Here is a 121,896-nt window from a genome sequence, read left to right on the forward strand (position 1 = left end):
GCCCGGCCCACCGCAGTCGTCCGATTTTCGCGGTGTGAACGATGGATAGTTCTCCCAACAGCTGATGCAATTCGTGGTTCATTCGCCTCCTCCACGTACCGTCCGCCATCTGCACCCCACCATAGATGGTACGCAGCACTCTCCTTTCGAAAACTCCGAGTGCGCGTTGGTCCTCCACGAGCATCGTCCAGGTCTCGTGTCCGTAGAGGACTACCGGTCTAATGAGCGTTTTGTAGATTGCCAGTTTGGTACGACGGCGAACTCTATTCGATCGGAGGGTCTTGCGGAGTCCAAAGTATGTACGATTTCCAGCCACTATACGTCTCCGAATTTCTCTGCTGGTATAATTTTCGGCAGTCACCAGTGAGCCCAAGTACACAAATTCTTCTACCACCTCGATTTCGTCACCACCGATGACAACTCGCGGTGGGTGGCTCACATTATCTTCTCTTGAACCTCTTCCTATCATGTACTTCGTCTTCGACGTGTTGATGACTAGTCCGATTCGCTTGGCTTCCCTCTTCAGTCTGATGTAGGCTTCCTCCATCTTCTCAAAGTTACGTGCCATAATATCTATGTCGTCGGCGAAGCCAAATAGCTGGACGGACTTATTGAAAATTGTACCACTCGTGTTAATCCCTGCTCTTCGTATTACCCCTTCCAAAGCGATGTTGAATAGCAGACACGAAAGACCATCACCTTGCCGTAACCCTCTGCGGGTTTCGAAGGGACTCGAGAATGCCCCTGAAACTCGAACTACGCACATCACCCGATCCATCGTCGCTTTGATCAACCGTGTCAATTTATCCGGAAATCCGTGTTCGTGCATTAACTGCCATAGCTGGTCCCGATCGATTGTATCATATGCGGCTTTGAAGTCGATGAATAGATGATGTGTGGGCACGTTGTATTCGCGGCATTTCTGCAGGACTTGGCGAATGGCGAACACCTGGTCCGTGGTGGAGCGTTCGCCCATAAAACCCGCCTGGTACTGCCCCACGAATTCCCTTGCAATTGGTGCTAGTCGAGGGCATAAAATTTGGGAGAGTACCTTGTAGGCGGCGTTCAGCAATGTGATTGCGCGGTAGTTGCTACAATCCAGCTTATCGCCCTTTTTATAGATGGGACACACGACACCTTCCATCCACTCCTGCGGCAAAACTTCCTCCTCCCAAATCTTGGTAATGACCCAGTGCAGCGCTCTAGCCAGTGCCTCACCACCGTGTTTAAATAGCTCTCCTGGTAGTTGGTCAACCCCAGGGGCTTTGTTGTTCTTCAGCCGGCCAATCTCCTCCTGGATTTCCTGGAGATCCGGAGCCGGTAGAATTATGTCTTGCGGGCGTTCCCCCAGGTCCATCACCATACCGCCATCTTCGCCTGCCACATCGCCATTCAGGTGCTCTTCGTAGTGCTGCCGCCACCTTTGGATCACCTCACGCTCGTTTGTAAGAAGGTTTCCGTTTATGTCCTTACACATATCAGGCTGTGGCACGTGGCCCTTACGTGAACGGTTCAACTTCTCATAGAACTTTCGTGTGTTATTAGCGCGGTACAGTTGCTCCGTCTCTTCACGGTCTCGATCTTCCTGCTGACGCTTTTTCCTCCGGAAAATCGAGTTTTGTCTGTTCCGCGCCTGTTTATATCGTGCCTCGTTCGCCCTCGTGCGGTGTTGCAGCAATCTCGCCCATGCTGCATTCTTCTCTTCTACTAACTGCTCACATTCGCCGTCATACCAGTCGTTTCTCTGATCCGGGGCACCGTGCCAAGTGCAGCGGTTGCGGTGCTACCAATGGCGGATCGAATATCTCTCCAGCCATCTTCAAGAGACGCTGCGCCTAGCTGCTCTTCCGTTGGGAGTGCCACTTCCAGCTGCTGCGCGTATTCTTGGGCTAGTCTACCGTCTTGTAGCCGCCCAATATTAAGCCTCGGCGTCCGACTTCGACGCGTGTTGTACACCGTCGAGAGTTTTGAGCGCAGGCATACTGCAACTGCAACGGTCGGATTCAATATTCGCACTGCGGTAAGTGCGGACGTTCGTGATGTCGGAGAAGAATTTACCGTCGATTAGAACGTGGTCGATTTGGTTTTCCGTTTCTTGGTTAGGTGATCTCCATGTGGCCTTGTGGATATTTTTGCGGGGAAAGAAGGACTACTACTTCGGACTTCCATTCCGCGGGAGGCTGCGAAGTTTATGCATCGTTGGCCGTTGTCATTCGATACGGTGTGCAGACTATCCGGTCCGATGACCGGTCTATACATTTCCTCCCTTCCTACCTGCGCGTTCATGTCACCGATGACGATTTTGACGTCCCGCATTGGGCATCCATCGTATGTCTGCTCCAGCTGTGCGTAGAACGCTTCTTTCTCGTCGTCGGGTCTCCCTTCGTGTGGGCAGTGCACGTTGATGATGCTATAGTTGAAGAAACGGCCTTTAATCCTCAGCTTGCACATCCTTGCGTTGATTGGCTGCCACCCAATCACGCGTTGGCGCATCTTACCCAGCACTATGAAGCCGGTTCCCAGCTCGTTGGTGGTGCCACAGCTTTGGTAGAAGGTAGCCGCCCGATGCCCGCTTTTCCACACTTTCTGTCCTGTCCAGTAAATCTCCTGCAGCGCCACGACGTCGAAGTTGCGGGGATGTAATTCATCGTAGATCATCCTGTCGCAACCTGCGAAACCTAGCGACTTGCAGTTCCATGTTCCAAGCTTCCAATCGTGATCCTTTATTCGTCGCCTAGGTCTTTGCCGATTATAGCGAGTCGCATTATCTCTTATATTGTTCGTAATTATTGGTTTTCCAGGCGGCTTATTGGGCCTGCGCAAACCTCCTGTCTCGTCGGAGGGCCGTCGTGTCAGGGCTGTTTAGCGTCCCACCTAACACCAGGACTTGGGCTTGTGCGCTTTGAGTGGTCCCCCGTTTGCTTTGGCGGAGCACACTTGCGGATATATGCAGCTTTTATAGAAGTTTTACAGAGCCCACTGTCAAACCCCACCACATCCTAGGCAGGCGCCACAACTCGCAGATGGCCTGGGGAGGGATCGTCAAGCCCTTGGACATAGTCCCTGCTGCCCCCTGTAGGCGTAAATGCCCATGCGAAATTTCCATACAAATCTTAATTTTAGTTTTTCACGATTTACTCAACCTTACTAATGATTTTCGCATGAGGAAATATCATATAAACCCGTCGGAAACTGTAACGAACATATCTGCTGAAGGAATGAAGAAAATCTATCCAGCCGTTTTCGAGTTATGCGGATACGAACACAGACCATTTCATTTTTATTATACAGATAGATTAATGAGCCTGATGATTGCAGCTCAATCCCAAACATGAATCCGATAGCGGCTACAGCAGCCTTAGATCAGCGTCAGTAAACATATTCAGAAATTCAAAATTGAATATTTTAACCTTTACGTAATGCTAGACCCAATTGGCAATCGTATTTCAGATACAAACTTCTTCTTTTTTATTTTCGTAGGTAATACCGCAAAAAACAATAACCTTCACCGCCTCTGGTTTATTATAAATAGTTTCTGAGTTTCCTGTCAAGGATTTTGTATGTCCTTTCGAAAAGAGTTAACGGGTATCGTTAACGAATTTCATCTTTCCAAAGCATAAACTGCATTTTATGCATCAATATTTCTGCGGATTTCTTCTGAAGCAGGAGTTCCTCCGAAAGTTCCTCCAGGAGTTCCTCCAGAAGTTCCTCCGGAAGTTCATCCAGGTATTCTTCCGGAAGTTCCTCCAGGAACACCTCCGAAAGATCCTCCAGGAATTCCTCAGGAATTTCCTCCAGGAATTCCTCAGTAAGTTCCTCCAGGAATTCCTCAGTAAGTTCCTTCAGAAATGCCTCAGGAAGTTCCTCCGGAAGTTCCTCCAGGAATTCCTCAGGATGTTCCTCCAGGAATTCCTCCGGAAGTTCCTCCGGAAGTTCATCCAGGAATTCTTCCGAAAGTTCCTCCAGGAACACCTCCGAAAGATCCTCCAGGAAGTTCCTCCTGGAATTCCTCAGTAAGTTCCTCCTGGAATTCCTCAGTAAGTTCCTCCAGGAATTCCACAGGAAGTTCCTCCAGGAATTCCCCAGGAAGTTCCTCCAGGAATGCCTCAGGATGTTCCTCCAGGAATTCCTCCGGAAGTCCCACCAGGAATTCCTCCGGAAGTCCCACCAGGAATTCCTCCGGAAGTCCCACCAGGAATTCCTCCGGAAGTCCCACCAGGAATTCCTCCGGAAGTCCCACCAGGAATTCCTCCGGAAGTCCCACCAGGAATTCCTCCGGAAGTCCCTCCAGGATTTCCTCCGGAAGTCCCTCCAGGAATTCTTCCGGAAGTCCCTCCAGGAATTCCTCCGGAAGTCCCACCAGGAATTCCTCCGGAAGTCCCTCATATGTGAATATGTACGTTACGGTTTTCACAACAATGTAAATTAATGTCCAAGTCGGGTGGTTTAATCCCCGGAAATAGGCAATTAACTTTGATTGAACTGAACCTGAGTTGCGTGCTCTTGCCTACGCAATGCGGTCGGGTCAGAGCTTGACGACCGATTGGCAAATAGCTTACACAACCTCACTTGATCAGTGCAGTTGCTGATGAAGAATGTGTATAGCCGCCAGACATTCTAAACACTCATGCTCTAATGTGAACGTGTACTATACACATGTGGAAGTGTTGGCTTGATAAATGGATTGCGAGTGATTTGACTATGCGTCCAATTTGGGAATCTCGAGCTCGTTCAGTAGCCGCTAGGTTGCGAAGGCCGACGGAGGTCCTTCGTAGCTTAGTTGGTTAAAGCACCAGTCTAGTGTACTGTAGGATCATGGGTTCGAGTTCCCCCCGAAGGGAAAGTGGTTTCCTCCAAAACATTTTCCAAATCAATATCTTCCACATAACGTACATATTCACATATGAGTTTTCACAACATTGTAAATTAATGTCCAAGTCGGGTGGTTTAATCCCCGGAAATAGGCAATTAACTTTGATTGAATATTCTCCAAGAATTCCCTCGAAATTCCTGCGAAAGGTCGTCCACAAAATATTCCAAGGTTTCCTCCGGAAGTTTGTTCAGAAACTTTCAGATTCTTCTTGCAGAAGACTTCACGATGGATTTTTTGTTATAAGAATCCACTGGAGGCCCTGAAAAATTGCATGAAACATTTGTTGCAGGATTTACTGAAGAAATTTCTGGTTTGAATCCCCCTGAAGGATTGTTTGGATAAATTCTAGAATGAATTTTCGATGTAATGTGTGAATTTCCTAATGGACTTCAGCTATCGGTACACTGTTTGTCATAAAGACAAATATTTGTCAAGTCAGCCTGAAGTCCATGTCGATTTCTAATAAGTCTTACAGATGTCCGGATTAATTTGACAAATATTGTGGATATGACAAACAGTGAACAGATGTACGAAACCCTACTGCTTTAATAACCATCCGGTGTGGTAAAAAAAATACTCGGCGACGTGGTAAACTTTCATACGGCGGCGGCGGCGCCGGCGTAAGGGAATCGTCGACGGCGGCGCACAGGTCTAAAGTTATTCAACACAAGCAAAACTGCTTGAAATATAAACAGCAACCCATCTTTATCCTTCTTACCGTTTTGACTCGAGGTCTGGACACCTAAGCACTGCTGAATTTTCAGTTCAATATTTCAAACGGAATTAAGTACCTTGACACTGAGTGATAACACACCCTGTCAAGATTAACTTAATAAATTTGCTGTAGTATACTAAAAATGACATTTTGTATGCACGAAATAGCTAATATAATCGAAAACATTGAACATCGCTTGCTTCGAAATCCGGACACAGTATGGGATTCTTCAAATACCGGACAATTTTGCTTCGAATTTCCGGACACTTCGAGTTTGGCTATATTGGTTCTCAAATAGCCAATTTAATCCATTCAAAGACAACTAGGATATAGCACTCATAGTTCTCGATTAATATAAATTCGTAATGTAAGGTTTCTATACAGATTTGTATGAAAATCTGGCATCCCTCGGTTGTGTGGACCATCCAAAGCGGAAGCATTTAACTGCAATATACAACATTTGGAATCTAATAATTTCATACAATCTTCCCCCACTCCCCTCAAGGTAGAACGCTTTTTTGACATTTGACGTGTCTGTGGGTAATGAAATATTTTCTTCAAAACTACCTCTCAAATTCAACGTGGATAAGCTGCAATAGATCATGAGATTCATTAGATGACCAAGATACTTTTCTAATCAATAATACCAGAAATAAATATGATAGGGGGAACTGTGTCGATTTCCATCTCACTGAATATATATTCGGGGCCCTCCTTAGCCGTGCGGTACGACGCGCGGCTACAAAGCAAGACCATGCTGAGGGTGGCTGTGTTCGATTCCAGGTGCCGGTCTAGACAATTTTCTGCTTGGAAATTGTCTCGACTTCCCTGGGCATAAAAGTATCATCGTGTTAGCCTCATGATATACGAATGCAAAAATGGTAACTTGGCTTAGAAACCTCGCAGTTAATAACTGTGGAAGTGCTGTGGAAGTGAACACTAAGCTGCGAGGCGGCTCTGTCCCAGTGTGGGGATGTAATGCCAATAAGAAGAAGAAGAAGAATATATATTCATCTCATCGCGAAACAAAGAAAAACGGCACCAAATTCGCTGATTCGTTTTATGAACCTGCGTTCTCACTGAGGAAAAAATCACAAAAATAAGAAATAAATCATGAAAAGAAAATGTTTTTGATGGGATGAAAATCGGAATATTAAAATTATGAATTATTTTATCATTTTTAAGATATACTTTGAAATAAAGAAACTAGTGGTATTTATTTGTCTTTTGAAATCCGTTTCAGTTTGCTATTAGAAATCAAGGATTGAAAGGAGCGATTGAAATGAATTCATGCGGATTGATAAATCCGGGCATACGAGACGAGCCAGCCTAAGGCTGAAAGTCTCGCTAATAAAGACAAAAAAAATCCGGCCATGTCCGAGAAATGTTGAGGTTTTTTATTGGTATCGTTCACAACGTGTATTTTTACACAGTTCTGTTAAAAAAGCTAGTTTTACGAACTTGTTTTTTTACCATTTGATTTCAATTAACTTAACTGATTATAAAAAAACGAAATTCACCGTTGATTATGATATGCCTTCAACTTTTACCCTAGTTTTCAAGTTTTTACCACAGATCACGGATTACTTACATTTGTTAAAATGGTTCCAAGTCTAGGAATCGTTCCCTGCACTGATAACCCAAGAAATACTTGTTGAGATGGTAAATAAAGTCAAATAACAACTGAAGTTTAACGGCTTTCGAAGCGTCCGGCAATTCGAAGCAAAACGGTATGTTCGAAATCAACATTCACTCGTCCCAAGTGGGCTGAAAAAACTTCCACCTGAGATCCGTGTTCATGGACAACATTTTGCCCATTTCGCTCGAGACTTTCATTGGTTTGTTGTTGTTGTTTGACGTCAAAGCAAAAGGAAACAATCCGACTGGTGGAATAATTTGGGTTGGAACTGCAATATATACCTATGATGATTTATAACGATAAATGTTCTCAACCGCAGCATGTTAGGCCAAGGCTTGAACCATATACCATAAACCATTAATTGTAAGTAAACACAGTTTTGATATATGATGCTCAAACACATTATATTCAATCATAATGTGTTAGTTTACTTATTGAGATGGATTTACGGACAGATATCCAACTACGATCCACATGGAAAGAATGATGGTTTTTCCGTCAAGTTCACGAACTCTAAGTATATGTATAAAACTGCGAATATCAAGATAAATCGATTAGTGAGATAATAAGAAGACACGAAAGAAGAAGATATGCAGGAGGTTTGCCATAGAAAGATTTTATCGCATGAAGCGAATCCATTACCTGTTTGGTTTCCCTGAAGTGATGAAAAAACCTTAATATTTTGAAGAACAATGAAATATTTAATTTTAATATATTAAATATTAAAAAAATATTAAATTTTATATTTCATAGGTATTTGGTCAAAATTTGATTAGGGGCTATCTATATACCACGTGGACAGGTTTCGGTCTCTTTAAGATACCCCCTCCCCAAGCGTGGATTTCCGCTCATATAAATTTTACAAAAATTGCATGGATCGTGGACATTTGCCGTACACCCCCTCCCCCCTAAACTGTCCACGTGGTATATGGACAGCCCCTTATCTGATGTATTATTGATAAAATGTTCTCTTCATGTTGATCATATACCTATGAAATATAAAATTGAAATTCCTAAAATGTGTTGTGCTTTTTGCGGGGATGTGTTGTATCATGTTTCAACTTCATCACGCAGCGTATTCTTGAGTTACTAATTTTGTCGACAGTGTTGCACAAACAATAACAGCGCGCATACTCAAGTGTTAATAACATACATACCTAACGGATATACTCATTCATCTCATACCATCCAGCTTCAGGGAACGATTGACGATTGCAGCTGCAACGTGGACACCGTGGACTTTTACAACAATGTCAAGATCTTCCCCCGGTTGCGCAGTCTTCTAGTCAAGGACTTCTTTCGCTACTACAAAGTGAATCTCATGAAAGAATGCCCGTTCTGGGTGGACGACAGCAAGTGCGCTATGCGGTTCTGCCACGTGGAACAATGCGAAGAAAAAGATATCCCACCGGGACTGAAGGGGGACGTGTCTTCTTATCGCAAGGTGAGTTATGAGTTATATGTGCGATATGATGTGGCTTGGTTTGGTGGTGTTGCGACTAAATGCAATTAGAAATGCAATAAAACTGCGATAAGGCAGTGCAAGCACCTGCTTGTATGCAAAATGGTAACCGTTCTTATTGTTTCTACAGTTATTTTTCGTTTTGTATAACCTCACTCAAATTCGTATTAACTTTCACCATTTGTTAGATGTCAATCTAACGCGTTTACCTGATTCACCCACATTTCTTTTGAATTTCACAGTTGAAGTGGGAAATTCTATTAAACAAGCAAACACTGTAGGACGACACATGTCGATTATCACGTAAACCAGTGACGCTCATTATTTTGTTTGCATTTTAGTACCTCAAGGAAGTTCAAACATTGACGAATTGTAACGAAGACCTGGACGTGGAGTTAGGTTTTCTGAATACAAGCATCAGTGACAATGCACATAAGGAATTCAAGAAATGGGCCGATTATGATGAAGCTCAGGATAACTTCTGCATATCGGATGATCACGAACCGGGAGCGGAATATGTGGACCTGTTATTAAATCCGGAACGATATACGGGATATCGAGGGGAATCGGCTAGGAGAATATGGAGCAGCATTTATTTGGAAAACTGTTTTCAGTAAGTATTGACACACCATAATATTATGGAAAACTATCTTGTATTTAATGCTGAATCTAAATCTGAATTGTGGTTACGCCGGCTATCGTCATATTGAAGAATTCAATGTTTTTTTCTTTTTTGTTCGGCTTGAGGTATTGCCACCCAATTATTTAGTATTGTGGAGGTCACATCAAATTGTGGACACATTTGTATCGACTTTATCGAACATTTTAAAGTAATTTGGTCTGAACACATCCCTCGAATTCCCTGAACAATTAGATAAAATTAGCTGCCTCGATTTTTTTTTATTTTTACTTTTTGCAAAGACAATCATTTTACTCAAAGAACAAACTTTTTAAAAGGTTTTGTGGCCAGTAATGTTGAACATGGATTGATTTAGCTTGACGAATCCAGCAAATGTCTGTATGATTGTATTTTTATTAAAAGGGTTATTTACCTTTTTTGTTCAACATACACACTCACAGAGTTTCTGTTTTAACTACATAATTTCCTTTTTTGTAGATCTCACTCAATCCGGCGGAAGAATCCATACGCCGCAATGATCCCATACCATGACATGACGCAAAACGAAGTTTGCCTCGAGCATCGCGTTTTCTACCGAATGATCTCTGGTCTGCATTCCAGTATCAACATCCACCTCTCGGCCAACTATCTTCTGTCGGAAAAATCGTCCATGGGCTTCGTGTCCCCTACCGGAATATGGGGTGCCAATATGGAGGAATTCGAACGCCGATTCAGTCCGCAGACGACGGACAACGAAGGTCAACACTGGTTGCGGAATCTGTACTTTGCATATCTTGTTGAGCTGAGAGCCTTGGCCAAAGCCGCTCCGTACCTTCGCAATGAGGAATATTTCACCGGTCGTGAAAAAGAGGATCGCGAACTTAGGGTCGCCGTGAAAGATCTGCTAAACGTGATCGAGAGCTTCCCATCGCATTTCAACGAATCCGTTATGTTCAGCGGCGGTACGTCTTCGGTGAAGGTGAAGAATGAATTCCGAGAGAAGTTTATGAACATTTCTAAGATTATGGATTGCGTTGGTTGTGATAAGTGTCGATTGTGGGGTAAATTGCAGGTCGGTGATGAGTATTTTCTACTTTGTCCTACTAAACATAATAATAATATTCTATATTATTTTGACTAGGTTCAAGGAATGGGAACAGCCCTAAAAATACTGTTCTCTGGAAAGTTTGATGATCAGCTAGATAACAGTTTACAGACAAAACTGAAGCCAGAACATTCCCAGTTCAAACTCAAAAGAGCGGAGATAGTAGCATTGCTCAATGCATTTGGAAGGTAACTATCAATAAAAGTATTTCTTTATTTTATTTCATGATGATGAACATTTTTTTCCAGACTTTCAACGAGTATACACGAGCTGGAAGAGTTCAGGCAGCGAATGCGGTGAAAAGCTTTACAAAAATCCCTCATCTAGTTATATATTAATCATTTACCAGACTGGCAGTGAACCGAATACAGTGATACAGGTGCTTAAACGATAAAATCCAGCTATATTATACCCTAGTGGTCCATTGAAAGAGTGTGTCCGGCAATCATTAACGCTCAAGTGTCACATTGTGGGAATCACGAATGACAACGCATTATAATCATGTCAAGTGCGTCATGGCGCTTCGTGTTCTAGTATAAATGTGCGGGTTCTAACTTAAACATTAGTAATTGACGTGTGTAATTATTGTTAAACAGAGAGAATGAATGCATGTATGTAATTTATACAAAAGACAGATATTAATGATTTTGTAAATAAATTGTTCCTTTTTATGATAATGACATTGTTGTTTGATTTGAAATAAATCTCTTTTTGGTTACTGTATCTATAACTCTATATATGTGTTCGTGGAGAAGCCCGTTTTATGAAAAGTCAAGTCATCTACGTAGTATTCACTTTTAGGGGCTATCCACAAATTACGTAACGCTATAAAGGGAGGGAGGGGATTATCCCGACCGTTACGATTCAAACAAAAAAAACCTTCCATACAAAAAGTGTTAGCACGAAACGCGCTTTGAGCGACGAACAGAAATATTCGAACTCAGAGCTTAATAAGGCATTTTATGAGACAGATCGAAACAGCAGTTTTTCTCGTGTTTATCTACTTTGACAATTAGTGGGAGCCCATTTGTTTGGTTATTTCGCGCTGAACATTCCAATGAGTTGGATCATCAATTCTACCTATTTTACTTTCCGGTTTGTAGAGCTTAATAACAAAGCTTTTCATATGATTTCCAATACGTGTTGCTTGATTATTCATACCATTGAATTCTAAGTATAAAATGCTGAAGAAAACATTAATTAAAAGTTAAACATTAGAACAGCGGTTCTCAACCTTTTTCTTGAGAGGTAACCCTTGGTGATTTTGTATTATTTGAGGTACCCCCTATTTTATTAAACGTAATACATATGATTATCTTGAAAGAGGGCTTTCGAACCTATTGAAAAGAGACTTCTGGGCATCTTGAAATGACGTTTCTGAACCTTTTGAAAGTAGGCTTCTAAGCTTCTTGAAAGACGAATTCCGAGCCACTCGAAAGAAAGTTTCCAAGCCTCTCAAGAAAGGAGGCTTCCATCCTCTTGAGAAGATGGCTTCCGAGCTTCCAGAAACTGGACTTCCGGCCCTTTTGAACAGAGGCTTCCGAAATACTCCTGGGGTTTAGCTAAAAAAAAATCTGAGCCCCTTGAACGGAGGTTTCTGAGCCTCTTAAAAGGGGGATTCCAAGACTTCCGAGCCCCCCAAAGAAAGTTTCCGAGCCACTTAAATGGGGGCTTCCGAGCCTCTTGAAAGTGGGCTTCTGAGCCTCTTGAAAGGAGCCTTTGACTAACAAATGACGTTGCTGAGCCTTTTGAAAGTAGGCTTCCAAGCTTCTTGAAGAAGAATTTCAAATCTCTCGATTGGGTTTCCGAGCAACTTGAAAGTAGGCTGCCGAGCCTATTGAAAGAGTGTTTCCAGGTCTTTTAAAAAAGGGCTTCTAACCGCCTTGAAAAGAAGGCTTGTTACCCTCTTGAAAAAGAGGAAACTCTTGAATGAGAGCTTTCTTTTTTTATGAAAGGGGGCTTCAGAATCTCTTGAAAGTGGGCTTCTGAGCCTCTTGAAAGGAGACTTTGACTATCTTAAATTACGTTTCTGAGCCATTCGAAAGTAGGCTTCCAAGTTTCTTGAAAGAATTCCGAGCCACCGAGAAAAGTTTCCTAGCCATTTGAAAAGGAGCTTCCAACTCTCCTGAAAGGGGCTTCCGACACTTTTGAAAAGACGCTTCCGAACCACTTGAAAAAGTGCTGGCTAAAGGCAGAATTCCGAGCCCCTCCAAAGGGGGTTTCCAAGTTGCGGCAACTCTGAATACTACACAAGCCTCTTAAAGTAATATAATTTTTCATAGCTCTTTCGCCCATTGAGCATCACTGAGCTGATCATATCTTTTACTACTGTTCTAGTTTGATTAGAACAGCGTAATTTTTTATTTACATTCGTAAATATCATACACTTACACACAGTGTTGTCCTACACTCAAGGCAAAACATTCTGCTCTTTGATTTTACTCCATCTAAACGATTTTATAGTCTCAACTTAGTAAGTTCAACTAATAGAAGGATATTTGAATTTTCTAAATGTCATGGCAAACTGTCGAAAAAATGCACTCCAGAGCCACAGGAGCGCGCGCACTGAAAATACACTGGAGTGTTTTCACTGGAGTGTATTTTCAGCGCGCGCGCTCCTGCGGCTCTGGAGTGCATTTTTTTGACAGTTTGTCATGACATTTAGAAAATTCAAATATCCTTCTATTAGTTGAACTTACTTAGTTGAGACTATAAAATCGTTTAGATGGAGTAAAATCAAAGAGCAGAATTTTTTGCCTTGAGTGTAGGACAACACTGCTTACACATCAGATTGTATGTAATTAAGAGTGGCGACATGTGCCGCATTTGACAGGTCTCCTGCTCGTTTGGAACTGGTTTTTATAATGGGAATGACAGATGAATTTTGTTCCACTTCTGACAGTGTCGGGACTCTTAAATACATACACTCTGTTACACATGTTGTACGTTGGCGCTGTCATCGTGTTTTGATTGATTCACTTTTACTTTATCGGCATCGTAAAAGTGAACATAGCAGTTGCTCCGCTGTCGCAGCCCGGTTGTCCATCTAGGGGAAAAGTGGGTAAAACCGACACCTTAAGCAACTTTACAGTTTCCCAATCTATGAAGCAATTTTCCGGTCTAGAAATTTCATACAACCATACTTTGGCTATTCATGCATCAGTCCATGAGGTCTCACGACAATATTTCTTGATAAAATTTGATTTATGATGAAAACGCGAACAGTCCATCTTCCAGCCCATACAACTGGGGTGAGGGTAAGATCGACACAACATGAGGGTAAAACCGACACATCAAGTCGTTATGGAATCGAACATCAGAACAATTCTAAATGATGTTACAACATGATTGAAAATGTTTAACAATATTCATTTTGATATTTGTGTATGAAATTCATGTTTAGGGGTCACTCATAAACGATGGTTGAACTAAATTTTATATATTCAAAATCATCACCACATATCATATTTTATTTAGTTTCTTTAGTGGGTCGGGTGAAAAATATATAGAGTATAAGAATGTTAGTAACAAATTTACTAACTGCTGTAAATATTGACCTACATTTAAATTTCACTTATTTTAAAAAGTAGTTTATAACGGCGATTTAAAATAAATGCGTATAGTGCAGTTATAACAAGAAATAAAAATGACTAGTTCCGTAGGTGACAAGCTACATGCTTACAGGGGTGAAAATGGATCACGAAAGAACAACACTTGAGAACGGATTGAACATATCTAAGAGCAAAATAAGCCTAAAAATACGGTTCTTCTTTGATCGCTATTGTTATCCGACCTGTAGGTTTTCCTTGATGACTCAATATTACCCCCTAGACCTATTGTCACGTCCAATGATGATATGGTATGTAATCAGTCTATGATTAAGTTATATTCCCCGGCGCCTCGTTTTCCAATACTTGAATTATATTATGCGAATGATGAGTCTAATAAAACAGATGTATCTCGTGATTCGATGGCAGGTGTCGAATTTACCCCAACTGATAACATAATAATGATAAGATACATGTGGATGTTTATAATTAAAAAAGTTAACTATTTTTCCACAACATACACAAAATGATGTTCAATTATGGATCAGAGATGGATTAAATACTGAAAATCAACAAATTATTGTCGTAAGAGCTTATACACCGATGCCAAAATTTTACATAACTCATCTCCTCAATGGTGATCAATGCTAATTATCTGTTTATTATGACTCTTACACGTCTCCACCAGTTACAAAATGACAAGAAATACAAGAAATCAAACGTTTATTCAAAGTCTGTCGAAATTCTATCCGATAATCACTTGAAATCAGAGATTTGAAGTGGTGTCGGTTTTACCCGCAGTGTCGGTTTTACCCATAATTCCCCTTCTACATTTACGTCCGTTTGTGTAAAGCCATGATTCAGTTGCCATTGTTCGATGATTTGTTAGATGAATAAACATCTGAGGAGGGTCATATGTCGCAGTTACTCGTTGGCGGTTCAGTGACGGTTGATGAGGAAGCTGGGAATCGAACCCATGACCGTCCGCAAACATGTAGCTAACTACGCTGCGGGACCCCCCTAAGCCTCTTAAAAGGGGAATTGAAAGGAGGCTTTCCAACCGCGTAGAAGAATACTTCCAAGAGTTTTTTTTTTCTTTTGGAAAAAAGCTTTTATGCCTCAAGGCTTCTAAGCCTTCAAATTCAATATTATAGTTAGGGACTATATTCTTAACATGTTTCATAATTTTGTTTCGATCAAGAAGATTGCCTTTGAAGATTTTTTTGATATTTTGTCCAACAGTCCTTCATACACTGCAGTGTACTGTGATGGCTGTGGTGGACATGATTCGATATGTTTTGATTTACTGATTTCTATGCATATTGTCCAATACAAAGTCTTGCAATATAAATTTATACAATTATAAAAACTTTCGTTATACGTCCGCCTTTACACATTTTCGTACCCCTTGAGGTCAGCGAAGGTGTACCACCGGGGGTACATGTATTTCTAATGAGAACCGCTGCATTAGAAATATTATTTTGTGTTTGGACCTAACGGAATGTTCCGCAGAATCATACCAAAACAAAACATTAGCATTAGCATTAGCATTTAGCAGTTCGCACAAATTCGTAGGTGGTACAAGCCACTCGAGAAAAAGTTTCCTAGTCATTTGAAAAGGAGCTTCCAACTCTCCTGAAAGGGGCTTCCGACACTTTTGAAAAGACGCTTCCGAACCACTTGAGAAGGGGCTGGCTAAAGGAAGAATTCCGAGCCCCTCCAAAGGGGGTTTCCAAGCCTCTTAAGCATCACTGAGCTGATCATATCTTTTACTACTGTTCTAGTTCGATTAGAACAGCGTAATTTTTTATTTCCATTATTTACATTCGTAAATTTCATACACTTACACATCAGATTGTATGTAATTAAGAGTGGCGACATGTGCCGCATTTGACAGTTCTCCTGCTCGTTTGGAACTGGATTTTATATGGGAATGACAGATGAATTTTGTTCCACTTCTGACAGTGGCGGGACTCTTAAATACATACACTCTGTTACACATGTTGGACGTGGGCTGCGAAATGGTGAGTTGACATCTGGGAAGGAGTGACCTACACAGCTCTGGTCCTCACAAGTTCCAATCTGACGCTTCCATGGGTCTTCCGATGACAATTGACCGCCAGCTAAGGGTTGCGTACTTAGCTGGTAGTGCAGCCTGGGCACTGTTGTCCTTCTGACATCAGCTAGAGTGAGTGGGTGCAACCAACGGGACCATCGTCCCTAACCCCTAATCCCAAGGCGTTAAGCGACCCGTGCCGAGAGATGCATGGCCAGGGAGGTGAAATAATGAGCTAGGCCTTTAATGGAACCTGTGGGGTACCTGGGCACCCTCCACAGTAATTGTCCCTTACCGCGTCATGCTGGGCTCTGGCGTGGTGGACCTCTTTTCCCGTGGGATTCAAAATGGAAAACCAAGTCAATTCTTCAATTAGTGGTAGTACTGTAAGCGACAATCCCTTCGCAAGAGGTGGGTTGTTTAGGTCTCCGCCTAGGAGGCCAGAGGCAATAGTCGGCAGCTCAGTGCGCAGCGCCAGCGTGGGTCACTTAACCTTCCTCTCGGCTAAAAAAACGCCAGTAGAGGCTATTAACGGCCCATGGCTTGTGGAGGCGATGAACCGCAAACGCGATGGGCTTTCGGCCTTCGAGGTGGCGACGGAACAGCTGGACGCCATCATCGATTTTGCGTCATCGAAGCATAATATCAGTAAGGACCTCAAGAGGAGCTTGCTGAAACTTCGAAAGTCGATTTTGGACGTCAAGCTGGAGAGGGCGGCCAAGTCTAAACCCGGGAAATCCATGGAGTCGAGGTCTACCCAGACTGAGGCCCAAGGATTCGCGGACTCGGGCAAGGTCGAATCGACCGAGGGCGTACCAGCGAAGACGGTGGTGCCAAAGTCTACCCAGACTGAGGCTCACGTATTCGCGGGCACGTCAGGGGTGACTGCTCCAACGGAGCAGACACAAAAACGGGGGAGACAGTCTCCAGGGGATGAGCTCCCTGGGGGCCGCTCCAAAACGCGGAGGGTTTCTACCCCAAACAAGGATAGTGGGGCTCCCTAGCAGCACACTTGTTCCAAAAAAGTTACTTCAACTTATATATGACCAGATTCAGTCACAATCAAGTTGCTGCAACAACTTTCGTTCGATTTGTGTTGCTCGGGCTGGGATGCTGAACCCCGGCCAGGTACCTCCAAAACCGGGGAGGAAGGACCTGGAAAGGTCCGTCCACTCAGGAAAGACGGTGGTATGGGGTTACGGCAGGCTGAGAGCTCTCAGCCGCCCCAGACCAGGGAAATAGAGGGGGATGACGTCTCCTGGACCCTGGTCAAGAATAAGAGGAAACCGAAGACGTCAAGGGCTGAAACTAAGGCCCAGGCGAATGAGGGTAGCAAGAAGTCTAGGATAGGCGCCAATCGCTCCAGGGGCGATGCCTTAGTCATCACGGCGGACGAGGCTAAATACTCGGACGTCTTGAAGGCGATGAGGAGTGACGTCAAGCTCGGTGAACTCGGCGCCGACGTACGTCGAATAAGACGTACCCGGATGGGCGAGATGATCCTCGAGCTGAAGCGGGGCGTCTCGCAAAAGGGCGCCGCCTACAAGAAGTTGGCGGAGGAGGTCCTAGGCGAGACGGTCAAGGTGCGGGCACTCACGACGGAGGTGAATCTAAGGGTTAAAGACCTGGACGAGATCACCGAAGTCGAAGAGCTCGTCACGGCACTGCGGCGACAGTGTGAAGTGGAGACGCCCACCGCAGCCGTTCGGCTACGGAAAGGTCCGGCAGGGACGCAGGTAGCATTGATTCGGCTATCTGCAGCGGACGCCTCCAAGGTAGTCAAGTTAGGGAGCGTCAAGGTGGGATGGTCGGTATGCCCTGTGGGCATATACGAGCAACCCGAAGTTTGCTTCAAGTGCCTGGAACCGGGGCACAAGCAATGGGACTGGAAAGGCCCTGACAGAAGCAATCTCTGTCGACGCTGCGGATTGGAGGGACATAAGGCACAATGCTGCACGAACCCTCCCAATTGTTTGATTTGTTCCAGCAAAGCTGTGAACAGCAAGCACCCCATGGGGGGTAACGCAGCTGGCTTGCTCGGCCTCGCCCGAGTGTTTGGTGTGCGCAGGTTTAGAGGAAACGGCGGAACACGTGTTGTTCGTGTGCTCACGTTTTCGCGCAATGCGTGACCACATGCTTGCCTCATGTGGTCTGGACACTACCCCGGACAACCTAGTTCGGAGGATGTGTAAAGATGAAGTTGGCTGGAACGCCGTTTTATCGGCTATCGCCCAAATCGTCTCGGAGCTACACAGAAGGTGGCGCGTGACTCAAGGATGGCTAGTTCAGGCGCAAATAAGAGGTGGTCCAAGGGATCGGAGTCGGCTTCATGGGTCATACCGGTGGTCATGCTCTGTGATCGAACTCGATCCTTTTATCGAACAAGTGGACGCGCGAAGAACAACATGGTATCGTCGCTTTCGCAGCGTCGGTCAACCGGGCGGGTTCCGAGCCCGAGGACGGAAAGGGGTCCTCGTCAAGGCTGGGGCAGGCGTAGGGAAGGGACTATGGGCTTGGCGGCAATGGAAACGGTTTAGCGGGTCGGGGATGTAGTCCTGCCTCTCTCGTTTGCTATTGGAGGTGATCTCTAACCCCGCACTTCCTGGACAACCCAGGATGTCTGTTGAGCAGATTCCCCCTCCATTGCTCAGGAAAAAAAAACACCAACACAAAGCAGCCGCATTCCAACATATGATACATAGACTCGAGACTTTTCCACTTAGCGCCACAGGGAAACAAAAGGAATTAAATTACATTTTTGATACAGCTAGACTAAACGGATACTCAAGTAGAACTATTCAGACCATCATTGACAAACATAGAAAAACTTTGTACAGAAAATCATTAACCACATTATCACCAATAACAAATGAATTGCGACGCGTATCCGTAAATTTTGATCATAACTTAACCTGACCATTATGTTCTAAACTTAAAAAAATTGGTATCGAGCTACACCCAAAAAACAGATCTTACAATTATTCTAATCTAATCTATCTAATCTCATACTTGCGTAGCCAATACTTGAAAGCATCCTGGAAAATGACGGTTTATGAATTCCGTCATTTTTCTTTTCATATGGCCAGGCCAACTACGCAGTATGTACCGCAGAGATGACTCCTAGATATTAAGCGACTTCAGGAATACCTAAAGTCGCTCAATAGCTTGGAATCGAGGGGAAAGGAAGAAAGCGTGGACCTCCCGTACCAAACGCTTCCAATAATATAGATACCTTATATGTAATAAAAATCGTGTGCGTATTTATGTATGATGTATATAAGTTTGTTTATGTGTGTATATATGTATGCGTGTATATGAGTGTGTATGTGGGTTTATATGTGTAGTGAATGTGGGTGTGTGTGTGCTTTTGTGTGGGTGCGTGCGTATTTAAATAAATTTACAGTTTATCAAAACCTTACCTCTGCTAAAAAATTCTGACGCTGAACTAAGGGCCAACACGCACTGAACTAATTAACTTTATTACCGGCCGAGCAATGCAAAACACAAAATTTCGGCAAATCGCGCGATTGTTCTGCCGTCCGAAACAAGAGCCAACACTCCCCAAAAAACAGATCTTAAAATTATTGTATAAAAACATGGCATATACAAATCTGTAAGGTTTTTATACAGAAATTGTATTAAAATAATACAAATCTGTATAATTTCAATACAACGATTGTATTAAAATCTTCCAAAAATTGTATATGCCCAATTATTATACAGTTTCTGTAAGGTTCTTATGCAGAACTGTATTAAAATCCTGTAAATGCCATCCGCTGGTTGGGTATAGTTTTCAGCAGCAGGAACCAACTTGAATTACTTGGAACCACAAAAGACCCCGTGGACGCCTTGGGAAAATCTGGAGTTTATAAAAAGTCATGCCCTCACTGTGACAAAATCTACATAGGACAGACAAAACGAACATTAGACACCAGGTTCAAAGAACATTTGGCAGAAGTCAGAAAAGCAACCACAGACACAGAAAAGGGTTTACATTATCATTTCAAATCAAAAGTAGCAGAACATATATTTATCGAAGATCACCATTTAACTAAAGACAACATATCAATTCTAAGACACATCCAAAATCCTTGGAAACTTGACGTAGCAGAAAGCTTAGAAATTTACAAACAAAAACAATTAAACTTACTAAACAAAGATCAAGGAAACGGATTCACCTGGCTCTTTAAGTTACTACCCACAAGACGACGACGAACCGATCCAGGTGACATGCCCTAATAGTACCCACGTAATTCATACCTTTTGTAACTGTACTCCATATTTAAAGTTAGAAATCAATGTTTTTCTTCAGTCGATAACAAAACACTGAAGAAGTTTCAAGTATAAAATGAAATACGTATCTGATGATACATAAGTGAATATAGCGGAAGTAAATGGAACTTTTAAGTATTTTAACCTTGTAACTTTTTCCTCTAACACGCTCAATATTAATTATTTCACATCAACTAGTCGAATGCGTTACCTAGTCGAATGAAGATTGAATATATTCTTTTTCTTTTGACAACACTTATTGAAAATTACCAGAAGTTAATTATCAACGTATAGGTAACTGAGATGTAATTTTGTTTATTATTATGTACCTACTTACTTATGGATCATGTATATCTCCGGTGGTGCAGAGGGCCAACTTGAAAGATCTCCATCCTGAGCGATGTCCAGCTATAGCTTTGACCTGTTTCCAGGTTAGATTTAGGTCGACTTCTTTTATTTCTTTATTGAGGCTTCGCCGCTATGAGCCTCTGGGTCTGCTTCTACTGCGATGTCCCGCTGGATTCCAGCCTGATGCTTGCTTACAGATTTCGTTTCCGTCCCTACGACCCAGCCCCACTTCTGATCCCGAATTTCTGTTGCTATCGGCCTCTGGTGACAACGACTATGGAGCTCGTTGTTTGGGATCCAGTTGTGTGGCACCCAGGCCCGAATTTGCCACAGGTATCTCTTGATAAACACGTGCTGCCGTTGAGTGTTCTCCACTGATACACACCATGTTTCTCTAGCGTATAGCAGCACATATTGCACGTTAGAGTTGAAAATTCGTATTTAGGTGCGTTCACTTATCTGTCTGTTTTTCCAAATATTTACATCGATGCGCCTATGTTGATCTTTGTACCGCCGTCTTACGCCATTTGACTACCAAGATATTGGAATCTTCCAACATTCTCCACTGATTGCCCGGCTACTGTGAAACTGGAAGATGTCGCCGTGTTTATATCCAACGATTGGGTTTTTTGACGTTGATGCCGAAGAGCAGCGCGCGGCAAGGTCGTTGAGCGTACTCTGCATATCAGAGCGCCGTTGAGCGAGGAGTGCAACGTCATCAGCCAATTCGAAGTCGTTTAGGTGCTCAATGGTTGTAGGCTGCCATAGCAGCCCACGGTTTGTTTCACGGTCAATCGCACCTAGCAGATGTGGTCGATTTGATTTTCTGTAAAGCCGTCACGGGAGTCCCACGTGACCTTGTGAATCAGTCGATGTGGGAAGCAGTGTTGTGCTGAATCATTGTCAGACGATAATGATTGCAATTTTCATGTGACAACTTTTCACGTGAAAACAGTAGGCGAGTTGTCGCCGGCGACAACTTCTCAAATTATGTACTCAAACGATAATAAACACAGAATTTTCATTCAAACATTAATCTTTACTATGATCAGCTAATTGACAACAGTCCCGTTATATATTCTATTTGGCGTTATGGTTTCATGGTGGTAAGGAAAAAGTGTTCTAAATGTAACGGTAAGCGCTTCAAATCAAGATACGATTTCCAAACGATTCTTAATCATTGGCGAGTTTTTATCACTTGATAATTTAAAAGTAAGATCGCGGGTGAGTTTGATCATCCTCGATTTTTTGAAAAAATGATTTTTCTCAACCCTGGTGGGAAGAGCGATCCCATTATTATCCTCATTATTATACAATACGCAAATTTCCCGACTTGCTGTGCGTATTCATGAACGATTTTTAATATGGAATCCGAAAGCGCATGAAATCTAAGAATTTAGGGAGACTTGATCCCTTTTTGTAATAACTACTCAACAAATATTTTTTCGAATCAACCCTTCACCAAATCTGTAAAATTTAGATAAGAATCGCCGCTTAAGAATAAATTTATATATTTTTTTAATTTTTCTTCCAAAATTTTGTATGGGTGATGAATGAGTGATCATTTATCATCAGACTAAGGCCGGAGTGGCCTGTGCTGCACATAAAAGACTTCTCCATTCAGCTCGGTTCATGGCTGCACTTCGCCAACCACGCAGTCTGCGGAGGGTCCGCAAGTCGTCCTCCACCTGATCAATCCACCTTGCCCGCTGTGCACCTCGCCTTCTTGTTCCCGTCAGATCGTTGTCGAGAACCATTTTCAGCGGATTGCTGTCCGACATTCTGGCTACGTGCCCGGCCCACCGCAGTCTTCCGATTTTCGCGGTGTGAACGATGGATGGTTCTCCCAACAGCTGATGCAACTCGTGGTTCATTCGCCTCCTCCACGTACCGTCCGCCATCTGCAACCCACCATAGATGGTACGCAACACTTTCCTTTCGAAAACTCCCAGTGCGCGTTGTTCCTCCACGAGCATCGTCCAGGTCTCGTGTCCGTAGAGAACTACCGGTCTTATAAGCGTTTTGTAGATAGTCAGTTTGGTACGGCGGCGAACTCTATTCGATCGGAGCGTCTTGCGGAGTCCAAAGTACGTACGATTTCCAGCCACTATGCGTCTCCGAATTTCTCTGCTGGTATCGTTATCGGCGGTCACCAGTGAGCCCAAGTACACGAATTCTTCAACCACCTCGACTTCGTCACCACCGATAGAAACTCGTGGTGGGTGGCTCACATTGACCTCTCTTGAGCCTCTTCCTATCATGTACTTCGTCTTCGACGTGTTGATGACTAGTCCAATCCGTTTAGCTTCGCTTTTCAGTCTGATGTAGGCTTCCTCCATCCTCTCAAAGTTACGTGCCATGATATCAATGTCGTCGGCGAAACCAAATAACTGGACGGACTTCGTGAAAATCGTACCACTCGTGTCAATCCCTGCCCTTCGTATTACTCCTTCCAAAGCGATGTTGAATAGCAGACACGAAAGACCATCACCTTGCCGTAACCCTCTACGGGTTTCGAAGGGACTCGAGATTGCCCCTGAAACTCGAACTACGCACATCACCCGATCCATCGTCGCCTTGATCAACCGTATCAGTTTATCCGGAAATCCGTTTTCGTGCATTAGCTGCCATAGCTGGTCCCGATCGATTGTATCATATGCGGCTTTGAAGTCGATAAATAGATGATGTGTGGGCACGTTGTATTCGCGGCATTTCTGCAATACCTGACGTATGGCGAACACCTGGTCTGTGGTAGAGCGTTCACCCATAAATCCCGCCTGGTACTGCCCCACGAACTCTCTTGCAATTGGTGTTAGTCGACGGCATAAAATTTGGGAGAGTACCTTGTAGGCGGCGTTCAGCAATGTGATTGCGCGGTAGTTGCTACAATCCAGCTTATCGCCCTTTTGTAGATGGGACACGACACCTTCCATCCACTCCTGTGGCAGAACCTCATCCTCCCAAACCTTGGTAATCACCCAGTGCAGCGCTCTAGCCAGTGCTTCACCACCGTGTTTAAACAGCTCTCCTGGTAGTTGGTCAACTCCAGGGGCTTTGTTGTTTTTCAGCCGGCCGATCTCCTCCTGGATTTCCTGGAGATTCGGAGCCGGAAGTCGCATGTCCTGCGCGCGTGCTCCTAGGTTCATTACCATACCTCCACCGTTGTCTGCCATATCGCCATTCAGGTGCTCTTCGTAGTGCTGCCGCCACCTTTGGATCACCTCACGCTCGTTCGTAAGAAGGTTCCCGTTTATGTCCTTACACATATCGGGCTGTGGCACGTGGCCCTTACGTGAACGGTTCAACTTCTCATAGAACTTTCGTGCGTTATTAGCGCGGTACAGTTCCTCCGTCTCTTCACGGTCTCGATCTTCCTGCTGGCGCTTTTTTCCTCCGGAAAATCGAGTTTTGTCTGTTCCGCGCCCGTTTGTATCGTGCCTCGTTCGCCCTCGTGCGGTGTTGCAGCAATCTCGCCCATGCTGCATTCTTCTCCTCAACTAACTGCTCACATTCGCCGTCATACCAGTCGTTTCTCTGATCCGGAGCCACCGTGCCTAGTGCAGCGGTTGCGGTGCTTCCAATGGCGGATCGAATATCTCTCCAGCCATCTTCAAGAGATGCTGCGCCTAGCTGCTCTTCCGTTGGGAGTGCCACTTCCAGCTGCTGCGCGCAGTCTTGGGCTAGTCTACCGTCTTGTAGCCGCCCAATGTTAAGCCGCGGCGGACGACTCCGACGCGTGTTGATCACCGTCGAGAGTTTTGAGCGCAGACATACTGCGACGAGGTAGTGGTCGGATTCAATATTCGCACTGCGGTAAGTGCGTACGTTCGTGATGTTGGAGAAGAATTTACCGTCGATTAGAACGTGGTCGATTTGGTTTTCTGTTACTTGATTAGGTGATTTCCATGTGGCCTTGTGGATATTCTTACGGGGGAAGAAAGTGCTTCGGACTACCATTCCGCGGGAGGCTGCAAAGTTTATGCATCGTTGGCCGTTGTCGTTCGATACGGTATGCAGACTATCCGGTCCGATGACCGGTCTATACATTTCCTCCCTTCCTTCCCTTCCCACCGATGACGATTTTGACGTCTCGCAGTGGGCATCCATCGTATGTCTGCTCCAGCTGCGCATAGAACGCTTCTTTCTCGTCGTCGGATCTCCCTTCGTGTGGGCAGTGCACGTTGATGATGCTATAGTTGAAGAAACGGCCTTTTATCCTCAGCTTGCACATCCTTGCGTTGATTGGCTACCACCCAATCACGCGTTGGTGCATCTTTCCCAGCACTATGAAGCCGGTTCCCAGCTCGTTGGTGGTGCCACAGCTTTGGTAGAAGGTCGCCGCTCGATGCCCGCTTTTCCACACTTTCTGTCCTGTCCAGCAGATTTCCTGCAGCGCTACGACATCGAAGTTGCGGGGATGTAATTCATCGTAGATTATCCTATCGCAACCTGCGAAGCCTAGCGACTTGCAGTTCCATGTTCCAAGCTTCCAATCGTGATCCTTTATTCGTCGCCTAGGTCGTTGCCGATTGTATCGAGTCGTATTATCTTCTATGTCGTTCGTAATAGTTGTTTTGAAAGGCGGCTTATTGGGCCTGCGCAACGTCCTGTCTCGTCGGAGGGCCGTCGTGTCAGGGCTGTTTAGCGTCCCACCTAACACCAGGACTTGGGCTTGTGCGCTTTGAGCGGCACACGGTCGCTTTGGCGGAGCCTACTTGCGGATACATGCAGCATTTATAGAGGATTAACAGGGCCCACTGTCAAACCCACCACATCCTAGGTAGGCGCCACAACTCGCAGATGGCCTGGGGAGGGATCGTCAAGCCCTTGGGCATAGTCCCTGCTGCCCCCAATGAGTGATCAATTGTCGCAACAACTTGAATTACAAATATTAAAATTAAATTATAATGGAATGTTGACATTTCTACCAGCACAGATCGTTTAACATATTTATGGCTTCGCGCTGATGGAAAATTATAGCATTTGTTTATTGTTAGGAGAAGTTGTTCAAATTTTGCGTGGCTACTAAAGGAGGGTCAAAACATTCGTTCTGTAGAATAAATACGGTTGTCAATCCAAAATATAACTCATCACATAACGATCATCAAATACGCTAGAACAAAACCAATTTGATTTGATGAATAAAAGTCTCCCGAAGGATCAAGTCTCCTCACCTTCCCCTATTGATCAGTTAGCATTTTCACAGCTAATAGTTGAAAGCTTCTCTGTGTTCGCCAATTGCATGAATATGTACAAACATCCAGCGACCCGAGTTCTAGGCCGGACCGAGAATCGATCTCGCAATCTTTGGATTGACAATCCTGCGCAATTGTCAATTGCTGACAATTGCTCGCATAGCTAACTGGAGATTCATTGCAATTTATCTGCAATCTCAACAGACAATTCTGACATAGTATCAATCCTATCAAATTTACCCCTCATTCCGCTTAACTTCCAATGAAACCCTTCCATCGATCTGATTCATTATAGCACTATAACAATTATGGAAACCGTTGAATTCCTCTACAGTAGAGTGCTTTTTGGCTCCGCTATGCTTATCCAATTACATTTACTGTTATAAAAATCCTCCTAAATTTTAGCTAATTTGGTAATTATTTTACCGAGCATGAAAATTATATGAAAATTATTATGAAAGCAGTATTGTTTGTAAAAGGCATCATCACTGCTAGATGGAATAATCTAGGTTTTTTCAGCATGAGTTGTACACGGCAAGCCTCGTTAGATAAATCCAGCTTTCCACGTTCGCCATAATGGCGGCTGCTATAAATAAATCTGACAGTAACTGCTTCCGACGCTGAACTTTTTCCGACGGTGGTCGTATCTTAGCAACAGTTTTCACATTGTTTATTTATTGTGACCAGGCACAAAATGCATAAAAAAAACTGAAGGGAACTATATTCTCGTAACAAGCTTTCAATATTATCAGAATCTATTTCTTGTTTTGAAAAATATATTCGTCATTTTTATGTTTTAAGTGGAAAGAGGAAAATTTGGCAATCAAACGCAATTTTGGAGTGGTTGATATGTGACGGCGATGAGTGCTGTCTAATGGGAATGACGCTCGTAGCGTTTCGGTAGCCTCGGGAATAATTCTAGTCCAGATGGTCCACAATCGAGAGGCTAACAACAAAGGGGCTGGACTAGATGGACAGGTTTTTGTCAGTTTAAGATACCCCCTCCATCAGCGTGTACAAAGGTTCATATACATTTTCGAAAATTTGTATGAAACGTGGACATTTACCATGCATTCCTCCCCCTATACGGTTCACATTGTATATGGACAGTCCCATTTTCTTCTTCTTCTTCTTCTTATTGGCATTATATCCCCACACTGGGACAGAGCCGCCTCGCAGCTTAGTGTTCATTAAGCACTTCCACAGTTATTAACTGCGAGGTTTCTAAGCCAGGTTACCATTTTTGCATTCGTATATCATGAGGCTAGCACGATGGTACTTTTATGCCCAGGGAAGTCGAGACAATTTCCAATCCGAAAATTGCCTAGACCGGCACCGGGAATCGAACCCAGCCACCCTCAGCATGGTCTTGCTTTGTCTTACCGCACGGCTAAGGAGGGCCCCATATGGACAGCCCCATATAAGGTTCTATTGCCTTGTCGTTAAACCAATATTGGAAATTATAAAGGAACAATTGCAATTGTTGATGTGAATGGTCATCTGCGACGTTTCAATAACTGCAGTATGAAGTTTTCAAAAGTCGTAGGCTTCGGCGTGAAGCAGTGTTACCGCGTATTCCCAATGGAGTTTTGAACGTTTTAGTCCCATAATACTGTTGAGAATAAAAAGCGTAAAGAAGGTTTTATTGTACAATGGTAAATCAAGTTCGCTTTTCTACTTTATTGTTTGCATGCCAACTGATTTCTAATAAAAGTGTTTTATCATCCTGTATTAACAATAAATTACTACAGTGAATATTCTGTTCAGTTTTATCTAACTGGGAATTAATTCCCGAATAGATAGATTGCCAATTAGATAGCACAAACTCAGAACTGCGAGCTTGCGATAGGTAGATGAGTGTATAAATGTGGGAAATAAAAAGGAGATCGGGAGTTAGGGGATCTAGAGGTTGCTGAAAAGTTGCCCTGCTACGACGAGTAGTAGCATTGTTTGTTTGAAGGGTGTATTTTCGAATGGGTGATTGGGATTCATCGAGATCACATCGTTTGTCCTGCCTTGAATCTTTGGTTCCATCTTTTGATTTTTGGAAGAGCAGATATTGTTGATGCCACAGCCTAGCAAGACTGCCGCTTGACGAAATCTTTTCCCGCCGGGCAAAACCTACGCCCGTATGACCAATCCTTTGCTATCGTCAAGTAATCCTGCCGTCGGACAAAGCTATCATCAAGGTCGTACAAAGCTTCCGTCACCGTCTAGGAAGACTGTCGTTTGACAAAGCCCCCACCTTTCTGCGGGTCTATATCTCGCTGTCGTGAATCAAAACTACCATCGGAATAAACCTTAGCCGTTCTTCCAAGCTCAACAAGGGCACTGCACATTCCACTGACCGCTATTCGCTGCGTGCCGCTTCCCTACGGATTGTGGGCATTTTAAAGATTACGAACATCTTTGCCATTCTCGTGGACTACTGTCTCCTTACCGTTCGGCTTTACCGACCGCGATGACTATCGGCGGAACTCCTGTAGTACATCATCTATGCCGATTTCGCCATCTTCTATCGGGCAGATCGATTTTGGGCCTGAGATCTAACGCTACGGGTGGCATCAGAGAAAGAAGCAACAATCCCACCAGGAAGCGCTCATTTGCAACCACCACGTGAACTATCGCCGTAGCATACCACTCCAAAAATTGCGTTTGATAGCCAAATTTCCCTCTTTGCACCTAAAACATAAAAATGTTGAATGTATTTGTCAAATCAAGAAATAGATTCTAATAATATTAAAAGCTTTTTATGAGAATATAGTTTCCTCCAGTTTTTCGCATTTTGTGCCTGGTCACGTAACAATAAATAAACAATGTGAAAACTGTTGCTAAGATACGACCACCGTCGGAAAAAGTTCAGCGTCGGAAACAATCCAGCGTCGGAAGCAGTTACTGTCAGATTTATTTATAGCAGCCGCCATTATGGCGAACGTGGAAAACTGGATACTATACTAAAAATCGAGTTTTCCAATGAGTTACACACACTTTTTTTCAATGACTAAAAATGGGCTTTAATCCGATATATCTGGACCAAATTGGTCCAATATGGTTTACTTCACATGATGATTTTTGCCAAAAAAGCAACTTAGTTTGGTACTGAAAACAATTATATTTCGCACAGTTCGACATACCTTTAAGCAATTGGTGAACCTGCCTATGGAGTAACGAAGTCATATTCATTAAATTATTTAACCTATGACGTGACACAAAAAATACACTATTTGAACACTCAACCAAGCTTATTGCGAAAAATGTAGTCATGTAACTACTGTTCTATTGTTGGTTTTCCATTAAAGCACCCAAATGAGTGTTGTAATGGATTTTATGCAACTCAGTTTTTGAACACCCATTTCATTGGTATGGAAAAGTGAGCGTTTCATCACTCAAGGCTCGTACATATAGGATACGTTTGCGTTGCGTTTGATAGTTTTCCCATGAGAAATGTGTCAAACGCAACGTAATGTATCCTATTTTTCAGTTTTTCACCCCTACCCTACCTTGCCCTACACTCATCTTTTCACGTAGCACAGACAATGTTTTTATATTCACACCGATACCGGACTTGATACTTTTAATTATATTTACATACAGGTATTGTGTATTGCAAAATACCGTAAAGACCAACTAATAAAACCATGTGCACAGTAAGTTCTTGTGTTTGGGGTGGACATTTTTAAAAGAAATATCCTTGGAAACATATCCAAAGGGGGAAATGTTAGGTCAGGGCAGAGTCAGGGTGGCTTCGTTAGGTTGCTCTGGTTACAATAAATGTTGTTTGTTTCTAATCGAAATCATTCTAGAGGTGGTGTTCTGATCGTAGTTTTAAAGTTGCACGAAATTAACTTTGAACTGACAAAAATGGTTCTACTGCATGTAAAACGCGGCGATGAAAGCCAGTTTCTGTACGAAACTAATTCATCTATTCCAGTTGAGCAGCTAGCACTCGAACTGGCTACAATTTATAACGGCCGTTTAAAGGTCAGCCGTGTTTGTTCGGGTAAGTTCAAATTGTAACATTTATTTTAAATAAAGAAGACTCAATTTATTGTTGCACTATCATTAGAAATTGAGGAGCTCTCCAAGCATGGCACAATGCTCCCACCAGATATGTTGGGCCTCACCGACGAACAGGTTGAAGAGCTGCACCTTGTTGATGAATGGGCGGATAAATGTGTTCCGTCGGGTGGTTGGTCTCTGAGTCCCGACCCGGTAGGCCGACGCAACGGTCGCCAACCACAAGAAAAGATGCAGGATATTTTGGAGAAGGCTGTGGACGATGCAAGAACGATGATTTCCAAAAAGCTAATCGATCAGGGCAGCGTAATGCAGCAGAAGATAGTTCAGGATGCGTTGGATTTGTTACGCGGCGCGGTGACCATTGTCTATCCAATGCAGCTTCCTCCCCACGATCCAATAAGAATGGAATTCTTGAACACCGAAGATTTGACGGGAACTCAGGTCGGTATCAATCGAAAAGTTTTTATTTGAATTGTAGGCTGAAACAGTTTGATTGCTTCTTTCTATTAAGGCTTCACTTGAAGTGATTGAACCTTCGAAGATGCAACTATGGTTTGCCGGAAAATTGATGCTGTCTGATCGCAAACTGGGTGAAATAGTCGGAAACAATGAGAAAACTAAAATCATCATCAAGTTGTCGAAAATCAACGAAGGTGCACCGTCTCGTGAGCCGGTGATGTCGGAAGAAGCTAAAAAGCAACTAACGTTACACGCTTACCGTCGCCAAGAGGAGCTCAAGGTAGGTCACTCAAGACTCGAACGCGAATACTTATGCACGTCATTTTGTCAGATTATTCAATTCAAATGGGTTGGCACCGTTATCGTTGGCGTAGAACGAAAAAACTGGAAAACCTGGAGTTATCAGGGAATTTTCCCCATCTTTAAAATGATGGAATTTTCAGGGAATTTCTGACAGAAACAGGGATATTTCAAGCATAACAAAAATTCAAACATATAAAAACACATGTTCCACAAGTGACTAGAACTTACTAATTTTTACTCAAATGACCCATTTACTCACCAAAGCTTACTTGTCTGATCATCTCAGATAAGATTCTAGCAAGCAAAGAAACGTATGGAGAACCCCACTTCCGTTCTCCAATTGCAGTTGCTATCGGCCTCCACTAACTGAACACATGTCCTACCAAATTGAATATTTATCCTTAAATTTGATTAGATACGCCAAAATTATTCCGAAACAAAAATTCCGCATATTTTGATACTCACTGAAGAGGTTTCCGGGAGAATTCCTGGGGAATGTATGAAGGCATCGCTTAACACTTTGAATACTAATCTATTTCCCTCGATGGTTATAGCACGTTATAGCCTTGGTTATAGCCCGGTGATCAATACATCATTCGAGTGAGACTCTCTCAAAAGATCAAAAAGATCCATAACTTTGAATCATTTATTCAACAAACAAATCATACAATTGGAAAGGCATTGAACGCTTATGGATCGTTTTTCCGATCTATGAACAAAAAACGTTTTGCCATCTTCAATGGAATTCCTGGAAAATTTTCGAAGCAATTGCTTCGTAATTTTATTTAAGATTTTTTTTGAAGTTTTACAGGAATGTATTAAACAAATACAAATTTACAAAGGATTTTTCGAAGCAAGTCCTGGATAATTATTTTCAAGGAAATTTCTAAAGGAATTTACAAAAAACATCCCAAATGATGTTCTGGAATTTTCGTAAGAAGTTCTAAAGGAATCCGAAAAAAGAATATTCCCAAGCAAATTTCCAGAACAATCCCTTAAACAGTTTTTTTAAAGCTTCTCTAAAGCAATTACCAATAAAAAACCCAGATTAATCCATCTAGCGGTGATGGTGCCTTTCTCGCGCAAAAAGGTAATAAATGTAGCGCTTACACCTCGATGATGTACAAGAAAGGCAAAACAGTTACACCGTCTAATGTTATGATAGGAAATTTACACTAGTAGACGACAGATGGCGCTGCCAAAAGTTTCTCGAATTTCCTATGTTCGAATTTTGACTTTCGCACAGTTTCATAGCACTATGAAACTGAACGAAGACGTACTTACGCCTAAATGCGTGCAACACGAGCATCTTTATAGTACGATGAAACTCCTTAGACCCAAATTACCGTAATCCAGTCATTGACAAGAAAACAGCCACGTGCTTGTACCACCCCCAGGAAAAAATTCGCCCACTGAGGAGAAAATGCATTCCCCAGCTGAATCGGGGAAGCACTCTTGTTTTAAAACTACATCAACATATAGTGGTGACTTCAATACATCCGTGGGATGCTTCATTTGGATGAATTTCGTAATATTATTTGAAAAAACTGCCTTTTGCAGAAAATATTGCAAAGTTGAAAAAATATTTTTCCAGGAGGGGAAACCGTCGATTTACTCTCACGCTCTCTTATGGAACGTACACACGGTCAAGCAGTTTGACCAACATTGACTCCACCTTTCGTTTGTTCCAACATCCATCAAGTTCTACCAACAGCGGCACGAACAATCAATTTATTCGACCAACAATATCACACACGAACGACCGGAGCGCTAACTTGAGCATCAACCATCAAAAAATATATGGGGGTTTGTGCAACTTCACTACAAATGCTCAAACATGTTCGGCGAACCTTGACTCCACCCCCGACAACTCAAACCAAAATCAAACCGTTTTAATTTTTTCCAACCGAGCCGCCAACTGTCAAATGGTTGTTCGAACAACTTCACACACGTTCCAACAAAGCAGCAACCGAAGCGTTTTCTCGGGGGTGGAGTCAATGTTCGTCGAACTGCTTGACTGGTGTGTACGTTGCATTATGGAACGTACACACGGTCAAGCAGTTTGACCAACATTGACTCCACCTCTCGTTTGTTCCAACATCCATCAAGTTTTACCAACAGCGGCACGAACAATCAATTTATTCGACCAACAATATCACACACGAGCGACCGGAGCGCTAACTTGAGCATCAACCATCAAAAAATATATGGGGGTTTGTGCAACTTCACTACAAATGCTCAAACATGTTCGGCGATCCTTGACTCCACCCCCGACAACTCAAACCAAAATCAAACCGTTTTAATTTTTTCCAACCGAGGCGGCAACTGTCAAATGGTTGTTCGAACAACTTCACACACGTTCCAACAAAGCAGCAACTGAAGCGTTTTCTTGGGGGTGGAGTCAATGTTCGTCGAACTGCTTGACTGGTGTGTACGTAGCATTATACTTTGCAGATACTCGAAAATCATCATTCAGTGTTGCGTGTTGATTTGTTCTATATGTTATGGAACGTACACACGGTCAAGCAGTTCGACCAACATTGACTCCACCTCCCGTTTATTCAAACATTCATCAATTTTTATCAACACCGACACAAACAATCAATTTATTCGACCCACAATATCACACACGAACGACCGAAGCACCAACTCGAGCACCAACCATCAAAAAATATATGGGGGTTTGTGCAACTTCACTACAAATGCTCAAACATGTTCGGCGAACCTTGACTCCACCCCCGACAACTCAAACCAAAATCAAACCGTTTTAATTTTTCCCAACCGAGCCGCCAACTGTCAAATGGTTGTTCGAACAACTTCACACACGTTCCAACAAAGCAGCAACCGAAGCGTTTTCTTGGGGGTGGAGTCAATGTTCGTCGAACTGCTTGACTGGTGTGTACGTAGCATTACTATATGTTTTCTCGAATATGTACGTAAACATCAAGCAATAATCTATGAAAATGATGCTTTTCATGCTATATATTGACACTAAATATTAGATGTGAGCTAGAACTGTAAAAACGCAAGCATTCATAAGCAACGCAGGTTATTATTTTTTTCATAATTCAAGTGTTGATAATGTAATGTAATGCTAAAATAATAATGTAATGCTAAAACGGCATCACTTTTCATGTACACAGAGAGAAGAAATATGGTCATATGGTCATGTAAACAATCCATTGAATCTGGACGAACATTTGAGAAGGTAGTCAACTGCATCATAATTTTACATTCATGTGAAATGCATGTAGGAAATTGTGTAATTAGGAGAAGGATGCACAACAAATCAATCTCAGATGCATGTTTGAGGTTGTTTATGCGTATCACTATAATCTGTGCGCTGTACAGGTATTGAAAATGACGTTAATATTTTGTGGAGATATATAGAGTTTGATACCTTTTGAAATGTTTGTGTACTTTGTACAAAATCAGATCTGAGCGAATGAGTAGGCTCTCCGCAAAAAAAAGAAGCGAACAGCAAGAAAAAGAAGTCGATTTGATGTATGACATTTGAACCTTAATGGGAGTAAGCCACGGATAAACTTTAAAAATATTCATAGATGCAAGGCATTTTTCATAACACATTATTGTTCTATGTGACTAGAGTAGAGTGGGGCAAGAGTACGCACTTAGTTTTCAATCGATCATGTGGCCCTTATGAAGGAAGCTTCTGCATATCAAATCAGTGTCGATGATTCATATACTCTTCCTTTATGTTACCCAGTGGAAAAAATATTGAAATTATTGAGATTCGTTCTAGTAGAACCCTTATTGCAAGACAAGTGGAAAACGCACTCTTACCCCACCGGTGGGGTAAAAGTGCGCATCGGGTGGGGTAAGAGTACGCATTTATCCAATCATGTGCTTTAAGTATATATTAACACAAATAAGAGTTGATAACATTTAATTGATGTTTAATGAGCATATATTAGGGAATGTTTAAAGATAACGTAACTCTTGAAGGGGGGGGGGGTCCTAAAAATGTGCACTTTCATACGAAAAACCATTGTTTCTAATATATACAAAAAACTACAGAGGTAAAAATATATATCAGGTTTCGCGTGGCGTATACAAAGGCATTGTCCTTAAAGAAAGTCTACCAATCACGTAACGTAAAATTTGGCTATTTCATCACCTCTCCCCCTATCTTACACTATTTGTATGAATCCTCTAAAAATTATATGGATCGTTACACATATCACAACCCCTCCCAGCTAAACGTTGCGTAATTTATGAATGTTTCTTTTGATTAAATGAAATTATCATTTAGATGAAATTGTGTTTTCGTTCTATGTTTAGGTGTACAACAAGTCCTAATACAATTTCATTATTTCGCTTCAGTGCTTTGTTCGCTAAGTCCTTTCTAACACCGAATTACTTCAACTTATCCTAAAAACTTGTGATAATTTCGAATTCTGTCCCTTTTTTCTTAGTTGTGGATCTTTACGCGTTGGAAGAAGTCTTATTTCGGCCGGAAATACGGGTTTGACATCATAACTTGAAGATTCATATGCGTACTCTTGCCCCACCGGTTCCTGCGTACTTTTACCCACAGTCCCAAAAATTATTCAAGTAATGGTTTTGACTTCTTGGAAAACCAACCGGATTGGTGTTCTGTACCATAAAGTACTCTATACAATAGGTTATCGAAATGGTATAATGTTCACCTGATTGAACGTATATATGGTAATAAAATACTAGTTGCGGAAATCCAATTATTTTTAGCAAAATGACCAAAAAGTTATCTAACTCCATATCTCCCTTGTTGTTTATTCAAATCGTTTACAATAACACATGATAATAGTTGGCCAGAATACCTGTCAAACTGATGCAGTGCTGCTGCTGCTAGTTTATCTTTTTTATTGCTTCAAAAACTCTAAAACGTACTCTTACCCCACGCGCACTCTTGCCCCACTCTACTCTATGTCTCATCACTATTTTAATATTATTTTTTTTACAATTCGCAATTATTATGAAATTCAATAGTGATCAACAGCGTTTTAGTCTCTGTTGGATGCAACTTGTTGCAAGAAAATCGGTTAAAAGTTTCTATGAGAAAATTTGGCTAATGCTTTTTATGGCATTTTGTGCACACACACACACACATACACACACACGCGCACACACGGACAGACAGACATTTGTTCAGCTCATTGGAGTGAAATGATAGCCTTTCGGTACAACTTTCGGGCCCCCTTCCGGCTAAATACGGCCCTGCGTTCTATGCACAGATGGAGTAGACATACGATGGATGCCCACTGTGGGACGTTAAAGTCGTCATCGGCGACATGAACAGGGACAGAAAAAATCATTTCAACTACACTCAAACAGCTGACATCCAACACACAATCAAGTTGCTAGTCCTTCCCGAATTTGAATGTGGGAATGAATAGGACGGCATGTGCACGAACAGCAGCAAGCGTCGACTCTCGGTGTCAGCGTTGATTTGTGCGGTGTCAAAATGAATCTTCATCTTGGCACATTGATATTCAATTTGAAATCTCAAATCATTTCATACTGCGGTGCATGGATTTCGGTGCAAATCAACCGCAATTCAAAATATTCATTTCAGCTCCGGTAGATATTCATTTTTTACGCTCGATTATCAATCGGATATTGAGGATCGGGCGGTAAATTTGGTATGGAAGTTTGACAGCATGCTGCGAGATGTTCGTGCCAGCATTGCCGAGCGTCTGATCAAAACAAACACGAATCAATGACGAAGCTGCCTACTGAGCATCCATGCAACTGATAGTAAAACGAAGATTTCCATCCTTGGACATGAACGCTCAGGCTTTTTTGTGTCCCGCCACATACCCCTACAAAGGTTTGAGCTAGACGATTTACCTTTAAGATAATTCTCTAACAAGCTCAGGTAGGAAATGTACAGACCGGTCGTCGCAAACGGTGCATACCGTATCGAACGACAACGACTAACGATGCATTAACTTTGCAGCCTCCCGCGGAATGGAAGTCCGAAGAACTTTATTCCCCCGCAAGAATATCCTCAAGGCCACATGGAGATCACCTAACCAAGAAACGGAAAACCAAATTGACCACGTTCTAATCGATTGTGAATTCTTATCCGACGTCATGAACGTCCGCACATGCCGCATACCGCAACATAAAAGAAAGACGACATCAGAAAAACGACTGGTATGACGGCGAATGTGAGCATTTAGTTGAGGAGAAGAATACAAAATTGTCGAGATTGCTGCAACACCGCACGAGGGCGAACGAGGCACGATACAAACGAGCGCGGAACAGACAAAACTCGATTTTCGGAGGTACGGAAGGTGACCACTGCAAGAATTCTTTTCCAGCGGTTTGTCTACCTAGAGCCCACTTGATGTGGTATAAATTCCATGATGTTTCGCGCAGCGAGGGTCTGTAATATAGTCGACCCCTGAGATGTAATACAGTCGATATCGAGATGCAATACAGAAGTTCCTTGGGAAATTTTACGAAAGGATTATCAGAGCCACCGAGAAAATATGTTAGTGTGGCATCATTGGTTTCCACGAATCGATATCGAGTCTTAAAACATCGACTCATTGAGGGTTCACTGTAGCTTGTGAAAATCATGAGTAAAATCCAATTGGTTCAATGGACCTGCTGGGACGTTCAGTGCTGAACGGATACATCGTTCAAAAGTTGGTTGATCGGGTAGATCAAATGTGCTGGACTCCAGGACTTATTGGAGAACCAAAAAGGCCTGTAGTAGCTTGTAAAAGTAACAAGTGACATTGTGTCAGATTGATGGACCTGCTGGAATGTTTAGCGATGAACAGACACACATATTTTTGGACAGGACATTCTATTTGTAGACATATTTCCTGATACACTCAAAGATATGTACTCCAGAATAGTCTAGGATACCCGAAAAATTATTTCTACGCCTTTTCAGTTATATCTATACTAGGTAGAATCCAGTGAAAAAATTCAAATTTGTACGCCAAATCTCCATAAAAAAGTCGCCGGGTTAAAGAGTCCCAAACTCATCTGGAATCTGTCATCAAACATGGAATTTTCTCAAAATATGAACACACTAAACTTATTCAAAGCGGTAGTTTTTTTATATTATATCGTAAAGGTCTCTGATTTTCTTCAAAAATTACAAATTTGCTCCATGTGCGATTTTCGTATCATCTCTATTTTAAAGACTGAATGGTAAAGCGTGACAATATCTGCTAGTAGTAATTAGTTTGTAAAAGATTTACTTCCTCTTACACTCGTTTTTTTTTCGAGTGCCAGATTCATAACTTGTTGTCTCACCTATTAATCGAATTGAAAATATTTAACTCGAAGCGCATAACGTTCATTGTTCTCTTCTTAATTGTGTACAAATTGTAGCGGACTTTTAAAAATATAATTTGTTTTATTTGTTTTATAATTTGTTCTTTGGATTTCGTTTGCTGTATCTATCTAAAATCACGACTTTTGACAAAATATTTTGAATGAAATAAAACAAAAATTCTCTGTTTGGTTCAAATGGCAAACTGAAGAAACGTTGAGGATGATGATTGCTGACGATAACCAAGCTACGCTTCGGCGGCAGCCCGTAAGCCTGGTGATGGTGCGCCCGACTTTGATGACTCCAGACACGCTGCTGCTGTTACTGCTGCATGACCTTAGATTTTAGTAATGTAATCTTGAGGATACTCAATATTCCAAGATTCCTTACTGCAATAGTTGATTTGTGGGTGTATATCCCCGAGTTTGTAGATTTGGTGTAAGTGGTTGTTTGTAGTTACCGAAAATATTTCGAAATTGGAAGACGTAAGAGTACAGGTGAGAAGAGGAAACGGAAAGAAATAAGTAGGTTAAGTGGAATATTTGTACAAAGAAAAGATTGGATAAGTTAAAAGAAGGAAAATTGTTTTGAGTACAAATTGGAAAAAGTAACGGTAGAAATGATTTCAACTAACTTGCGTTTGGTCTTGTAAATATTGGGATTGCAAAATTTTGTTGTTCTTGTTTTTAAGTAAAGTAACTTATCACGATCTGCGATGAAAAAAACAAGTTTTTCCTTGTTTTCGACGCATTGACTACCAACGACTTTTTCAATACTGCTTATAGCGAAATATGTTCTTATCACGACTCAATCTGCTAATAATTCGATTTATTTACAACGGTGAAGCAGATTCATTTAAACTTTGTACAATATTTACACGAAGCCGATCAATTCAATGATAAAGCTCTAGATTAAAATGAATTGTCGATTTTTCAGTTAGCAAACTACACTGACTGGTTTCAGCATGCGATTCAATTCGTCGTTTTAAAATACATCCCTCCAACTTATGGTAATGGGAGGAGAGTTTTTAGAAGCATGATGATGTGATGCATTAATTAAAGAAAACTTAAGCTCTAAATAAGATAAAACTGCATTTACGGATATTTGCGTTAATGGTGCCTAGTTCGCTTGCCGAGTTCTATATAAATTATCTATGTATAACATGCAGCAAAAGATTCAAATCTTAAATTTAGAAAACATCTAGATACTCAAAATTGGTTACTTTCAAAACTGCAAAATGGTTGCTGCTCCAGATTCTAAGACAATGGACAAAATTTTGCACCAATTCTTTTCTAACGACGACTGAAGTTTTGTGTGTGGGTGGAGACAAACTGAATGCAAACAATTGGTGGCGAAATATTGTGGTTTGGTGTAATGTAATGGAAAATGTCGATTCATAAGTTGATTAAATCAGCTGCTGCGTGATGAAAAATCGAAAATAAACTTTCAGTAGTCTAGTTCGTCTTCCTCATCGTCACTACGGCACAGAAGTTTGCTATAAAATATGAGAAAAAAGAAGCGAAACGTTGTACTTTGTTTCATAAAGAAGGACACCGGTATTGAAGAATGCTTACATTTAATGCATTATGTTATGTGATGTTAGTTTCACGTTGATCATAGTCGATAAGAATGTTTCTAATACATTGAATTTGGTAAATATTTTAAAGTGAAAGTGCATAAAGTTTTTCTTCATCAACTAGTAACAAGTTTTAAATGTAATTTTTCTAGTACAATCGGTATCTCGATGAACAGTGATTGCACATATTTTTACCCCATACACAATTTCATCATACTCCATCTGAGTTAAACTACTTTTATGTTAAGAAAATTATTTTGAGCTATATGAATTTGATTCTGCAGTCTTAGTTGACATCCGTCTAACTTCAGAAAGAAAACATCAGCTTATGAAGAGTGTCCCACATCAAATTGCATCATGAAAAAAACGCTGTAGAAAATTCCCTAGCAGCACATATGATTCACATAAGCTACTGCAACTCGTATATGACCAGATTAAGTCTCAATCAAGTTGCTGCAACTATTTTTATCTGACTTGTGCTGTTCGGCTAAGCATTCAAATAAGCCGTACGTACACAGACCTAAAGAGCTTTATATTGGTTATATTATAGCCGTATATACCCCAAAAAGGCGAAATATTGGGTATTTTGCCTTGAAAATTTGGGTTGAAATAGTTTAGAGTTTATTGTTTAAACTGTATTTGATTCGCTGTCAGTTTTTCTGAAATTTGAAAAGGTGGCCTCACCCGAGAAGCAACGTCACAAATTGATTTCGCACAAGCACCTGGAAAATCATAAACTCTCTCATCGAGAAAACGGAAAACAACTCGGAATTGTGCAGTCAATGGTGAGTCGTGTGTTCACACGTTATTACGAAACCCTGATCAAAAGTGTGCCGTGAAAGCGTTTAAGCCTTTAAGTGCGGAAGACTCCAAATCGTGACGAACGGCAAAATACCGGAAGTCACCGGAAACTGTACATCCAAATGTTGACAAAGCCGCGTGGATCATCATCATCATGGATAATGAAACTTACGTCAAGGCGGACTTCCGGGGCTACTGTTCTTTACAGCACAGCACAAGTTTGATGCTCCAGAGGAAGTAAGAAAGCAGAAACTTTCAAAAGTTGCCAAGAAATATGGCGAGATCTACCCCAAGGAGTGTCTACAGAAGCAACACGAGAGCCCTACGATTTTCTGGCCGCATCTAGCTTCGTGTCACTTTTCAAATGTTTTCCTGGAGTGGTACGAATCAACGGGGTCACTTTCGGGAAAGGGTCGTTTGGCCAAAAGCCATTTGCTCGAATGCCATTAGGCCGAACAGACCATTAGGCCGAAAGGGTTGTTTGGCCAAAAGGGTTATTTGGCCGAAAGGGTCGTTTGGCCAAAAGGGTTATTTGGCCGAAAGGGTCGTTTGGCCGAACGGGTCATTTGGCCGAAGGAGGTCATTTGTCTGAAACAGTCGTTTGGCTAAAAGGGTCGTTTGGCCGAAAGGGTCGTTTGGCCACAAGGGCACTTTCGACAGTGAGAAAAGAAAAATGAAGAGTGAGAAGTGAGACGTCTCACTACTCACTTCGCGCTTCTCACTATTTACAGCGAGAAGTGAGAAATGAGGAGTGAGAAGTAAGACATCTCTCTTCTCACTCCTAATTTCTCACTTTTCAAATGACCTATTCGGTCAAATGTACTATTCGGCCAAATGTCCCTTTCGGCCAAATAACCCTTTCGGCCCAATTACTTTTTCGGCCTAATTACCCTCTCGGCAAATGACCCTTTCCGCCAAACGACCCTTTCAGCTAAATAACCTATTTGGCCAAACGACCCTTTCAGCCAAATGACTCTTCCGCCCAAATGACAATTTCGGAAAAACGACACTTTCTGCCAAATGACTCTTTCGGCTGAATGACTTTCGGCCTAATGGTCTGTTTGGCCAAATGGTATATTCGGCCAAACAACTTTCGGCCTAGTGAAATTCGGCCAAACGGCATTCAGTCCGTCACTTTCGTACCCCAACACACATGAGCTAAGGCCCATAGAAAAATACTGAATGATTATGAAGCAGGCACTACAGACGGATCGCAAGGAAGTCAAATCTGAGGAAGATATGGAGAAAAGTGGGTTTCATTACAGAAGAAGCTGCATCCAGATGTTGTACAGATTCTAAGGTACGAGCGTGGGTTATATTTTATTATCTAAACAAGTTAGTTTTCTAAAGCGTTTTCTTCCTTGATATTATTTGTAGTGGAACACCCTCTATTATAGGTAATATGATCAGCAAGTATCATGCGAAATGCGGGACGCTCTTGTTTTGTTTGTTAGTATGTTTCAGAACAAAAATAAAAAGTATCGCAGGATTTTATTCGTGAAAATCGGTATGGTATCTTCGCCCAAAGAAGTTTAACTACATTTCAAATAGACACAATATTAATGAAAAAAGTTGTAAACGACTGATTTGTAATCAACAGATGGAGTTTATTTTCGGCATCATCGCCGACGTTTCGGTGTTTGGTTCACATCTTCTTCAGGGCTTGACTAAAATCTTCGTTGTCGGAAATCGTCGATCTGATGGTAATCGTCGCTCAATTTAACTTCCATCTATTGTATGTTCATCTTTACAATCACTTTTATAGAAAGTGATATTCCTTTGATTATGAAGTGGTGTCACAACTTTCACAAGTGTGTTGAATGCAGACCATTCCATAACATCAACACTGTTGATCAAAAGGCTACTCACTGGATGTTGAAATGATTAGCACTTCGATCAGCACCAATAACATCTCATCCATGGAATTCACAGGTGCAAGGCTATTGATTTAAGAGTGCAGCGATATTGGTGTAACTCTAAAAATAGATGACAGTTCGTTTCATCTGTTCTGCTTATAGACCGTTTCGATAATAATAAATACACTTTGTTTATTGAATAATTCCATTTTTTTAAATTATCTACAATTTATGGTTACATATGACCCAAAATTTTATTTACTTTCATATAGCACCGAGTATTCGAGAATGTTTCGAATATTTATCATGTTCTATAAATTTTTACTTCCCATTGTTTTTAGGATTTTGCGCAACATGTTTTTCAGCTATTACTCATTTTTTTCATAAATATTTCTATTTACTCTACTTACTTGTTTTGGTACTCATTTAACGAGCATTTTGGATTTTGAAAAATAAATAATTGCAGTCAGACGAGAATTACAAAAATTTCAAATTAACAGTGATTTGCCTCAAAGAACATTAAAAAATATTTCTAGCTCTCGTTTTCACTAATGCAACCAGTTTTTTACTTTTCTATGCAATGTGGTCTGTGTCATTAGTGTCCAGATCAATCCTCAAGATATACCGTACCTGAAAATCGTCTGATTCTAAAGTACTCATGAGGATTATTTTATTTTCGAAATAATGTTTGAGGTTTTTGAAGGTAATTGGGTTTTCAGGTCATTGAAATCATTTCTCAACCAAAATCTCGCAGTTAATGTGACATTTCTATATATCTGTATTGAAAATTATATCGATTTAACAGTTTTACGTTTTTTTTTCTAGGTAATTTACCAAAAAACACGCTCCAAAAATAACTCATTTTGCGGAAAAAAAAATTTTGGACAAAAATGAAACCTTCATATTTTTTTAAATTTTCAACAAAAAATTCGGAACTAATATATCACGTGAAAGAGTAGGATGTAATCTATAAGATGAATCGACATTTTCATGAAATATCAAGCACCATTCCAATTACCGACTATTTCTTAGTGTATTTATAATTATTGGAACGGTCTATAAGGAACGGTCTAAGATAGCGGTTCTCAGCCTTTTTCTTGAGAGGTACCCCTTCGCACTTTTGCATCAATTGGGGTACCCCCTATTTTTTTATGTAAATAAAAATTAGTGTAACTCATAAGATATATGAAAAATGGAACTGAAAATCAACAGGGTATGGGAAATGTTCCGATCTCCATCTCACTGCACAAATATTCAAATCACCTCGGAACAAAGAAATACAGGAGCAATTTCGTTGCTTCATTTTGTCAACACGCATACAACAAAATTACTTAAGTACCCATAAAGTTGAATGAAATTTTCATTATATTGAACTCTTGGAGAGAAGCTCTCAAACCTCTTGGAAGACAGCCTTCGAGCCACCTAAAATGAGGCTTCTAAGTATCTTGGAAGAATGTCTCTGAGCCTCTTGAACGTTGGTTTCCAAGCCTCTAGATAGATAAATTCCGATACACTTGAAAAAAATCTTCCGGACCTCTTGAAAAAAGGCTTCTGGGCCTTTTGAAAGGAGGCTTCTGGGCCTCTTGAAATGAGGCTTCTGGGTCTCTTGAAAGGAGGCTTCCGGACCTCTTGAATAGAGGCTTCTGATCCTCTTGAAATGAGGCTTCCGGGGCTCTTGTAAAAAGGCTTTTGGACCCTTGAAAGAAGGCTTCGGATCCTCTTGAAAAAAGGCTTCTGGGTCTCTTGAAAGGAGGCTTCTGGGCGTCTTGAAAAAGGCTCCTGGGCCTCTTGAAAGAATGCTTCGGATCCTCTTAAAAAAGCATCTGAGCCTCTTGAAAGGAGGCTTCTGGGGCTCTTGAATGGAGGCTTCTGAGTCGCTTGAATGGAGGCTTCTGGGCCTCTTAAAAAGAAGCTTGAATAGAGGCTTCTGATCCTCTTGAAATGAGGCTTCCGGGGCTCTTGTAAAAAGGCTTTTGGACCCTTGAAAGAAGGCTTCGGATCCTCTTGAAAAAAGGCTTCTGGGTCTCTTGAAAGGAGGCTTCTGGGCCTCTTGAAAAAGGCTCCTGGGCCTTTTGAAAAGGGGCTTCCGGGCCTCTTGAAAGGAGGCTTCTGAACCACTTGAAAAGAGGTTTCCGAGCCTCTTGAAAGTAGATTTCCCAGCTTCTGAACATCTTGAAAGAAGGTTTCCGAACCTCTTGAAAGAAAGGCTATCGAGGCCTCTGAACCTCTTGAAAGCAGGTTTCCGAAACTCTTGGAAGCAGTCCTCCGATCCTCTTGAAAGGTGTTCTCCGAGCTGTTTAATAGAAGGCTTCCGAAAGGGTAGACTCTAAATTTTAGTTCAGAAGTATATTCATATTCATATTTTTTTCATTCAACATTTTGTTTCAATCAGGTAGATAGCATAGAAGACTTTTAATATTTATTCATTCATCGTTCCTTCCTTTTGATGTTTCCTCCCATAGCCTTTCATCCATTACGTTGGTTGTGGAGGGAAGGATTCAATATACTTTGAGTTACTGATCGCCATGCTTATTATGTACAAGACAAAGTTTTGTAATTAAGGTGACACGGGAAGCACTAACAATCATCAAATCGTCATCATTGAATGCTAAACTTTTTCTCTACAACAAATATGATTTTGAAAAAGTATCACCGGGGCGTGCTTACTCACAATCTACATGCTGATACATTTACAGTTACATCAAACAACTGAAAACCGAAATACTCCGCTCCAAAGTTGCGAGGTGATAATGCTAGAAAGGGACGAAACATAGGAAAAATAATACGGTGTTTAGTGCCTCCCCAAGTCACCTTAAAAAATACATATATCAAAACTGTATCAATAAATTTTGATTAAAATCCACCATTATGTTTTTTTGTCCGAGGTACCCCCTGGGCCCGGCGAAGGTACCCCCATGTACCCCAGGTTGAGAACCGCTGGTCTAAGAGGTATTTCGAAGTGTGAGATGGAGTCATGCTAAGGCGAGGGATTTTCAAGTAAATCAATCTTATTCAAATCCGAGTTGAGGTTATTCTATTTTTGTTTTATTTTGTTGTTTCATATTCAAAATATTGTACACGTCAAATGGAAGTGGTGGTCTTTGAATGCGACGAGCTCAGCTCGTGATTCTAAAGTTGTGCATATTCAAATGCAGAACAGTTATCATGGACGTGTATATTTTTACCGTGCATAAATGCATATACCGACAGTTACCGTCAGATCGACGATTTCCGACAACGAAGATTTTAGTCAAACCCTTAAGAAGGTGTGAACCAAACACCGAAACGTCGGCGATGATTACTTAAGAATCATTCTGCTCATCTGAAAGACTGCAAACCGAAAATAAACCCTTCCAGTTATTGAACAAATGTATTCTTGCTCAAACATTCGTGAAGACCATGTTCCGTTGCCGTTAAACGCCATTTCGTTAACTAGTCCGGATCTGGTACGGATGACTCGCGAATCTTCACAATCATTTTTTCGGAACATGTTTTCCTGATTTCTATGCAAGTAGACGTGAGAAATTTTGCCAAAACCATGCTCGTGAGTAGGAATTTTACTTTGCCTACTTCTCGTAGGTGGCTTCTCAGTGGGTAATTGATTTCAACAATGAAGAATTTTAATGGATGAAGTTCAACGTCACCTTTCCTTTGTACATACATCATTTATTTCAATATCTGTTATGGATAATATGATCAACGGTCAACCGTATGGAATAAAAATACAATAATAATGAAGTAATGTGATAAGATTACGCTCCAGCAACGAACAAGGTGCAGTTTGTTGAGATTTTTCGATCTTATTTGTGCTATTTTGTAAGTTTTTTTTGTTCGTTAAATGGAATAATGCGTTTGAAACGTACATGAAAAATTGTAAAGCTTAAAATGTGAAAAGCGTATTTTTTATACGAGAAGGCGATAGTGACAAAAGAGCGAGTGACTTCTTCAGAGATATGTGAAACAAGGTGTGAATTTATATTACAAAAGTGAAAATACTTGTTGAGAGCGTACGCACATCGAAGAAAAATCTGGTCTTTAACGCTTCAGGGAAGACATTGATCATCAGAGGGTTGGAAAGTTTAGCTGTTTATTGTGTGCATAGCAAGAATGGAAGAGCACACACAGACACAGAGGAAGTTTTTGGCAATATGCTGGTGGCGTGATATGTTTTATTTTGATCATTGGTCACTTTGGATTATATTGTTTCGAATTGTTATTGGTTGGAGCTAATTGTGGATTTGGTTGGAGTCAAAATGTCAACTACCTTCAAAAGAAAAGAAAAGCATTGTAGTGATGACCGTTCGTTGAGTCATACTCACTTTTCCTTGGTTGGATACTTTTCTGCGTAGACGCGGGGAGATTTGTGGCAGGCTTTGTCACAGCATGGACAGTACCAGTAACTAAGTACTCCGATCGAAACGGCGAAGAGCACATTCGGTATGATTAATGATAGAATCAGATGTTTCAGATTGTCATCCCAAGAATAGCGAGCAACTACCATTTCGGGATAGGCACGACTATAGTAACAAGGAAAGGGTTCCCCTTGGTGAGTTGACCTGAAAGATACGAGAGCTCCCATGCGTTCTTCTTAACATCATCAATCTAATCAAAATTCCCTCTTACCCGTATTTCTTTGCGAATTCGGTGCAGTTTACCCTCGGTGGGTAACCGCATCCTTCTGTGTTGACCAAGAACTTGGTATCCATAACGTCCCAGTCTACGCTGCCCAGCTCTCGGGGCTCTTTCTGCCATTCGTGATATGCAATTTTTGAATAGTTGACCAGTATCTGGTGACATCGTATTGCCGCCGTCGTACAGCCTTCGCGGCACGAGCTCCAGGTACAGTTCCTCATACCCTCTGCGTAGACGTGCTCAGTCAGAATACATGTCACCGGAACGGGATCGTAGTCGGCCACGATGGTCGATATGGCCGGATCTACCACGAATGGTATCAGGAACAGGAATGCAAACACCGACAGTATCGCCGTTGTTCCTAGGAGAACGGAAGACGCTGAACAAATTGCTCGGACGTTCTCGAGGTGAAGTCCACTTACCTAGGCAAAGCGATGTGTAGAACTTGGCCTTCTCCAGTAACTCAGCGATCATCTCCTCTCGTGTAGGAGGCTTTGGCTCTTTATCAGATTCGGCTACGCTCTGTCGACTATGCGTGAGGCTCGCTTTGCTGTTGTTTAGGCTAGGCTTGCTCATGGTTACCAAACTGGGTGCCGCCGAAAGTGTCGACGAGGACGATCGTAGCTCGTTCGATCTCATTTTGTATTCGTTTGTTGATGATTGTTATTTGCAGAGAATGAAATAGACTACTCTGGTTTCTGGGTGCTATTAATAAGTTTTGTTTGCAATTAAAGCGCCTTTCATATGTTTTTGGTTTTGTTTTTCGATTTCAAGTTTTCTGTATTAGATTTAATCGAGCGTTTCCTAGTTCTAATGTTTATATTTAGTTTACTTTGCTACTTGCTCTATGTGTGAAGTCTTAAGCATTTTAAGTTGTTTAAGGTTTGATAATTCACGCATTCCTCTGGTTCCATTCTATCTGCTGCTCTTATTGGCAATATCCAGTGTTTCCTTGCAATGTGGAATTTGGTACTCATTCAGTGCCTGTTGTAAAAGCATCCGGCCTTCCAGTTTCAGAGATGTTGTTTCTGACTACGTTGTCGTGTCTATCAACGTTGGTGTAGATTTTCAACTTTTCTTTTTTAATAAAATCTCAAAACCCAATCTAATTGAACATAAGCACTCGCAACAACATATTTCATACGATACACATGACTAAATACGAAACACCAGTTTTGTTTCTCTAAGCCATTGATAGCTTCAGGCTATTGCGTTTTCTGTTCACAAAAGCGGACATTAACTTTAATCAACAATATTAATATCAAAATAGAGGCTTCTCATTTAGATAACACAACTATAAACGGTATCTATTATGCTTGGAATGCAGTTAGGGTTGGTATTAACTTATCATATTGGTCATTGGATGTAGTGTAGCAGTTGTTTCGTTATTCTTCAGCGCACTTCTTATTCTCCTCTGCGTACACCGCTCTTAGCGTTACGCATTCGAATAGTCGCATTCGTGCCGTTACTTACATAGGTGAGTTTTAAAGGGATAAAATGTGTTATTGTCATTAAATCTTAACACGGTTGCGCTCCTTCATCTCAGGGAAACTAAGAACTATGTGGTGCTCACTCAAGATAAAGAAGACGAGAAAAATAATCGACTTTTTCGGTTCGATCGAAAGTAGTAATTGAAGAAGAAATTGAACTTCTGACGCGACTCAGTGAAGTGAAAATACACCCGATTGATGAACTGGACTGTCTTCTTGCAGTAGAGGAATGCCTGAAATGGAATCAAAAGAAAACAATTTAAAAAATGTTCGACATAATTTTTTGGTCGATATACTTTCAACATGCATAAAAAGTATGTCCATAGGATTCATATGAATTTCGATGAGAATTAGTCAACTTATGCAGTGTTGAACCCATTTGCCTTTCGGCACAACCTTTTCGTATTCATAAAAATCAATTATTATCTAAAAGCAAAATTTTTCTGCCGCTTGCTACGATTTTTTCTCCTTTATTTAAGTGAATCCGTTTGCTACAAAATAGTTAAGTATTTATGCAGGGAGTTGGAGTTGCAGTAGTTTCACGCACTGTCCATAATAGAATTCTGATTAATCGACGCGTGGTACGTTGGCCCTAGAGCTGCAGCATCGTTATTGGTACGCATATCAACTTCCCCAATCAATGGGTCACGCCGAGAAATGGGGAAGACAAAAATATGTTCAGCTTAAAGATGATATTTTAGCATCAAAGTGTCTTCAGCAAAATCAGCTTATTGTTTAAGCTTTATTCTGGTTCATACTGAGTCGTACTACATTTCAAAATAAACTTTTTAACTTCTGTATTTCTAATTTTGATGTAAGGTCCTTCAGAGGTCCGAACATTGACTCGGATCACTATCTTAGTAGCAAAAATTCGAGCGCGACTTTCCAGGGTCCCGAATTCACGAAACAAAAGAACGATGCGTTTCAATATCCAACGCTTGTCAGTTGAAGGAGTTGTTGAACAGTACCACCAGAAGTTGGACGAGCGGATAGGAGATGCCACCGGATCTGGCGACGGCAACAGATTGTGGGAAAATATCCACGAAGCTGTGACTACAACATTGCAGGAAGTGTTAGGCACTGCACAGCGATGCCAACGAAATGGTTGGTTTTACGAGGAGCTTCAGCGAGTGATGGACGAGAAAAATGTTGTTAGGAGTCGAATGCTAGTGGCTCGTACCCGTTCCAACAGAGAGCGGTACAGTGTATCAAGGACAGAAGAGAAATGAACCCACAGCAGAAAAAAAGGCAACACGAAGAGAGTGTGATAGCTGAATCGCAGGAGAACATGGATAATGATATGCGGAGGTTTTACGCAACTGTCAATGGGGAGCGGTATGAGACTGCACCAGTGCCCGCCATGTGCAATGACCGAGAGGAGAGTTTGCTGACAGACAAGACTATGGTGGCAGCCAGCTGGAAGGAGCACTTCGAAGATGGGCAGGATGGGCATAGTCGGCGACGGTCAAACTGTGGAATCACCAACGCTGGATGAGGTAAAGAAGGTTCGAAATGAGCTGGAAAACAGTAAAGGTGCTGGGAAGGACGAGATCCCGGTCGAGCTTCTCAAACACGGAAGTGAGCAGCTGCATCAATCAATCTACCACATTATCCAGAAAATATGGGAGGATGAAGAACTGCCTGCTGGCTGGTTGGATGGCCTCATATGCCCAATCTATAAGAAAGGGCACAGACTAGAGTGTGCCAATTATAAAGGGATCACCCTTCTGAACTCGGCGTACAAAATCCTGTCACGTATCCTGTTTAAGAAACTGAGACCGCTTGAGGAGTCCTTCGTCGGCGAATACCAGCTAGATTTTCGTGAGGGCCGATCCACGACGGATCAGCTGTTTAGCTTGCGGATGATCCTTGATAAATTCCGGGAGTACAACTTGCAGACGCACCATCTGTTCATTGATTTCAAAACAACGTACGGTTCAGTGAAAAGAAATGAGCTGTGGAAGATAATACTCGCACATGGTTTTCCGGAAAAACTGATTAGACTGATACGTGCAACGCTGGATGGCTCTAAATCAAATATGTGGACTGCAGACCTCATTTGTGACCTTAGACGGATTGAAGCAGGGTGATGTACTTTCGAATTTATCGTTCAATATTGCACTCGAGGGCGCTATTAGGAGATCTGGCGTGCAGAGGAACGGCACTATCATCACACGGTCGCATATGCTCCTGAGCTTTGCGGACGACATTGACCTCATTGGAATCGATCGCAGAGCAGTTGTGTATTCATCATTTATCAAAATAATGAGTTCAATGTGGTGAAACCAAAAATGGCGCCAATTTTTCAAAAGTAAAATGTTTACAGTAATAAGGAGGCGTCCATTTTACTTACCGTTTTACTCAGGAATAGAGGCGTGTACCTTTATTGGTCTTTTTCAATAGAAAAAAATGGTTTTATTGTGTCCCTCGGTGCTTTAAACAGTTGTATATCCTAAATATAAGCCTATCCGGTATCTTTTATATTCGCTTAACTGTAAATTTAAATCACTAGATAATTATCACATCAGATTTTAACTGGAATTTTTTTGTTTCTAGGATTTTAGGAATTATATTCAATATAGAAAATGTTTTGAAAATTTTTGTCAGCGGCAAGCCAAACATATCCGTGGCGTGCGCCCCCTATTCCTGAGTTAGTAAAGTGTACGTACGCCTCCAGATTAATCAAAATATTTTGTTTTTAGTAAATTGAGCAGACATTTTGGTTTCACAAATCACATTTCTGGAACTGATCACTTTGGTTTCCTCGTACAAAAAAGCTAGTTTTTACAAAAATAAAACACTACTAGTTCCCTAAAATCTAACAGTATAGTAATATGTTCCTATTTATAAACACTGTCCTTTCTAAAACGAATCTAACCGTCACAAATCATACTAATCGGTCCATCCGTTCGTGAGTTATATTGTCACAAAGGAAAAGCAAACTTGTTTTTATTTATGGACAGGATTCTGCTAAACCATACCAAGCGACTTTTTGACTCTCTTGTTATACTTTGCTCGTAAAAAGAACACAAAAAACAAAAATATTTCCATTTAAGCGCTTATTTGATAAAGAATATTCTTAATTACTGAGTCTGGTAAGGTTTGATACGATGTTCTTTAAGCATAATAATGGGTGAATTTTCATTGGCGCTTAGTGCGAATTAGCAGAACCTCGACCTTATTTATTAGACCTCTTCATGTTTTCAAAAAGTATCAAAAACTCAACCCCAGCCCAGCCCAGAATCCCAATTCTTATGCTAAAACAAGCCTCCTGTCAAATTCAGCTAAAGTCCGATAAAATTTCGAGTTGGCTCAAGTCGATTTAGTGTTTTTGGGCTATTTTCAATTTTGAAAAATATATAAATAGATATAAACGCCGAAAACCATCACAACAATATGGAAGATTCTGGTGTGCTCTACAAGTCTTGTGAACATTGCGATTCGTCCCGTTCATGTTTTGACCATGTTAACGTCATTTTTAAGCTTATAAGTGCATAGAAACACTGTTTCCACTAACAGTCGTTGTTCTACAAAATTCTTGAATTTATGACAAATCATTGCTAATTTAAAACATTCATTTTCCTCTTTTTTTCCTGGCCATTTGAGTAATATAACTTCCAATGGTCGATTTACCGTTAAATTCTTAAAAATCAGAAGCTGAACATTTGTCATAAATCTGCACGCTAGGATTTCCTTAAACAAGTTATTCGATCAAAACATAAATCAAATTATATGATATTTGATGCTAACAACAAACGATTTCCTAATTTGGTTCGCTTCATCATATGTCATCATATATGGTGCTTTTACCTTTTAGTGCGTCGTAGTAACAAGTGAAATTAATGCTTCTTTGTTCGAACAACTTGTTTGACGAAATCCCAACGTGCAAATTTATGACAAATGATCAGTTTCTGATTTTTAAGAATTTAACGGTAAATCGAACATTAGCAATTATAATACTCAAATGTCCAGGAAAAAAAGAGGAAAATAAATATAATAAATTAGTAATGATTTGTCATAAATTCAAGAATTGTGTAGAACAACGACTTTACGGAAGAAGAGTGTTTTTATGCACTTTAAAGCTTGAAAATCACTTTAACATGGCCATTTTCGTCGCCGTTCCGCTGTATTGCGTGGGAGCCTATAATCTCATTCATAAGTTGTTCCATTAATAATGAATGTGTATTCCAAATTAGGTTAAAATCGAACGAATGCATTCAGAAGTTACAGTGAATTTTATGGGAATTCCCAAATGTACTAATCATCAAAAGCTACACTTGTTCGTAGAATGAACAAGACGAGATTGCCTTTATTCGCTAACTGTAACACTCTCCGACAAACGTTAACTCCCTACGTATAAAACTAAGCGAACAAGGCTGAATCGCTGGAGACCACGACAAAGGATTAATCTTGTCTGTACCAACTTATGACTAAACGACTCTAGGAGGTAGGAGAGTCGGTCGCATGGCATGATTAACGTTGCTCTCGTACGTTTTGATCTCTCTCTGTTACGCTTAGCGAGTAACTGGTTGTCGCATATCAGAACGAACACAAGTTACTCTGGTGGAGCCTTACTCTCTTGTTCTTTGTCGCTAGAAGCGATTTCATAACATCCCTGATCAACTTTGTATACAAGTGCGAACAAACAAAATCAAATAGGCAGCCCCCACAGAAAAATGGTGATTCTCGCTTTGTGTTCGCTTATTTCGTGTTGGTTACTGCACAGCTGTGTAGAACAAGTTGAAACGCATCATCAGAGCCAGTGCTCCCCGCATGTGGAGCTTTCTAAAAGAAATTTATCATGGGGTACAGCCTCCCGAATCCCGTGTGCCGCTCAAAGCGCACAAGCCCAAGTCCTGGTGTTAGGTGGGACGCTAAACAGCCCTGACACGACGGCCCTCCGACGAGACAGGAGGTTTGCGCAGGCCCAATAAGCCGCCTTTAAAAACAACTATTACGAACGACATAGAAGATAATACGACTAGATACAATCGGCAACGACCTAGGCGACGAATAAAGGATCACGATTTAAGCTTGAAACATGGAACTGCAAGTCGCTAGGCTTCGCAGGCTGCGACAGGATAATCTACGATGAATTACATCCCCGCAACTTCGATGTCGTAGCGCTGCAGGAAATCTGCTGGACAGGACAGAAAGTGTGGAAAAGAGGGCATCGAGCGGCTACCTTCTACCAAAGCTGCGGCACCACCAACGAGCTGGGAACCGGCTTCATAGTGCTGGGAAAGATGCGCCAACGAGTGATTGGGTGGCAGCCAATCAACGCAAGGATGTGCAAGCTGAGGATAAAAGGCCGTTTCTTCAACTATAGCATCATCAACGTGCACTGTCCACACGAAGGGAGATCCGACGACGAGAATGAAGCGTTCTATGCGCAGCTGGAGCAGACATACGATGGATGCCCACTGCGGGACGTCAAAATCGTCATCGGTGACATGAACGCTCAGGTAGGAAGGGAGGAAATGTATAGACCGGTCATCGGACCGGATAGTCTGCATACCGTATCGAACGACAACGGCCAACGATGCATAAACTTTGCAGCCTCCCGTGGAATGGTAGTCCGAAGCACTTTCTTCCCCCGCAAGAATATCCACAAGGCCACATGGAAATCACCTAATCAAGTAACGGAAAACCAAATCGACCACGTTCTAATCGACGGTAAATTCTTCTCCGACATCACGAACGTACGCACTTACCGCAGTGCGAATATTGAATCCGACCACTACCTCGTCGCAGTATGTCTGCGCTCAAAACTCTCAACGGTGATCAACACGCGTCGGAGTCGTCCGCCGCGGCTTAACATTGGGCGGCTACAAGACGGTAGACTAGCCCAAGACTACGCGCAGCAGCTGGAAGTGGCACTCCCAACGGAAGAGCAGCTAGGCGCAGCATCTCTTGAAGATGGCTGGAGAGATATTCGATCCGCCATTGGAAGCACCGCAACCGCTGCACTAGGCACGGTGGCTCCGGATCAGAGGAACGACTGGTATGACGGCGAATGTGAGCAGTTAGTTGAGGAGAAGAATGCAGCATGGGCGAGATTGCTGCAACACCGCACGATGGCGAACGAGGCACGATACAAACGGGCGCGGAACAGACAAAACTCGATTTTCCGGAGGAAAAAGCGCCAGCAGGAAGATCGAGACCGTGAAGAGACGGAGGTACTGTACCGCGCTAATAACGCACGAAAGTTCTATGAGAAGTTGAACCGTTCACGTAAGGGCCACGTGCCACAGCCCGATATGTGTAAGGACATAAACGGGAACCTTCTTACGAACGAGCGTGAGGTGATCCAAAGGTGGCGGCAGCACTACGAAGAGCACCTGAATGGCGATATGGCAGACAACGGTGACGGTATGGTAATGAACCTAGGAGCACGCGCGCAGGACATGCGACTTCCGGCTCTGAATCTCCAGGAAATCCAGGAGGTGATCGGCCGGCTGAAAAACAACAAAGCCCCTGGAGTTGACCAACTACCAGGAGAGCTGTTTAAACACGGTGGTGAAGCACTGGCTAGAGCGCTGCACTGGGTGATTACCAAGGTTTGGGAGGATGAGGTTCTGCCGCAGGGGTAGATGGAAGGTGTCGTGTGTCCCATCTACAAAAAGGGCGATAAGCTGGATTGTAGCAACTACCGCGCAATCACATTGCTGAACGCCGCCTACAAGGTACTCTCCCAAATTTTATGCCGTTGACTAATACCAATTGCGAGAGAGTTCGTGGGGCAGTATCAGGCGGGATTTATGGGTGAACGCTCTACCACAGACCAGGTGTTCGCCATACGTCAGGTATTGCAGAAATGCCGCGAATACAGCGTGCCCACACATCATCTATTTATCGACTTCAAAGCCGCATATGATACAATCGATCGGGACCAGCTATGGCAGCTAATGCACGAAAACGGATTTCCGGATAAACTGATACGGTTGATCAAAGCGACGATGGATCGGGTGATGTGCGTAGTTCGAGTTTCAGGGGCATTCTCGAGTCCCTTCGAAACCCGTAGAGGGTTACGGCAAGGTGATGGTCTTTCGTGTCTGCTATTCAACATCGCTTTGGAGGGAGTAATACGAAGGGCAGGGATTGACACGAGTGGTACGATTTTCACGAAGTCCGTCCAGTTATTTGGTTTCGCCGACGACATTGATATCATGGCACGTAACTTTGAGAGGATGGAGGAAGCCTACATCAGACTGAAAAGCGAAGCTAAACGGATTGGACTAGTCATCAACACGTCGAAGACGAAGTACATGATAGGAAGAGGCTCAAGAGAGGTCAATGTGAGCCACCCACCACGAGTTTCTATCGGTGGTGACGAAATCGAGGTGGTTGAAGAATTCGTGTACTTGGGCTCACTGGTGACCGCCGATAACGATACCAGCAGAGAAATTCGGAGACGCATAGTGGCTGGAAATCGTACGTACTTTGGACTCCGCAAGACGCTCCGATCGAATAGAGTTCGCCGCCGTACCAAACTGACTATCTACAAAACGCTTATAAGACCGGTAGTTCTCTACGGACACGAGACCTGGACGATGCTCGTGGAGGACCAACGCGCACTGGGAGTTTTCGAAAGGAAAGTGTTGCGTACCATCTATGGTGGGGTGCAGATGGCGGACGGTACGTGCAGGAGGCGAATGAACCACGAGTTGCATCAGCTGTTGGGAGAACCATCCATCGTTCACACCGCGAAAATCGGAAGACTGCGGTGGGCCGGGCACGTGGCCAGAATGTCGGACAGTAATCCGGTGAAAATGGTTCTCGACAACGATCCGACGGGAACAAGAAGGCGAGGTGCACAGCGGGCAAGGTGGATCGATCAGGTGGAGGACGACTTGCGGACCCTCCGCAGACTGCGTGGTTGGCGAAGTGCAGCCATGAACCGAGCTGAATGGAGAAGTCTTTTATGTGCAGCACAGGCCACTCCGGCCTTAGTCTGATGATAAATAAATAAGCCTCCCGAATCAATTCTCTATCATGACAGCTTGCGAAAAAAGTCTCTCGTGGTATGCTCATTTCATTTATTCATTTATTTAGTTAACATCTAAACAGATAACACTGAATCAACAATTTGACGCCACAATGCACGGTTCGAGGCCGCATCTCTCCAACCTCGGATACACCCCACGCTCGCCAAGTCGTTCTGCACCTGGTCTGCCCATCTCGCTCGCTGCGCTCCACGCCGTCTCGTACCTGCCGGATCGGAAGCGAACACCATCTTTGCAGGGTTGCTGTCCGGCATTCTTGCAACATGTCCTGCCCATCGTACCCTTCCGGCTTTAGTTACCTTCTGGATACTGGGTTCGCCGTAGAGTTGGGCGAGCTCATGGTTCATTCTTCGCCGCCACACACCGTCTTCTTGCACACCGGCAAAGATGGTCCTAAGCACCCGTCTCTCGAATACTCCGAGTGCTTGCAAGTCCTCCTCGAGCATTGTCCATGTTTCATGTCCGTAGAGGACAACCGGTCTTATAAGCGTCTTGTACATGACACATTTGGTGCGGTGGCGAATCTTTTTCGACCGCAGTTTCTTCTGGAGCCCGTAGTAGGCCCGACTTCCACAGATGATGCGCCTTCGTATTTCACGACTAACGTTGTTGTCAGCCGTTAGCAAGGATCCGAGGTAGACGAATTCCTCGACCACCTCGAGGCGGGCCCTGTCGCCCTTGGTTCCGCCCACAAGCATGTACTTTGTCTTTGACGCATTCACCACCAGTCCAACTTTTGTTGCTTCACGTTTCAAGCGGGTGTACAGTTCTGCCACCTTTGCAAATGTTCGGCCGACAATGTCCATGTCATCCGCGAAGCAAATAAATTGACTGGATCTGTTGAAAATCGTACCCCGGCTGTTAAACCCGGCTCTCCGCATGACACCTTCTAGCGCAATGTTGAACAACAGGCACGAAAGTTGCTTCTAGTGCAAACTTCAACTATCCTTGATTGCCCCGAACCATAAATCTGATGTAAACTGTTGAAATTCGCTGCATTTTTAGAAGAAAACATCGATGAAGAGAAATCGATCAATGCAGTTACGCCCCTATGACCCTAAGCGCGAGATATTGTATTCCAAGGCTTCATGGCCGTGTGGTTAGCGACGTCAATCATCTAGATGCATGTGCTATGAAGTGTGGGTTCGATTCCCGCCCCGGTAAGGAGTAAAATTTTTATTTTCGATAAATTCTCCACTGGTCCACTGGGTGTTATGTGCCCTGTCCGTTATCTCATGCTAGGTGTTAAGTGTTCAGTCTGTACCACCTCTGGTCGAAGACGGTGTTCCTGTCTTTTTAAGAAATCGATTGTAAAGTTTTGCATTTTCGTGCAATTTCAAACGATGCTGGTGCAAACGTCTCATCCGGCATCGAAAATGTGCCAGTGTTAAAAGGCAAATAAACAACACTGAAACTGGCAGAAGAATCAAGCATTAATTAAGAGAAAGTTCTATTTTCGTGTCTGCCTATAAGAAAAAAAATTAAATGTGAGAAATGAGAAGCGAGACGCGAGGAATGAGAAGTGAAATGTGAAAATTGACGAATGAGATGTGAGAAGTGAGAAGCAAGATGCGAGAAGTGCAAAGTGGGATGCAAGGAGTGAAATTGGAGGATTGAGAAGAGACAAATGAGAAGTGAGAAGACAGAAGGGGCGAGTGAAAATCAAGAAGTGCGAAATAAGATGTAATAATAATAAAAAGGAAGTTGGAAGTAAGAAGCGCGAAGTGAGAAATGGGACTTAAGAGCATGATTGACCACGGTTGCTACTCCGTTATTGCTAGGCCAGCTGTATTTACGCACAGAATTCACAGATGATATTTGGGACTAACATCATCTATAATGTGTAAGAACTGGTGACCAAAATTGAGCAATACCCGCGCCGGCCGTGTCCGAATGCATAATATGTTGTTTGAACGCATAACGCAGAACAAAATAACGGGGTTGTCGAGATTGCTCTACATTCCGAAACACGTTCGAAACACGAGTAAAATGTGAGAATCGAGAAGCGAGATACCAAAAGTGAGGAATGGGATGACAATTTTAGGACTAAAAAGTGAGAAAGCATTGAGTAAATGTGAGAAGTAAGAAGTGATAAGAGAGAAGTGAAGAAAGTGGAGTAAGGAGCAAGACGCGAGAACCGAGCAGAAAGATGAGATGTGAGAAAAGGAAGCAAGAAGTGAAATGTGGATATTTGAAGTGAGAAATAAGTGAAGTGTGAGAAGTGAAAAGTGAGACACAACAAGTGAGAAATGAGATATGAGAAGCAGCTATGGGAAAACTCACTCACACGAACTACGCAGATTTAAAATCCCTATCCAGCAGGAATAAGTGAAACCAAAGATAGTGCGAAAAGAAATCGAGAGACGAGAATAACCCGATGTGTAGTGAGCAGGGTTGTAAATTTTCGGCAGCACTGGATGAAGGTGATGTTTTTTTATATCATGTTTTTATTTTCTTCCTGCTTTGAAATCAACCTCACATTCCCGGAGAGGCAGAAAAGTAAACAACAGAACTCACATCACCCACTGCGCCGCGAAGATGAAATCTACCACAGCAAAATGTACACATTCACCCAGCAAATTGAAAAAATTCACCACGCGTTTAAATTGGCCACTCACAGTCATACGGTAAGGAGCGAACTGAGCAGCATGTCAGAGTGACTTGTGAGTGGCTGAATGCGAAATGGATCAATCAAGGTAACTCATTGTGCACTCACCGCATCAAAAAAAACGGCGACACTGTATACGCAAATTTCTATTCGTGTTGTTTTGACAGAACATGTCTACGGTGGCTCGATCTGTTCGTTTCATAGCGGCAGTTTTTGCTTATTGATTGATCCATTGAAAGGTCGGTGTTGGAAATGATTTTTCGGTTGCACCCAGTCGCACTCACCACGGCGGCGATGAAGGCGACTGCAGATTATACTGAGATCTATGTTTTTCACTGCATTGACTGTGAAATATTTCTACCCTGGTAGTGAGTGCAGCACAAAATACTGGACTCAGAAGATTGATTCAATTTAGACTCAATGATTCGTTTTGCGGGCTGAATCTTTCTGCCGAATCCTCACTCACCACTCAATTGCGATTTCATTCGTTTACGAACCGAATGTAAACAAATACTCGGCTATGCATCATTTGCTATCTGTGGGAAAGATTCGGTGATGAATTTTGTCTGTTTGTTTTTGGCACGATTCGTTCCTAACTGAAGCCAAACGGTAGATAATCGAAATCGAAAATATTGGACGGGCTCGTGTACGTTTGTCTAATTTGCGATTGTGTGTGGAGGTGAGTGAAAGATTAACGCTAAATGAACCGATTTTTCCCATACCTGATGAGAAGTGTAAACCAAGACGGGAAATAGTAGTGACAAATTAGATGTACATAAGATGTATGTATAAAGTGAGCATCTTGTCTTTGCCTTCAAATTAAGAATGAGGTTAATATCACTAAAGAGCTCTTTCATCGATCGAAAGAACCCCAATTGTTCGTTTCACGGCATTTTTCACCGAAAAACGACACCTTCCTCATGTGCTCATTCACTAATGTTTGTGCTAATTTACTAATGAGAACAAGGCCTTCATCAAAATTCAATAGTCTTGAAATCTTTTCCCTCCTAACCGTGATATTATACTCCCTGCCCTCGAAATAACCAAGAGTACTTCAGTTTACCAATTTGTAATGTACAAGAATGAAGGAGTAAAACTGTAGAATAATATCTTAAGGAGTGTGGTCCACTCGTATGAAGCCCCATTCAAAAGTGATGGCTGTATAATTATGTCCACCAAAAAACGTCAATGTCTCTAACGATCATATGTCAATTGCCAAAACAAAATATACGAGAATTATTATTTTAGGGAAGAATCCACTCTACCAAATATCACAAAACTAAAAAAAATCATATATCGGTTTCGGTTAGCGATTAACGAATTATGGTTAGTAAATAAGTCAGTTTTTGCACTAAGAAAATGCTCATTGTTTGAATATAAATTAAAAGAAACAATATCCAATCGCTTTCGACGACGAATGTCCATTCCACCAAATGCCCGTTTGACTAAACGTCCTGTCGACGAAATGTCATTCTACCAACCCAAAGCCAAGTTTCTCATAGTATTGCTGCGAATTAATTTATAAATATTTTCGCAATATTTGGTAGAATCGTTTTTTTTTTCTGAAAATAAGGGAGATCATCCATGAATTACGTAATGCCGAATTTGACCATTTCAACCCCTCCCCTGTATGTCACACTTTTTATATGAAGCAGCTGAAAGTTTTGTCCTCCCTCTTACGCAACACTGACGTAATTTATGAAAGTTCCCTAAACCTTAATTTTTTTCACGCAATAAAAGAAAACGTTCTCGAGCTCTTAAACTAATAAAAATATACCGTGTTTTAAATCACGGTTTCGGGAACACCAGTCACGTTTTATTAAATGTTCTGAATTAAAACGTGAATGGTGTTCCTTAATCCGTAATTAAAATGATATTTATTTATTTATCAAGATGTTTTTTTTTTACGAATTTGAGAACGCATCATTGCTTTTTTATGTTGGGGACACGGCAGGTATTTCCGTCCATCGTCGTAAAGGCTAAAACAAACGAAAGCAACAGCCATTTGCTAGAACTCCACTATAGAAGAACGTTTCTCCTGAGCTTACGATTTCGTGCGGATGAGTTTGACTAAAAACTGTCTCTTTCTACGAGACTACGACGAAAAGACGAAAATAACTGCCTTAACCGTATGAAAAACTGGGGAAAAAGGGCCAAATTAGTGACAAATGACATCATTCTGATAACATTTTGTCACATTTTTGTAATTTCATTCTGAAGTCTCACACGTTGTATTTAGAACAACGATCTGTTAGTTAAGTTAGACAAAGTTAGACCCAATCGTTGCAGGTTTATCGAAAATCCCTAATCGTAAATTATTTTTGACGAATATTATTACCGAATTAGCAATGGCACCGAAATTACATTTCTCAATACTGCACTGTTAGCTGACCTTCTCATAAAGTTTTGGAATAATCTAAATTTGTTTCTGTGTTTTCAATAATATTTCAAATGTCGTAGAGAACTTTATTTAGTTAAGTAAAATAGAGCATTAGAAATAAAGCAAATTCATTAAATAATTATCTCACGGCAACAAAAAATAACATGTAATAGGTAATTGTTTCTTGTGTAATAATTTTGCATGCACTAATGGAAGCATAAAAGTTATTGATAATACACAGAGAGTGAGGCATTTTTTCCAAAAAAAATGTCATTGCAGCCACAGCTCCATAAAAACGACAAGGATTTCTCTACTGATCGGAATGCACCGCATGCCAAAAGGTCCAGCAATTGAATCCTTGTTGTTTCCTAACCGATTGAACGATGACGGTGGAGGCGCTGCATCTATCTGATTTTCTAAACATTCGCTATGTTGAAGTTTAATTTTCTTTTCTTTTTTTTTGGAAAAAAGTGTCTCATTCACTGAGCCTGTCGTTTGACAAAGCAATATTAAAGGCAAACAGTTCTTACGTGATGGATCTCAGAGAGCCATTACTGAGTCGCCGCCTCCACCGCCATCACCAGAGTTGGCTTTATTGTTGGCACCGCCGTTGGCCGATAGGGCTTCCTTGTTAGCACAACCGACGAAACGCATTCTCGCATCGTCGCCAATGTGTATAGTTTTCTGGCAGAATATCAACGTTAGACAGGACACACCAAATAGAATGGTTGGTACGAAGAATCCAACCATGAACTGTTTGTACGATGTTTCCATATCGAAGCGGGCAACTACCATGTCAGGCTTATTAGTGGAATAGAAACAAGGGAACCGTGCACGAGCGTTGTGATCAGTGCCATCCTTGCCGTACTCTTTGAGGAAATCCTTGCACTCATCCTGGAGTGTGTTCACGCAGCCTTCCAAGTTAATCATCAGCTTAGACTCGTTCGATATAGTCAAGTCCTGTTCCAAAGGAGCAATAGTTTTAATTGGCGTGGATACAGCATAGTGCAGATAGCTAAGATAGGTGAAGTTGGTAAGATCTGTTAGTTCTTCTTTTTCAAGAAGCGATCCGTTAACGCAATCCGTAGCCTGGATGCCATTGCTTGTATTCTGAATCGTGTAGCAGGAAGCCATTATAACTTTGTTGTCCCCTTCGTTCCACACTTCGCTGTTTGTTACCGTATCAATCGCGTTTGAACATTGCGAAAGATAAACTTTATCTCCACTCAATAATATCATATTCTTATTCCTGGTCGGAATATCCACACAACGGCGGTCGCAATTGTATGGAGTTCTTATCTTTCGACATGTTCCACGACTGCATGAGAACAACCCGTTTATATCGATGCAAGTGATTTTACCGCGCCGGCCTGAACACTTCAGGGGACTGTCGGTGTTCTTGAACACGCATTCGAATGCATCCGTAATGTTGATGCACATACCAGTAGTGCAGTTGAACGTCCCGGTCAGGTTCTTGCACTCGTCTGCTATGCAACGGGCCTTTTTAGCGTTCTCTTGGTCTATGCCATAGCATGTTTTATTGGCAGAATTGGTACAATTCTGGAATGTTAGACTGCTTCCATTGGTACGAAGGTGGACAAAGATCTGAATACAAGCCCCCGATGTCTTGCTGAGGCACCATTCTCCACAAGAGCCCCACTCACATGCATCTTTGTTGAGGGCTTTTGTGGTCGTGCACATTACTGGGGTCTCATCGATTCCACTTTTCATTACCCGGGACGATGGCATGTAGATGGCTACGGTTAGATAGACGATGGCTACCGTACTCAACACGAATGTTAGCTGACACACACATATCACACCACATATCTGGGAGTTTTGTGGTGGTATAATAAGATCCTCTTCGGGAACTGGTTTCTTCTTCCCCATTGCTGGCAGTTAGTTGCTTACACGTGATGCTGCTTTATTTCTACCTGTTAATTTTTAGTACGAGAAACACTATTTAATTAATTTGGCAGAATAATACTATCTGGCGTTTTAAATATGTGAAAATAATCAATCCTTCCATGCAACTTCACAGTATTTCATATTAGTTTGTAGTTTAAAAATAAGCTAAACATCCACACATTTAATTAATTTTCATTGGCAACCATATGAAATATGTTATATGACGAAACACGTATTATGACATAGTTCCATATTAGTTAATAACTGTTTTCAAGTACGCTTGTACTTAGACTATCATGATGTGGTGGTACCTTTTTGTTCATGCAATCTAATTTTCACTGCAGTGCATACTCCTGTTTTGCGTCCTACATCTCACTCTCTCCTCTATGTTGTGCGCTTAACCTTTATTGAATTGCAATTCTGCAGTGTTTATAAGCAGCCCTACATCAAATTATTTTAATTATTGTGTCATAGAGTTTTCCACAAAATGCACTGTTTGAACATTTCCGTCATCATTTATTCTACTTGAAAAAACAATGACGAGATTTTTTCGGGATTAGTTCCCGTCATCTATCTCACTCACATGCCGTCATTGAGAAAGTTGTCCATGATGAAAAATCAATTTTTCCTCTAACATTTCCATGGCGAAAAAATCTCAAAAACTCATAATATTGCATATTCAAGCTACATTTTTTAGGAAAATAGTGGCTATCAAAGTATCGTAATTCAAATTTGGATAGTTTTCACTTTTTTGACTTGAATCACTTACTTTTCCTTTGTTCCAGAACAATCACTAGGTAATTCCATGAAGCGTTAGAAATATTCGATTTTATCGTATTGCTACTACGGTTCCCAAATGGTTGAACATTTAATCACAACATATTAATCACGCTGAATGTTAATATAACCATTTCAAGCACCAACAGAATACTGCATAGTGATTTCAGTTAATTTTCACTGACTAGCTGAAACTACGTACATCCTGTGTCCTTTCCTTAAGATGAATGAAATTTTCTTTTCCGTTTTTCCCTGTTCGTTAACCGAGAAATGAAAAATTGGGATAGCAGTAGGGCGCCTGCGCTTGTTTTATTATTCCAGCTCCAGCATGCTGTTTACCAAGGAAAAAACATTCGAATATGGCAGGGGAAGCATGTTTTGAGTGAGAATAATGTCAACATTTTGTCATTCTGACAATTCAAAATACCCAGTGGTTTGCGTAAATGGTATAGAAAATGATATTCGATTGTTCAGATTATGGGCAAAAATCGGAACCAGGATTGTTTAAATAAATCGTTGTAAATGAAGGCATTGTGGTGGAAAGGGTCATTCGATGAATCTCAATGGCTAGGCGGTCCTGGGAGCGCTCAACTCCTTTTGTCATTGACATTACATATAACTAAAGTTGTTTATTTACGTTACAATAAATATTGATAATTCAACAATATAATACAAAAAGTAATATTATTTTGTCTTAAATAAGTTGTACTAACCATTTAGCTACTTGGTGTGAATAGTTTAAAAAAATATATGGCCTGAAACTAATTTTTTTAGGGAAATACTCATAGAACTTGATTGACCATGACTGTTCACGTTTGTCTTTCTTATTGGCAATCAACTTGACGTTATAAACTGACAGATCGTGTTATTTGGTGATTCTCAGCAAATAGCGAATTGCTGTAATACGTTCAGCAGAAAAGCAGAGCATGGAGTTGGTTTCGTAGTGATGGGCAAGCAGATGAAGCGAGTGATGCGGTGGAAACCCATTAGCGAACGAATCTGTATGTTGAGGATACGGGGCAAATTCTTCAATTACAGCCTAATCAACGTGTACGCACCGACAAACGATAAATCCGACGACGTGAAGGACACGTTTTATGAATGTCTTGATAAAGCCTATGGAGAGTGCCCAAAGCATGACGTGAAAATTGTTATCGGAGACGCTAACGCTCAGGTCGGTAGGGAGGACTTTTTCCGTCCCATAATCGGTAGGGAGAGACTTTACTCCGCTACCAATGACAACGGCCTACGGCTAGTAAATTTCACTGCTGCCAGAGGGATGGCCGTCAGTATAGCACCTACTTTGCGCGAAAGAATATGGAGACCTGGAGACACCCAAATAGTGAAACTTGCAACCAGATAGACCATGTTCTGGTGGATGGGCGCCATTTCTCGGATGTTATCGATGTGCGGACATTCAGAGGTCCGAACATTGACTCTGATCACTATCTCGTTGTCAGTAAAATTCGATCACGGTTGTCAACTGTATCGAACGAAAGATCACAGCGAACGATGCGTTACAATATCCAGCGATTGTCGGCAGAAGGAGTATCGGCTGAGTACCGCCAGAAGCTCGACGAACGGATAAGTGCAATCAACGTTAGCGACAACATCAACGATCTATGGGAGTCGATCCATGGAGCGGTGAGCACAACAGCACGAGAAGTTGTAGGCACTGCACAGAGGCGACCCAGGACGGGTTGGTTCGATGTGGAGTGTCAGAGAGTGACAGACGAGAAGAACGTTGCCAGAAGCCGGATGTTGGTGTCGGGTACTCGATCGAATAGAGATCGGTACAAGGAAGCAAGAGCAGCCGAAAAACGAACCCACCGCAGAAAGAAGAAAGAATATGAAGAACATGTGATTAGCGAGGCGCAGGAAAAAATGGAGCAGAACGATATGCGGAGGTTCTATGAGTCTGTCAATGGCGTGCGGAGAAAGACAGCGCCGTCTCCCGTCATGTGCAACGACCAACAAGGGAATTTGCTGACAGATAAAACCGAAGTGGCTGCCAGGTGGAAGCAACACTTCGAGACTTTGTTGAATAGTGGAAGTGACGGTGCATCGGTGAACAGAATAAATATTAGCGACGATGGACAAGCTGTGGAGTCACCTACACTAGATGAGGTTAAAAAAGCTGTTAAAGAGCTGAAAAACAATAAGGCTGCGGGGAAGGATCAGCTCCCGGCTGAACTTCTCAAACATGGCAATGAGCAGCTTTATGAAGTTCTGCACCATATTATGTCGAAAATATGGGGAGACGAGGAAATGCCTGCTAGCTGGTTGAGCGGCCTCATTTGCCCTCTCTTTAAGAAAAGGCTCAGACTGGAGTGCGCCAATTACCGAGGAATAACCCTCCTTAATTCGGCGTACAAAATTATGTCCCGTATTCTGTTCAACAGATTGAGACCGCTTGAAGAGTCCTTCGTCGGCGAATACCAAGCAGGTTTTCGTGAGGGCCGATCAACGACGGATCAAATGTTTACCCTGAGACAAATCCTTGATAAATTCCGGGAGTACAACTTGCAGACACATCATCTGTTTATTGATTTCAAGGCGGCGTACGATTTAGTGAAACGGAATGAATAATGGCAAATTATTCTTGAACATGGTTTTCCGGCGAAACTGATACGGCTGATTCGTGTAACGTTGGACGGATCGAAATCAAGTGTAAGGGTTGCGGATGAAATACCGACGTCATTTGTTACCTTAGATGGATTAAAGCAGGGTGATGCACTCTCGAATCTACTGTTCAATATAGCGCTCGAGGGAGCGATTAGGAGAGCTGATGTGCAAAGAAGCGGTACCATTATCACAAGATCACATATGCTCCTTGGATTTGCGGACGATATCGAGGCTTTTGTGCCTTTTAAGAAGGAGACGGCGAGGATTGGACTCATGATCAATACCAGCAAAACGAAGTACATGGTCGCTGGCAATCAACGTGGGTTCATTAGTGATGGTGGTAGCGAAATGGTGCTGGATGGTGAAAAATTTGAAGTGGTAGAAGAATTTGTGTATCTTGGAACATTAGTGACGTGCGATAATGATGTTACCCGCGAGGTGAAAAGGCGTATTGCAGCTGCAAATAGGGCTTATTACGGACTTCGTAACCAGCTTAAGTCCCGTAGTCTGCAAACGAAAACAAAACTCGCGCTGTATACTACTCTGATTCTTCCGGTGGCTTTATACGGCCACGAAACATGGACGTTAAAGGAGGCTGATCTGAGAGCTTTCGGAGTGTTTGAGCGTAAGGTGCTGCGGACAGTACTCGGCGATAAACAGGAGAATGGTATCTGGCGGCGTCGCATGAATCACGAGTTGTACCAGGTGTATAAAGGGCTGAATATTATTAAGCTTATTGAACACGGCAGACTACAGTGGGCTGGTCACGTTGTTCGTATGCCGGAAGAACGTCAAGCGAAGATAATAGTTAGTAGAGAACCCGGAAGAGGCCGCAGGCTTCGTGGAAGGCCGCGTACACGATGGCTTTCTGCAGTTGAAGAGGACCTGAGGGCGCTCAATATTCAGGGCGACTGGAAGCGATTGGCCCAGGATCGAATCTAGTAGAGAAGGATACTCCATTCGGCGTAGGTTCGTCGAAGAGCTGTAGCCCATCAAGTATCAAGTAAGTATGATACATCAACAGGCTGTATTGGCTCCAATGATGCTTACGTATAATTAATTACAAAATGCGGAATTACATTATATGGTCAAGTATCATTATCAACTATTCCTAAAAAAGAACTGAACCTTTCGCGAATTAGTTGACGGGACAAGCTAAAATCAAAAAGAGATGCAACTCTGTTGAATAGTCTTTGAAGACTGCCGATAGCTCCGAACATACCGTAGTTCGTTCGGTGCATAGGAGCCCTGAACATCGAACTGTTCCTAAGGGATAGGGGTTGCACGTGGTAGTTAATTTGTTCCAGAAGAGAAGGGCAGTCGATTCGTCCTTGTAGTAGATCTGCTATCAGTAATGTCCTCATTGAGCTTCGGCGGACGGAAAGGAATTCCAGATCTATCAAACGGCAACGGCTTTCATAGCTTGGAAGACGGAAGGGTTTTGCCGCGGTCATCTGTGCAATGCGAATCTCAGAAAACGACGCTGGACGGATTCAATTCTTTCGACGCCGTTATTATAGTGTGGAGACCAGACAACCAAGCAGTACTCCAGAACGGAACGAGTCTGGCAACAGTACAACGACTTTAGACAGTAAATGTCCGTGAATTCAATTCGTTCAAGTTCTGTGTCATACAAGATAAACTTGTGAATTATTGTTTCCCTTTTCCGCGAGAAAGAGATTACCGAACATTTAGATGGGTTAACATCCATTCGGTTAAGCACGCACCAACTTGCAAAGGCATCCAGGCGTTGCAGAGAGTGACAGTCTTCAATAGAACAAATTCGGAGATACAGTTTGAGGTCGTCTGCGTAGCAGACTGGTCTGGTCCTTTGATTGTCAGAATGGCGTCGTTGAAATAGATCAGAAATATCAGTGGTCCCAGGTGACTACCCTGAGGAATGCCTGAGGTAGCGGCAAAATGGTTCGACTGATGATCTCCAATAACCACGGTAAGGCTGCGACCGGTTAAATACGACTGTAACCATCGCAAGAGAGAACCATGTGAGAATGCTGGAGAACTGCTCGTTGGTTTCTCGCATAACTTGAGCCAATGGGTAGAAGTCGAGAGATTGCCATAAAACGGCGTGGAGTTTACGCTCGGCATGGAGTTTATGCTCGGTTTAAACACCGCCCGTGCATTGACCGGTGGCAATTAACGAAGATCGCCGCAAAATACGATCGGCATTCCACCGAACGGATCGTCGTAGTTCCTCATGATTTCTTGAAGCCGGACATGTACTGTGTTGAGGACATCACAGCATGCTTGTTTAGTCGATAATGATGAGCTTCACGTTGGCGAAGGCGTTCCGGTACAGTTGTAATGCCTCGAAACTCAGCTTTGAGCTTTGCCTACGCGACATGCAAATTCGGAATGCGGAATGCACTGTTGTTCCACCTATTGCAACGGCTGCTTTTCCAGTGGATGTGCATGCTACATAAGCGTTGTGCTGCTTATTATGAGCTTGGCTGTACCGGTTCACTGTCTCCATTAGAATGTGCAAAGTGAACGTTTTGCCACAGCCCGCCGGGCCAGTGAAGAATATGTGCACTGGTTTGCAGTTTTCTTCAGAGGAATGCAAGCTGTGGATTACTTGCACGATAAAAACCCGCTGCTCTACATTCGTGGCACGCACCACTTCACAATATTCTTGCTTTGACAAAACATTCGATCGCTGTTTGACGACAGCTGCCAAGGGTCCTGTTGGCAAGTTGTGAATATCGTCATCATTCGGGTCCATGACGATCGTGCGGACGAACTCATCGCGCTTCTGGTCGGCAATCACATGCTGCTCTTCGTCTTCGCTGCATATGCGGATGTATTCCTCCACAACCTGGTCATTTCGCAGTCATACTCCTTGTGCTTTGCCAGAATGGCGGCCTCGTTGTCTTCATACAACTTCAGGAACTTGTTCCGATCAAGTACGTCGCAGACTTCATTCCTGAACGGTAGGAAGAGGAGAACCATTTCACGCTTATAGTCGACCATTTCCGCCATACTGTACGAGCACCTACGCAATACACGGGGAACTAAACGGAGTCTATATGAATGCTTCGTGGATCTTTCTTCCGAATAATAGCTGCGAAATCCGCCAAGCAGATATCATCCATTCCTCGGCGCAGTTCATACCGTTGGATGATGTTTAGCGTCCACACATCGGTGGAATTGTCGTCGAGAGTCTCTTCGTCCATCTGTTTTGTAACGCTGGACGAATATTTTGAATTAAATTTAAAAGGAATTCAAAAGCTTTAGACGTTTCCATCTTTTTAAGCGAAATCAATTGTAAATACATTTTGAAATTAGTTTTTATTATTGCAATTAAATTAAACATAATAATATTTAGATTGAATTAAAGCTTATTTTTTATAAATTAATTAATTTTGTTCTTTTCTGTATATATTTTATTTCATTTGAATCAATTTAGCTTTGGACGTTTTATCTTTTTAACCTTAGTAAGATGTTGGGGTCAATATGACCCAAAACGAAACTTCAAAGTAGAATAACTTTTTACCTGATAATCCGATCGTTCTGAAATTTCTTGACTTTTAATATTTTGTGGAAATGAAGCATCTGACTTGAAAAAAGTATTTTAAGGTGCAACAGGAACGACCCCACAAAAAAAGTTACGAATAAGATGTTAGGGTCATATTGACCCAGAAATGTAAATGCTTATAAAACAGTCAAATTATAACCGAATTACAAAGTTTATATACCGTTCTAAAGATAAACTCATCAATTTTGTGGCTGTGTGGTGATATGCTGGTTCTGGAGACAATGGCCACCAGGAAACGACTTCCACGGGGACCTTGTCGGTCATATAGGGGGAGCATAAAAATCGCTCCATATATGCCATTCGATCGCTAATTCTTCATAGATTCTCTTAAAACGGTAATGTATGGTCCATGAGAGGGCTTCCGATGAAAGTGGCCACTCCTGGTACATGCAAAGTGCCCCCGGGGAACCCGCAGGAGGGGACATTTCCGTTTTAGCACCAAAATATACCGTGCGGCGGCTCTGTCGTCATGATTTTCCACAAAATAGATAATAATGCGCTTGCAATCGATAAAAGGCCACATTGGCCACTCCTGGTACATGCAAGGTGCCCCCGGGGAACCCGCAGGAGGGGACATTTCCGTTTCAGCACCAAAATATGCCGTGCAGCGGCTCTTTTGTCATGATTTTCCACCAATCAGATGGTTATGCGCTTGAAATCGATAAGTGACCACATTGGCCACTCCTGGTACATGCAAGGCGCCCCCGGGGAGCCCGCAGGAGGGGACATCTCCGTTTTAGCACCAAAATATGCCATGCGGCGGCTCTTTTGTCATGGTTCTCCACCAAATAGATGATAATGCGCTTGAAATCGATAAAAGACCACATTGGCCACTCCTGGTACATGTACGATAAATGACCACATTGGCCACTCCTGGTACAAGCAAGGTGCCCCCGGGTATTCCGTATGAGAGGACATTTCCATTTTGGCACCAAAATATGCCGTGCGGCGTCTATTTCGTCATGATTTTCCACAAAATAGATGATGATGCGCTTGAAATCGATAAGTGACCATATTGGCAACGCCTGGAACCCGTAGAAGGGGACATTTCCATTTTTACACCAATATAAGCCGTGCGGCGGCTCTTTTGGTGTTTCCTCATCGAACAGATGGACGTGCGCTCGAAATCGATAAGTGACCACATTGGCTACATTTGAAACCTATGAGGCTCCCTCGGAGAACACGTAGAAGATGGCATTTCCATTTTTACACCAACATATGTCATGCGGCGGCTCTTTCGTCGTGATTTTCCTCTAAATAGGTGCCCTCGAAATCGATTATTGACATATTGTCCACCCTTAGAACCTATGAGGTGCCCCCGGGAGCCCGTAGAAGAGTACATTTCCATTTTAACACCAAAATATGCCGTGCGGTGGCTCTTTCTTTGTTATTTTCTACCAAACAGATGGTCATGTGCTTGGAGTTGATTAGTGATATTGTCTACTCTTGGAACCTTTGAGATGCCCTGCGAACACGTAGGAGAGGACATTTTCATGGTTATATCAAATGTACTGTGCCGCTTGCGGCAGCTCTATCTTCGTCTATCATTGTCTACCCTGGCCACAAGTCTTCAAAAAGTTGGTTATGCGCTTGAAATTGTTCTTCATTTGAAATTGAGTATACTGAGTCAAATTAAAAAATAGTTTCTGGGCTACTGTGATGATTCCTTCGAACAGCTCTCCAAGGATTTTCTATTCCACATCTCGATATTACCATTAGTCGATGGTCCCTTCAATATCGACTCATAGAAGTTTGAGGTTTTCACCGATCGCCGTGGACAATGATATTAAAACGCAACATTTTGATATAAAAAAGAAAATCTCTCCTTCTGTGAGACTCCTGCGGGTACCTTGTAGGTTGTAGATATTAAGTTTAGAATGAATGACCTATTTGATAGAAAAATAAACAAGATTAATCTACCTAGTGGTGATGGTGCCTTTATCGTTCGTTCAAAAGGGTTGAGAAATATATAAGAAAGGTCTAATATAACACTAATAGGTAGATAGCTCTTATTTTTCATATTTGTTATTTGCATTCTAGAACTTTCTGCTGAACGCAACTTATTGTAAACCAATCGGATGAGCATAAGTGCCAGAAAAGTGATTTTCCCATATAGCTGCTGAAATTAGTATTTTGGCCATAACTTCGGAGCCCATAGTCCGATCTGGCCAATTTTCAATAGGAAACAATAGGGCAGGATTTTCGTCGAATGATATTTCTTCTTCTTCTTCTTCTTCTTAATGGCATTACATCCCCACACTGGGACAGAGCCGCCTCGCAGCTTAGTGTTCATTGAGCACTTCCACAGCTATTAACTGCGAGGTTTCTAAGCCAAGTTACCATTTTTGCATTCGTATATCATGAGGCTAGCACGATGATACTTTTATGCCCAGGGAAGTCGAGACAATTTCCAATCCGAAAATTGCCTAGACCGGCACCGGGAATCGAACCCAGCCACCCTCAGCATGGTCTTGCTTTGTAGCCGCGCGTCTTACCGCACGGCTAAGGAGGGCCCCGTGATATTTACTGCGAGCAATTCGGTTGAGGAAAAGTTCCTCAAAAGTGAGTTAGATTTTGTGTGCACAGACACTTTCAATGAATTCATCAAGGCACTCCACAATTACCGAAATTGGGCCTGGGGTTCCCCCGGGTTGATATTAGATTTCAAGAGCATTACCAACTATTTGATGGAAAATTAAAATGAAAGAGCCGCTGCACATACATGTCTTTAAGGGCCGATGTCCACGTAAAGTTTTTTCACGCTGCTGGCACGCCGCGTTCACGCAAGGTACCGCATCAAATGGAGTAATGCACACGTAAACGTGTGCACGACTACATTTGATGCCGGATACCTTGCGTGGACGCGGCGTGCACGCAGCTTGAAAACACGCTACGTGGGCATCGGCCCTAAGTAAGAGTAAGCACAGGAATGTCCTCTCCTATGAGCTCCACGGCGGTACTTCATAGGTTCCAAAATGGAAAATGTGGTCACTTATTCATTTCGGTATAAAAACGGAAATGTCACCATCTACGGGTTCCCCGTGGGCATCTCATTGGTTCCAAGAGTGGCCAATGTGGTCACTTATCGATTTCAAGCACATAATCATCTATTTTGTGAAAATCATGACGAAAGAGCCGCCGCTCGGCATATTTCGGTGTTAAAACGGAAATATCCCTTTCTACGGGTTCCCTGGGGGCCCCTGGTAGACTCCAAGAACGGCCAATGTGGTCAATTATCGATTTCAAGCGCATAATCATCTATTTTGTGGAAAATCATGACGAAAGAGCTGCCGCACGGCATATTTTGGTGTTAAAACGGAAATGTCGTCTTTTACGGATTCCCCGAGGGCACCTCATAGGCTACAAGAGGGGCCAATGTGGTCACTTATGGATTTCGAGCGCATAATCATCTATTTTGTGGAAAATCATGATGAAAGAGCCGCAGCACCGCACATTTTGGTGTCAGAACGGAAATGTCCTCTCCTACGGGTCCCCGGGGGCACCTTGCATATACAAGGAGTGGCCAATACGATCATTTATCGATTTCAAGCGTATGACCATCTGTTTGGTGGAAAATCATGATAAAAGAGCCGCCACACGACATATTTTGGTGTTAAAACGAAAATGTCCTCTTTTACGGGTTTCCTGAGGGCACCTGATAGGCTCCAAGAGTGGCCAATGTGGCCAATTATCGATTTCGAGCGCATAATCATCTATTTTGTGGAAAATCATGACGAACGAGCCACCGCATGGCATATTTTGTTTAGTTTAAACGGAAATATTCCTTTCTACGGGTTCTCCAAGGGCACCTCATAGGTTCCAAGAGTGGCCAATGTGGTCAATTATCGATTTCGAGCACATAATCATCTATTTTGTGGAAAATTATGACGAAAGAGCTATCGCACGACATATTTTAGTGTTAAAACGGAAATGTCCCCTTTTACGGGTTCCACGGGGGCACCTCATAGGCTCCAAGAGTGGCCAATGTGATCATTTACCGATTTCAAGCGCATAACCATCTGTTTGGTGGAAAATCATGACAAAAGAGCCGCCGCACGGCATATTTTGGTGTTAAAACGGAAATGTCCCCTCCTGCGGAGCCCTCTCATTGACCATACATTACCGTTTTAAGAGAATCTATGAAGAATTAGCGATCGAATGGCATATATGTAGCGATTTTTATGTTCCCCTTATATGACCGACAAGGTCCCCGTGGAAGTCGTTTCCCGGTGGCCATTGTCTCCAGAACCAGCATATCACCACATATCCACAAAATTGATGAGTTTATCTTTCGAACGGTATATAAACTTTGCAATTCGGTTATAATTTGACTGTTTTATAAGCATTTACATTTCTGGGTCAATATGACCCCAACATCTTATTCGTAAGTTTTTTCTAATATCCGAAGAAGGTTAAGCAAAATAAAGCTAGAACTCGTTAAGTCGGCTTGACGATTCGAAATCCAAAGCGAGACCAAAATACAACCAGTCTTTGCCTGACTACTTGACTGTCTTGGGGTAATGAAATGTTTCGTGCGGTTTGCGTCTCGGCTGAGCGAAGTGGTATACTGCTTCAGTGAGTGCAGCAATGGCTCCTGAAAGTATAGAGCTCTTTTCAACCATTTGCTTAAATCTAGGAAGGCGCCAAACTGCTATCGCCATTCGAAAATCGCTAAAGAATAAGCAATTGTCCTTCAAGGTTTCCTGAAGGATAGAACCCTTAAGCTCGTTCATTTTCGCTCGCACTAGAGGAGTAGAAGTATCGCGGTTTTTAAGTTCCGAGTTTGGTGAACAATACTTTCAAAGTGAAACGTGTGCACCTTCAAAGTCTGTCGAAGGTAGTAAACTGAGAACAGTGGTTTTAAAAAAGTGAAGTGATGTAAAGGGAATCTTTTGATGTCTTCCAGATACAGCTTATTTTCCGTCAGTGCGCCTGACGATTACGTGATTCTACTCCATTTGCCGGAGGAATTATTTGGAAAAAAAGGTAATTCGTTTAAATCGTTTTTAATTAGTTTTGACTAACATTCGCCATTCGCGTTGGACTTCCAGCGCATAGGCGCTTTTTTTGTACGGGCTGGAGATTTGAAAGCGACCAGCGGAGTCATTTTGGGGTTCCCGTCCGAATTTCGTTGTGGGTCGCAGAGCGACCATTCGAGCTCGTGTGTCCGCTAAGGCCCGCCTTTCGAGGTAGCTAAACGGAGAGGAGTGAAGTTCGCCAGTCAGTCGAGCGAAACTGACCCGACAGTCGCCAAAAACTGTCGTAGAACCACCCGTACGCTACAACCCCCGGTGGTCAGGTTCCGAGAGCACGGTCCCCGTACGTCGCCAATTATCGTACGCTGGACCGAACCTGAACCAAGAGTTAGTGGCTTCCTTTTAGTCCTCGCCCGGTGAATCGGAAAGGTACGTGAAGCCGGGTCGTAAGGGAAAGTGGGCTACTAGCTCGAGGGAACGGTATTCCGGACGCTCTCGAGGATTGAAAATCGGAAGTCTTCCATCCAGCCGCCACTCCCTCCGCACCTTTAATTCGGCCATTTGCGCACGAGCTCACACCGCCATCTTGTGGAGCAGCGATCGCCCACTGGCAAGCCGCCGGTAACTCGACGCTCCGGAGACACCGACGTCACCAGCACGGTCGAACGAGTCGTCATCGTCCTCGTCGGACAGTCCAGCGTTTTCGGCACCCCGCCGGAGAAACCTACGTCTTCGGCGTCCCGCCGGAAAGCCATCCGTCTTCGGCACTCCGCCGGAAAGCCATCCGTCTTCGGCGTCCCGCCGGAAAGCCATCCGTCTTCGGCACCCCGCCGGAAAGCCCTCCGTCTTCGGCACCCGCCGGAATCCCGCCATCGCTACGAAAATCCTGCGCAGGTACGTGGAAACATTGTAATCATGGCCATGAAGTTTCCCATATGAATATTAAGCCCATTTAGTATGTCGTCCAACCCGAATGAACTCCCTTGAGAATAAAATATGTTGAATTAGAAGATCTGGATGCCAATTGATTTTATTTGCAGCATTTCCGTTTAGAACACACTGTTCTCGTACGTTTCAGTTATTCCGTGGGTAGATTGGATATTTCAGACTTCTATTCCTCTTCGGTCAGTGAATATTGGGTTGAGCGAGCTTAAGCGAGTACGAGGGGTAATAAGGGATAAGCAGAGCGAGTTTGGGTTTCCGTTGGTTTGGCAAGTGGTTTGGAATATTCAGCCAGCAACCGTTCGAGGATTTCCCCTGAGGTATTGTCTCAAGAAAGTCGGGCAAAACATCAGACTGGTGGTCTCTCACACGTGAGAGTGGCGCTACAAGCCACCAAGGTTAATAAATCACCTCATACAATTTTGCGAACGGTTACAGTTTGTTTCGCTTCTTTGATTTTATTCGCTCTTGTGACCACATTGGTGCAATAAACTCAACCTAAAACGAAATTGAATTCTAAATTGTGAAAACTATATCATTTGATGAATGGTACCTTGTGGCTGGCTTCCGACATCGGTTGCCGAAGCAAATACCAAGCAGTCTCCTGGGCAGACATTTCCACGGAATTGAGCATTTTTATGCTGACCTTCTTCAGCAATCCATTGTAGTCCTGGTCTGGATGCTCTTCCTGGAGGTCACTGCTGCTCTTATGAGTTCACGATGTAAACTACTTATGCCTCTGTTGATCTTGTTTACGTATTCCACGACATAATCAGCACATGAAAACTCCTCCAGCACAAACTGCAAATCCATATTGGATTTGAGCTTCTCAGCGATACAAGGATTGAACGGATTGGTCCAAAGCTGCGTCATGGAGCGTTTCAGCAGAATTGTTGATCGGCGAATGGAAGAGCGAATCCCGTCCAAGTAGTAATCGTACGTGCAACTGCTATCAACAAGAAACGCGTTAAGACTATCGTAGACCTTCGTTTCAAGAGCTTCACGGATTTTCGCTGCCTTTCTGTTTAGCTGTTGAAGTCGGCCATCCCCGGCTGTAATGGGGATCAGAATTCTGGTTTGATCCATTGGCCAGTACGGAATATTAAACCGGCAACGTTTATCGTTTCGCTTGAAACACGTAAACGTGTGTTTATGAACCTAAAAGGGTTTGACATTGTGAGTGATTACTTGCTAGAAACTATGCGAAATATAAACCCATATGTATGAACCCAACCTGATTGCCATAGGTCCCAGGCGGTTCGTTTGAACATCGTTCAAATTAAAAATGGTTCAAACGTCATAAAGCACATGGAATCGGGAAAAGAAAAATGGAACATCGTGAAACAGAACGCAGAATCAAAACAAATCAGCAAAGAGAGCAGCCAGAAACCAGTTTTTCTGATGCACATAGAGTAACCAGAAGTTCAAATTAAAAAGTGTTCAGATTAAAACGGTCATATTACCGGCACACCAAAAATTCTCAATTTTATAAGGGACGCAATCCTTTAAGCTGACGTAATCAACCGAGATGCATATCCAATCATAACATAATATTGTGTCATATTTGCTTCAGACACCCAAAACAATATATTTGCAGTATCATTATGTCATCAAATACCGAATGCTATCCATTAAACGTTTCTCATTACAAAATGGCTTAAATTTACAGTAAGAATGACTGAAATCCAAAGCGCCCCGAAACAAACAAAGTGACCCATGGATATAAGATTCTTTACGCACCAGCTGAGCACTGTTTTCATTTCTCCTTTTTCACCGTCAGCGCAGTTGCAAGGAACAAGCAGTGGATGGGCTGATACTTCCCCACATTCGTGAAATTGTAGAACAGGTTAGGCTTCGATCTCCCTTCTGCCGAGCAGCAGGAATGGTAGAGTGATATCGACCGGGACTCCCACTCATAAGATCTGGTGTTAGATTGACATGCTGGACCTTACCATTTTTGCTACATACACTAGTTTTTTTGGCCGTGTAGAATTTAGGATACACATTTTCAGGGCCTTGTAAAAATTAATTTGAATGCAATAATGCGTCTTTTGGTTCGCTTGCATATGTCGGTCTTAAATGACATAATGTTACAGGACTTTTTCGTAGTGTGGGAGGTCCACGGTAATTGATGTTGTAATCCACGTACTGGTTGAACCGTTCCCAGTTGGCACGATTCTAGTTGTGTCGGGTATAATGATCGCAATTTACCAAAGACCCAACCTCCAGCACTACTGGGTAGTGGTCATAGCTGAGTTTTTGGTGCACCACCTGGGAAATGTTGTCCATGTTGGTAAGGAAAATGTCAAGCATGACATGGGCCCCACATCGACTTAACCGGGTTGGAGCATCTGGGCTCAAGATGTTGTCCACGTCTCGTTGCAAAATGTTTCCATTTTGGTTCCGCCAAGTGTTCCCCCAAGCAAGGGTTTTGCGATGAGGTCACCAGCGATGATGTACCGGCCGCGCCGCCGAGCCAACTCAATGATGTCTTGCCTCAGGGTTACAGACGATCCATCCCGCATGTTTGTTTTTTTTTTGAGGCAGTAGGCCGCAATGATAGTGATCGGGCCGACGGTGGTGGTTTCCTCGACCCCCGCGGCTTCTATGATTTTCAGCTGGAACTCGGCAGCAGACGGCAATCAATGTTTCGGCTTAAAGCGATGGCCACTCTTCACCCAGGGTCAAGCCGATCAAGCCTTACATGTCAAAAGTCGGGAATGTAGACATTCATTAGGTGGTGTGGTGTGTCTCGGTATAATATGGATGTCAATGTTGTTTTGGTCAATGAAGACGGTCAGTCCATATTTAGCGAGAAAGGCCATGACCACCGAGATGGCGGCATCGATCTGTTGTTCCTTGCTTCGCAACCGTCGGAACAGGCTCACAGTGAGCTACGTGATTTCCTCCAGGGAGTATAGGTCTGCGGACTGCATAGGCAGGCACGGTTGTTGCTCTCGTAATTTGCTCTGCAAATTGTGGGTTGTTCGGCCTCATTGAGAGTTGACGTAAAGTCAATGTCAACTTCTCTCCACGAACAGCCTAGATAGCCGTGTGGTGTCGGCAGCTGGTTATCTGGATAAAAATAACATTACGGATTGCCTGTTCCAGTGGTGAAAGTCCACCATACAGGTGAGTCCTAATTCTCGGTGGGATGCGGTTTTATACTTACCGTGCCTACGAATGAATGGTTAGGGGGGTCTAATAAGAACCTAACCGTAAACGAAGCCTGTGAAGCACCAGAGCACCCTTCACAGTATTTAGCCCTCGCTGTGCTAACCAGAGCTATGGCGTAGTTGACTTTTTGCTTCTCCGAGATAATCGGCTATTCTTATTCAATCTCAACGAGAGGTTAAATAAGAGTGGGGTTATGAATATGTGTTTTACTTAGTTTTTCGACAAATTGTCACCTATATGGATTCGCATTATGCGTTTTTCACAGTGTACTCTGTGTCTCATCCTTAGCTTTCGGCTTCGGCTACTCTTGTTCAATCTCAACGTGAGTGTGGGGTTATGAATATGTGTTTTACTTAGTTTTTCAACAAACTGTCACCTATATGGATTCGCATTATGCGTTTTTTTACAATGTACTTTGTGTCTGTCACCTATATGGATTCGCATTATGCGTTTTTCACAGTGTACTCTGTGTCTCGTCTTTGACGTTCGGCTTTGGCTACTCTTGTTCAATCTCAACGTGAGTGTGGGGTTATGAATATGTGTTTTACTTAGTTTTTCAACAAACTGCCACCTATATGGATTCGCATTAGACGTTTTTTACAATGTACTTTGTGTCTGTCACCTATATGGATTCGCATTATGCGTTTTTCACAGTGTACTCTGTGTACTCTGTGTCTCGTCTTTGACGTTCGGCTTTGGCTACTCTTGTGCAATATCAACGTGAGTGTGGGGTTATAAATATGTGTTTTACTTAGTTTTTCAACAAACTGTCACCTATATGGATTCGCATTATGCTTTTTTCACAGTGTACTCTGTGTATCGTCCTTGACGTTCGGCTTCGGCTACTCTTGTTCAATCTCAAAGTGAGTGTGGGGTTATGAATATGTGTTTTATTTAGTTTTTCAACAAGCTGTCACTTATATGGATGCGCATTATGCGTTTTTTTACAATGTACTTTGTGTCTGTGACCTATATGGATTCGCATGATGCGTTTTTCACAGTGTACTCTGTATTTCGTTCTTGACGTTCGGCTTCGGCTACTTTTGTTCAGTCTCAACGTGAGGTTCAATAAGAATGGGGTTATGAATATGTGTTTTACTTAGTTTTCAACAAATTGCCAACTAAATGGATTCGCATTATGCGATTTTTTGCAATGTACTCTGTGTTTTGTCTTTGACGTTTGGCTTCGGCTACTCTTGTTTAATCTCAACTTGAGGTTAAATAAGGGTGGGGTTATGAATATGTTTTTTACTAAGTTTTTTAAAAAAAATGTCACCTATATGGATTCGCATTATGCGTTTTTCACAGTGCACTCTGTGTTTCGTCTTTGACGTTCGTCCATTGTTACGTCCTCAGTGTTTTTGTGACACCTCTCTTTAGTCCCTAGCTGAATGCGTGTGAGTCTACATAATTGGCTTTCCTATAAATGGTATATCATATGCATTTGCATTGTGTGACTTATCCAGTATATTTTATGCTTCGCGTTTCATTGCGTTTTACAAAATGCATCGTATGTATGTATTATTGATTGTATCCTCCTTCTCCAGAAACCTGTTCCATTCTCCTTTCCAACTTCACTTCCTCTTCCTTTCCCCTTTTCACTTCCTGTTCCGTCAGATAAATGATGAGAAAGGCCAGTGAAGGCGATGGTACAAATCTCCCAAATTGAGGGGAACGTGCCTCCTGAGCCGACGTTCTGATACCTGATACCTGCCCTCGTGATTTGCGCTGCAACTGGTGCACTGTAAATAAAACCAGCCTGCAGACTAAAATTTTTTATCTCAGTTCCTAAAATGCATGTCGGTCCCCTATGACGCCTGTTCTATGATATTTTTATCCATGGTACAACGCATAAAAATAACAATAGCATATAATTATTCCGCGGCCACTAAAAAGCATTTTACAGGACAAAATTGTCCGCAAAAATACTTGTTTAATATGAAATGTTTTTTGTTTAGCTTTAAATAAATCCAACACAAAATTTAGATTTGTGCTTCAAAGCAGCAAATAAAAATACATTTTAGAGGCAACGATAAAACATCACTTAAAATCAAAAAGCAATAAAAATGAAAAAGCTTTATCATGGCTGTTATTAAGTTCTGTAGATACATTTGGGTCCCTCCTTAGTCGTGCGGTAAGACGCGCGGCTACAAAGCAAGACCATGCTGAGGGTGGCTGGGTTCGATTCCCGGTGCCGGTCTAGGCAATTTTCGGATTGGAAATTGTCTCGACTTCCCTGGGCATAGAAGTATCGTCGTGTTAGCCTCATGATATACGAATGCAGAAATGGTAACTTGGCTTAGAAACCTCGCAGTTAATAACTGTGGAAGTGCTTAATGAACACTAAGCTGCGAGGCGGCTCTGTCCCAGTGTGGGGATGTAATGCCAATAAGAAGAAGAAGATACATTTGAAATTGATGTAGAAAATCGACTACCAGACATAATGATTGCGATAAAACCAAATGAAACATTGGTGGCTATCATAAAACATCAATGAATTAAGAATAAAGATTTTTGGTATAGGCAATATTACTAGGGCATTACACTGCTCAATATTAATTACGTCCCATAGTAAACAGATTCCACGTGAGCTGTCTGAAAACCTGGAGCCACCCCAAGGAAAATGATGGTTTGGTATTTAATTAGAGATAATTGTGATGCACATGCATATTCAACCGAAGAGAACTTGTATTCTTGAATGTGCTGATGACGATGACTGATGACAACGGGTTAGTAATTGAAAAAAATAACTGAATAATAACTGAAGTAGGTTTATATAGAAAATGTTTAGATGTTTGCGTTAATAATTAATTCGATATGCGATTTAAATGGATAAAAGGTTCCCCCAAACACACGCGACGCGACAGTCGCGACGCGATTCTATCGCTTGGCGACTGCGATTCTGTCGTCGCTGGTATGGAAGGGTAAATGGAACATTGCCTGCAGCGACCCAGCGATAGAATCGCGGCGACTAGTTGTCGCCGTCACGGCGATGAAATCGCTTAGGTCTGGGGGAGCCTAAAAAAGACTTGCCCCCCCATACGTAAACATGAGGCAGGTATGTTTTGTTTGTTTGAGACTTTATTTAGTGAAGATCCATTAATTACGTAACGCAAAAATTGGTCATTTTCAACCCACCTCCCCCCTATGTCACATTTTTCGTATGAAACATCTGAAAATTGTGTATGGATCGTCATCGTCACCCCCTCCCCCTCGAAGCGTGACGTAATTTGTGGACGCTCCCTTGCGTGATTTTTCAATAGTAATATTACATTCATCGGGGACACGGGCAGGCATGTTCCAAAAGGTAAACCTGCCAATTTGTCCCAGATGTAACAAAAAAAGCCGAAGACATGCATATTAATCTTCGTATTTATATACTCCAACCCAAGACAGATTAATCAATTACTAAATCGTAAGTTATGCTATTAATATAACATTTAAAATTATTCAGAATTAACGTTGGGCTCCTTATTCCTTCCAATCAATTCATTACGCATGGAGACGCACTGTATTTTACTTTTCTCCAACGAACGCGGGCGCTCCGAGCCGATATCGATACAAGCACGGGGGAAGGCTCGAGACAACCCATTCGCGCTGACATCGTGAGAAGCGTTCTCACTCTCTCTTTATCTCTCCCCAACTGCCGTCTGCTGAAGGCTCGCCGTAGTGCGAGAGCCATCAGGAAATTTTCACAGCCTCGTTGTCGTCACTGAAGGAACCTGCTGTTCAGTTCGCGAGGACATTTTATTGTGATAATATCCGTGTAATCAGTGTATAGATGATTTAGTTTACTTTTCTTCTTTGTACATAAAAAAATGTCATAACGAGTGAAAACATTCCCTAGAATCACGGACTAGTGTGTCATGTTGTGCATTGTAACAATTAATCCTATGCGAATGTCGTCTGGTGTTATCCATTCCACAGATATTTTTTTCTTTGTCAAGTGAAAACCCGTAGAACAAATTTCCCAGACCTCAGACCCTAGCAGACTTTCCGTCTCGGTTTCTCTTAACGGCAGGAAAGAGGCAAGAAGAGAATAAAAAGAAGATAGAACAAAGATGTGTTTTCATGGCTCACGGTACTGTGAAGTCAAATGTGGGTGACTTTTTCCCTCAGAGGTGGTGAACATTTTCCGTAAGTGCAAAAAGGGTCCTAGGGTTTTGTCGATACGAGCAATACTTGGAACGTCCTACGTACCCATTTGAATAGAGAATGAATGCGAGGAAAAGGCATTATGAAATTTCCTCACTATTAGCTCAACGTTTGTAACCGCAGCAGCAGTAGCAGTGCCCGCAAAACTTTAGTGTGGGAAATCAATGCGATGCATTAGATTTGGAAAAACTTTCCTCGAGTTTATTGGTGTTGTATCGTGCTAAAGCGCCATTTTGGCGTTTTAAAAATGCATGCATAAATTTTGCTCCCGAGCAGCAAGTGCGACATGGACTCGGTACCTATAATCATCACGAACGGGTTGGTAAAATGTGAAACGATGCACAAATGAAATAATCAGCCTGGAACACTGGGAAGCAAACTCAAGCAGCTAAATACAGAGGCTTCGATTTTCTCTCTATCATAGTAGCGACGTTGCGTGTCGTGGTGGTGAAACCAGTTGAAGGAAAAAAGAAGGCCGCCGCACCAGTGTAGAAGTATTAAGCCTTTCTATCTGGATATAACAGGAAAGGCGACGTCGCGACACTGTCTATATGGTGTTAAGAAGGAAAATAAGCGAAGTGCGGATGAAAATGGTGCAACGTTTGTCGGTTCAGTATGTTTGTTGAGATAATTGGGCAAAATTAAAACAAATATTGATGAATCAATAACCAATAACGGCAAGAAGATTGAAAAGCAATTACAACCAAAATTTTGATATTTCGCTGTGCACATAGAGGGTTTAAACTGTTCATGGCATCATTCTGTTCTATTTTGATCAATAAGTTCCATTGTGTGGTATCGTGAGTCAGATAGTGAAGAAAGAAATGAAATTATTTATAATTCAAAATCAGTGAAAGACATGCAATAGTTATGTAAAGAGGAAAAATAATTTGAGCACCGACATACCAACCAAGCAGCTACTCGCCACTGATGAAGGAGCGACGAGAGAATGAGAGTGACTACAATGTCATGTGAATGTAAAATATTGTACATAAATGTGGTGCCAACAAACCTAGTGTGGTAGCTAATGGTCATTTGCTGCACAAAAAGCGAAGAAATATAAACAGTCTGACGAAGAATAATTCTGCCAGCCGGACTGAGCTTATCGTTGTTAATTTTGCATTCTTATCCTACCAATACGAACGTAGTATCCTGTCGCAGAACGATTGCCGCTGGACGGCGTAAGAGCACACTCGTACAAACGTAAGCTCTGCGTGCAGCACTCCGTAGTTTCATTCCTTAACGTAAATTGATGATAGCCGTTGCTCTCATAGTTGGGGGAATATCCCATCCTCGCTGAGAAATACTCCAACTGGCAGACTGAGTCAAATGTCTGTCGGAGCCGAGTCTATGACGTTCTTCGAACCATGGTTAAAAATGGGGTGCCCATGGCGCCCTCATGTGATTAAACAATTCAATTGATGAATGTTTAATGATTTTATATCCTTCAACATACATACCATCTACGCTCGGATACATCGCTTTCAAAAACGTTGGGTCAAAGCCATCAAAAGGAAACGGAAATATCATATCAACACCCAGGAGCGGAACGACTTGCTACAGTGCGAAGGTGTGCGTGTAGAGCATAACGTTGTTCCATTTCAAATGTCAACTCGCTAAGGATAGACTGCGGAATTATTGAATAGCTTGGAAAAAATATCCTTGTCATTCACACAACGGTGAAACATTCACATAAGTAGCGAGAAGGTGAACCCGTTTCTGGTCAACGGACTGCCTACAACCATCCCATTTAGAATTTACCATCAAGACTGTGCTCCGGAGCCGTAGTGGGAGATCTTATCGCCGAAACTCTGTTTGGACCAACCAGATTAGCGCGAATTACCGACTAATCTTCACGAGGATATGGATGAGGAAGCTGTACCACGCACATTTCGCGAAAAAGCATTATTTTACACGACTGCCTTTTTTATCTTACTCGCAACCTTTAGCCTTTTCGCATTTTTGTTCTTGGTGCCGTTTGTGATTGAGCCTGCTTTCACTACGATTTTCATGCAATTCGATGAGTCACCGGCGTTCTGCATCACCGTCGATAATGAGCATCTGTATGGCGCGAAGAACTGCAGCTGGGCTTCGTGTCGCGAGGGCTGCACCAAGGACATCTACGAATGCCAACAAATTCGCGTTAATTACAAAACGAGCGCGCAGCTAGCAGCAGAAGCGGCTGCGACAGAGGCAACCATCGATGCCACATCGACGACGTCCACGGCTGCTCCCAGAGTAGTCACAGCAAAAGCTACAAAAACCACTGGTGATAGTAGTGTTAGTAAAGATAATAGCAAGAGTAGTCAAAAAAATAATTTCGATAGCTTAAGTGGAAATAGTGCAACTAATAAACCAATTTCAACCGCCGACAAAGATTCGTCCTCCAGTCTATTCGGCAGCAGCAGGTTCGATTCAGCACTGAATCGATTCGAACGAGCTGTTCGTACTGACTACGAGTACAGCGATATGTTGGTAGATGGCAGAGCCAACGGTTTCGGAGACCACAAAAATGGTCTTATTAGTTCCATCATCGGCGAGGACAACACATTGATGGAATATCCTGATGACATGACAGAAATGAATGGTAATGAATCGGAATGGTTCTTCACCGGTGCGCGACTATTTCCCAACGTGAAAGGTTGCGGGTATCCTCCGATACTGAACTGCACCATCTGGACCAAAAAGTATTGGAAAATAGGAACTAATTTCACTTGTTACTATTCGCGGGTTGATCCCGGACTGGTAATAAGCGATTTGGATATGTGGCAAAATACATTGAATCTTGTGTACGCAATGGCTATTCCAATTCCTTCGTTCATCATTTCCGTGATATACCTAGCGTTTGCATATTTTGTTATTTTCAACGAAGATGAAGAAGCGGCTCTGCTGGATAAGAACGGCGAAGAAGAGGAAGGTATCGAGGATGAAATGGGCGAAACCGACGAAGGAAACGATAACAAAATTAACGAGAGCGAAGCAGAGATCACAGCGAACCACATCAACGATAACAACGGGATGGAGGACGGAACATTGGTCGACTCTACAACGACCACTCCGATTCAACATCTACCGAACGGAACGGCCAATTCGATCACCAATGTGAACAACACAAACACTAACACGACCGCAACTACCAATACGAATGGTTCTTCAAAACCCATCACACCGAATTCCACGTCCGATTTGAATTCTTTCGGTCATCAGCTGAAAGTGAAGATGGCGGATGAAATGTCGCGGGAAAGCATCGATGGAGGACTGCTTTCGAATTCAGCGTCTATTCAAGGGTTAGTATCATAAAAATGTTTCTGTTTGATTATTGGATTTTGTGAGTTTTGTGGGGGATTGTAAACTAGTGTTCATTTACAAATTATTTTTGTTTTACAAATATCCTTACATTCTAGGCTTTGTTTATATTGAAAATTAGTTCCCAATTTAGACCTCAACTTTTATAACCTGATACTGAATTTTAAATACTGTAGCCACACCACTTGATAGTCTGATATTTTATAATATATTTACATATTTTAAAATAAATATTGAATTTTATAACGGCCCATTCTCACATAAGGAAAAGGTCCCATAACATCCTCCAACTTATCAAATACAGTATGGCCATAAAAATGCAATACCATTTATATCTTACGTTTGTGTACATCAAAGGGTTATTTCATCTATGATTATAGGGGTGATTCAACTATGACGTCCACTATTTTTTTGGATTTTCAGACCCCTCCCTCTCTGTCTCGCTTTTTCGTATACCTAGTATATGTACTGTCACAAAATCTTAGACCCCCCCCCCTAAAACATGTGACATCATTATTGAACGACCCCATATACATATGTGTGTAAGAAAACGTAACATGAAAAACTCATTCGGAAGCAGACGCATGGTAGTTCATAATAAAGAATGAAGCAAAGTTTCAAATGTTTGAAAATTTTATATTCAGGGTTGTTACGACTACGCGGATTTCGCGATTTTCGCGGATTTCACGGTTTTCGCGGATTTGGCGCGGATTTAGTTTTAGGTGGAAATTAAATAAATAAAATGCTAAAATCTGAGGAAGTTTATTTGAAAATTAGTTTGATGCCTAGATGTGCTTTATTTTCATTAGCAAATGTTGTTGAGAACAAATTTACGTTTCAAGGTTATTAACATTATTTTTCGGATATGTCCAAGTCCTTATTTAATGGCATGCATTACATTCTCAAGCATTATTTGAACAAATGTTATGAGGAGAGATACGTTACTTGTTGACACTAGACCTCTTCATGTTTTCCAAAAGTATCAAACATTCAATCGGTCAGCCCAGCACCACAATTCTTATGCTAAAATAAGTCTCCTGTCAAATTTTCAGCTAATTCGGATAAAATTTCGATGTGGCTCAAGTCGATTTAGTGTTTTTGGGCAATTTTGGAAAAAAACTAACAAAAGATATAAACGTCGAAAACTATCGCAACAACCTTTATACGAAAGCTTTTGGTGTGCTCTACCAGTCTTGTGAACATTGCGATTCGTTCCGTTCACGTTTTGTCCATGTTAAAGTGATTTTCAAGCTTTTGAGTGCATAAAAATACTGTTTCCCCCAAAAGTCATTGTTCTACAAAATTCTTGAGTTTATGACAAATGATTGTTAATTTATTATATTATTATTCCTCTATTTTCCCTGGAAATTTGAGTAATATAATTGCCCATGTGCGATTTACCGTTAAATTCTTAAAAATCAGACGCTGAACATTTGTCATAAATTTGCACGATAGAATTTCTTCAAGCAAGTTATTCGAACAAAACATAAATTAAATCATATGATATTTGACAACAAACAACAGTAACAACAAACGACTTCCAAATTTTGTTAATTTTATCATATGCCTTCATGCTTTTAACATTGAGTGCATCTTAGTAACAAGTGAAATCGAAGCTTCTTTGTTTGAACAACTTGTTTGAAGAAATCTCAGCGTGCAAATTTATGACAAATGTTCAGCTTCTGATTTTTAAGAATTTAACGGTAAATCGCACATGGGCAATTATATTACTCAAATTTCCAGGGAAAAAAGAGGAACTATAAAATAATAAATTAACAATCATTTGTCATAAACTCAAGAATTTTGTAGAGCAACGACTTTTAGGGGAAACAGTATTTTTATGCACTTAAAAGCTTGAAAATCACTTTTAGGGGAAGGGGGGCAATATGCCCTAGCTAAGCAAACACTGCTCTATTGTCTTATTTGTAACGCTATTCATGGATATTTTGCCATTCAAAAATTGTCAAAAATCTCAATCATATTGATAATATTCACATTTCAAAAAAGTGGTGATATTTTGTTGCCGGAAAACTCATGAGGCAAAACGCCTTTCAGCTGCCGGCCGCTAGGGAACAAAGTACCACGCGTCGGCGAATCAGCATTCTAGTATGGATAGTCCGTGGAGACGCAAGTACTTTGTAGGTTATTGCCACTAGGGCGTTTTGCCTCGCCAAAATGTTGAATGTTTCTTCAAAATGTGGAAATTTTCGGTTTTCCGACCTTCCCATGCACTATTTTGAAACTTTCTTCCCCTATCCTACATAATTTTAGATCTAGTTTTGTTACGGACATATTAATGACGGTAAATATGAGGGAAACCACAAAAGGCGTTTTGCATCGGGGGGGCGTTTTGGGGCCTCTTCCCCTACATGGACAAAACGTGAACGGAACGAATCGCAATGTTCACAAGACTGGTAGAGCACACCAAAAGCTTCCATATAGAGGTTGTTGCGATAGTTTTCGCCGTTTATGTCTCTCGATAGATTTTCTTCCAAATTGAAAATAACCCAAAAACACTAAATCGACTTAAGCCACTTCGAAATTTTATCCGAATTAGCTGAAAATTTGCCAGGAGACTTATTTTAGCATAAGAATTGTGATTCTGGGCTGACCGGTTGAATTTTAGATACTTTTTGAAAACATGAAGAGGTCTAGTGACCCATTTTCATCTTGTCAATTTCTTTGTAATTCCAAGATATTTGTCAGTTTCTGATTGGTTGTTTCTTTTACGATGGACCACTCAGCATGATATATTATATCATTCTTCAAAAGTCGTCAGGATTTTTTTCATAATATTGAAACATTTTATATTTCCTTTGTAACATTCATCTAGAACGAATAAGGGTTTACACAACAATTGAAAAAATAAAAATGTTCTGTGATTTAATGCAGATGCCTCATTTTAATAAGTTCTTCCGCAGAAAGTCTATCAAAAATTAGAATATGATTCTCAAAAGTTATTTCTGGCGGGTGATGATCCTTGTATAAATTTCTTGCAAATAAATTTCCACAGCGTAAACAGGATTTCTGCAGCATTAAAAACCCAAAAAAAATATAAAGACATTTTTGAAGGAATTTTCTGGAGCGGTGATCGCAGGAATGACTATAGAAAATCGAAAAGAATGCCGCCTTGAATTTACAAAAGAGTTATAGGGATGATCACAGAAATTTCTTTAATAAGTGCTCAAAACAGAACCGAGAGTTTTTCCACAGGAAGTCATCAATCAATTTCAAATCAAAGCGATTTCCGTAGGAATTCATGAAGGGATTTCTGCAAGTAAAGCCCTCTGTACACCTCCCGTGAACATGAACATGAACAAGAGGTGAGAAATAGCGATAATTTCACAGTGAACATCGTCGTGGACAATCAAGTCTAGTTGGAAGTGTTGAATTATTGCCCACGAATGCAGGCAGCAAGTAAGTGTGCAGTAGTAAACGAAGAAAATAGAAATGAAACATATTGTCGCATATATGTATATGAATTATTTGAGTGGGTAATCTAAGGAACGATGTTGATCAATTTGTTTAATTTTTATCATCTTTTCGTTTAAATGCTCGGGAATTTTGTTATGAAAAGTCAGTAGGTACATATACTTAATGATTTCTGAATGGCAAATTTTCAAATGTGCTACCAAAGTATACATTTTACACCGTTCAACGTTGAATTAACAAGTTCCGGTGATCAATTGACCTGAATCCAAATATTATCTTTCGACTGGTATGCATCAAAGGAAAGAACAACACATTTTGTTAAATTATCTATATAATTCTGTACAGGATCATTTCACAATGTATGCACAAATTGGGCCATACAGAATTGCTAGATTCTTCTTTGTACAAGAATGTTGGCCTATATTTTTCATGATTTTCTTCGAAATGTATAAATATTAATTTATCAAATATTCGTTCAATGAAATAATATTTGATAAATAAATTTATAATGCAATTGAAATATAAAGCAATTTGTAATGTTGCAAGAAGCAAATCTACTGAACAGAGAGATACGAAAATAAAAATAAGAGATGGAAAGTTATCACTCACGAAATCGTGAGGATGCGAATGCAGCGTTTTGTCGATGATGGTTTTATTTAACTCTAGCGAATTTGAGGAGTTCTGGCAAACCTACCCACGAAGCATGTAATTCACATGATTCATTCTGTTCCATACATTAATACAATAATGTTCAATTATGCAATTATAGTTAAGAAAATACGAATTTACGAAAAGTATTTCTTCTAATTTTCTATCTAGTGACTTCTATCCCATTTGAACGATTGATTTTGACATGTAGTAACAAGTTTAATTTAATGAGGAATTATTTATTTTTTTTTTCTTTTGCTAGATGTATTTTTTGACTTTCTCTTTTGGCTTACATTTGTTTAATACTTTTCTTCAACGCATTTTGTTTTTTTTTAATTTATTATTCATTTGTTCGAATAGTGTTAATAGTGTTAATTTGATTTGATGTTTGAATATTTGACCAGAGTACGCCAATAAAAAATCCCAATTTTTGCTCAAGTTTTTGTGTATAAAATTCAACTGATCACATATCGTATATAATTGTTGTGTTTGCTATTGAAAGTCTTAATATGCATTTAATAATGTATGCTATGCTAAGATTTTGTTGATAGTCATTATCCAAATTATGTAAATTACTCACATAAACTGTTTGACAAAACATGGTATAACTTTCTTGAGTTTTCACGGAACTTATGTTTCCTGATATTCACATAAATACCTTTATTGAATAAATTCATACATATACCTAATCACAAACATTCTGAATAATGATTATGTATTATAAATATGTGTACCTCGTCGACGGTCATAACGCAAACCGCATACGAGCACGTGTGTACCAAAAAAACAAGGGCGGACAGACAGGCAGGATGAAAACGTCAGAGAGGCAATCTACACATCTTGTTAGATTCTTCATTCTCCCTGTATTGCAGTGGTGGATATAGCGTACATGGTGTAAATATCAGAGAGGAGAGAAGCTTTCTCTGGTGAATACAGGTAAAAAAATTCCTCGGAGCTCGTTCACGTTCGAATGCCAAAAGCATTCTGAAAATCTGTTCACCGTGAACGACAGAGACGATGCGCAAGCATATCAGAAGCATATCAAATGATTAAGCAGTAGCCTAATAGGCAAAGCAGAAATATTATGCCAAGTATTTATATGTAATATAGCTAAGACTTTGAATAAACAAATAAATCAATATATCAATCAATAACTTGAAATTAATGGGTTGATAAATTTTTAGATAAATAAATTCAGAAATGAATAAATTTATGAATTATTGAATCAATAATAAATAATAAATAATAAATATAATAAAATAATAAAATAATAAAAAATAAAATATTAAAATAATGAATAAATAACTCATAATTAATAAGTTAATAAATTAATAATAGTAAGTTATTAAATTAACAATTTGATAAATAAGCAAATTAATAAATTTTAAAATCAATGAAATAATAAATTAATAAATTGATGAACACCAGATACATAAACAAATAGATTATTGAATTAATCAATTTATAATTAATAAAATACCACATTGCCGCTGCACGCATAACTGTCCAATATTTACAAGATTTGCTATCTATATGGGAAAGTTATGCTTTTATGGGCAGTAAATTAATAAATTAAAAAGAAATTAATAAACTAATAAATCAAAAATCTAATATAACAACAACAAAAAATAATAATTCAATAAATTAATCTTGAAACCTAGTAAATCAGTGACTCAATAAAAAAGCAAATGAACAAATTATAATTAATAACAATAATTATGGTGTTGTAGAAAATACACAAAAAAAATTAAATGATATTTTTTCCGTAATCCGCTTTCAAAAGAAGAAAAAATAATAACTTTCTTTACGGACAACTTACAGAAGAGATCAAGGGCTAAGTCAAGAGGGAATTTTCCAAGGAATTCAAGAATCAAGGACGTGGAACACTTCTGTATGTAGTAATGAGGCTCGTTTTGCTCCAATGTCCCACACATCACGAATTTACATATTTTTTGTCATTTTATCTTTCGGACATTGCTTTAAAATTGTGTTTATCGCTTCATTGTGGATTGACAGAAGGGCACTGTTTAATAAGCGTCAAAATACAATTTATTTGAATTTTTCGGCCCCGATTTGAAATCGTCGCCAGTTAACAAAATTGTTTGACCTCAATAATCAGATTATTTCCAGAAATTGAGTATTTATTTTGCATGTTTTAATGATTTGGCTTTGCATTCACCCAGATTTAAATTAAAGATATTGGCGACATTTTTAAAGGTGCATAAAAAGTGATCGACGTGTTTTGTTACCAGCGAAACAAAAAATACTATTAATTTAAATGATATTTGCCAATAATATAATGAAAATAACAAATAATCATATATTTCATTGAGTGTATTGAATTATACGAGACTTTAAGGTCATATAAGTTTTAAAGCTCATTAAATATATTTTTTCATTCAAAATAAGATAACTTTTTTCACGAACGACCGGAGGAGGAATGAGGGCTTATTCAAAAGGAAATTTTCAAAGAAATTCGGTGAGTGATTTTTTTAGACGCGGGATACTACTGTATGTAGTTATTGAACTCGTTTTACTCCAATGTCCCATAAATCAATTTTTCATATTTGTCGTCCTTTTATTTATTTGTAATAAAATTGTGTTTTCCTCTTCATTGTTGAAAATTAAAGTGATTTTGGTGTAAAATAATCATCAAAGCGCATTTATGTGAATGTATTTTTAATATAAAATAAGCTTCTGAGCTTGTTTGACTTCAAAAACCCCCTGGAATATTTTTTTTTTCATTCAATATACGAATATTTGTTATTTTCATAGTATAATTGACAAATTATCATTAAAATCATATTACTCCATCATTTCTTAACTCACAATTAGTGAGTTATATAATTTCATAGAGGAATTTGGGCGAAAAGGCATGAGAAAAGAGTATTTACGATCTCATTCTATCTATTGGCACATCGACTCTCAAATAATATGATAACTCTTGTCTAGTTGTGCAATCGGATATGGTTTGGAAATGTTCGGCATCGGCTCTATCCAGAAGCATTTAAAAATCGTGTTTTGTCCAATAAATCCCAAAACAAAACATTTGCGAAATGATTTACTTCATTAGTTATTGTTTCACACATATTTATCAATATCTGTACAATATTTTTGGACAATAATACCAATAACTATCTGTAAATATTATTTATTCCTACAGAATACATGAAAAATTCACATAAAATGCACTTTGTTGCCTATTTGACCACAAAGTACCTTAAATTTTTAACTTTTACCATATTTAGTGCACCTTTATGGATCCACAGTGAAGAGATGAACACAATTTTAGAGCAATTTCCTAAAGATAAATATAAAAAAAAATATTAAAACTCATGATATATGGAACATTCGGGCATGCTCTGCATATCTACATACTGAAGTCTTCCACGTCCAATGAAACATTACTCACTGAATTTTCTTAAAAAATAGCCCTTGATTTCTTCTGTAAATTGCTCGTAAAGAAAGTAAAAAAAATTCTACTTCGAAATCGGATTTTCCCACTGTACATTGGCTTTACATTCCACTGAAACTTGGCTTACCTTGGCTTTCCAACCCGCAAACATTCTAGGCCGGACCAAGAATCGAACTCGCCATTTGGGTTAGGAATCCTACGCCTTTGCTCGCAAGGCTAACTTGAGACTCGTATAAATTAATATATTAATATAATTTAAGAAAATATAAATTAACTATTACATCAAATATAAATCATGAAATAAAAAAAATAATAGATGAAATTATGAATAAATACAATGGTTTCTAGTCAGCCTTGTCAGCAAAGGCGGATCTCAGCAAAGGCTGATCTCGATTTTCATTGCGGCCTAAAAGATTTTTTTTGGGTTTTCGGCCATTCACGACTCAGTGGGCATAGCGTATCTTTGTACTTGCCACATAAGACACATATCCATGCAATTGATGGGCACAGAAATAGAAACATCAAATAATAACTATGGAAATGTTAATGAAACATTGAGTAAAGAGGCATGCCAAGATTCAGTAGCCATTGAAGAGGAAGGAGAAGAAGAAAAAGAATGACATTATTTTTTTATGAATGAAGCAAGGAATAAAATAATCTATCTATGAAAATATATATACGAATGATTAAAGTATTAAAATAAAAAAATATTTAAAAAGAAGAATAATACCAAATAATAAAAAAGAAACACAATTCATTTATGAGAAACTACTGAGTTAGTTTCCTTCCGACCAAACCGATACGACTATTAAAATTGACGACAGCGAAACACAAAGCAGGAACCCACCCGAAACCGATTCAACGAGAACATTAAACACTCTCGGTCGATGTGAACTCCCAACCAAAATCAATCTATTCTCCTTGTATTTTTGAATTCACCACGTTCCACGTTCATGTTCACTGTCGCGTTTACATTTACGGTGAGTTCGCCGCAGATACGATTCCACGATGATTTCACAGGCATGACCGTGGAATGCCCATAAATCTGATATAATTGATGTTTTTCATGTTTTTATGCATCTCACTACTAAATGCAGCATCTGCCTTTCATTTGAACATGATTTCCTCACGATTTGAGTATGTATCAAGAAGTTATTATCGAAAAACAGTTTGTTCACGTTCACGTTCACGGGAGGTGTAAAATGCGCTTAAGCTCTGAAGATTTTCCGCAGGTTATTTGTGGAGAATTTACTTGAACTCACGACATGAATTACAAAATAATTTCCCAGGAAAATTTTTGTAAGAATACTCGGAGGAATTTCCACAGATAATTTGGAGTGACCTCTGCACTTCAGCAGATTCAAGGGCAGTTGGATTTCTGCAAACATTTCCATGAAAATTTCCGGGAGAATTTCAGGATGAATCTGCGCACGAAAAATGAATTTCTACAGGAGTTCTCGGAGTTTTTCAACAAAATTCCAGTAAGAATGGTCAAAAAAATTTCTGCATGAACTTTTAGAAAATCGTGTTACAAGAATTGAAGGAGAAATAACGGACTAATTTCTGTTGGAGTTTACGCAAATTATTCTGCCGTATTTCCAAAGAAATTTCTTCTGAAATTTCTAAAAAATATTCCTCTGGAATTTTTGAAGAAATTTACATTTGATTCTGGCTTAAAAATCAACGGAGCTTGAGCAAATATGTTACACACTTAGTTTTATTTACCGGGATCTCAGCAAAATGTTAAACTTTTACCGAGTTTCGCACAGCCGTGCCCCAGCAAACATGTTTTTTGCCGAGATATCTGTCAAAATTGCTGAAAATCGGCAAATTATTTGACGAAAATCAGCTAACAAACGTTATTTTTGCCGGGATATCAGTTTTTATTTTGCTGGGCAGACGGCTGTGCGGATTTTTGCCGAGCTGTAGAATTAAAAACTAAGTGTCGAGTCGAAGTCGAGTCAAGTACAAGACACTGAAGACGGCCTTACTGTTGAGGTCGAAATACGTATCTGTCAAGATACAATTAAGTGGTGGAATTTCAATGAGATTGTAAAAACTCGTCTTATGACAAGTGAAGACATTCCACTAAAAGCTCAATAATTTTCTTAACAATTTTTTTTCAATTGGCTTACTTCGCAGATAAATGGAAAAACGCCAAAGTTGTTCCAATTTTGAAGCCGGACAAAAATTCATTTGAGGCTTCTAGTTATCGCCCAATCAGTTTGCTTTCTTCAAAAAGCAAACTGTTTGAAAAGATTATTTTAAATAGAATGATGGTTCATATTAATGACAATTCTATTTTTGTTGATGAGCAATTTGGTTTTCTCCCTGGGCATTCAACCACTCATCAGTTATTAAGAGTTACGAATTTAATTCGGCTCGACAAATCTGAAGGATATTCGACTGGAGTTGCTCTTCTTGATATAGAAAAAGCATTTGACAGTGTTTGGTTTGATTGTAAAATTGATTCATTTTAACTTTCCTCTATTACATTAAACTGATCCCAAATTATTTATAAGATCGCTCACTGCAGGTAAACTATCAGAATTCGAAATCTGATAGATTACCTATAAGAGCTGATGTTCCTCAAGGCAGCATACTGGGGTCCATATTGTATAACATTTTTACCTCTGACTTACCTGTTTTACCACCAGGGTGTCAAAAACCTTTGTTTGCCGATGACACGGGCCTTTCCGCCAAAGGGCGAAGCGTTCGTCTCATTTGTAGTAGATTGCAAAAAAGTTTGGATATTTTCTCCACTTCTCTGCAGAAATGAAAAAAATCCCCGAATGCTTCCAAAACTCAGCCTATAATTTTCCCACATAATCTGAGAGCTTTTTATTTGAAGCCTTCTAGCAGACATATTGTCACTGTGAATGCGGTTCCAATCAGAGCTTAAAATATTCATCTTCATGAAGCAACTTCTGTCCGAATTTTGACAAACATCGCATGACTTTTAAAAACATAGAATGGCATAGTCAGACGACTCTTCCACCTACTTATTCATTCGACTGTCACTGAGTGTGCCTACCTACTATGTGCAGAGAAAAACATATTTACCATTGATAAGAAAATTATTTTGAGCTTTTTAGTGGAATGTCTTCACTTGTCATAAGACGAGTTTGTACAATTCCATTAAAATTCCACCACTTAAATTGTATCTTGACAGATACGTATTTCGACCTCAACAGTAAGGCCGTCTTCAGTGACTCGACTATTTCAATGGAATTGTACAAACTCGTCTTATGATATTTAGCATTGTTTTTATTGATGTTTACTGTTGAAGATGTTTCGCGGATGAAAATGGGATTCAGTACTATGTGATAAATTACTTTACTCATTAAAAACGTGTTCATGATTCAAGATAATCAAAGTGCATAAATATTCAATGACTAATATTCAACAGATTATTGACAGTCCAGAGCCGAGTCTGGAAGTGAGCTGACAAGGGGAGAAAAACCAAAAAAATTCGATTATTATACACTCTCGTTTTAATTAATTGGTCTAGCGAAGCTAAATATTTGGGACTTCTGCTAGATCAAAAATTAACTTTCAAAAATCACATTCAAGGCATTCAAGCCAAAATCAAAACTTTGTCTTAAGAACAAACTTTTGATTAACAAACAAATTTTCTGACCAGCCATATGTTGTATGCTGTGCCAATATGGTCCAGTTGCTGCAATACCAGAAAGAAGGCAGGACTCAGAGGACTCAAATTAAAAATTTTGAAAATGATTCTGAAGTTGCCTCCGTGGTATAGTACCAATGAACTTCATAGAATTTCTAATATTGAGACATGCCCAAATGTCCAACAAAATAATTTCCAATTTTAGACCAAAATCGTTGCAATCTTCTATTGCAACGATTATCTCCTTGTACTCTTGTAAATTAGGTTTCGTTTAGTTTAAGTTTGAAACATATTGTAAATCTTACACGGCTCTTTTTTTTATTTCAACCAGAGGAAAATCCCAACTGCCAGAGGCAATTGAAATGTATTAATAATAACTAAAAATGCATCATAGCAAATAAGGATGACAGTGTTAATAAAACACGGAACCCCTAGTCTAATGATGAATGCATGTATTGCATAATTAGCAAATAAAATTTATAAAAAAAAACTTGCTGCGAACCATGTGTTGCTAGACGTTAATATTGATTCGCTCCTAGATGGCTTCACAATCGATACGACCCTGGAGCGTGTCAGCAACTCTAGATAAACTAGACGACATCTGCTCTCCTAGCTCGGCAACTGGAAAGGATTCCTACAAAAAAGTTCCGAAGCGGATACTAATCTTTCCGGGCTATTTTCTTTCTAATCTTTTCGGCCTACAGACAGTTGCACAAAAACGTGTTGCATAGCTTAGCTGAACATCCTTCTCGCTTATAGTCGAGATTGAGCCTGACGTAATGATTTCTGAGCGATAATGTACGGTACTTTGTTAGACAGTCGGTTTTCCTATCGCTCATAATCTTTGGAACATGCCGATCAATAACGTAGGTTAAAATGTTTGAGAAAGTTCGCACTTCATTTTCAAGATCCTCTTGTTCCACGATAGTGACCGTAGGCTATTCTACACAACAACGATGCAGCGAGTATCATCGCTGTGCGTTGGTCTGGATGATTTCATGTTATCGTCCATGCTCCAATACTGCGACAACAGAATCGTGTAAATTTTGGAAAACCCTAATTCGAATCACTTTAGATTTATGTGAGCATTTGAGCTGTTAATCGGGTGCAGTAACTTTCTATGCACAGGGTAGGATGGGGCAATATGGTTCGCCTAAGGCAAATTCTCAATGGCTACACTACACAATAACACTTTTTATTTCATATTGAGTCATTGAAGTAAAAGTCTATTTTTTTTACAATGTTATGAAAACTCATATGTGAATATGTACGTTATGTGGAAGATATTGATTTGGAAAATGTATTGGAGGTAACCACTTTCCCTTCGATGGGACTCGAACCAATGACCCTACAGTACGCTAGACTGGTTCTTCAACCAACTAAGCTACGAAGGACCTTCGTCGGCCTTCGCAACCTAGCGGCTACTGAACGAGCTCGAGATTCCCAAATTGGACGCATAGTCAAATCACTCGCAATCCATTTCTCAAGCCAACACTTCCACATGTGTATAGTACATGTCCACATTAGAGGAGCGTGAGTATTTAGAATGTGTGGCGGCTATACACATTCTTCATCAGCAACTGTACTGATCAAGTGAGGTTGTGTAAGCTATTTGCCAGTCGGTTGTCAAGCTCAGACCTGACCGCATTGCGTAGGCAAGAGCACGCAACTCAGGTCTATTTTTTGTTAACCCTTATGCGGCCGACGGGGTACCCGTGTTCCTTTTTCAAATTCAAGTGGTGATATTTCAATGAATTTTTATAGCTGAAAGCTGAAACTCGGTGACATCTAAGAACTCCATAAAATGTAGCATCTGTGAGAAAATCACGTTGATACAGTGAGGAGGGACGTGGGGAGGGCATCTGATTTTTTACCACGTGGATGGCCGACAGGGTACCCGTGTTCCACTAAATTGATATTTTCATAACTTTACCAATTTTCAACCGATTTAGATAATTTTGACAGTTTTGGAAACAGAAACTCATATACTTTTTGCCCATTGTCAAGGTTTACAGCTTTTGTCCATGGTTATACAAGAAATCTTTGAAGTAAGGCTTAAGAGTCTACACACGTAACCGAAGGACTATCAACCAGTTTCAAATATATTCCATGCTCATTGCGCTTCTTAGAATAGTCGGTGTTCACAGTATATATTCTGGGTCTCCAAAAACCTCTGGAGTAAGGCCTAAGTCATCCAAAAAATCCCTGGAATAAGATCTTATGGGCTGCTAACGTAACCAAATGTCTATCGTGTAAATTCAAAAACGGTACATGCTCTTTATGGTGCTTAGCATATAATGCTTTCACAGTATAAGTTTCAGATCATTTGGATTCCAAGTAGTTCTTGTTGCTGTCATTGATTCCAGGTGGTCTACGAACTCCATGCAGTCAAGGTCTTCGGATCAATCTCCGTAATGGAGGCAGTTAACGAAGAATAAACAAGTTGCGTGACCCCTTCTTGGTATATGTTTGTATTCTAAGTAGTTCTTGTTGTTATCGTGGGCTCCAGGTAGTCTACGAACTCCATAGAGTCAAGATCTGTGGATCAACCTCAGTAACGGAGGCAGTTATTGAAGAATAAACAAGTTGTGTGACCCCTTCTTGGTATTTGTTTGTATTCCAAGTAATTCTTGTTGTTGTCATTGGTTCCAGGTAGTCTACAAACTCCATAAATTCAAGGTCTGTGGATCAACCTCCGTAATGGAGGCAGTTAATGAAGAATAAACAAGTTGTGTGACCCCTTCTTGATATATATATATATATATATATATATATATATATATATATATATATATATATATATATATATATATATATATATATATATATATATATATATATATATATATAAATATATATATAGTTCTTGTTGTTGTCGTGAGTTCCAGGTAGTCTACGAACTCCATACAGTCAAGGTCTTCGGATCAATCTCCGTGATGGAGGCAGTTATCGGAGAATAAACAAGTTGCATGACCCCTTCTTGGTATATGTTTGTATTCCAAGAAGTTCCTGTTGTTGTCGTGAGTTCCAGGTAGTCTACGAACTCCACACAGTCAAGGTCTTCGAATCAATCTCCGTAATGGAGGCAGTTATTGAAGAATAAACAAGTTGTGTGACCCCTTCTTGGCATATGTTTGTATTCCAAGTAGTTCTGGTTGTTGCCGTGGGCTCTAGGTAGTCTACGAACTGCATAGATTCAAGGTCAATGGATCAACCTCCGTAATGGAGGCAGTTATTGAAGAATAAACAAGTTGCGTGACCCCTTCTTGGTATATGTGTGTATTCCAAGTAGTTCTTGTTGTTGTCGAAGACTTCAGATAGCCTACGAACTCCATAGAGTCAAGGTCTGGGGATCAACCTCGGTAACGGAGGCAGCGTTTGAAGAATAAACAAGTTTTGTGACCTCTTCTTGATATATGTTTGTATTCCAAGTAGTTCTTGTTGTTGTCGTTGGCTCCATGTAGTCTACGACTTGCATAGATTCAAGGTCGGTGGATCAACCTCCGTAATGGAGGCAGTTATTGAAGAATAAACATGTTGCGTGACCCCTTTTTGGTATATGTTTGTATTTCATGTAGTTCTTGTTGTTGTCGTGAGTTCCAGGTAGTCTACGAACTCCATACAGTCAAGATCTTCGGATCTATCTCCGTAATGAAGGCAGTTATCGAAGAATAAACATGTTGCGTGACCCCTTCTTGGTATATGTGTGTATTCCAAGTAGTTCTTGTTGTTGTCGAGGACTCCAGGTAGTCTACGAACTCCATAGAGTCAAGGTATGGGGTTCGACCTTGGTAACGGAGGCAGTTATTGAAGAATAAACAAGTTGTGTGACGCCTTCATGATATTTGTTTGTTTTCTAAGTAGTTCTTGTTGTCATTGGTTCCAGGTAGTCTACGAACTCCATAGAGTCAAGGTCTGAGGATCAATCTTCGTAATTGAGGGAGTTATTGAAGAAAAAACAAGTTTTGTGACCCCTTCTTCGTATATGTTTGTATTCCAAGTAGTTCTTGTTGTCGTGGGCTCCAGGTAGTCTACGAATTCCATAGATTCAAGGGCTGTGGATCAACCTCCGTAATGGAGGCAGTTATTGAATAATAGACAAGTTTTGTGACCCCTTCTTGCTATATGTTTGCATTCCAACTGGATCTTGTTGTTGTCGTGAGTTCCAGGTAGTCTACGAACTCCATGCAGTCAAGATCTTCTGATCAATTGTTTGTATTTCAAGTAGTTCTTGTTGTTGTCGTGTGCTCCAGGTGGTCTACAAACTCCATAGAGGCAAGATCGGTGGACCAACCTCCGTATCGGATGCAGTTATTAAAGAACAACTGGAAGGGATGAAAGGTAGCGGTTTTCCTCCAATACCTTTTCCGAACTTAATCTATCACATGTTGTGCATATGCATAATCGAGTTTCAGACATAGTAATTAATTTTCACTCCGGGTGGCTCAATACCCGGAACATAGGCAATTAACTTTGAATGTACTGAACTCGAAAGGCGATCTCTCTTCGCTTATGTGGTCGGGTTGGGATCTGACGACCAACTGGCACAATCTCACACAACCCTACTTCATCGAGCGCCGTTGGTGATGAAGCAAGTGTGTAGGAGCCAGATAATACTAAATACTCATCTTACGTGGTTGGCATTGTACAAAAACATATATGAGAGAGTTAGTTCTGAGAATGTATTGCGAGAGTTCGCCTACATGCCCGGTGCTGTGAATTTGATTTCATCAGTACCCGCCAAGCTGCAGAGGACGACGGAGGCCCTTCGTAGCTTAGTAGGGAAAACACCTCTCTAGCGCACTGGTTTCGTGGGATCAAACGCCACCGAAGTTCTGTAGATCAACCTCCGTAATAGAGGCAGTTATCGAAGAATAAACCAGTTTTGTGACCCCATCTTGGTATATGTTTGTATTCTAAGTAGTTCTTGTTGTTGTCGTGAGCTCCAGGTAGTCTATGAAATAGAGTCAAGGTCGATAGATCAACCTCCTTTATGGAGGCAGTTATTTGAAAATAAACAAGTTGTGAGACCCCTTCTATGTATATGTTTGTATTTTAAGTAGTTGTTTTCATTGTCGTGGGCTCCGTAATGAAGGCAAGGCAAAACACGTGAATGGAATCCGTATTTTTTTGTCGAAGAGACTTACGAACTTATTAACAGGTACTCATAAATGATTCATAATAAGCTACAGGCAGTGAAAGTTATTTCATGAAAATCTCTATTGTTTGCGGCAAATTGGGTCGAAAACGTAATAAAATCGGGTTAGGCAAAATCAGGGGTAGTGACAAAATCGGGTCAACCTCATCTGAGTGAATGTACGCATTCCTAGTACAGTAGCCGTTCGATAACTGCAAAATATTTACTTTTCAGTTATCGAATGCCGTTCGATAACTGCAACGCACTCTAGACGTCAAACGGTTGTCAATCGACGTCAGATGTAATAAAAGTGCATCTAAATGTGCAGCGCAATGCAGCTGTCATTGAGTCTGACATCGGTTTGAAGTTTAGCGGTCCGATAACTGTAAAACTGTTGAAACTATCGAATTGCAGTTAAAAAGCATTGCAGTTAAATGGCTTGCAGTTATCGAACGTCTGCTGTAGTTTTTGTTTTTGCCATGGTACTAGGTAGTCTATGAACTCCATATAGGAATGATCTGCAGATCAACCCACGAACGGAAGGCTATTGGTATATGTTTGCATTTCAAGTAGTTCAAGTTGTTGTCATTAGCTCTGGGCAGTTATTGAAGAATAAACAAGATGTGAAACCTCATCATGATATATTAGCATTCCAAGTAGTTATTGTTGTCTTGTTGTTGTTGGTTCCAGGTAGTATACAAACTTCATTCATATCCCTAATATGAAGTTGTCTATTCTTTGGAAATGCAAAATGTAAATAAATTGGAACGATGCAACTTCACGCCGAGAACGTGAGGGAAAAAACGGACTAATATCGCAAAGATCATGTACCATATTAAAATTAGATTAAGGACACTCCTCACGGTATCCAAGTTTCAAAGTGCTCGCGTTTTCGGGGGCACACCAATTGATACGGAGGCGGCGCAAGGAGTGTCCTTAAAGACCCTCTAGATATTCGTGTAAGCCTAGAAGTCTTACTCCATAAATTTCAAGGATGACCATCAGCATATGCCATGAACGCATTTTATTCATGGACCCCAAAGGCATGTACCAAATTTAAAACAAGTTGATATATCTAGGTGTGGATCCTAGTGCCTTACTTCAGGGTTTTCTTGGATGACCATGAACATTTGAAATGGGTGCATTATATTCTACGTACCATAAAATGCATGTATAACTATTCAAATAGGCCGAAAGAACTCTGGTTACGCGTGAAGTTCTTGAGGATTGTTCAAGTGTTCTCTTGGATAGCCATGAACATATGTAATGAAAGCGGTATATTCTATGTACCACAGATATCTGGTTACGTGTGAAGATCCTGAGGCCTATTCTAGCATTTGCTTGGAAGACCATAAACATATGCTATGGACGTATTCTATTCTATGTACCACAAAGGGCATGTAACACTTTTGAAAAAATCTGAAAGATCTTTGGTTACGCGTGTAGATCTTAAGGCCTTTTCCAGGGTTTTCTTGGATGACCATGAACATATGCAATAAAGGCGTTCTATTTTATGTACCACAAAGGGCATGTACCACTTTTGAAAAAATCTGAAAGATCTTTGGTTACGCGTGTAGATCTTAAGGCCTTTTCCAGGGTTTTCTTGGATGACCATGAACATATGCAATAAATGCGTTCTATTCTATGTACCACAAAGGGCATGTAACACTTTTGAAAAAATATAAAAGATCTCTGGTTACGCGTGTAGACCTGAAGGCCTTTTCCAGGGTTTTCTTGGATGACCATGAACATATGCAATGAAGGCGCCAGAGGACTTATTCGAGAGATTTCTTCGATAGCGCAGAACATATGTAGTGATCACATTTGATTTCAAGATGCGCAAAGAGCATGTACCACTTTTGAGACAAGTTCATAGACCCATGGTTACGAGTTTAGACCTTAAGGCCTTACTCCAGAGATTTCTTGGATGACTCGGTACATATACTGTTATCGCATTCTATGCTAAGTACCACAAAGAGCATGTACCGTATTTGAATTTGTATTATAGGCCTTTGGTTACGCGAGTAGATCTTTGGGCTTTACTCCAGAGATTTCTCGGATGACTAAGACCTCATTTCAGGGATTTTTGCATTACCCGAAGCATATACTGTGAACACCTTCAATTCTAAGAAGCGCAAAGAGCTTGTAGCATATTTGAAACTGGTTGAATGGCCTTTGGTACGCGTGTAGCTGTAAACCTTGACAATGGGCAAAAAGTATATGAGTTTCTGTTTCCAAAACTGTCAAAATTATCCAAATCGGTTGAAAATTGTTGAAATCAGAGTGTAAAATAATCGAAAATTTTTAGTGAAGTCCATTTTTCTTCATTTGTCAGTTCACTTCCGACACATTCATAGTCGGCTCTGGACAGTCAATATTCAGTTGAATATTAGTCATTGAATATGTATGCACATTTTACAAATTGATAAATTATCTGAAATCTGAACACGTTTCAAATGAGTAAATTGATTTATCACACAGGACTGGATCCGATTTTCATCCGCGAGGCACTTTCAGCGGTTAACATCAACATAAACAACGATAATTATGTTTTTTTTCTGCACATAGTAAACACATTCAGTGACAGTCGAATGAATGAGCTCGTGGACTAGTCGTCTGACTATGTCATTCTATGTTTTGAATATTCATGCGATGTTTGTCAAAATTCGGACCGAAGTTGCTTCATGAAGATGAATATTTTAGGCTCTGGTTGAAATTATGAGAATATCAATTTATGGGAACACGGGTACCCTGTCGGCCATCCACGTGTGTTTTTTTTTTTGTTGGCTGCATAAGGATTAATCCAAGAATGGGTAAGCTGGATCAAACAGCGGGGCACAATGGATCACCTTCGAATTCAACAATTAAAATTGATTTTATTCAACACATTAGGTTACACACGGATAGACAGGTTTTTTGCCAGTGATTTTAATGAATAAAAAAAGATTTTTAGGTTTCTGATGAGAGCTGATGAGTTTACAATTTTTTAATAAACAAATTATTACCAGTAATTACTAAATAATCTGATTGCCGAGGAGTTATGGATTATCTCCCAAATTCAAGCCTGCATGGTGGGCCTGGCCGTTTTAATACTTGTGTCATATTTATGATATGCTGCAAATATTAATGCAGACAAGAAAATGTTCGGGAATACAACCGACATTTCCAGGATGCTTTTCAATACTGGCTGTGCATGTGCTAAGACAAGACAAGACAAGACAAGACAAGACAAGACAAGACAAGACAAGACAAATTATTACCAGTAATTAATGATTTGAGTGTATTACTTCTACGTGAAGTTAAACGATTTACAATGATATGCAAATGCTAATATCATCTTTCAAACTTAGACGTACATGTTCATGATAGAATTAGAGGCGAAAGTGTAGAATTGATAGTTTCGTTAGGATACGGCAGGCATGAAGAATGTTTTTTACAGAAGTCGATTTGAAAGCGAGTGGGGGGCAATATTTGTGATGGCACATATCGCATGACCTTCCTTCTGCCAAACTCCCATATGAAGAGGGAGGGAAGAATATCAGTGTGGAAGCTGATATATCTCCACTGGCAAAAGTAAGGTGGTTTGATTTGCTCATATGCCATCGCGTGCGGAAGAATTTTCTATCGACGAGTACTATCTCTAAATTTCTAATATGAAGATGATATTAGCATTTCCATATCATTGTAAATTATTTCCATTTCGCATTGATTTTTTTGGTATACGAACTATACCGTTCAGTATAAGCCGACCATCTTGACCCATATACAAGTTCACGTAAGATTGTCAAATTTTAGGACAAATTTATTCATTTCAAAACATTCAGCACAACATACACGTTTTATAGAAAGTGTTTCTTGCATAAGAAACATAGCTCTGTAAAATATTTTACCTTTGGTGGAAAAATGAAATTGTATCCTCAAATCGAGTAACAATATATTAGAACCAAATTATTTTTCCTACAGGGGCATAATCTCTGCATAAAAATGTATACGATGTTCAAGAACGGCACTGACCCATCTTACCCTGTGACCCATCCTGTACCCTGCACCATCTGATGCATATGGCACAATGATAACGTGGTTGGGAGTAAGCCTAATAGAGATAATAAACTATAGACAAATATTGCTGCAGCAATTCCCTTTGTTTTTATTCCTGTCGGGTATACAGTTATCAATACGTACCTTACCTATCTTCACCACCATAAAATTTTCGCCAATTACGACAGCAACAATCTTCCTCTATAGTGTTTTGCCTCTATTGATTTTCCAAAAAGATTATATTCTCTTCTATTGAATCATTAATCAATTCCAAATCACTTACCCAGCATTCCTACAATTCTTAGAAAGCGATTTCAATAATAGTAGCATGCATAATTACATTGGCTTGTCGAACACTGTCATCGTTGTCGTTGCCAAATTGGCAAACGAATATTCTGTCGGCGAGCGCCAATTATCGATACACTGCGGACGCCACGCCGGGATGCACCGGATACAAGCCAGACAACTCCAGCAAAAGCAACAACAATGAACGTTGCCACATTGATGCCAAAAATATCACGACAGCTTGTCCTGATGGGGCTCTCCCGATAGCAACGGAGCACTTCGTTCCGATTGTACGTAATTAAAATCGGGTAAGGTTTTACGATACCACCTAGACAGGTATATGTGTGATGTGTGCATTATGAATGGCACGGCTGGTGGCTCTAACCGACGATGATGTCTCAAGTGGATTCCCCGATGAGAAGCAGTACCACATTCTAATGAATTGATTGAAACCGGCAGTGTTAAGGGGTTTCCTGCAATAATTATAAATAGCATTAGTTTCTACATTGCGTATCCCATTTGAAATGCTACGGCAGCCGAATATTTAACAAAGTCGTGTTGGTTTTACATGTTGACAATCCATTTGTTTGAAACCCATATGAAAATAACCGCCTTTTAGTTAGTGGAACTTTTTCGGTTTCCGGCTTACCCGTGCGGTAAGATGCACGACTGCAAAGCAACACCATGCTGAAGGTGGCTGGGTCCGATTCCCGGTCCGGTGTAGGATATTTTCGGGTTGAAAATTGTATCGACTTCCCTGGACATATTTATATTTATAATCCTATAATAAGCGTTTACGCCAGATGTATTATTTGTGGTGGTTCAGGAATCTTCTTACAATGCTACAAGATCCAAAAACATTGTCTTTTGGATGCTATGGAAGTTATGAGATAGTTCCTGGATCTCTGAAGAGATTTCGGGACGACCGGAATTAAACACACGTCCTCCAGGTGCCACATATGCTTCAACTCCTCCGCCAAGTCGTGGTACTTCGTTTTCTTGTTGGAGAATGTTGTTTGGACATTATGGTCTAGCGGTACACCAATGTCGATGAGGATTACCCGCTTCATCCTTTTGTCGTAGAACACAATATCGGGCCAATTGGCACGAATGAGGACTTCCGTTATGATCTCGCGATATCAGTACAGCTTCACGAAACTATTTTTCAGAACCAAGTCAGGCACATATTTGTAGTAGACGACAAACTGGTTATCAAAGTTGTGTTTTGAAGCAAGCTGTTGGTGCACAACCCAAGTAACCAAAAGTTCCTTTAAGAGTACGTTTTTCGCTTAAGCAGCTCTGTGAAGCTGATTAAGCGAAAAACGCACTTCTTAAGGAATTTTTGTTTACTTGGGAATCTTGGCTACTTCGTTATGGCGACCGAGATAGGCTGAACACCCGGACACCTCTCCTAGTGAATTGCACTTCCTGTAGCGGTCCTCCACGCTTTCGTGCAATATATAGTGCCGATAGTTCTTCGTCGCAATTACCCGGTCCTGGGTGGCTACCATGAATCCTTCTGTTTCTGAGAAGAGTTCACCCCGCACCAGCCACGTATTCGACGCCGCTTTGTCGATATATTCCAGCTGCAGTTGATGGGGGTGCGTCCCATGCAACTCCTTCTGCTTCCACGATGGGATCATCTCGTCGACAGATTTGATGTCACAATTCAGCTGATAGTCCTCCTGCGCCAGATGCAGGGCACAAAAATCTGGGAAACACATAGTATCTGTATATCGGTGATGCCGCTTCCTCCTACTGTACGTGGTAGGGTGACTCTCTCAATGAACGATTTTGGATGGCGCATGCGATCCTTTGTGAACGCCACTCGTACTGCTCGTTCTAACGCCTCCAAGTCAGTCTTGGTTTACTTCACCACCCCGAAACTATACGTCAGCAAGGGCACGCCAAACGTATTTATCGCCTTCATTTTGTTGCCGGCCGACAAGGTGCTCTTCAAAATACCGTTGACACGATGCAAGAACTTTTCCTGCAGCTACTTCTTGATCATCGTGTGGCGAATTCCCTACAGTTGCAGGAAACCTAGGAACTTGTACGTTTCGCCTTCAACCATGTTTCGATTTTCTTCTTGTTCGTTGACGCGTAAACTATCGGCATCCACCAGGTGACCCCTGCTTAGATGTATGGATCGACATCGATTCCAAACTCCATCCGGATGTCGTTGCTAAATACTGTTACAAGCTTCAGAAATTGGTGCAGCTTCTCCACAGATTCCGCAAACAGCTTCAAGTCGCCCATAAAGAGGGTGTGGGTAATGTTTGTACTCCTTTCCCCACTCTTCAAATGATGCCATAGTTGTGTTGGTTGAATGCTCTGCTAAGAGGTTTCATGGCAAGACAAAACCATAGACTAATCAGTGGAAATCTGTGAACCTTACTCACAAACGAGAAGTAGGCAATGCCAAATACTCGCGAACATTTGTTTTGCCTTTTTCTTGCTTACCTACTACTCGAAAAGAGAGAAAACAAAAAGAAAACGAACCCCGAAAAATGTTCGTGAAGCTTGCAAAATGTCATAAAACTACCCCCAATGTGATCTGCTTACGCTATTAGCACTGAGATGGCAACCAAAGACATATCCTGTCGTGGTGGTATCACATGTTGACTATTTTTGTTTGGCGCCGCGTCACATTTCTGGCATTGATGCACTTTTGACTTTTGACTAGTTTTATTCGCTAATTGTCTAATACATGCATTTATATCTTGGACTAGGTGTTCCGTGTTTTCTTAACAGTATCATCCTTATTTGCTATGTTACATTTTTAGTTAATTAGCCTTGGGCTGAAAGTCTCTGACACAAAAAAAATAAAATTTAGTTATTATTAATACATTTCAATTGCCTCTGGCAGTTAGGATTTTTCCTCTGGTTACATCGAACCATGTAGGAATTACAATGTTTTCAACTTAAACTATACTATAGGACTAGATATAGACTATAGACTATAGGATACAAAGGAGCTAATCGTTGTAATACAAGATGGCAACGATTTTTGTCTAAAATAAGAAATTATTTTGTTGGACATTTGTTGCAATGTCTCAATAATAGAAATTCTATGAAGTTCATTGGTACTATACCACGGAGGCAACTTCAGAATCATTTTCAAAATTTTATTTTGAATCCTCTGGAGTTCCTTCTTTCTGGTATTGCAGCAACTAATCCATATTGGCGCAGCCTACAACATGGCTGGTCTAAAAATTTGTTTATAAATCAAAAGTTAAGACAAAGTTTTGATTTTCTGTTTATAAGTGGATATAGACACTTAATACATTTGTTACATTTGGCTTGAAGGCCTTCAATGTGATTTTTAAAAGATAATTTTTGATCTAGCAGAAGTCCTAAATATTTGGTTTCGCTAAACCAATTAATTGGAACCCCATTCATAGTGACAATATGTCTGCTAGAATGTTTCAAATAAGAAGCTCTCGGCTTATGTGGTAAAATTATAAGCTGAGTGGATAAAATATCCAAACTTTTTTGCAAACTGATTGGGCGATAACTAAAAGCCTCAGCTGGATTTTTTCCGGCTTTAAAATTTGAACAACTTTGGCGTTTTTCCATTTATCTGGAAAGTATGCCAATTGAAAACATTTGTTAAATAAATTAACCAAAAAGGATAAAGAGCTCCCAGGAAGTTTTTTGATAAGTATGTAGATAATACCATCATCACCCGGGGCTTTCATATTTTTAAATTTTCTATTAATAGATCTCACTTCATCCAAGTTAATTCCCAACGAAGGGTCAAAAACATTCTCTTGGTTGAGAATGTCTTCGAAGCTCCGTGTAACCTGATCCTCAATTGGGCTAGTGAGACCTTGACTAAAATTATGGGCACTCTCGAACTGCTGAGCAAGTTTTTGAGCCTTTTCGCCATTTGTTAATAAAATTTTATTCCCCTTTTTATTGGCAATTGGCGAATTGGCTCTTGTGTTTTTTTTTTTAAGAATTTTCGTTAATTTCCAAAAGGGTTTCGAACTGAAATCCATCTTCGAGACATTATTCTCAAAGTTGGTATTTCTCAGAATAGCGAAACGTTTTTTAATTTCATTTTGCAAATCTCGCCGAATCACTTCCAACGCGGCATCACGAGTTCTTTGGTATTGCCTTCGCCTCACATTTTTAAGACGGATCAGTAGCTGAAGATCGTCGTCAATAATAATGGAGTTGAATTTAATTTCACATTTAGGAATTGCAATGAATCTGGCCGAGAGCATTATCAATATCACTTTTGGTATTCCCGTAACACGGTAGATCACTTTGACGTAGTGTGTTGCGGTGTAAGATCTACCAAACAGAGCCCTAGCTTAATCTATTTTTCTAGCTAGGGCAATAAGTTGTGGTAATTAAGGATTCATCGTATTTAGTCCCCGCTACCAACAGCAGTCTCAGAAATAAAACATAATTAATGTTACCTTGCAGACAGTTGAAAGACTCGAATTCCTCTGGTTTGAGGCTAAACTGTATGCAGCGGAAACAACTTTTCAAGCAATTAGTTAAAAAAAAACCTCGGTACCGTCCCTAGGCTGAACTGACTGCTGGAAAAATCGAGTTAGGGGTTTAAATACGTACTTACTCTTCTTGAACTGGTGAACAATTGTAGTGAGAGGAACACACGGAAGTTCTTATTACTGAACAAATTCTCTTGCTTGAAATGGTCTTGTAGACAGAGCTAAATCCTGGGTTTTAAGAGTTTTACTGGTGATATTCTAGAAGCAAGACAAGGATGTGGCTAGGGCTCCGATGCATGGCCAAAAACAGTATCACTGTTCTGTTTTCTCAAGAAAGGATTGATTTCCTATTGATAAGGGGCGCGCCTTCAATGGGATTGCTCTTTGTGAAGGGTCTAAATAGCGGGACCTTGTCATGGTGCTCTTGAGAAAACAAAACAACAACTGTATCGAAACCGATACTGCATTGCTTATCAATAGTAATTCGACATGCATTTTAACACTAAAGTTACGGGTAACGATACAATAGATCTATTAACAGGTCGCAGTGGCACACCCGAACAGGAAAAAAAAATTACTTTTGGTATCGAGAGGAATATCAACATCAAAATTCCTATCGATATACGTTTTATATAAATCGCAATCAGCTCTATGATAATTAAAAATAGAGCTGATTGGATTATTAATGGCTTCTTGTGAGATTTCAAACGTCACAGGAAGGTGATCAGAGTCAAAGTCAGCATGAGTTACAGCTGACTTGAATCCGTTAAAACTAAATCAATTGTAGAAGGATTTCGACTGGAAGAAAAACAAGTTGGTCCATTGGGATATTGAATAGTATAATATCCCGCAGAACAATCTTCAAATAAAATTTTACCATTGGAATTGCTTTGAGCATTATTCCATGAACGGTGTTTGGCATTGAAGTCACCAATTATGAAAAATTTGGATTTGTTGCAAGTCAGAATTTGAAGATCAGCTCTCAACAAATTTATTTGCTGCCTATTGCATTGGAAAAAAAAAGCAAGTAGGGCAAAAGACCCAATAGTGGAGGAACTAAGTACACTCTCACACTATTCATACGCTTAGTATCAACTGATATGCAATTTCGCTTACCGGTAGCATGTATTTGAAAGATTTCCTCATCCTCTTCGCATGGAAACTGCTTGTACCGTCTTAAAATTCGCCACCGTACTCTAAAATTGGACCTCCAATTAATTCTACTCTGTTCTAATAGTTGCGTTATTTTTTAACTCGTGTTCCTATAGTTGCAAATCCCATTGTTTTCATACGGGACCCACAACTATAGGAACACTACCGCAATTATAGGAGTAAAGAGCATGAAATAATAAATAAATGTGCAGATACTTTACCGATTTTCACCTAATTCCCGCACTTTTTTTTCGTTGCACAGTGTTATGACGTGTCACAAAATCGATATGAAGTGCGGGTTGCTGCGTTAAATTCGTAGATTGTGCGTATAGCACACTACCACAACTATAGGTACACCCACAACTATAGGAACAGTGACCCTAGGCAGCAATAAAAGAGAATTGTCTAAAATTTGTTTCAACAGAAACTCCCAACGTTTCGAAAACTTTGTTTTCAAATGAAGAATATAATTTATGTTTGATACATCTCTAGACCAACATTTGAAAAGGATGTAACAACCAAAATTGATTCCTTCTGATTCGTCGTCCACATATATGGCTATGTATGTAGACGCAGAATCAGAAGAAATAAATTTTGGCTGTTACGCCCTTTTCAAATGTTGGTCTAGATCTGTTAATGACAATGGCGACTCCACCACAGGCGCTGTCAAAAAGATCATTTCGGTAAATAAAATAATTTGGATCTCTTTTGATGAAGAGTCCAGGTTTTAAATATGTTTCAGTTCTAATGGCAATGTGCGTGCACATTATGAACTGATAGGATGTTGAAAAATTCATCTTCCTTACCCTTCAAAGAGCAGGCATTCCAATTTAAAATTCTCAGAAAAATATTTGGATCCATTATAACGGAATCCAATAACATTTGCTTTGAACATTGCATCAATCATGTGATGCAATTGCTCAGTTAGAAAATCAAAAGCAGACATGCATGCTTTCTGAATCGTCAGAACGACCGTTGTTATTGGAAGCAGACATATGCTTTCTGAATCGTTATTTTCCGTCGAAGAATATGGTATGTTTAAAAAAATTTAAATTCGACGAACTGTTCGTTACCCGCTGTGAGATAGGAGCAACATTTATTCGTTGATTGTGGTGGGTATGAATTGTTCGACAGGCAAATAATTGCGGATTTTGTTAAAGTGAACTAAATAAAATTCTTGAGAAATACCCCTCTGGGAAGTATCAGAGCAGGATTACTTGATTACTTACTAACAATTACTTGCGAAAACCTGAGTAATTTCAATTTTAATCTCATCAAGTGATTTATCATCACTGGGGATACCTTTCAAGATGACTTTGAACAATCGCTCGGTTTTGTCGTCGTACGTGAAGAAAAGTTCAAAAAAAGGCATCGTCAAAGGATCCCGGCAAAACGCGGCAGTCGCCCTTCCTGGAAATCTGGAATGAAACCTTGATCCCCTGAAGGTTACTCAAAATCTCATTCCTAAAGCCAGAAAACTCGGCAACAGATACTACAAATGGCAGAATCCTTTGCTTCTTCGCATGGATCGAATCATCTGGGCTTGAGGTAGATTCGATATGCTCAATTTCGTCATGAATAAAATCGAACTGATTGCTCTGTGGTAACGGATGAAAGAAATGCTACTCTCATACAATGGTCCAGGCTTGTACCACCCACGAATTTGTGCGAAATGTTCAATCCAGTTCAAATGTTCAATTCAACCCATCCAACCGTTTTTGAGGTATGGATACGAACACAGACCAACTCATTTATATATATATATATAGATATTGGAATTTGGCATGGGAAGTATACAACGCGCATTCTCGATTGCTATGCAAGACAAAGTCTGCTGGGTCAACAACAATACAACTATACAATCTAGTGAAATGTTTTGCCTTTCTCGTACGCATTTCTGATAAGTGTCCAGAGACCCATAGTGTTATATACGACCAATCCACTCGGCTTGACGAACTGAGGTGATGTCTGTATGTATGAATGTATATGTGTATGTGTACAAATTTTGAAGACACACTTTTTGGAACGTATCATTGTCCAAGTGACTCTCGGGGAAGCATGTCCCATTGTTTGCTATTCAGAACTGGCCAGATCGGACTATGAGATCAGAAGTTATGGCCAAAATACTATTTTTCAGGCCAGTTCACGCTCAAACATATTCATTTATATTGTTTTAGTATTGTTTGCATTTTTTGGCACCAACACCGCTAGTTGGAATTATCAGGGTTTTTTTTATCATATTACTGAAAATAACTTCAATCTGCTCCGTTATTTATCATCAATGAGCCAAGAAATTGTATAAACTCGTTCAATCTATTCTCTTCTACTTTCAGAAACTTGAGCAAGACGATGACGACCAGTATCTCAACTCCTCCTGGTCCGATAGCCGCAGTTTGAAACGCCAAGTGCACGGGTTAGATGACGTTAAGTTTAGATTTACTAAGTAAGGGAAAGCTTTTCTTATGAGTATCACAAGACAGCAAACACAACAAAAAAGCAACCGAGATATTTTCAGTGTCCAGCATGCGCAATAATTCGAACGAATGGAAGAAAAATAGCTGCGAATTGTAAAACGTATTTTTAACGATCGATTGGAACGAAGGCTCATTTTAAGAGAATATTCTAATCTACTACTCAAGCAGCAACCAAAAATAAGTATGCACAAAGGGTACAGACCAGTAGGAACTATTTAGCAAAACACTTTTAAAGAAAATCAGTTGTCGCGTAGCCAGGACGAGGTTCATTTGAGCATTTAGCGAACTTAAAAGTATAGGGGCTAGATGAAGAAGTACGTTGTGAAGACGAAATAATTCAATTTATCATCTTTTACATTTGCTTCGTGTATTCAAATAAATCAAACTAATTGAAGCTTTTATTCAAACTGCAATTTTCTGGAATCATCTGTGGGTAAAGATAAACCATTTGAACCGATATAGGCACCAGGAAACCATAGTCGAATATATTCGATCATGCACAAACCTATTTGTAATAACTACTTTTTCACATATTTGAACAACAAGGAAATCTACATACAAAAATTCAAAACTGTTTTTATACAGTTTCAACCACTTGATGGCATAAAATCTAAGGTGTTATATAAAAGACTGGCGACACTACCATATTTAATTAAGCAACACTCAACAGGCCAGATGTTGCAAAAGAGCATATTTTTGCCATGATTTTTTTAATGGAAGGTGAAAAACTGTCAGTCTTTTATGTATAACGTCTGGCTATAAATACAATAACAGAAACCCACCAAGTACAACTCTGTCCATGGAACGTTTTTCATGTATTCAATCCAAAGAGCTCAACTCTAGAAATTATTTGTAAGTTTTCTACTCCGGGGTGAATCCAGAAATGCTCACGTTTGAAACAACAGTAAAGGATTTTTAACGTTATTGTTTTCATTCGATTCAAAAGATAGACATGTTCTTGAAGATGCGGATTGCAAAAGTACTTGAAGTGTATTCAAAGAATGACGCTTCATCGATAGACTCTGACAGTTCTGAAACCAGACTAGAATAGGCAAGCCAAGAGGTTTGAACAAATTTTACAATTTTTACAGTGCATTGTCATGAAACAGCAGTTTAGACATAAGTCAACGTTTCGTATTTTAACCCAAGTTCTCGCGATATATGCTTGTTCTAGTTATTTGCTTCATGGAGTACTGGAGACATTGCGTAAGGAATATTACAAATATTACAAAGGGAACACGGACAAACAAAATCAAAAGCTCATCTTGGATTCTACCCCCATGTTGGACGCATCACAACATCATACATTATTCATCTCAGAAAGCAGAAACGTGCTATGTAGCCTCTGATGCTTAGAAGGGCTGGATGGACCATTTTGTTACACATTGGCTCTTTTCATTGAAATGAAAACAAAAAATCAGCTTTTCCAAGACTAGTCTTACTAGACTAGACTAAGGAGTTTGAATGTCTTTTTCTCCAATTTTGATCCGATTTGACTATATTTTCAGGATATTTCCTGTCCATCATCTCAGTATGAGATACTGAATATGTAACATTTTTGGCCAAAATGAGATTTTCATATATTCTGAATGTTCGTCCAAAAATACGTATTCTGGCAAAAAATACGATAGTTGGTGTTGAGTTTTGCCTAAAACTGTTAATCTGTATCGTAGAAATTGAAAGATTCGGTGCCAATTTGTTGAAAAGCAGTTTTTTCTGTTGTTTACTAGAAAATGTAGAAAATGGATTAATGCAGTTTTTCAAACGCATGATTATTTTAGATGGTGTTGTTCTTATTTAGTTCTTGTCATCCCTCCGACAGAAATGCGGATTTGTCAGTATCCGTGTACACATTTCACTACAGTGTTCTGCTGCTCATTGCAGTAGAGAGCCAGGATCCTTCCCTACTTTAAACTTGCGTCATTCAGATCAATCCTTGACTATTTGTACAAAACTGCTCTGCCGTCGTAAACATACCTTGCATCAAAAAAAATGTTCGTACTGTGATGGCTCGGATACAAAACCATTCATAAATCAAATTTGATATACTAAAACAATCGTCATATTCGTTTCAGGAAAAAGTACGATGTATGGTTATGTTTTTTCAGTGATCAATTCAACAAGCAAACAGTCCATTCTTTTCATTAAGCTCATTAGCAGAAAAACAAAATTAACACAGAAAAATTGTCCATACACAGCTCAAAACATTGTTTAGTCCAAAACTTTATATTATCCATTTACTCCATCGTTTAAAAAGTGTCTACGTGCATTTTTGCGACGTTTATTCTTGTCAGTTTGAGGCTAGGTAGTCATAAACTGCTTCTGCATCATACGGGAGAGGTCGTGGGTTCAATCCCAGGTCCGTTTCATTCTCCTACTTTCTCATGTTCTAGCAATCGCTAGAACTGGAAATGGACTTCCATACCATTTTCATTTCTATCATATACCTCTGAATTGAGTTACTGAAAACAGTAACTGCTAGAATTTTAAATGAACATGCTATTAGAAATTCCATCAATTGCTTTCTCCTATCTATCACTTTGGCAACTCTCTAAGCAAGACCGATTCGACGGAACTGTCTAGCCACTTTGTCCTCGAGCTAGTTTGACCTCAGTATCAAATAGATAGAAATTTACCACAATCAAGCTTCACCGAATAGTAAGAGTTATGAAAAGGTACATTGAAAGTTTTAGTACAGTCAGTGCGATAAAACTACTCTGTTATCACACTGCTCAGACGAGTGGACTTCATCTCATTATTGTACCGAAAGGCTAACAAGACGTCGTCAAGGTATGATGAAATATATGTGTTCGGAAGACTGCGTAGTAGACGTAAGCCTCGTAAGCCTACATTCAAAAAGCTCAGAGGCCTTATTTCGAGAGGCTCGGATGCCCACGTTTGACAAAACTCCTCAAACTCGCTAGAGTTAAATACAATCATCATCAGCAAAATTATCGTTCACATCCTCACGAATGAGGGGAATAGTAAATAAAGCAGAGGCACAAGCAAACCGAGTGAGGAAGAGCGAAGCAAATACACATGCGAGTGTGGCGTCGGGTGGAAGAGCACTCATTAAGCCTCCAGAGCGACACGTTGTATGTGACGAAATTCGTAGAGGCTTTTTTGAGTGTAAGTGAGAGTGAGTAACGCATCACAAGATAAAGATGAACGTCAAATTCGCTCTTGCTTTGCGACGCACATGCTCGGGTTTGATGATGCTCATTGTTGTGAGTTTTGATGCTAATATCTGCTCCTAAAAAAACCCTGACTCTTGCTCATTTTCTATTCGGCGAGTAGTTTATGACAAGCCTGCTGATGCCTTTTTTCAAGTGGGTTAGATGGAAGCCTCCTTTCAAGTGGCTCAAAAAGGCTTGAAAGACTCCTTTATAGAGACTTGTGAGGATCTTTTCAAGAGGCTCGTAAGCTTCATTTCAAGAATCTCGTAAACCTTCTTTCAAGAGACTCAGAAGTCCTTTTTCCAATGAGCTAGAAGCCTCCTTTCAAAAAGCTCGGAAGCCTTTTTAAGAGGCTCGGAAGCCTCCTTTCAAATGATTTGGATGGAAGCCTTCTTTCAAGTGTCAAGGAAGCTTCCTTTCAAGAGAAATATAAGTTTCCTTAAAAGAGGCAAGAAGCTTGAAGCCTACCTTTAAGAGGCTTGGAAGCGTATTTTCAAAATGCTCCGTTTTAGTGACTCGAAAGTCGCCATTCAAGAGGCTGGCAAGCGTACTTTCCAGAGGCTCAGAAGGCGTCCTTCTAAGGGACTTGAAAATCCCTCATTCAAGAGGCTAGTAAGCCTCCCTTCAAGCAGCTCGGGAGTTTTTTTTGCAAGGGGTATGGAAACCTTCTTTCAAGAGGCCTCGGAGGCCTCCTTTCAAGAGTCCTCGGAAGCCTCCTTTCAAGAGGCCTCGGAAGCCTCCTTTCAAAAGGCACCTCGGGAGCCTCCTTTCAAGAGGCCTCGGAAGCCTCCTTTCAAGAGGCCTCGGAAGCCTCCTTTCAAGAGGCCTCGGAAGCCTCCTTTCAAGAGGCCTCGGAAGCCTCCTTTCAAGAGGCCTCGGAAGCCTCCTTTCAAGAGGTCTCGGAAGCCTCCTTTCAAGAGGCCTCGGAAGCCTTTTTTCAAGAGGCCTCGGAAGCCTCCTTTCAAGAGGCCTCGGAAGCCTCCTTTCAAGAGGCCTCGGAAGCCTCCTTTCAAGAGGCCTCAGGCTTCCTTTCAAGAGGCCTCAGGCCTCCTTTCAAGAGGCCTCAGAAGCCTCCTTTCAAGAGGATTCAGGCCTCCTTTCAAGAGGACTCAGAAGCCTCCTTTCAAGAGGCCTCAGGCTTCCTTTCAAGAGGCCTCGAAAGCCTCCTTTCAAGAGGCATCAGAGCCTCCTTTCAAGAGGCCTTGGAAGCCTCCTTTCAAAGGCCTCAGGCCTCTTTTCAAGAGACCTCGGAAGCCTCCTTTCAAGAGGCCTCGGCCTCCTTTCAAGAGGCCTCGGAAGCCTCCTTTCAAGAGGCCTCGGAAGCCTCCTTTCAAGAGGCCTCGGAAGCCTCCTTTCAAGAGGCCTCGGAAGCCTCCTTTCAAGAGGCCTCGGAAGCCTCCTTTCAAGAGGCATCGGAAGCCTGCTTTCAAGAGTCCTCGGAAGCCTGCTTTCAAGAGTCCTCGGAAGCCTTCTTTCAAGAAGCCTCAAACCTCCTTCCAAGGGGCTCGGAAGCCTCCTTTAAAGTGGCCTCGGAAGCCTCCTTTCAAGAGGCCTCGGAAGCCTCCTTTCAAGAGGCCGCGGAAGTTTCCTATCAAGAGGCCTCGGAAGTCTCCTTTCAAGATGCTTCGGAAACCTCCTCTGAAGATGCTTCGGAAAGGCTCGGAAGCCTCCTTTCAGTGGGCTCGGAATTTTTCTTTCTAGTGGCTTGGAAGACTATTTCCAAGAGGGATGAAGGCGTCCTTTCAAGATGCTCATCAGAAGCCTCCTTTTAGGTGTATCGAAAGTCACTTTTCACAATGCTCAAAAACTTCCCTTCAAGAGGCTCGGAAGCTTCTTTCCTCCAATAGTCATGAAAAACCTGTAGGAAGCTTGATGTATAAACTTAATATGAATTGGAAAGTTTCACGGAATAATGAAAGTTTTAGCCAAGCCATACAACCCATTCATTTTTAGACCCATTTTACATATATCTCATGAGATACGCTTATTTTCATCACCTCTTGATGAGAAACTCGTAATGAGTTGAAATCAAAACCGAGCCTGTGACAAGCGCGGTGTCATCATCATCAATAGGCATAGCCCGCTGTCATCTACGAAAAGCAATATGAAAAAAATAGTGCCCGGGACATCCTGGGTACGTTCTGGCGATGGGCTAAACAATAGGACACGGTGTGTTTGTCCGAAGAGGCTTATTTTCAAAAAATCAGTATCTCTAAAACACTCACTACACGAAAGTATAGGTTTTCCACTTTTACGTAGGTGCATTTTTAAAATGTTCTATCGGGGGTCATTATTCCATACATTTTTGGGGATGTTAAATCGGCTATCATTTGAGATTTCTATGGAATTTGCACCAAAAATAGTGAAAAAAATAAAAATTGTTATAGATCCCCCGATAGAACATTTTAGTTTACCCACTATATGACAGAGGGGAGCGTATACTTTCACGTGGTTGGTGTTTCAGAGATACTGATTTTTGAAAAATAATGTTTCCCCATAGAGACACCGTGAGGATGTCAGTAGCCTGGTCCCAGTGATGAACTTAATTTTAAAATTAAAAAATCACTCAATAATTAAAAAAAAGTGGCCTGGTCAAAACGATCGTTGAGTTCATGGTCGATGGGAGTTTCATCAACGTTACGATTTCTTGTCCGTGTCATTAATTTTTAATATACTGGTGGTCGCTTTTTACGCGGTATGTTTTTGGTTGATTACGGCTCACGAATTCAATGAAACATTGAGTTGACCTCACGGAAACATCTACAAAAAATCTAAGTTTAATGAAAGTTGGGGGAATTGATGTATTCCGAAACTACTAGATGAAATCTATCCGAGTGAAAGGTGACTCTACTGTACTTAAAATTTCAAAGAAATACCAACTTGAAAAAATGACTGACGAATGTCAACCGTGATTAGTAAGTTACAATTATGCAAAACAAATTCGCTCCACCTGTTTAATACAAGAGTCCTGCATGTTCCAGTTCCCCATGAGTATTGTCTTCTTATAAATTTGCGATTATATAAATACCAACTGTTTAGGGCATCCGCTACAATTCACTATCATGAGATTTCGAACAAACAGTGTTGCTTACTTTAATAACTCAACAACGGTTACTGTATAATATATGTCGGATCGCTACAGTTACATTTTTCAATGTTTGCAAACCCCTTTTTTCAACAATCATAACATCATGGAGGTATTAAGAAAAGAAAAATAAACATAATAAATCAGAACTATGAATAGAGCTAGGCAAAACCAAAAACTAAAATCTAATAGCTTGGCTGATTATATAGAAATAAAGCGAGTTAAACAGATAACAAAATGCTGCAAATACATAACAAATGACTTAAAAAGCGATGATT

The 121,896-nt window shown here is 40.9% G+C and overlaps 4 protein-coding genes across 8 annotated transcripts in view; 2 read left to right on the top strand and 2 right to left on the bottom strand.

The window, feature by feature from the left end:
* LOC134225341 (ero1-like protein) overlaps positions 1–11,093 on the top strand; it is a 21,397-nt gene extending 10,304 nt beyond the window's left edge. Inside the window, exons 2-6 of the mRNA XM_062705330.1 lie at positions 8,420–8,671; positions 9,031–9,302; positions 9,807–10,380; positions 10,450–10,601; positions 10,662–11,093. Coding sequence (XP_062561314.1) covers positions 8,420–8,671; positions 9,031–9,302; positions 9,807–10,380; positions 10,450–10,601; positions 10,662–10,713 — 1,302 coding nt within the window. The 3' untranslated portion in view covers positions 10,714–11,093. The remainder of the gene's footprint in view (positions 1–8,419; positions 8,672–9,030; positions 9,303–9,806; positions 10,381–10,449; positions 10,602–10,661) is intronic.
* An 18,492-nt stretch (positions 11,094–29,585) lies between these two features.
* Positions 29,586–119,544, top strand: LOC134227805 (cilia- and flagella-associated protein 298-like). Of its 3 annotated transcripts, XM_062709486.1 has the most exons (5): positions 29,591–29,708; positions 29,772–29,832; positions 29,899–30,293; positions 30,364–30,591; positions 115,217–119,544. In XM_062709486.1, exons 1-5 carry the CDS (start codon positions 29,604–29,606, stop codon positions 115,328–115,330), a joined length of 903 nt encoding a protein of 300 aa, XP_062565470.1. In that variant the 5' UTR covers positions 29,591–29,603; the 3' UTR covers positions 115,331–119,544. The 3 variants fall into 3 exon arrangements, with proteins under 3 accessions (XP_062565469.1, XP_062565470.1, XP_062565467.1); XM_062709485.1 differs by having other exon boundaries at positions 29,586–29,832; XM_062709483.1 differs by lacking the exons at positions 29,591–29,708; positions 29,772–29,832; positions 29,899–30,293; positions 30,364–30,591 and adding an exon at positions 82,952–86,660.
* LOC134225717 (protein tipE) lies at positions 37,671–47,415 on the bottom strand. Of its 3 annotated transcripts, XR_009983308.1 has the most exons (5): positions 47,199–47,415; positions 46,768–47,137; positions 46,464–46,700; positions 39,134–39,406; positions 37,671–38,300 (listed from the first exon to the last, which is right to left on the bottom strand). XR_009983308.1 is itself a non-coding variant. In XM_062706014.1 (4 exons), the coding sequence occupies exons 1-4, from the start codon at positions 47,413–47,415 to the stop codon at positions 38,249–38,251; spliced, it is 876 nt and encodes a 291-aa protein (XP_062561998.1). In that variant the 3' UTR covers positions 37,671–38,248. The 3 variants fall into 3 exon arrangements, 2 of the variants coding, with proteins under 2 accessions (XP_062561998.1, XP_062561999.1); XM_062706014.1 differs by lacking the exon at positions 39,134–39,406; XM_062706015.1 differs by having other exon boundaries at positions 37,671–39,406.
* Positions 48,360–64,074, bottom strand: LOC134225716 (uncharacterized). The gene is made up of 3 exons (XM_062706013.1): positions 63,938–64,074; positions 61,791–63,194; positions 48,360–48,499 (listed from the first exon to the last, which is right to left on the bottom strand). The coding sequence occupies exon 2, from the start codon at positions 63,148–63,150 to the stop codon at positions 61,801–61,803; it is 1,350 nt and encodes a 449-aa protein (XP_062561997.1). The 5' UTR covers positions 63,151–63,194; positions 63,938–64,074; the 3' UTR covers positions 48,360–48,499; positions 61,791–61,800.
* Positions 119,545–121,896: the final 2,352 nt, after the last annotated feature.

This window comes from Armigeres subalbatus, chromosome 3, assembly GCF_024139115.2.
Source record: "Armigeres subalbatus isolate Guangzhou_Male chromosome 3, GZ_Asu_2, whole genome shotgun sequence".
Taxonomy (NCBI): domain Eukaryota; kingdom Metazoa; phylum Arthropoda; class Insecta; order Diptera; family Culicidae; genus Armigeres; species Armigeres subalbatus.

Excerpts from the sequence above, each read along its gene's own strand:
- LOC134225717 (XM_062706014.1), bottom strand. The coding sequence starts at position 47,415 with ATGAGATCGAACGAGCTACGATCGTCCTCGTCGACACTTTCGGCGGCA. Across the intron at positions 47,138-47,198 it reads CTACACATCGCTTTGCCTAG|GAACAACGGCGATACTGTCG; the intron begins GTAAGTGGACTT and ends CCGTTCTCCTAG. Across the intron at positions 38,301-46,463 it reads AAGTATCCAACCAAGGAAAA|TAAGGAATCTTGGAATATTG; the intron begins GTGAGTATGACT and ends CAACTATTGCAG.
- LOC134227805 (XM_062709483.1), top strand. The coding sequence starts at position 85,237 with ATGGATGAGGAAGCTGTACCACGCACATTTCGCGAAAAAGCATTATTT. Across the intron at positions 86,661-115,216 it reads AATTCAGCGTCTATTCAAGG|AAACTTGAGCAAGACGATGA; the intron begins GTTAGTATCATA and ends TTCTACTTTCAG.
- LOC134225716 (XM_062706013.1), bottom strand. The coding sequence starts at position 63,150 with ATGGGGAAGAAGAAACCAGTTCCCGAAGAGGATCTTATTATACCACCA.